Source organism: Sphaeramia orbicularis, chromosome 14, assembly GCF_902148855.1.
Source record: "Sphaeramia orbicularis chromosome 14, fSphaOr1.1, whole genome shotgun sequence".
NCBI lineage: Eukaryota > Metazoa > Chordata > Actinopteri > Kurtiformes > Apogonidae > Sphaeramia > Sphaeramia orbicularis.
Window position 1 is genome coordinate 36571567 of NC_043970.1, and position 144179 is coordinate 36715745.

A 144179-nucleotide genomic window follows, 5' to 3' on the forward strand; every position below is an offset into this window, starting at 1 on the left:
TAAAATCTTTTTTCTTCTCCCATTTACTTATAATGAGCAAAATTTCAAATGTGTATAAAAAACATCAATTTTGTTTCATTTTACTTCAAACTTGGCACATATGTTGAAGCAACTGATATGATGACATCAGCACACACATCAGCTGGATCGATGCATAAATAAGCTACAATATGTGTGAGGGGCGGGGTTTGTTGCGCCTGCCACCATTTGTTATATAATTGTAGATGAAATATAGGCTGTAAGAGGTTCACTTTTACAACCCATTTAGTTCAGTTTTTTGTGTCTTTTAAGGCTGTGCTCATATTTTAAAAAAGAATGAGAAATAAATATGTATGTTCATTTCAACTCTGCAAAAACAACAATAATAAAGGTGGAATTAGACTTCTACAGGGTACTGTATCTCAGCTCATCCAGGCCTCCTGATGCAGAAAACACAAACACAGGGATGTGAAGCTCCGATCGCCGCTGCCTTGCAACATCTCACCACATGACAGACAGAACGGTGGAGTAAATGTACACCTACATGTAGCTACTGCACATGGATGTTGTTAAAAAAGATGGCGGCGGTCAACACTGCACAAACTCTGGTTTATAAAACGCTTCCGACTCCCTTGTCAGAACATTTTGTCGATTTCTAAAAGTAGCCGAGCAAGCGGTGGGTTTCACAATCAACCCCTCCCTCCCTTTACAAACCTCAGAGTCTGTTATAAACCAGAGCTCATGAAGCGTGTACACCTTTTTTTTTTCTTCTTTTTCTTTTGCCTAATAGTGCTATGTGTCTTTACCAAAAATAATTCCCACTATATTTAGGCACTAATATATTTCTATTTCTACTTCAACATGTCTACATATGCAAATCAATGAAGAAAAAAAAAAAAAAATCCAAAACAGAATCTATTTACAAATTTGCAGATATGTAAAGAAGGGAAGTGGAAGCTTTTGCGGTGAGGTCATTCCTCTCAAACGCCGTGCTCGTGGGTAAATGGATGCAACGTACGAAGCTTCCATCAGCAAAGTGGGACAGAGCGTATGGCCGTGGAGAAACTCATCTACTTTAAAGGCAAAAGGCACTTAAGAGGAATGAAATTTGGGCAAATGAAGAGGGTGAATGTATTCTATCTGGTGCTGCGTGACTTGTATCTTTTCTTTTTGGATATGCCGCTCCCGGTTCTGTGATGTTAAAGTTTGTAAAAAGACCGAGCGGTGTCCACAACTTCCTATGTGCAAATGTCAGGCTGATCGTCTCTACCACGGCTGATATACGGCAACATTTTAACACACAGATAAACATTCATAAGACCCAAACATGAGCAATTCTGATGCGTTTTAGGTGTTTCAATAATAACCTTACTCTTGCTCAGGTGTTATGAACGATCTCAAAATGTCACCTTTTCTATTCAGTCTTACAAATGGAAAGAGTTTCATATTGCCTCAAATAGGAAATCTTACATTTTTCACTACTTTACATAATCTTAAAAGGAAAAAAAAAAAAGTCTATATACAATCAGAACAACTGTTAACCCTCCAGACCCCTCGAAAACACAGCTGCATTTGACTCTTCACTGAAGCGTGAGCTCATTTCTCTCTTCGTCTGGAGGAATCAGAACAATATGAGCTTCAGCCTGAACGAAAATTAGTCAGCAATGAAATCTACTCTTATTAGTACAAGCGTTAGTAAAATGGGTTTGTAAACATTCTCGAATCAACCGGAACTGTGGCCTATTTGACTTGGAGTCTGTATGGTCGGTAGCTGTTAATTAATAATTACACCATTGCTTAAAAATGGAGATTCAGTAGTTTAAAAAAAAAAAAAAAAAAAAAAAGATGTGAGCGTTAAACAGAAAGCTCTGTTTTCTAATTTTTTTAAAAAATTCACAAAGAGGCTCGAGCTACTAAAAGTTTTACATACAGGAATTGTAGAAGCTCAGAAGCGAGTACCTTATTTTTTACGTTCCAACTAGTTCAGATCTGGAGGGTTAACTGACAAACCCTGTATTAATATTATTAATATAGTGTAATACTGAACGTACGTATGACAGCAAAACTCTATCCTGGACAGTAAATTCAATATATACAAGATTAACAGCAAGCATAGAAGGACACTTAAAATCAAGAAAACGCAGCACTGATTGTGTACAGTGTTTCACAGCATTTGACTGGCACTCTTCAAAGCCTCTTACTAAGACTATCTACAAACATTAACATGGAAGTCTCTCACGACATAAACCGGGTAATCCCACCGGAGAAATTAAATATGTAAGACCGCCGATCAAGAACCAGATCTTGATATGCTAATACAAGTCATTTTTCATTTGTCGAACCCCTTCTTTCTTTCCTTTGCAAAGGTGTAAATGCTCGCAGCTTCGACGCCGCAAAGTGGTTAAAGTGTTACACGTTTTTATCCACAACCAAATAAAAAAAAAAAAAAAGAAGAAGAAAAACACATGTTAGTATTTTACAAATATTTAAAAAAGTAAACCTTTATCTATAGGCATTTTAAAATATATTCCATCAAAAATAGTCTGACAAATTTCAACAGTAGAAAAGAAATGTTATACAAATGGCAAAAGGTCTGAAGGAAAATGTTTACAGTAGAAACGTGTCATGATAGGTTGACTCCACCTTTTCTACCTGACTTCATTAGTGTTAAAACCATTTAAAACCATGCAATAACTGTAAAGAAAGGACTCCATAATTTAGCAAAAAAAAAAAAATCATCAACAGATGGATCTCAGTCCCTATTTGTGTTGTTGGTGCATGTCGTCGTCCTGTGAAATCTTGTCACCTTTGGCAAACTTGAATAGTTGGATTTCAGCCATGCCGAGTGCTCAGAGCATGAACTGTGGCAGCTCCGTGGTCAGACAGCGTGGAGTGCAGTCGCACATGTCATGTCTTTCACTCAGCACGTCGCCCCTCGCCGTCCTCTCCCTTTTCAGATCACAAACGAGGACTTGTGTCGGAAATCGCCCTGCAAACAACAAACAACAGTCGTACATATTACACCTGTGTTTTCATTGAAATGCATGTATTTCCCTTCAACTCGGGGGTCAAACTCATTATTCAAATTCAAACTCAAATTCAGGGGTCACATTCAGCCCAGTATGATCTGAAGTGGGCCGGATCAGTAACACAGTACTAGTGAAAAAAGTTAAATTACATTATGAGAGTGTTTACATCTACAAAATTTCCTTTAAAATGTGGATAACATGAACAACCTGAAATTTCTTGAGAAAAATAAGTGCAATTTTGACAATATTACGCCTCGGTTTATCATTTACACATGTGCAATACAACTTAAAGATCACAGTGGATCTACAAATACACAAAAGCATATCGTAACAGGCAGAATATTGTTAAAATGACACTTGCGCCTTGGATTAAATATACAACTTTAAGCAGATCTGACTTTGACTGAACATAGAAGATGGTACTAATTCTCTTCCCTCAAGTTTTTATTTATTTTTTTTCTGTGCTACTCTCATGTTCATGGTTACCTTTTATACTTGAATATCCAAATAATAAATGTACATGTGCACGATTCGGCTCCTTTTTTTCTTTTTCCTTTGCATTATGATTATAAATACTACTTTGTGTGTATACATGTATATATGTATTAACGCATAATTGTCTTTTTCTTATTTCCTATCTGGCTATATGTACAAACTTGTTAATATCATTATTATTATCCATTTTTTACTCACTTATTTACTTCATTTATGTTACTCTTTTTTTCTCTTTCTTTTTCTTCCTTTCAGTGAGCATTATTGATACCCTTTTTTCTTAAAAAAAAAAAGAAAAAAAAGAAAACAGTGTACTTTGTACCATTGATGTCCTGTGTACTATCTTGTGAGACTGTTCTGAATAAAAAAAAAAAAAAAAAAAAAAAATTACACTTTCCTCTATTAAGACATTTCAAGTTGTTCATATTTGTTCAGATAATTTACATTTTGTGTGAAAGGATAGTTTGTAAATGTAAAACTTTTTTTTTTTTTTTTTATGGAAATTTCCTTTTTTATAATAAAACAAAGAGAAAAAATTGGAGTTGTACCTATTTATACGCTACTATGATTTTATGATTTTAAAACCATTGTCTGTTAAATTGTTCAGTGTAATTTTTGCATTTCACAAATTCATACCATGGGCTGGACTGGACCCTTTGACGGGCTGGTTTTGGTGCACGGGCCATATGTTTAACACCTGTGCTTTAACTGATTGATTTTTCGATGGTTAATTTATGATTTGCATATGGAGTCAGTCCTGTACAAACCTCATCATCTGTCCTGACGTAGTCCACCCCGTCTCCTTTAGTTGGAACTTTATAACTAAAAGACAAAAGGCAAACCACAGTTTTAGGGGTCATACATCAGTACAGGTAAAAATAGAGCCGTGAAAACTGTAAAAATTCAAGTATGTGGTGTTGTCTTACTTGTTCCCCGCCTGTTTTTGGCTGGAGAAGTATCCTCGCTTGTACGCACAGCAGATTCCCACTGTTATACACAAGAGCACGACCACCACCACCAGTACTCCCAGTATGATCCCCAGAAGATCAATGTCATCTGTGGAGTCGATGAAGACGTACAATGAACGGTTTAGTCCAGATGAGTGTTGTTGAGCAGGGCTTTGTCTGTCAGTGACAGTTAAATAAAGCTGTACTGATTTATAAGTGTATTTAGAGGTCACTTAGTTAATTTTATCATGCATTTTGCTTTTTTTTAGCTGAAGATCTGAAAAGAACACAAGGTTTCTCATTGTTAGTTTTATCTTCAGTGCAAATACACATCTTTATGCATGAGGGGGATTTTTGTCCCCCACATATTAGGAATGCAGATTGCAAAACTCTTGATATTTAAAATTATATTTTAGCCAATTTCTGTTTTTTTTTTTTTTTTGTGTTCGTTATTATTTATACAAATTTAACAAATAAATCTTCATTATAATTATATAAGACTTGGTATTTTACAGTTTTCAGTCTTTTCGTCACATCATGATCTATGAATGAACATAGATTAAAATGAATTTTTGAAAAACCTTTATAACACGAAGGGTAAATATCTGATACTGCCACTGGTGAACAGACATCTAATATGTTGATACTGATGTCTGGCCGATATATTTGTGCATCTCTATCATATGTAGGGCGAGGTCAAGGGTGTCATCGATGGACAGCCCATTACTTTTTGATTCATAACTTTTGAACCAGACAAATTTAAGACATATATTACACAAAATTGGAAAGGTCTAAATGCATACTCAAAGGGCAAAATTTGGTTTCAAATATTTTTAAATAAAAGATATCAAAAACTACTGCATCACAGATGGACAAAAAAATTAACATCTATTTTTTGCAAGAATTAAAGCTCTCAAAAATGAAGTTCCTGTGACATTTTCATCCTAAAATCTATTCAGTGTTTACCTTAAACCCTCTAGTTTACAACCTAATAATTAGTTAGAAGAAAAAAATATTGTATCATACCTAAATAATAAGAGTTTTGACAAATGGCAGCGTCACAGATGGACAACAAAAGTAAATATCAAATTAAACATTTTTTATTTCAATGATCAATATCATATACATTTGTATACAATATTTACAACATACAAATAATATTAACATTATATTCAAATGTATTTTGCATAGATATATACATTTATTAATTTTAAACAGTGTGTACTTAGAATATGACATAAATAATATAATAGTCAAATATCAATGTATTTGGAATAAATTTTGTTTATTTACGAGAGTTTATAAAATGAACCCAGAATGACGGCAGAAAATTTTGTCACTTTCCAAACATTCACACTCATAAAACTCCTCAAATTTTTTTTCGTTTCAAAATACATTTTCCTGAAAATATAAGTAATTATCTAGCCAAAAATATAAGTTTGGTGTAGATTATTGTAATTATTATTTTTTGACCAGAGTTAACCTTCCCTTGACTTCACCCTATAGCTATATTTTTCAAGCTGCTGTTTATATCATGAGACCTTTATATGAATATTAGAAAGCAAAGAAGCCACATTTTATTTTCACGTAAAAGCTTTTGTACTTGTTTGAAGGGGGTTTATATATTTTTGTACGTAAATATATTACGTCTGGCTGTATATAAATTTAATGAAGGTCTAGTTCTTGGGGTGGGGTGGGTAGGAGGGCAGTTGGATAGGAACTGGATACAACAGTTTCATGTTCAAGTTGTACGGTTCTTGTACATTTTAAAATTTAAAATAAAAAAGACCTTGATAAAAAAAAAAAAAAAAAGGTTTAGTGCAACAAATAAAGGCATCGACCGGTCATTTATGTGAAAGTGAAAGTAATGTGAAATGAACAACATGAGGAGCAGCATCACAAAACCTAAAATCAGGACAGTGAGGAGTTTCTACAGCATATATGTTATTATTTATTTATTTAAGAATTTTTGCAGTTCTGAGCCTTTTTGATAAGATTAAAAAAAAGTTTATTGTTGGAACAACGAGCCCTCAGTTAATGGCAAACAACACAAAAAACACTAAAATAAACGTCTAAAACACTGCAACCTTCAGGTATTTTATTACATATTAATTGTCCTTAAGTCTTAATTGTCCAAATCATTATTAAATTAGAAGAACAGAAAGGTGATGTGTGTCTAAATAGTCTTCATCATGGTATCTACAGTCTTCTGTTGTACTGATGAGTGGTGATGGTATTAATATAACATTCCCTGTAATGTGTGATTCACTTACAGACTTCCATCTTCTGCGGTGGACACTCAGCGTATCCTGCGTCGTTCCTGGCTCTGCAGTAATATTCACCTGCATCCTCTTTTCTAACCGCGATGAATTTCTGCAAAAAGGAAATTACACACATTATTAGTCATTCCCCCGAAAATACAGATGTTTCCTGTAATTTCTATTTTACTATCTTCCCCAATAATAAACAGTGCAAATAGACTGAACTACAGTCTTTTTTGGATAAAATCATGACCAGTGGCCCTTCAGTCATTACGAACACAGGTTAAAGTCATTTTCTGAGCCTTTATTTCAGTAAAAGTATTAACCCCACACTGTGAAAATACTCTAATACAGCTAAAGCTATCAGTAAAATGAGCTTAAAGTGTTCATTGTGCAGTAGAATTAATCATAAACACCAGATATCACAGTAAAACACCAACAGGGAAAATTTAAAGTTTAAGAATGAGCTGATTTTAGCTACTTTATATTAGAGATTGACTTGTAGTGAATAATATGAAAAATCACATGACGTATGAATGGTTTGTATGGATGTTTTGTGTTATTGTAAAAATATACAGAGGAAAATGTGTGTTAACAAAGCAAAGGAAGTGAATCTAGTTTGATTATTAGTTTGTAAAAAGGGGGTGGGAGTCAATAAGTTATACTTCTTCCCACTCCTTTTCAAGTGCAGAAAAATATGTATTTATTTATTTATTTTTTGACCATGTTGTATGAGTCTTTGTTATCTGATGATTCTATGTGCTCGAAATAAAACTACTACTACATATGATCCAACTCCTGCTGAAATGTACTACTTTAACTCTATTAAAACAAAATCAAACTAATGAATACAGAAATAAATCTGTATCATGGAATTTCATGATCAAAACAACTTAACAATAAATGTCAGAATGAACATGAAACTGTGATCTGGAGAATTTTTTTTTTTTAATCTTTTGAGCTATTGATTATTTTCCCTCAAACCAACAAGCCTGATATTAACTATTGGCACCAACCTCAGCTGATACTGATAACACTGGTCTGCAATTTACTTCAAATGATCTGCTTCAGAGATAACATGTTAAATCTTACATTCTTTGATAAGATAAAATGAAAAACAAATGACCAACGTGCTGTGTGGCTCATGTTTTCAAGATATGAAGTGTGTGTTAGTGTGTGTTAGTGTTATTTACATACTCTAGGTTTATAGTAGATTTATGTTTTGCAGTTTCACATTTATCCCAATACTGTACCAAGAAAACTACAGCCAACCAGTAGTTTAGATCTAACTTTTGTTTATTAGTGATGAAATTTGGTAAAATTTCATGAATTTTATTCTCAAAGTATTTTTTTTAAATACTAGTGTAGTTGATAAAACATCCAACTGGCACTGATTATTTAATTTACATTTTATAAACAGTAGTTTAATCTTCAACAAGGCATCATATGCTGTAAAATCATCACAGATTAGATTAAGAAGGAGGAGAATTTTGTTAACCACTAAAGAAGCACATGAATATCATAATAGCAAATGCATCTGGAGATACATGGTTTTTACTGACAGGATAACAAATCTGAAGAACTAAAGACGAATACAGTGCAGTAAAAAGTACAAAAAACCCTACAATTTCTGGCTTAATATGGTTTTTCTTTTTTGACAAAGTTTTATTTTTCAAAATGTATCACTTGCCATCTAACTCGGCAGAGTTAATATTAAAAATAAATTCATAAATAACATCACAGAGTTAGAATTGCAAGCACTTTCAAGCACTTAACCCTTTATCGGGCAAGTGACTATTTTTGGTCATTTCCGCACACATTATAAGACAGTGACAGCAACAGTTCCAGTGAGAACAGTGAGTCAACCATCTCAGGTTTAATGTGGTCTACAGGGTCTGTAAGGTCCACCTCTGCATGAACAGTGAGTGTACCTGCTTTGTTAGGTACCATGAAGTAATGGTACTAATGTAAGGAATGATGTTCAAAGGGAGAATGTGGATGTGGACAGGGGTCTGGGTCAGCACTTATGTTGGTCTAATGTTCTAAAATACACGTTCTTTTCACCTTACATGTGTTTTTCTTGTATTTTTTTATATATACTTCTTGGATTTTTTTATTTTTTTGCCACTTACAGGTAAGGGACTAAATATGGTAACTTCATTGACCTTGATTTTCTACGTAAAAAAATACAAAATTAAAAAAATCACAAATTAAGTCTTGTTATTTCCTCCAATAACACACTAAGGTTGAAAATTTGAATTTCAGAGTATTTCTATGAGTGCCCTATAAAGCGCTTTTCAGACCTTGAAAGCACAACGCTGAAATTCAAGCATTTTCAAGGATTTCAAGCACCCATACAAACCCTGAGTGAAGTACAACTATGTCAGTTCAGTACTTGGACATCCCGCTCTTCCACTGAGATAAGATGTAGTGAAACATATAAATGGATATATATGCTGCGTAAAGGTCGAGTCCGTGTGGAGCTTTCAGGCTATCAGGCGATATCGAAAAGGCGACTGCGGTGAAGTATTATGGAAACCCTTTTAAACTCACATTAACCGTGGGTGGTCTACCACTCCCCGCAATGACATTCAGACTCCTTTTATAGTTTGTTCTCCTAGGAATGTGTTCATAATAACTGCACAGAAAATAAATAAAAAGGAAAACTGTGTCTTTCTCCAGGTCTGAGGAAGTGGGAGCTGTTTCCTTCCCAAATATTCACATCTAAACCGCTGGACAATCTCACAAATTCCACTCGACATTGGTTTGTGGGCATCATCTCCCCACGTGGGAGTAGCAGAGCGGAGTGATAACTATGTTTTGAGTGGAGAGTCTAAAAATAACCTGAGGAGATAAGTTGAGTAGAAAGAACATCCTCCAGTTCTTATGTTTACAGCTCCAACTATAAACATGAACGTGTTTGCTCCATTGGGCGCTAGAGTTTCACGTGAAGACAGATGCCGTGGAGCGCCGTCTTAGAGAACACTGTGGAGGTCGGCGGCGGAGCGTTCGAGGGCGAGTCGCTGAGCGCATCGGGCCGGAGCTGGAAAGCGAGCGAGGAATTGAGGAATGTGCAAACGAGGACAGCAGATTCCCCTCGTGGCTCAAGCCCTCTCGCGCCATCAACTGTCTCCCCAAAATATCTGCCCCCACCCCTGGGCGTCAGGCCACTGTCTACCCCCCCACCCCCACCCCCACCCGCCGCCCCGCCCTTGCCGCCCATGCATGTCCTTGTCCAAACACATGCACACAGATACTAACCAGAGTTCCTGTTTCTGCGCTGAGCGTGTACGAAGAGTTGAAGAACTTGAGGCTGGTCTTGGGGTCGTCGGGGATCTCCTCCCTGTTCTTGAACCACTGGTACTGAGACTTGGGGAAACCCTCGTCCTCCACACAGCTCAGCTCCGCCGACTTCCCAAAAGGCACCGATTTTGGGACGCTGCATTTTGGCACTACCGGCTTCACTGTGGTGACACAAAACATATGATCACAGTCAGCGCTCCGAGGCTTCACGGGCAGTTTTACTCTTGACCGTTTGTGTTCGATAAACATCAACAGGAAACCACTCTGTCACCATGCTGCTGGGCTTATGATTGACCATGACGCTTTAACCTATAAAGACTCAGTGGTACTTTTGTAGCAGTTCCCAAATTAATTTTTCTCGATATCTAACCTTTTCCTAAGTGATTTATCACCTTTTATTAGAATATCATCCTCTTTACTTTGAGTTTTTTCAGTGTAAATCATGAATGTTCCTTTATTTAATTCACTGCTCATGTAGATGTTCATTAAAGGTCAGAGCAAATTCAAAGGTTATTACATTGAAACAGAGAAAACTTAAGAAAAAAGTGACTTTTTCTGTCAAATATATCATTAACTGAACATAAACCAAGTGTCTCCATCCACTGTCATTGATCAAACTCCATGAGTTTTACTGGTGAATCAATGTTGTAGAAGATGACGGTGTTTCCATGTTCACTACAGAGCCTCTGAATGTCCAAATGGGTCATATCTGATGACCACAAAACTGCATTTAACACCAATTATTTACATGTATTAATAGGATTAGTGGATCAACAGCTATTAAACATTTTAAATCAGTGGTTGCTTTTGGACGCCAGTGGCTGTTTGGGTCTTTATGGGTTAAAAACACAATGTCACTCTGACCGTTCTGGTTTATTGAACTGACAGTACCGGATGGGTACATGATTTTTGGTCCGTGCCAAAAACCGCCACCAAAACACGCGGCGCTTGCTTTCTTTAGAACGGCAATTCAGAGCAGATGCAGTTTCAGAGCTTTCCTCTTATAGCCCAGAACACGCCTTTGCAGCTGGGCAGGTCTGGTCACAACGCATCCTCGTATGTATGCCAAAGGGTTGGAGCGACCTACAACACGGTTTCATCTTACAGCATCCAAACACCGGATCACTGAAGGGCTCTTTTCTGAGGGCACAATGATGGCTTGTTTTTTGATTTTCAACCTTTTGTGTGAAGATGAACTCCTACCATGTAGCGTCATATATTTGACTCTAACATAACACCAGTCAGTCAAAACTAACTCTTAAACAATAAGTTCATATGTAGGTAAACTGCCAATACAAAGATGTTTTGTTTTATTTGAACAAAATAAGTCAAAATGAATTAACAGAATTTCCAGGTGGCAAAAATATCAAACTACTCTACTCTACTCTACTCTACTCTACTCTACTCTACTCTACTCTACTCTACTCTACTCTACTATTGCCATACAATGTAGGCTGTTTAGTTGTTTTATTTTAGTTTTTTTCCACCATCACAGCTTGATTTATGAAGTCTGCTGGTGATGATTAAACTTCTTATGGTTATGGTTTAGGATCTGACAGCATTTTGAATTAGAGTTTAATACAGAAATTCTGCAAAGATATCATATAGCAGGGGTTCCCAAAGTGAGGTACATGTACCCCTAGGGGTACTTGGAAGAAGCCCAGGGGGTACTTGAAATTTTTTGGGGAAAATACATTAAATAAGTCCTCATGTCCTGATTACAAAATAAAAAATGAGAATTAATGTTGAAATATAAAAAACAATAAATACATTCATAAAATAAAATTGACACTCCTAAATCTTCTTTCATTTCAATATTTTTATGTTATTATTATTGTCTGTCATCTTGTTTAAGCTTTGGCAACATTTTAAGAACATTTCTATTTTATATTATTCGAGGTGAGTTTTTTTGAGTAATTAAGTAATTATTTTTTGTTGAACAAACAGTAAAGAGGAACGCTTCATGGACCTCCAGGCAGTAATGAAAAATAGTGAAAGAGGTGCTCTTTGGTGAAGGGACTGTCAATGTACAAAAAATACAAAAACCAAGGCACTCCCTTATAATTTTAAAATGCCTTTATTAATTATGGCATGTCTCCATGGACCTCACTGGTTTTTATTTTTTGTTGCGATTATTTTTTGTTGAAAGGTTCATTTATTCATTCATGACCATTTAATTTATTTTTCTTTGCAATGAAAGAGAGCACTTTTCAGTTTATATTTTGCACAAAATTTGCTTAAAAAGATTTGTTATTTTTAATAGATTCAAGTTAAATACATGATATTTGTTTACAAAGTTTTGAAAATAAAAACAGACCCCTTTGGGACAGGAACAAATATTGCCAAATTTTTTCAATCAAAATAGCTGAAGTGAGAGTTGGGGGTACTTGACTAAAAATATATATTTAAAAGAGTACTCCATTGTAAAACGTTTGAGAATCACTGCTATATAGCATGTCTTAAAATGTTGCCCTGACCTTAAATGAATAGCTTTTATAGAAAGGTGAAGTGCCCATTAGGATAAATATATAATTTTTTTAATATTACACAATATTACCTTACACATGACAGAAATTACATGTGAGAGACAAATAATTTTTGGATCCTGTTTGTATTATTCAGTCATTTACACATATGATGTTTGTCAACGTAAAAGATAATTTTACAAGTCAATAAAGTTATAGCTTGTTGGAAAACTGTTGAAGTATCAGACTGTGATAATATGTAAATATAAAGACTGATCTGTTCAGAGTCTCCAGATGTCTCTGTAGCTTCAACACCTCTTTAATACTTTTTCACCTCCCTCTTGAAAAACAAGCCAAAATAATAACAGTTTTGGTGTTAGTGACGTGTGTCATACGTGACAACAGATGCAGTCCACTGAGCTGTTTCACACTAAACTAATGCGTTCTTTACTATCGTGACAAACTGTGAGTTTCTTGACTTGTGAAATTATATCATCACATCATATGTGTAAATGGAATATTCCGCTTGTGTGTGTGTGTGTGTGTGTGTGTGTGGGCGTGAATGGTGTAAGATTAATGTAAATAATTAAAATTGTAAAGTAATGTAGAGGAGACCCCTGGAAAAATAGCCACTGATTTTTCAGTTGCTAATGGGGATCTTAATGAATAAAATGAAATGAAATGAAATAAAATGAGATGAAAAGACAGGATCAAAAAATTACTTGTCTCTTGCCATTGACAGTCGTTCATATTTTTTTTTTCCAGGTTAACAGGGGTAATGGGACTTTCGCTCTATTTTGTCTAAATGTAAAAACCTACAGGACCCAGGATGCAAACTACAGGTTATGGGGGAAAATCCTAAATTTTCTGAACCTCCCCCTGCCTTTTCAGGAACATTAAAACAGGACATGATCCTTGAATGCACACAGTTGCCCATACAGTTGGAATAATTTAGTTTTCAGACACACTCCCCTTTTTACTCCTATTTATACACATTAGTAATGACATCTGATCAGGTGCAATGATTACATACTGAGTCCTAGTTACACTTTATCTTTCAAGAATAAATCACATTATCACAATCATTTCATGACAAGAGGTAAAACCATTTAATTCCAACTTTATGAGTAAGAGTGAAGGTATAATTTCATTCCAACTAAATCAAGGCAGTGGTATGTGTCCAAATGTAAAGCAGACATCATTACATAAAGTTAATCTGTAATCTTCTTTCATAGAAACATCATCTCTGTGACCGTTGACGGTTAATTCAACTCACCTCTTACAACAAGGTCAATCACAATCTCATCGAAGGACTTCTGGTCATCGGGGGCGGTGACCTCGCAGCGGTATTTCGCCGTATCCGATCTCGTTGCGTTGGTTATCACTAATGTGGCGGGTTCTCTGATCATCGCCCTGTTCTCCAAATCACCTGATGGAACAAACACATTTCCAACGATAATGTTAATAAATTCATCAACCCCGTACTCTCAAACTTTCTGTGTGTGGAATTACTTTACCTGACACTTTCTTGTCGAAGAACACATAGCTCGGCCCCTCGTTTTTTATCTTCTTCCACTCAATTCTGGGATTGGTCGTGGAAATGGACTCAATCAAACATGATAATTCAATTTCTGCAGGATGGAAAAACAGGAAGTAAGACGATAGCAGGAAATTAATTCAAGATGGATGTGGAACGGCTGGTTTAAAGTCATGCAAAGGACGGTATTCATTTATCAGCACTTACTGTCAAACTCATCGGTCCATGGGGAGTCATTGTTTGTTCTCAGTACCACTGCTAACACGCTAAAGTAGCCTGGAAAACAAAAAGACAGGAGGTCATGCAACATGAGAGCATGATATTTCCTGAAACAGTGATGATCTCATGCTATAATGCACCAAACCAGCTGACGTCCACTCATGTGCTGCGCTTGTTTTAACACCCTCCTTGGGGATGTTTGTAACTCATCGCTAATTCACAATTCCACAATTAAAGAAAATGTCATTTGAACATCAGAATCCATCAATGTCATGTCGTTTTGCATTAGACAGATGATGTAGCTCTTTGCTCTTTGGCCTTGTTCTATAATCATGTATCTTCCATTTTTAGTTGTTGGTCAAACCATTGTGTGTGTGTATGTGTTAAGGGTGGGGGTGCTGTTTCTATGCACAGTGGATAATTGCGCAGGGAGGCATGTGCCCTTTTCAGGGCAAGCTCACCATGCCAGTAGTTCAACCGCCTGCCCAGCCCTCTCCTCTCTCTCCCTCTCTCTGTTTCCCATGTGGGACTAATGCTGCAAAAGCACCCCGGAAAGATCTGTGTTGGTATGTGGTGGAGGGATAGGGCCTTGGGAGGGGGCACTGCTGAATCATCCTGACAGCCCATGGTCCACAACACAAAGTCACTTCCACATGAATGTTAACTAGAGTAAGAGACACGCTCATGAACACTCTGCACAGACGCAAATTAATGCTATGGCCCTAAGATGCATTCACAGACTGTATGGAATAACAACAACTCTATCTGAATAATCCTAATCTGATTTATACGCTTCTATCTCACACGTTGCTGTCCTGGATTTTTCGGAACGTAGACGCTGCTCACACATGGCTTTGAGTATCACACGACATGTAAGCCGTCGGAATCAGAAACCGGGTCCGTGTCACAGTGTTATGTACGTATTAGATCTTTTACGGAGGGCGTCGGTGCTCTGTGTGTGATACAGTGGTTTTTTTCAATCTATTTTGTGAAAAACTTCTGCAAGAAAATCAACACTTTTCAATAGAAACACATATGAATAAATGAATGAATGAATTTTTATTATTGTGTCCTGCTTACATGGGCTTATAAGACACCAAAAATATAAACCAAAGACAAAATACCTGACAAACGGCACAATAGATATAAAAAAGACAATGTACCAACCTATCTAAACAAACACATCTGCCACTTTTTCCAGGCTTTACTAACAAATAATGCTAATTTATATACATTTGAACTAAACAACCATTTCATCTTGTCATCATCAGTGCTCTAGAACATATGAGGATTTCAGATAAACAGCTCATTAAACAAAGAGGCTCTCAGTTCATCATATAGAGGACAATACAAAAGAAAAATGGGATTCATTTTCCACTTCCCTCAAATCACACAGTCCACAAAGTCTATTTTCTTTTGGGATTTGGGTAAATCTCCCAGTTTCTAAGGCCAAGGGAAGGATTCCTGTACGCAACTGAGCAATTAGGGACCTTTGATTCCTGGTCAAATTTGCGCTGACATAAAACTGTTTTATATGTGTTTTTCAGTTGAATGTATGTCCGCAGCTTCAGTTTAACCAGGATCCCATTCACCCATTTTTCATCAAAATCAGACATTAGGTTAGCTCTGATCTTGTTAATGCTACATGAAAGGCTGTTGTGGAATATATATTGAAGTTGTGCTTCTGCAAAGACAGCTCTGACCTCTGCCGCCCAAGGGGACCTTGTCCTCCTCCAGCAAAATACTTTTTTGGTTATTCAATTATCCGGCATATTAATAATTCCATTCCATAATACAACAATTTCACATTTTCTTTGAATTGAACCAGGAGCCCAGCCCATGTCTCCCTACACTGCCAAAACTGGAACAAACTTATGAACCCCAAGGAAGTAGCAGATAGCTCTGTTTTCAACAGCGTCTAAAGTCATTATTATTATTGCCATATTTTTGTAAAAGCTGATGCAGATAATAAAGAAATTATATAATATACTTATACTGGGAATATACTGAATTTAGTACATGTGGGAAAAGTCATTTTAGTTGGAGGTTTTAAGGCAAGAAAATCAACACTTTTCAATAGAAACACATAATTTCCATCATTGTTATGTCCATATTTTTGTAAAAGCTGTAAAGAAATGATATGATATGCTTATAAAAGGAATATACTGAATCTAGTACATATGGGAAATGTCAGTTTAGTTCATTCTGACTGCTTTCAAATTGATTATTTCTTCTTCAGTGGTGTCCAAAAGTGCAGCATCTAAACCTTAAAATTGTAGAGAAAACTGTAATATGAAGTTGTAAAACGTGACAGATACTGAGAATAAATATTTAACACAATTGAAGATATTGCATAATTGCCTTACGGTGATTATTTTGCATAATTTTGGTAATAATTTCCATTCACTTGCGTAAAAACAGCTGGATGAAACTAATAAATATGTCATGTCACCCATTCATTGTCTTGTGCTCTAATATTTTCATCTCTCCCATGGTCAGTAATTTCTTTGTATGTAAGTTATGTCAGAGCTGCCACTGCAATCTTTCAGAATCAGACACAGAAATACTTTTTTTTAACATGTTTCAGCATTAAAAGCCAATAAATGTGCAAGTTTTCTCCATTATAAGACTCAGAGGCAACACCTAAAATGAAGGAGAAGACACAGAGGTTGTCTGTTCCTCTCATAAAGTCGATTTGTGAGCTGACATTTAGTCTTAGCGTTCCACAAACCTGTAGAGAAAACAGATTAGGTTCACTCATTACCAGGCTGATGCTGTAAGAATTAAACAAAAAAACAAAAAAACCCCACAGTCTTTATGATGGATACTGATGAAGATGTTGGTGATGTCAAAGGGGTCACATCTGAATACACCCTGTTTGGTAAAAAGATAACACATGGAATAAGATTTGTTTATATTTCTTTGCTTTTTTGGGATTCTGGAAAGCTTAATTTGGCAGATACTGTGACAATGTGGGTCAGCAAAGCCGTCTAGACTAATCTGAGGAGCAACTGTATCTCTACATCTAGACCGGCGCCGTTCAATTGGCAGAGTGTGCCCTGACATTGTTTTTTTTGGTGGTTTTCTTTTGCAAAGAAATCACTCTTCATGCCCTGAGCTACTTCAGTTCAAAATGTTGAGAAGGTTTTAATAAAAGTCAGACTTTTTCAGAGCTTTACACTTTAATCCAGAGTTAAAAACACTTGATTAACCAAATAAACAGTTCCAGTACTGTTTTATGACGATAACTAGTTATCTTTAACCTTCTGAATACATTTTACTGGTCTGGTAAAAAAGTTTTCAGACACTTAAAATTTTGCATGATCTCAGAAATTATCATGAAATATTTGCAGATTAATCATTTTTGTGTTTCAAAAAGTGTGGCTGCATCAGACATACAAACAAATGCACATGATTTTGTTTTTGGTTTGTTGTTAACAAGAAAAAAATAAAACTAAATTCTGGACGGTTTCAACATGTCATGTCCTGGATGTCTTTCAAGGGGTATTATTCCTGAAACATCCAGTTTTGACGTTGGTGGAACAGAATGGAGCATGAAGGGAGCATGTAGGTTTAGAGAATGGAACAACACTGGGCAGAGTTCTATGACTTAAGGTGATTCTTCATGCAGGAAATCACAAATGCATGGGGTGTCCAAAAACACTTTTTTCCCACCACTGTACATCACATATCCTCCTGAAACCCAGGACAGTAAAAGTTTTGGCTTTTTTACATTAAATAATTGTCTTGATTAGAAACTGCAGACTGCAACAGCTTTTTCAGATACATTTATTTATTTATCAAACGGCCTTTGCAGTAGACAGTGTTTTGTTTTTTTTTTGTTGGGGTTTTTTTTTCAAGAAAAAGCTGTGAAACTGTTTGGCCCTACAGAGGACAAAAATGGATTGCTGGGTCTCAAGAGGATGTAGTACAAGTAGCAGCTCCGCAAAAGTACAACTTCCATGAAGCTGAATAAAAACCTCTGCAAAACAGTCTCAACATGTAAGTGCAGTGTTTTGCAGTCCACAGTCTATTTTCAGTGCTTATGTCATGTTGGAGGATATCATGACTACTTAATGTGCATTTGTAGATGTATCTTCCTACTAATTACCAGAAGTGTTGTGAGCCTCTCATTCAATGAGAAGAGCTCCAACAGGGATAGCCCGACCTCCACCAACTGTCATGTGGATGCACAGCAGCGTGTTAGGTCACCTGCTACAGCAGACAGACAGCGTAAGCTGATTAGCCCACGGTCCTTCAGGAGATCCTGACAAGACGACAGCTTGTTTTTAGCTGGTGTTGTCGGTAATTAAGCTGCACAGAGGTTAGAAGTAGGTCAGTAGTAGATCTAACATTTGGAGGATTGTCTTATTTATTCAGGCGGTTTGTTCTTGAAGGTTCAGGTTTTAGTACTGAGCATCTCTTGTGCAGCCATGTACACTATATTTGACATGAAATCCATGCAGTATTTATGACACCACATCAAACATGATGGTTGCATGACAACGGATGTACGTTTGTATCTATTATCAACACTGATGCAGCTAAACCAGTCTTGAAGCGAGTCCAGCTCCAGGGTACTGCTCTGTAGCCGACCCTGACCTCTGACCTCTGTGTGAAGGGCAAAAAAATCCCCATAGCCATCAGGAACTTTGTATTATCACATCTGAATCTACTCGTATGGAAATATTTCAACATTATAACAGACGACAACAAAGCTTTTGCAAGTGTTAAAATTGCATCTGACTGAGCCACTGAAACTTGAGTCCCATGTGGACCAGGTTCAGTCAAATAGAGGCGTCCCTAACTAACTAACTATGGCAGCCAGAAAAGTTTTTTTTCTCCGAATTGTGTAGGATGGATGCGATCTGCACTTTTCTTCAGAAACGTGACAATCAAAACAGCGCCGGTTCCTGTCAAAGCCTGTTACCATTTCCTGCCTCTTCGCTGTGAAAAAGCACACACATTTCTGGCAGAATTAAAGGCTACGCGCAGAGAAGAAATGATTTTTCAACTTCTGCTGCTTCTGAGCTTCTTACGCTGCAGCTGTACAAATGTAGGCCGCCTTTTTATGTAAAGTCACTGAAAGGTTGGAATGTGTCTCAATCCGTGTTTACTCAATGGCAAAAAAACCTGCTCTTCAACAATGAAAAGTTTTGACTTGTAGAAATTTTACTTTCATGGCTCGTGACAAAAGCTGGTGTTTGATCGACATGTCAGCGCTAACTTCTGGGTTTGGGTTTCAGATGAACTGCATGTACTGTGTCACCAAATACCGACTCTATCTAGGCCAAGTATGCAAAGAGTCCAGAATACCAGAATGCCCTGTGTTGAAATAGAAGCTAAAGTTGACAGTAAATTATTTCGAGTGATTAATTTAGCTTTGTGACTTTCAATTAAATGCAGCATTCAGTTTCATGTCTGGTGTGAACAAGCTAATGCAGTTAGCCCTCCCGGTCCCTGTTGTCCTCCTTAAATCACGGAGAATTAGTGCAGATTAGGTGACTTAGGGTAAGTTCACAGTCCAAGCCTTAGTTCTCAACTCGGATTTATTGCTCTGATCTTTTTTTTTTGTTTGGCTGCGCATGTTATGTTTTTAATGTGGCTAATATAGGGTTCATGAACTGACCCACATGAAGAAAAGTACAGTAACAGAGATGCTAACCGAAGCACCGTGTCGTAGAGAAGTTAACATGGAGGTGTTCGCAGTTTTATGGAGAAGGTGATGTGCGGGAGAAATGGCAAATTCAAGTCAAATCCCTTCACTGAAACTGTTCAAAATTAGGTTTTAAAGAATCTGACTCGCATCTGATTCACATCTGAAGTCACATCCACATCTTAGTAGTGACAGCATTGCACAAATAATTGAATTTTTATATTTTAGGGCGCACCCCACTCTTTTGTACATAGTACTTGATTTATTTTATGCATTTTCTATGCTTAGAGTTATGTTTATTCCTTTATTTTAGTTTATGTCATGCGATGAAAAACTCCCTTGTACATGTACATTTATTCTTAATAAAAACTTTAAGAAAAGATGTCTTTCCATCCCCACCTCTCTCCACTTAAATTATACTGTGTTGAAAGGTTGTTATGACCCACTAACGCAAAACATATTACCTACTGAAGCTTTAACCTTAGGAGTCAGAGTGCATTTTGGCTGTTTATGAAAACTTTTGATTGAAACAATAAAGTACTGTGCAAAAGTCTAAAGCCGCCGTTTTCATTTGTTGTTTTAGTAAAGTTCTTACGACCACACACATGCATTTGTCAGTCTCTGTGTTTCACTCCAACCTGGATATATGTGAAGTATGTTCAGAAGTAAAAACTAAAGTTTCAAGGAATAAACAGCTTCTATGAACCAAAGTAGTAGTATTTAGTGTGACCTCCCTTTGCACTTAACATGTCTTTACCTTTTTGTTCAGACAATATGAGATTTATTACATTAATTTTCTGATGTTTTATACCCAGTTTTACTCAACACATGTCAGATGTTTCTTATTATTTGTGCTGATTCTTGTCATGGGGTCAGAGGTCAAACTAAATAGTGACTTTAACCTATAAAACCCATTTAGTTACATTTTTTGTGTGTCTTTTAAGGCTGTGCACATATTTACCCCGCTGCCCAAAGGGGACGCAAGGGGTATTGTTCTTGGTTCAGTTTGTTTGTCTGTTTCTTTGTTTGTTTGTTAACACTCTAGCAGCAAAACTATTGGTTGAATTCATATCAAATTGGGTTTATAGATTGCCAGTGACCCAGAATAGATGTCATTACATTTTGGGAAAAGTCGGTAAAAGTCCAAATTTTCTATGAATGTTGAAAATCTTTTTTCCCCCCATTTACTTACAATGGACAAAATTTCAAATCACTATAAAAACAACAATTTTAACCCAATTTACTTAAGACATTGCAGAGATATAGAGATTAATTTTAGAGATCATCCTGCAAAGTATCTAAGGGATTGCTAGTTTTTGAATTTACTTATAGTGGTCGGAATTTCAAATGTCTATAAAAACATCCATTTTGTTTTAATTTAGTTCAAACTTGGCACATATATAATTATTATATTTAACAAATATTGAATATAGATGAAAGAGTTGATCAATACCAAAAAAAGTTACAATATGTGCAAGGGGCGGGGTTTGTTGTGCCTGGCACCATTGCATACTGCATCTAAAATAAAGAGAATAAGAAATAAATACAAATGATCATTTCAACTCTGCAGGAACAACTAAAGCCTAAAAACTGAAGACTTTTGCACAATACTGTACATATAGGAAACAGAAAAAAAAAGTGAACCAACACATAGTTGCAACTTTGAGGTGGATTTATTGGACTCCCTGGTTCATTAGAAATCCAATAGGCTCGTAAATATTTGAGCAATCCATTAAACAACTGCAGCATAGGCTGCATGGTTTTTATTTTTTCTGAGGCAACAGCAGCAGAAACAGCTGGACCGACCCGTAACGTATCTGCTGGAAGCTCAGGAAGTGCTGAGTGCGTGTTATGAGAGCGGTGTTTCCCATCTCTCCTCCAGTCCGACTGACACATCCTTCCCTGGTCGTGTCATACTCATCCTGCCTCTGATCTCGTCTCCTTGGATCTGAGGCTCTAAGGTCACGGCCTTGTCTCTGCTATTTTTCTATTTCATTCGTGTTATTTATTTATTTTTTTTGCTTCTCAATGCGGCTTATTAGCTCTTAAACTGTGCAGGTGCTCAGTGACCTAAATACGAACCGTTCCCTTTATTTCTTTATATTTTCCTTCGTGGATGGACACAGCTGTGTGAGATCTGACAAATCTGCATCAAAGTTTTTTTTTTTTAATCTTCCTTGCCTCCCCCCACCACACGGGCACACTGTTTTTTTTTTTTTCCTGTAATCTTAGTGTAATGCCCTCGTAAACCCCCTAGGTTTTACATCGCTGAATAATACAATAGGCACTCAGGAGCAGGGTATTTCTTGATGATTGCACCGTGTAATGAATCCCTCCTTCTTTCTGTTGTCCCCTTTGGGAAACCATTTGCTTCCTGTGCTGCTGTTCTGTGAATCCAGAGAGGTGAGGCCGCTATCATAAATAGAAAGGTTCAATTAAGCAACCTAGTGATATTCCCGGTGGAACAGCTCCACGTGCGCCGCCTGTTGAGAATATTCCCACGCCCCTTTCGGAAGCTCAGACATCAAAGTATACACTCTCGGTTTCCTTCGCCGTCAACCAGTTGCTGTTCTGAAACTCAAAGTGTTCGACTGAGCTGGATGTACTACCTTTCCCGGGGTAAACGAAGCAGTCATCTGGCTTCATTTCATTTATTCATTTATTGAATTATTTAGGAGCGGTTACATTTATACCATCCCCCTTGAGGAAGAGCGTTGCCTGTTCAATAAGTGCTTTCCCAGGTTCCCCGCAAGTGGCCGGTCGTCTCAGTAAAACACTCCGCCGTGTCACATTAACCACGGACAGCTCCAAGGTCCTGTCCTCCACATGATAGATATTTTTAACAGTTGATAAAAATGACAGCATCAGAAATTTATGTGTCAGATGTTCTGCGCTCCATTAAGGACGGTAAAGGTGCAGACGAGGCTTTAACACCTCCATGTGCATCCAAACACACGTGTAAAGGGCACTGGCACGGATAGGATAATATACGTGGAACATATTCGTGTAGCTAATGTTACATGAATAACGCGGCCTAGATAACTGTGATTCCCAGTCAGGCTTATGCTTGGGATTTATACGCAGGTAAACAAGGAAACTGAGGATGTAAACAACAACGCGGCAGGTGAGGAGTGGAAGCAGAAAGAAACTCTAATGATCGACTTTGTCCGTCAGAATCCGCGTGTTTCCACCTCCTCCGAATAGACGCCGGTACGTGTTCATCACCACATCAAAAGCTCAGCAGAGTCAACAGGAAAATACCGAGTACGCAAACAAACAGGTAATTAGCAATGGAAATCAGTCCGCTCTAGTTTGGAGACTTTTCACAGTAAAGCAAGTCCACAATGAGGATGAAATTAATTAAAGATACAGGTAAAATCTACAGTTTGCAAAGAAGAAAAAAAAACCAAAAACAACAAAACACCACTTCATTTTATTAGAAACTGGATTTTTCTCCTTTGTGTAATTTCTCTGGTGTAGTCATTAGAGTAGTTCATGTTCAGTCTTGTATATATTTTTAGGATGTTTTGTCAGCATAAAGACATTTTTCTTCTGCTGATTGAGATTAAAAGAATGGCTTTGTTTCTGGTTGTTTCAGTTATCAAGTACACGTCGTTGCACATAAAGCTGGAAGAAAATATTTTTACCTCTTCGTCTGAAATGATTATGATGATGTGATTTATTCTCTATAGATAAAGTGCAACTGGGACTCGGTATGAAATCACCACCAAGTCAAAAGTGATGACTGATGTGAATAAAAAGAGGAACGTGTCTAAAAAGAAAATTCCAACTTTAAGGGCAACAGTCATGTGACTTTACCAATTATTTCTGTGATCATGTGACTTTATATGGATCATGTGATACTTCCCCAAAAACAGAAGAAATCACTTAGATATGTCTTTAACAGCTGAAACATAAGAATATGTTACTATAATTACTGAACAAGTGAGAAATTAAAGTTTTGTTTGTTTTTTTTTCCACCCAGAAATATCTCAGTTTGCCAAAAATATTGTGTTACATTACTTGACCTTTATTGTTACTATCGAATAGGGCTGTGCAATACACCTAATTAATTCATTAACTACTGAAAAATATTAAGGTGAACAACATTCTAAATTGCATCCCGTTTATTTGTTGTAAAATAACATGTTTCAGTTGTCTATAAGTGTTTTTTTCTAAAATAAATAATGCATACTGACAGATTTCACATATACTGCTTTTATGATTCATATTTTACTTAATCTCACATACTGAGATTTCGACCCATAACATAAGATGTTGAAGTGGAAATTTGGTCTAAAAAATAATTTAACAACAAACCAATCAATGAAACCCCCCAAAAAAACAAAAAACGAAAACAAAACAAGAGAAATATATTTTGAAAAATGAATAACAGAGGAAAAACACAGCGACAAAATGTTAAATACAAGAAAAAAGTTGATTAATATTGATTTCTGATATTGCACATGTATGATATATTGGTCTGATGAATTTTTTTTTAAAATCTTGTTTAGTCTTGAGTTAAAACTCATGAATCATTAATAATAATGGAAAAAAAAAATCACTATGTAATATAACTATGTATATCTATAAAGTAAGCAACAGAAACATATTTATCTGTTATTGAAATTACAACAGTTTAAACCCTTTCATTTTGGGACTTTTATTATCTTTTATTCAGTTTTATTGGGTTTTATAACCAAATCATAATTTCACTGGTTAAACCTAACACTAAACCTAATTTTATTGGACTGAAAACAGCAACATAAATATAGCTTAGTATTATCTGACCTAATGCATTTTAATTCATCTGTGATTAAAACTTGTTGCCCATGTGAGTCATCTGGCATCTGCTTAAAGGGATTAATTAGTAGAGACTAAATAAAACAATTAAATGTCTTGGAATCCTCGAAAGCTCAGGGTTATGGTGTTGTCGGGTCCGTTTTAGAAGCCGATGTCCTTCACAGATCATGGTAAGAGGCCGCATCGTCTCCTTCGGGGTTTCACTGTTTAAGGAGCTCCTGCTGGGGTTCTTCTGCTTAGAGCACTTACAGCATCTTTTAAGGGGTGTAAATGTTTAAGTTCCGGGAAAAACTAGGTTATGGTTTTTGGCGCCGTGCACTTGACCGTTAAGTTTCAGGTCAGAATGCATCAAAGTTCAAAGTGAGCCTCGAGCTGAATGTGGCCGAGCCAGAACGGGGGAAAAAAATGAAAACCATGCCAACAGAGCTGAAGGTGCTTCAACGGCTGATGAGAGATTTAGGAAACTATGGCAGCTGCGTGTTAGACAAATATATCCTGGCTGCATAATAATACCATATTTAACTAGATTTGATTGGTTATACTGACTCTGATTGGTTTCCATGAATGTAACAGCAGCAAAAAGAAAGAAATTTACATTAAAAGCACCAGATTCCATTGGCAAAAACAGCAATTTAAAGGCCCAGAGTGTGAATTATGTTGTCAGTAGTGTATAATCATGTAAAAATGAGAACCACTGTGTTCTTGACACCTTCATATGACTTCCATCGACAGAGGAAGTGGATCCTCTTTAACTCAGTTGCCCATGTTTCTACAGGAGCAAAGAACACATCTAATTTTCTTCCTTTTTTCCATTTTTTCCCAAATGTTAAGGAGCCAACATCTACAATATTTGAGTTTTTTTTTTCCCCTTAACAGAAAAGTCCAGACCTGACAGAACGAACACTGGCTGTAATGAGGGACCAGTAGGGGTGCAACGGCACGCATCGTACTGTTGTACAATCATACCGAACGGCACACCCCTCACAGTTTGGTACGGGCATGTACCGCGATACAGCTCATTCGTCATTTTCAAATGACATTTCCAGACGACTCGTGTTTATATTAGAGCTTTGCAAGACAACTGACGTACAGAATTCTACTGTCATTGGTTGGAGCCGGACGTGGACTACAGCCCTTCTGCTTCCAACTACCCTTCTCAGTATTAACATTAGTATCCACATAAGTAAAACTTCCTCTGTCGTCGCCACGTTTGTTATTATTGACTTTCTTTTTCTTCTCAGAGAACTTTACTCTTCTTCATGGTATTTGGTCAATATGGTAATTAAGAGCAGTGTCCTCTGGTGGATTGATTAAGAAACGCTCAATCCAATGTACATGGAAGTATGAAGGCAGTGACGCATGACAACATTAGCAACGGACGTACCTATTAATGTATGTAAAGTAAATATAAATAAACCTTAAGGCTCTCCATCAGCTCCCAGTTACGTTTCGGTACACAGCCGGGCTCCAGCCGGTCTCTGCGTCTGAACCGTACCATGAACCGTGACTCAAGAACCGCAACACGTACCGAACCGTGGATAACCTGTACCATTGTACCTTTTTTTGTGGTATTCATTAGGTTGCAATCTTCAGCGTCACCACTAGATGCCTCTAAATTTCACACACTGAGTCTTTAACCTTTAACCTATGGCCTACTAATCTAACATTTCATTTTCAGTAGTCTGTTTATCAGTGTAATTATGATATTTTGCAGAACATCTTACATTAATGTAACCTAGTTGAGCTTATTTCTGTCATTTTTGTAGCAATACAGATGATTTTTCGCTTCTGTCAGCACTTAAGGGTTCAGTTTTAGTTCACTTTGACTCGTAAAGTTTGTGTAATCTATTGTTTTGCTGCTGTTGAAGAAATAATGATAACAACTGAAGTGCAGTGATTCTAATACACACATCATGTAGAGTTATGCTGACATGGAACTATTTTTGATTCAGTATAAAACTCCAATGTAGTAAATTAGGTAATTAACAGAAACACTGCAGGTGTTACATACAAGAAAATATGCATATGTTTGTTTTTTGGTCCAATTTTGGTCTGAAATAATGCAAGTAACACACATCATTATTTAATAAGTAACAGGCACATTATAGTATAGATATGTTTAGACTAAGAAGCATTTTATTGTTATTAATCATTTAAGGAGAAGGGGTGGGAATTTATAAGTTATGCTTCTTATCATTCCTTTTTGAATATGTATTATATGTCTTGTGTCTTATAAATGTTTTATTTATTTTTCTTCTGTTTTGGTATTCATATTCGAAATGAATACATCAATCAATCAAGAGAAAGCATCACACCCCACCTGAAACCTTCAGAAACCAGAGAAAACTTTTTATGGTTTCGTTGTAACTGACAATTTATAAGAAATGAGCAAATTGGATCATGATTCTATCTCAAAAGATCTTTCTAAGTGATCCTAATCATTCACTTAGCAACATTTCAGACCCACAAATCCAAACTAAGACACAATTCTTTGCTCTACCTGAAAGTGAAGCCAAAACATGAAACTTTCTCCTAAAAACAAGGACACCACCAAAACAATAAGTCCATCCATCACCTCTTTTCTGCATGTTGATTCTGTTTGAACTTGTTCATCATGCGACGCCAGTGTCACTTTCTCTGCATAATACAGAACTTCACACAAAAAACACACAAAAAAACAGGTTCGTGCTTCAGCCTGTAGTGTGTGTAATTGTTTTATACTTAGAAGAGCAGCGTAAATCCACCGTCTCAGAGTGGACAGAAGACGGCAGCTCAACATCCTCCAGGGAAAACCGAGAAAATGTCCTACTTACACACAGCTACATATGCATGCGGGTATTTGTATGTGTAGTGAAACGACCCTTTAATTCTAGATACATCTTGACTGCAGGCGAGAGGAAGTTGAACTGTGTATTCTGTGTATTGGTGTGTATTGAAGCCCTCTCATGTGTTGCGCGCTTTACCCTGAAGAGATGCTAATTTCCATTTGATAAAAGTCTATGATGTCAGCTGGGACACAAAGCCTGACAAATTAATTCATAAGAGCATCGCATATTACCATAAGCTTCTTTCTGAGAGACGATTACAGCTAGATCCTAGACAAAGCGTGCTCTGGTGCTCCAGTTCCCATAGCAATATTGGTGATATTTCCATAGTAACTGCATTCTCTTTCTGCCTTACATGGCTTTCCCTCCCCTTCGCCCCCACCTCCGCCCCCGCCAGTGACCAACACTAGACATGATCCCACCTGTTTTTGGTCGCTGTGGGAGAAAGTGACAGAGCAGACCCCAGAAGTCCATGAAAATAGAAACCCAGTGACATGATGACAGAGAGCGAGAGGGTTTTCAGGCTGAGCTGGCAGGGAGAATGACCCCAGGTTGTATTGTCGCAGCTGTGGTCAACCAACAGTGTCGGACCCTTCTTCAAGAGTACGTTTTACTTTCTTATCCTCGGATGCACACTTTCTGATCTCTATGTGTGGTCTAGAAAACTCACAGTTTAACATAAAACCTCCTGATATGAATAAAATGCCATCAACTGGGGAAATCACCGTCTTTTATCCAGATAAATTCTTTTTTTTTTTTTATTACACTCCGATGCGTTCAATAATGGACTTTAGCTCCTCTGAGCTTCAGCTGCTTTGGTTTTCCCATTTTTTTTTTTTTTTTTTTTTTAAATCTCTGCTGTCACGTTCGTCGTCTTCATCGACATCCACTTTATCTATTTTAAGACAAAAAGAGCCTTCGGGAGAGCTGCCAATCTGTGTGGTAACCATGATGAAAGCGGCGTTAAACAGAGAAAGTTTAGTAAAACGTAAACGCGGACTGGTCGGAACAAAGCGGAGGCAAACTCTGCGATATAAATGAGTGACATGCTCCTTCAGCTGCTAAGCAAATGTCACCACATTTGAGCCCATAGATGGATGGACCCTCAGCAGCTTGTCACTGTAGGAGCAACAAACTTCTTGCATGTGCATTTAAAATATGCAGCTATATTAAACCTACATGGGGTGGAGTGGTTCGGTAAATTCACGCTTTACTATGTGCAGCATGTAGATATGGGCGGCACAGTTCCCATATATCCGCATGCAAAAACACGTGCAGATTTTAATAATTTAACAGCAAACAAAGTGGTTAAATCAAAGTAAAGCAGCAAATATGAAGTGCGGTCAAAATGCCACTGTGGCCAAGTGGCACACAGCCTGCAGAATTTTAATGTCCAAGCATGAAAGTGGTCAAACTAACCCTGTGACCAGAATGCTAAGCAGTTTGATTTAATAAGAGCAAATGGAGCGAGTGGAGGGATACAGATGAGGAGCAGCAGGTGAAGGAAATGTGAGTCTGAATATAGACTGTTCATGTGAGGGATTTTCATGAAACTCAGTGGGAGGATCGGGCATGGGCCAAAGATGAACCTGTGATATTCTGGTGCGGATCCAACTATTTGTCACTTCATTTAATGTCGGACGGCCCAGGGTTATATTAAGTGTAGCATTTTAAGGTAATGTCTGGCATCATCGTCTGAAGAGGAGGGAAAATAGGTCAGAATTGTGGTTCGTTTGTGCTTTAATGATAATAATCCAATCACGGCTATAATTGTAAGATGCGTTTGTGCAAATACACTGATTTAAGGTTCAGATTTAGATGATTTAGAGCAAAAAAACAAACACAATCTATATCTTTTGATGTTATTTTTTTTATTTAGTGGCACCGATCATTTATTTTTCGTGTTTTTTTTTTTTCAGCTTTTGTGCTTTTAGTTTAAGTTTGACATATGTACATTTTTCCTTTATAACCAAGAAAGTAAACTCACATCATAGTAGGAATTTGCAAAATTATCCACAACAATCACATTACTTCATCACCAAGTTGCGTAGCTCTTTTTAATATTATTGCGGAACAAGAAGAAGAGTGGATTACTGGCTTTCCTTTGTAGTTATCATTACATTATTGTATCATTTTAATAGATTTTACACAATTCTTTTATTCTTTTCTATTGTGATGTATCCTGTACTCTTCTAATTATATATTTTTTCATATTTTGATCATTTATACTTAAAGCTTTTTGTTTTTTCCCCTCTGGATGGCCCTATTATTTATGTAACACACACTGAAGAGCCTTCATGTACTGTATGTATGTTCACATTCATATATGTATGTATGTAAAATGTGCTTCTGAATAAACTTGCTTTGCCTTAATTATATTTTTATATGGAAACTTGGGGGAATCACAGTTACAGTTGCAATATGATTGTTCTCATTCATCCCAGCTGAACAGACAAATAGTTTTTCCATCTTAACATGAGCTGAGATCCAGACTCAGACGTCCTTCCCGTGTTCATCCTGAAGCGCGTCTGATTTCCCACAACCGGCCTTTTATTCGAGCCCTGCCGGATAAACTAATTCTGTCTGACTGGAGGTTGTGTCTTGGTATTAGGAGGCCATTCAGATGCATGCTATCTTTTTCCAGGTGTAGTCAAACACGCTGCTGCTTCACCCTCGGGGGCTGCTTGTGTATTCATTTATTCTACATTTCCATGCCAGGCTGCTGCAGGCTCTGATCCGTGAGCCCGGTGCGACCAGGGCGGCCCATGTTCCTGACTGCCGGTGAGGCCTCTGATCCAGGCAGGGTCAAAGATGAGGCCGGAGCCAACGAGAGGGTGGAGGGTGCAGGAGGGGCGGGGGGTGGGGGAGGAGCCGATGGTGTCACTGAATGCCTGGGAACCTGTCACTTTGTGTCAGTGTTAACGTCTACATCTGGCCCGCTCTCACTTTAACCCCGAGCAAAGTACAACTAGCTCACAGGACTGGACAACAGAGCAGGGAAAGCAACTTTACTCTTCCACCTTACGTGCGGCGCCGTTCGCTCGCCACAGTCCAAGTCAGCGCAGTGAGCCATCACTTCACATCAGCAGAGTCAAACTCCACGCTCACTTCACGGGTGTTTAGGAAACACTTTGGCACATGTCTAAAAATACTTATCTGCCTTCATGAACGCTCAGTGAAAACAAAACTGAAACCTCATAATGTCGCCTCATTTTTCTTCTAATGGTGGCTGTATTTACTTGATAATAGCTTTTTCATGCATCTAATTAACTTCTCTTTCATGTATTTAAGTAGTTTAGTTCATTAAGGCATACCTCCGAGTTTAACAGCTCAACTAAGGCTAAGTGGGAAGAAATTAATCTTATTATGGACAATTGGCAGGTTTTTTTTTTTTTTTTTTTTTTTTTTTACAGTTTTTAACTGAACTCAAGGCAAAAAAAAAAAAAATTCAAAAGCAGCAATCTTCACTAAAACTGTAAGATTTGCAGTATACATGCAATACAAATGAACTGTTAAAGACCTAGAACTACATTTCTGGTGACTTCCAAATGAATCTTTCTCCACATTTAACCTTTCCTAAGTGATTTATCACCATTCATTACAATAATGTTCTCTACACTTTTCATTTTTCAACAAAAATCAGGTGTTTTCTTATATTTAATTTACTGATCACGTAGATGTTCATAAAAACTCAGACTGCATTCAAAGATTTTTAGATCACAACAGAAAAAACTGAAGAAAAACGGAATTTCCAGCAAAATATATCATTCACTGAACATTAAAAACAAGTTTCGCTCAACAACCACTGTACAACCCCATAGGTTTTACTGGTGAATCAATGTTGCAGAAGATGACGGTGTTTCCATGTTCACTACAGTGCCTCTGAACATCCATATGGATCATATCTGATGACCATGAAAAGATGACAAACTGCATTTTATCGGAATTATTTCCATGCATTTATAGGATTAGTGGTTCAGAGGATTTAACATTTTAGATCAGAAGACGCTTTTGTTTGCTGAAGGCTGGTTAGGTCTTTGAGGGTTAACAGCACAAACAAATAAACAAACAGTGTCATTGTGTTAATTGTTAAAATGAAAATCATTTTCATTGAATAAAGCTCTCTATCTACAACATATTACAACACAAAAACAGGCTGCATTTAGTTAAGCAAGACTATGTTCTTATATCAGAAAGAAAAGGCTTGATTTATTGAATTAATTTGATATATTTGCCCTGCATTAACCTCTACAAACATTGATAAATATAGAAACATTTACCTAAATTAACAGCTTTACTTTTATGATCTGTCAAAAGATAATATGTAACAATTAAGGCCTAACTGATTTACATGAAAGTCCAGGCATGTTCATTTTATATCACCCATAAAACGGATGGATCTGATGTGTCAAGCCATAAAACAAGAGTGAACTAAATGCTCAACCTCTGCCCACTAGAGCTGCGTATTAAATATCTGCCTCACCATGACTGATAACGGTGCACGTCTCAAGTTCCCATTATATAATTACTCTTTTGGGGTATTTCTGATTCTGATTATGTTGCAATCTAACAAAGTTATCCCTGACAATCAGGCGTTTAGTCAGCAATGATCTTCACTGAACGATCCTAAATGATAACATTAGTCATTCATTAAGTCATGTGAAACATCTTGGCACTCAGATAATCAGATCCTGGTTTCTGGATAAAAATAGTACTGTTGTTTGGTGTCACACTGCCTCTTCACATGGTCCCAGCAGCCATGCATGCCAATAGAGACCTTTGTTTTGTGACACAGTTTCAGGCCGTAGGAGTGAATGAACGCTTAATTAAACAGAACAATGGTCAATGGGTATTGTGGCTGAAGAGGAAAAAAAACATGTAACGTACTGTAGAGGCACACAGTGATCCACCGCTTCTATGGATCAAAAACACTGAGATAAAAGCTGCTTCAATATTATAATCATCAAATTAAAATTCCCAAACATCACATGATGATCTCTGTCACCATTTGTCAACTTTATCAACCCTTTTCACTCAGTTTTGCAGAGGTTTTTTGAACGTTCAGACAGAGTGTGATGTTATTTTGTTGTTCTTATTTGGCGAAAACTCATCATTTTGTTCATATTATTATAAAATCTTGAGGAGCCCAAAATAAACCTGCTCTTAGATGCTGTATGCAATTGTCAACATTTTTCTGACGATACATTAATTACTTATAACGTGGCCTAAATTGTGCTGTTGGATTTATATAATAAATATATATATATAGCACTGTGCAATTATCCTAGTCTCCTGCACTTAACATGTCTTTAAACTTTTTGTTCAGACAATATGACACTTATTGCATTCATTTTCAGTTGTTTTATACCAGTTTATTCAACACATGTCAGCTGTTTCTGATTGTTTGTGCTGCTCCTTGTCATGGGGTCAGAGGTCACACTAAATACTGACTTTAACCTTTACAACACATTTAGTTCAGTTTTTGTGTGTCTTTTAAGGCTGTGCACATATTTCCAGTATTTTCCTTTTATGTCTGGAAAAAACAGAATGAGAAATAAATGTATACACTCATGTCAACCCTCTAATTTAGAAGCCAAACCTGCAGATCACCGAGCTCATATAATTCTTCATTATTTCCTCAATAGCAGCAAAACTCCACAAACTCCACAACTCCACACATTAAAACTAAACATTTTTAGTGTAAAGTCACTAAAGAATCCCAATAAATGGACTTAAATAAACTCACTAGCCTAGCAAAATTAATAATATCAATTCACAACACAATGCACCTGTAAAATATCTTGTTTCCGCTGCTCAGGACATTAAAAGAGAATAAATGAGAACAATTATATAATGACGTGATGTGTGTGATCTCTCTGAAAAGAAAATCATTTGACAAATTAAGGTCAGCCATGATTCAGGGTTCTTTTTGAGTCTTTTATGAAATATACTATATGGAAAAACAGAAAATTGAAACTAAACCCTTACATCCACTTTTCTACAGTTCATTTTCAGAACCTTTTCACAACACTGAGGCCCTGTCCATATGAAGACGGTTTCGGTCGTATCTGCAAAACTTTTGTATCGGATAGGCCTTTTGTCCACATGAAACCGGTGTTTTCAGTCTCTGAAACCGCAACTTTTTGAAACCGGGTCCCAGAGTGCATAAATTTGAAAACGCCGGTTTTGCGTCTTCGTCTGTACAACCAAATTGCAACTTTTCTAAAACGATGATGTCATAGCCCCACCCCGGAAGAAAGACACCACTTTACAACAATAACAACAACAATGGTGGACTGCAGAGTAGGGCTTGTGCTACAACAGCTATTGAGCTTATTGGAAATATTGAATCAAAATCTTCGGCTACTCTTTTATGACAATGAGTAACAAACAACCACTGCTAACAACATTCACGACATGCTCTTGGATCTACCGTGGAGAGGGGCAACCAGAAGGAAATATTGGTAGAACCAAGCAAGCTTTCCGCACATGCTCCACATCTTCTCGTTTTCTGCAAGAGCATTACAACACCACATACAGGCCTAGCATTTGTACTACATCGTTTTCAGTCATTTTCAATGGTTTTGTGTGGACTCCAGGTTTAAGGAGCCCTTTTTTGAAAACGACAAAGAAAAAGATCGGATAGGAAAGATGTGATTTTGTGTGAACATGGCCTGAGTTGGCTGTTTCTTACCCGCTACTCAAATAATGTTTATCAAGTTTAGTAATCAAATATGTACAGTACAATGTAAGAACAGCACAATAATATTTCTTTCCTTTACTTGTTTTAGGCTGCATTGTGGTAAACTGCTTCTATCTAGCTGCTGTTTTAGGATATAATATGGTATACATATATATATATATATATATATATATATATATATATATATATATATATATATATATATAGATAGATAGATAGATAGATAGATAGATAGATAGATAGATAGATAGATATAGATATAGATATATATACATAGGGTGGGGAAGCAAAATTTACAATATTTTGAGGCAGGGATTGAAAGACAGTGTATGACCAATTAGTTTATTGAAAGTCATGAGAATTTATTTGCCACAAGAAAACTGACATAAAAGAAAATGTTTTTATTCTGTGTCCTCCTTCTTTCTCAATAACTGCCTTCACACGCTTCCTGAAACTTGCACAAGTGTTCCTCAAATATTCGGGTGACAACTTCTCCCATTCTTCTTTAATAGTATCTTCCAGACTTTCTCGTAATAGTTTTGCTCATAGTCATTCTCTTCTTTACATTATGAACAGTCTTTATGGAAACTTCAACTATTTTTGAAATCTCCTTTGGTGTGACGAGTGCATTCAGCAAATCACACACTCTTTGACGTTTGCTTTCCTGATTACTCATATGGGCAAAAGTTTCTGAAAAGGTATGGATAATAGTGTTAGGTATGATTATGACATCAATATATGTTTGACGATAAACAATTGACGTAGTGCCTGCTGAGAAAAAACAACTAAATGCTCATTGTAAATTTTGCTTCCCCACCCTGTATACACACACACACACACACACTCACACACACACACATATATATATATATATACATATATATATATATATATATATATATATATATATATATATATATATATATATGTTCCCTAGATTTGATAAAGTTATATTTAAAACATATACAATTATGCATTATATGAGGCTGTTTGGACTAAATAAAAATACAAAAATACAAGTAAACAACTACAACCACTAGACAGAAAGGTCATTTAGTTATTTGAATTAACTCCACATTCATTAAACATTAATTGACTTAAGTGATGCCCAACGTCAAAGCTACATCTACACCTTATAATGGTGTAAACCCCTGAATTTAAGTTATTACATTAAAGTGCAAAGCATAAATGTGAAAATGGTTTAAACCAGCTCGAATGTATTGTGAAACAGTGTAACAGCGACAGAGTAAACAGTGACGCAGGCTATTTAATTACTTTACATTCATGTATTAAATGCACATGACAGTTCCAGTTGATGTTAATCTGCACGAGTATTAATAATAATATTGTGATCAGTTTGACCTCGACAGATGTGATAAATATAAGAGGTTTCCAGTGTATTTAAACAGTCATTAGATTGGAGTTAAATGAGTCCTACATGAGACGCTGTGTAATCCACTCTCAGCTGAAACACTGAAACTCATCTTGCTTTTATTCTGTTTAACCCATAAAGACCCAAACATCCACCAGCAACCAAAAGTATCTACTGATGTAAACTGTTTAATACATGTTGAACCACTAATCCTATCAATACATGGAAATAAAAGGTGTAAAATGTAGTTTGTCATCTTTTCATGGTCATCAGATATGACCCATTTGGACGTTCAGAGGCTCCGTAGTGAACGTAGAAACACCATCATCTTCTTCAACATTGATTCACCAGTAAAACCCATAGAGTTGGATCAGTGACAGTGGATGGAGACACTGGCTTTATATTCAGATATTGACATTTTAGTCAAAAAGTCACTTTATCTCCAGTTTTCTGTCTCTGACATAACAACCTTCAACTTTAATCTAGGCTTTTATGAACATCTATATGATCAGTGAATTAAATATAGGAACATGCATGATTTTTACTGAAACAATGCAAAACACAGAGGGTAATATATAATAATTCTTTATAAATCACTTCAGAAAGGTTACATTTTGAGGGAAATATCATGTGGGAACTGATACAAAAGTAGCACTGGGTCTTTATGTATTAATAGAAATGTATGTGTAGACGGAAAATATTAGAGCTGTAATATTTTATTGTGTTAATAACTGTCAGTATAAAACCTGAAACAAAGGCATTAATACATTCAGAGGGTTTCGGTGTCAGTGCTCTAACTTGGGCTGATGTGTGACTACAATTTAATGATGGTGTGTACGATTGCAGGTAACATCCCCACATCCCTAAGTGAGAACAGGCGAGCATCCAAATGGCCAGGCGCTATTTATAGCAGCTGTCAGCACCTGCCAGGGCCCCTATAGCCTGCTAATTAGGATCCCTTCCAGGTAAGAAGCTGAGCAGTGATGGCTCTCGCTGCCTTTTACTGCCTCGCAGGGGGACTTTGACCGTACTTCATGATGAAATAATTGGCCGCACATTTTTCTAGCCCAGGTCAGCCTCTTGAGAGAGACAGTGAGAACGCCTTGTCAAAACAGATCGAAGGATGAGGCCAAGAGGGTGAGCGAGGCCTCCCCTGGCGCAGCATCTCGGTTATGCGAACAATCTGACACGCCACACATGTTGGATGTCTGAATGAATTGGGGAGCTCCGTGGCGTCGGCTTAAAGGAGATCTAACAGGAGGGGGTGGGGACTAATTCAACTCGCTGCAACAGTTTTTTGGGCTTTAGTCAAAGTCAGATTCCATGCTTGAATTGGAGCTGCTACCACAAAAATCTGTGTTAAATCACGCCACAGTCAGTGCCAGAATTAGCTCCTCACCACACTCTGCACAGATGGCATCAGCGGCGCTCATTGCAAATGCTTCGCATTCTAGTCCAGGCTGCCTGACCCCTTCCTTAATCCTAATTAGGAATGCAATTTTCACGAAGGCCTTTTTCAAGCATGATGAAAATAAACATTTGTATGGCCATGGCACTGCGTTATGAGAGGCAGGAGTTCACTGATTTGTGATGCCATTTTAACTCTAGAGCAGAGTTTTAGAAACGACAACAACTAATGAGGCTGTAGAAAATCTCACACACTGATATAAGTCATTTCATATCCACATATGATGAGTAATATCAGGGGTGTCACACATACGGCCCACAGGATGAATCTGTGAAGTGTAAAAATTACACTGTAGATATTAACACTTAAGGGTGTTGAACTCATTTTACTTTGAAACTCCCAATTCCAAAACTTTAAAAATATTATGCCTGTTACTAAATGATTTGGGCCTTTGTAGATCTGATCTGTAATGCACAAGTATAAATATAAGTTGAGGCATAATATTGTTAAAATTGCACTTGTTCTTAAAGGGGTCATATTTTGCTAAACCCACTTTTATTAGTCTTTTGTGCATTTATTTGTGTATTTGGACCCTAATAGTTCAAAAAGCTTGAATTTGAACCCTCCAGGTGCTGCAAAGCTATCTTTATATTCATTTTGGCAAAATTGAGTGGATTTCTACAACCTGTTTTACTTCTTTCTTAATTTGTTGCATCTATAACTAGTTACATCACAACACTGGCACATATAAAGTCAAGACTTCTGACGAACATTTCTCCGAGTACGCCATAATTGTTTGGACATATTTTCAGTATGGACTACTACAGCTGCTGCTGACATACTTCGAGCCGATTACCTGAATGTTCAGTTGTTGGTTGTATTTATGAACACAAGTGGCTGAACGGGACAGAGCAGCACAGTCAACAACCTCGAGGAGGTGGGACATGAAGTGGCTCATGTGCATTTAAAGGGAGAGCGCTCAAAATAACCTTTCTGGTCTCATTAGTCAGAAATAGGGTTGAAGATGGACCTGTGGAGTTGAATTAATGAAGAATTCAGACCCAAGCATAGCATTTACAGTTTATGCAGACCACATGGAAATGTTTTAAAATGTGTAATTCCATTTAAAAAAGCAAAATATCACTCCTTTACATTTTTTTCTGGGTTCTTCACATGTGAAAAATGTTAATAATTTTACTTTTTGCATTAAAAGAGAAAAATTTGGAGTTATTCATAGGCTATGATGCTATTATTCTACTGGTCAGACCTGCATGAGATCATTTTGGGATGTACAGTATGTGGCCCCTGAGCTAAAATGAGTTTGACATCCCTGCTTCAGATTAAATGACCACACAGAAAGGCCTATTTATTCCTCATCTTCTTTTATCTCTGTAGCATAATTTGCAAAGTACCCTTTTCCTGCCCATGTTTGTCTGTTGCCTTCATGCAAATCTCCTGCATCCATGGCACGTCGACATGGGCGTGGGTTTCATTTGGACGTCTCATTAAACAGCGGTCTGTGGTTCCTCCAGGCTTGACCGAAAACCTGAACGAGCCAAAAACACATCATTTTGACCCTGAACGATTAAAAAATTGATCCGGTCTATTATGAATGAGACATAGTTAAAGCTCCTGTGGTGGGGGTGATTACATTCACCGCAAATGATTCTGTAGTTCTAAGAGCTCATAATTCATACTGATAGACTGGACGAAAAAGAAAATGCTGTTGGACACATTGTTGCCTCTATGAGTAATGTTATTGTGGTTGCTGTAGTTACTCTGCTTCTTTGAAGTTTTATTCAGGGTGGAGCGAGTACACATGCCTGAAATATTAACGGGGATGTTTCTCCTACAGCCAAACAGTAAAGAGTCTATACGTGGTATTTCTGCTTTCAAATATTAAAAAAGTAACCTGACATTATCGTTACATGTTTAGAATAAGGAGCTGTGAAGTTCTGCCAAAGTATGGGATTGTAGAGACATAAACTGAATTTACTTCTACTGACAGGGTGGGGGATTTATGTGACCACTAGAGGGAACAGTGAGTCACTCTGCCAGCCAAGGCCAAGTTGAGGTTGAGATCCGGTAAGAAACAACTGCCAAACAAAAGAAGTGATAAAAATAGATGCACTGTTTTCACCACTGGACACAGCTCTAAATGAAAAGAATGGAGTTTGATGTTGAAATAGCAACGTTTCTTCTACAAGTGAGCTTGATTATGGGTGATTTCACATTGGGTATCCAGATCTGTGCCGTACCTGGATAAGCTAACACCTTTCCTGCAGATGTTGCGTTCACAAGCAGCCTGTGCCCGAGTACGAGTGGGTGTTACAGGGCCGAAACAGTAGGTGGTGGTGTGGAAGGAATTCTATCACTATCCAACAAAAGTCAGAAGAAGACAAATCTTTCCATCATCAAACGAGTGACTGTTCTGTTCATTTGTCTACGATGACGGCAATACTTTTCTATCTGTTAGCCTGTTTGAAGCAAAATGAAGAAGAGCGACCTTCGTTGTCACTGATATATCGCCAAGTGGTTCGGTCGATAAGGTGAGCCTGTGCTGCGCGGATCCAAGGCTTTTTCAGGAGATAAAAGGAGCGCCGTGTATGGTCTTGTGGTGATTAAGTCATTTCCGTTGTCGGAGTGGTGATTAGGTCACGTCCGTTCTCGGGTGCGGATCGCATTCACATAACAACGTGCTGTACTGGAGTCCATACCCAGGACTACCTTCTTAGCTGGACTCGGGTACGGTACTCAAGCACGGAACCTTTGCATTCACATTGATAAAATTAAGCTTTGGGATCCAACGTACTTATGCTGCGTTTCCACTATGTGGAACCAGCTCAACTCGGCTCGGCTCGACTCGGTATTCCTGGAGAGCATTTCCATTACAAGATACGACCGACTTTACAGTACCTGGTCGTCATAGTGATGCAGAGAGTTCAGAGAGTTGCTGATAAACTCGGTCGTTGCGTGTTGTCTCGTCTGAATTTTTACGTCAGCCACCAAAGACTGAATCTCCTCGACTGACCATGGTGTAGATTTGGTTATCATGTAGATTAATGTACTGCTATATTTACTGTCAACTTCCGCATCTGTTTTTTGTAAAATGGCGGGTCACAGAGAAACCTGTCTGACCAATCAGTGGTCTGCAGTGTTTATACGTCACGTTTTAGTATCTTGGTCCCCAGTCCTGGAACCTCGGCGGAGGTGATACCAAAAAGTAGTGCCGGGTACCAGATTCCAGGTCCCTTTTCATAATGGAAACGCAAAAAAGGCCGAGCCGAGTCAAGTCGAGTCGAGCTGATACCATGTAGTGGAAACGGGGCATAAGATATGGACTCGGGTACGCAGTGTGAAAATGCCATATGAGGTTTATGAAGGTATAATTATCTTTGCGAAAGTGCTGTTTGTTGATCCATGGTTCAGACTAAACTGTGACAGTTCTGACCTTGTTTAGATGATTCCAAACAGATCTTTAGTGCTGCTATTGACAACACAAACCATAGAGAAAACAGAAGTGATTTGTGGTTTTACTGTGTCTGTTTTCCGTCTATAAGCAGCTAACAGAGCTATGATGTAACCCAACAGCTGATGCAGCACGTGAAGATTATTAGACAATTTTTTTTTTTTTTTTTTGAGCGACTGTCGAAATAAGTGTGGATGAGTTTTAATTTGAAGATGAAACCAATGTGTAAACAAGGAGCTTTATACTGTATCCAGTGACTGATTCAGTCTGTGGATACAGTGTTGATTTGTTGGTGGTAGTTGTTGTCCTAAGTGTGTTCTGGTAGAGTTTGGAACCCCTTTGTCGTCCATGTGAGTGAAAAATACAGCAGTAAAGAGAGTGATTTGCAGTAGAAATGATAGATGCTACAAACCAATCTATATTTCCCCTACTATTCGACAATGAACTGGTCAGATAATAATACATAGAGATAAATCCCTGGATATAGTCTGTCCCTACTAACACACACCAGAACCTCCCCCACCCAGTCCACTCACACACATTGTATGCCAATAGAAATATTCCCTCTGAACCTTCAGCACAACACAACGGATTAACCCATAATTCCTCTACAACATACATGTATAAAGATCTGGACTCACATCTGCAGATATCAGGCTAATCTGGATGTGTGCGGATATTAACATGGGTGTATTTTTTGACCAGCCAGCAGTTCTTTTACCTAATAATGCCCCATTTGGCCGACACAGGGGGCAGCTGAGCCACTCTGCCACAGCTTGCAGAGATAAGCGCTCATTGTTGAGTGCGTGGACAGCGAGCGAAGCCGACCACGATGAGCTAAGGCTCGACTGACAACTGAACAATAACACAACGCTGCACAGCAGAGACATGTTGACTTAGCAGGTCCAAAAGGTTTAATCTGCCTCACTTCCTGCGTGCTCCAAGGATGCCGCTGTGGGCTGAAAAGAGCTGAACTGAAAGGGTGCTTTTTGCGATGCAGCCTTTAGGGACACAGTAACTTTTTATCCAACGCTGCTGACTTTTCTTTTCAACTGTGCGGTGCACTTCCCCCCCGACCTGCACATCTCTACAGCGCAGACAAGAGTTCACAGTGTTTTTTTGTGTTTTTTTTTTTACACGTGTCAGCCCTGGGAGTGTCATCGTAACTAAATTACACTACCCAACAAAGCATGAAACCAACAGACAAATGTAACGGGAAATTAAAACACACATGACAAGGCTGCAGCCAAATGCACTCATGTCTTGAACTGTGTAGCTGCACATTTGTGACACTCAGGAGCATAATGTGTGAGATGGCAGCAGGAAGCTTATAAAGTCTTCATAATAGGGCCTCCCAGCAGTGTTCAGCCCAGTCATCAAGATGCTATCAGCTCCGAAACAGCAGGCCCGGGACAAATCCCACTATTTCTACAGTCTACTCTTACAACGCTGGCTTCCTACAGCCCAGCCTCTTAAACTGGCCTTTGTTTTCACTCCTGAACAAAAGCCGTTTTGTGTAACAGAGGCTGAAATACTGGACTTGGTGTACTTCTAATTTCCTTATAATAAATCAGGAAGGCTGCTTTCCTGCTTTACTGACAATAAAAGAGGCGTTCTTTGGAAGGTTTATCAACAGTTGGTATGATTTGACTCATGATGACTCATTTCTCTTTCACTAATATGTTCTGTTTCTGTTCTCACAATTGACCAGAATGTCGTTCAGTTTAACTGTTTCCCAGAAATCCTCGGCTGCAGAGACGTCACAAACACAGTCTTAAACTCAAACACTGATGAACTGTAGGTGTATTTGAGGTCAACTACTTTTATATCCTGACCAGGACGTTCATTGCTGATTCATATGATGACTATTTTCTGGATTAAATTAATTGTTTTGGTCTATAAAATGTTTAAAAAGCAGTTAAAGAGATGCAGCCCTCAATTATCTTATTGGGTCCACAATCCAATTCTATTGCGTTTACCATTACAGAGAAGGAAATGAAGCAGAAAACAATGAATATTAAAAAATCTGAAACCAGAAAGTCCTCAAACTGTTAGTTATCAAAATAGTTTTCAGTAATTTAATTGTTGACAACTAATCAACTAATCAGTGCAGCTCCAGTTATATGAGGATTGTGTACTTCAACTACAAAATAAGTGAAAATAAATTGTTATCAATCACAATTATGGGTTAAAATAAGTAGCAAGTTATGTTGACAAATCAACATTAGAATTGTAACAATTCATCGATTATTTGCTGGTTATTAAATCAATCAGTTATCAATTTAAGCTTCTTATATGTTGATATTTTCTTGTTTCTTTCCTCCTCTAAGACTGAAAATACTTGAGTTGTGGATGAAAAACACATTTGTGGATGCTGATTTGATCAATAATCAGTATAATAGTGATGATAAATGGGTTAAAACTGAATATATTTTTTGTTGTAGAAAGTTGATATGTAAAATTGAATTTCTTTTTTTAACAGAAATTAGTATTTGTTGTTTTTATCTACATTTGTACTTGTACTCACCCATCTTATTTAAGCTTTTTTTTTACCCTGTTATAAAAGTAGTCATGTAATTAAACCAGTTTATTTCACATTTTATCAGGGTTAAGTGTCAGTCTTTTACTTATCACACTTGAGAAGTAACAATGTAAATAAGTTTTCGTAGTCGTCATCTGATTTTTTTAGATGTAACATAAACTGAACTGACTTTAAGGAGTCACCTGGACTGGTCATGAAGTCAAAGGTCAAATATGTTACCGCTGCAAAGATTTACTCTTCCACAAAGATTTCCTTTAACCCTGGCCCTCTCGAACTGTGGCAACTGGCCGACATGTTGTATAATGCTGTGGGAAGCGTTTCTAACTGTTTCATTGTTCCTTAGTAAGCACTAATGGGGAGTACGCGAAGAGGAGTGCAGAATGTGAGGTCGACTGTGTGGGGATGACTGGTCACAGGTGAAATGGGCTTTGACAGGAGGGGTCGCTTTCAACGGAGAAAGTAACGCGACAAGGACACCAGCTTTTACAAACAGATCTTTGCATCTTTGGAAACTTCTGACTGGTGATAGGTTGTTTTTACTACTGAACCTCAACACACCACCATCTTAAATTATACTTTATTATTCCATGAATCCCTACTATGTGTTCCTGTAGTTGTTCGAATGAATAAAAACAATGCATTGTCGTGTTATTTTGGACCTAATGTCATGAAACAAATGCACAATAGTTGACCTTAATTAGTGATTTCATTCCTATTCACATTGGATGAGTCACATCCTTGGACCTCTGGATTTGCAAGTATGGTTTTACTCAAATTTATTGACTTTATTTCCTGGTTCTGATGTGAAGGGCGTACAAAAAAATGGTGATTTTTGGTTTTACTGTGTCTCTTTGTTTATGTTGTGTCAGGACGTGAAGATTATAAGACAGCAGTTTTTTTTAGCGACTGTCAAAATAAGTGAGTTTTAATTTGAAAAAGAAAACTTGATGATGAGACTTTATACTTTAGTCCAATGTGAATAAGGATGTATCATTGACTAAACAGTCTTACCCATGGACCTCTGGATTTGAAATGTATGTTTTTTACTCAAATTTGTTGTAATTATTCCCTGGTTCTGATGTCACCTGTATTTTTGATGTTGATTTACATTAGTGTGTATATATAGCTATTAATTTGCACCTTGTCTTCACTTTGTTCTGTGTGTGCAGCAGCTGATAATTTCTCATTCTGGGATTAATAAAATATTTCTAATTCTGTTTAAATATAGAAACATTTTCCTACTGTAGTTGTCATCATGTCATTCATCTCAGCATCTGTTCAGATTCAGTGCATATCCATGTTTTGTTGCAACATAAACCTCCTGAAAACATTTATTTAACATCACCAGCACATCCTCCATCATCATCGACCTGAAAATAGGCTGGGAAAAAATGTTGCATGTTCCACCAAATTAAAGAAATGTCCCTTCACACAGGACTAATATTATCACAGGATTTCTGTGTTAAAAATAAAATAGTTGAGGTAATTTGTGGTGGAATTTTTACTTTACAAATTAGAGACATGGCAGGTTCACATGGGATTAAGATCACAGATGACAAAAGATCAGAGATGCACAGGTAACAGGGTTTAATATGTGAGCACCACCAGTAAAAAGCTCATTTCCTGGACTAATAATGTACAGGGTTCCTACAGGTTTCTACAAGTTAAATTTAAGTCTTTTTAAGATTACTTAGAACAGAATTTAATGTCCATTTCACAGCCTATTTCACGCCCATATTGGCAAAAATTTGTGACTCCTAGAACTTAGGAAAATGTATCGATTGATGCCTTGATTCCCACTGTTCTGAGTCATTTCTCACAGGGAGCTGCAAAATTAGCGATAATTGGTTCTTAATTTCAATAGCCTATAAATTGTCGGGTTGAAACGGGTGGAACCGAGTAGACTAATGTTACTTTCTTTGCAGCTTGGACATTTAACAGACACATTTAAACAATACAGTGAACAAGTTTATGGCAACATAAGTTAAGACCTACTATATCAAGTTTAATACCTCTAAAAGACTTTTTCAAGGTATTAAATGCAGATTGAGAAATTCAAGACTGTTAAGATATTTTAATACCCCGCAGGAACACTATATGTATCATTTTGTTTTCCTTTAGGTTAATTCTGTGCAAAAATGCTTGCTTTTATAATATGATGAAAACCCCAAATCTATGAATCTATGAAGAAGCAGTAACAGGCTGTACAGTGAATTCAGACGACATGGAACTCTGTGTTTACCACAGTCTAAAAAAATGATTTAAGAGGGCGGAGGCGCCTGTTGTCATAAGCCACACAGACTTCCAAATTCTTTTTTTGCAAAACACATAAGTGGGAATAAATCACAGCTGTTCCTCATTTTAAGAGCCAGTTGTTTGTGAGCATCGTGTGCCTCCTATGACAAAACAACAGAAATAAATATTAAGACATCAAAGTGTGCGATTTCCACACAAGAATTTCCCATCAAGCAGCCCCCTCAGACAACAAATGTGCATTAAGGCATACTGTGGACTCAAATAGTTTGCTCAGGCTGCCTCAGTTGCAGGACGGGGAATGTTGCCTGAACAACAGCTGGGGAGGGAAACCATCTGAGACTCCTGCTGCTGCCCCCCCATACCACTCCCCCCATCTCCCCAAGGAACGCACTTCCATCACCTGCTCAGAGAGGAATCCTTGATGGGTTTCCGTGGGAAATACCAGGCAGGGGCTTCAGAGAGCTGAAACGACCCACCGTTTCATGCCACCCGTTCTGTTTCCACGTTGTAACCCTGAGTCTGCCGCCACCACACAGGAAGTAAAGGTGAGCGGTCCACGGTTACAGCGCTGCATACCGGTCTGGGAAACAATGGCCAAGTTCCAAAGTGCTTTCACGGTAAGAATAGAGGACAGCTGGCGACCTCAGTCACCTGCTGTCTGTGCTTACGTCAAACATCAGAGTGCTGTGGAATTCTGCGTGTTATGGCTGACTGAGCATACATACGCTCCCGTGTTCAATAATACGTCCACTACTCATAAATCATGTCCTTTCCAACAGTAACAACACAGCAGAATTCAGCACAAATATAAATAATGAGGAAAAAAATTCAATTAAATCTTTTCTTTCCCTGAAGCTGAGAGTAAAGGAGTGCATTAGTAAGCAGATTAAAGTGCACTTTCTGGTGTTTACAGGCAAATACAAAAACATAAACCTGCTCACATCTGGCACTTGGTTGGGAATTCCAAATCCACTGGAGTTGGTTTTAGTCTTACTTTTGACTACCCAAATAATAAAGATCTTAATAACTTTACTTCTACCTTATATAGAAATGATTGCGTGCAGGAAAAAATAACCCGTCAACTAATCGCCAGTGAAAATGAGTCAGAGCGAGCAAAATATTCCATCAATTGGAGACGAGCTTCCGGTAAGTCATATCAAACTGTGAATTCCGTGGAAGTGTGCTCAGCAGGCCCTGCCCTGATAAGAAATGACCACCTCGGACTGGCACAACGCCAGCTGCAATCTGCTTAAATGCATCAATCTCCACAGTAGAAAGAGCACAACGCAGTGGGCAGAAGGCCCTGTAACAATACATTATGGAAAAACACGGCATTATATCATAACTTGACAAAATGTCATAATATTTTATGACATTTTATGATAATAAACAGCCTGAAGACAAATATGTAATACATTTCTTTGCCTTTTGGAATACATTATTACATATTGTGATGTTTTTTTTTGGCAAAATACAATCGTAAAAGACCATTACATTCACAAAAAAAACCAAAACATGAATCATATTTTCCAGATCGATTTTTTACAGGACGTTGCCAAGTTTGACTGGATATTTGTATATAGTTACTGACGGTGCTTCTGCTGAGAGTTTAGGGATCAATAAATGACAAGATTTGTGAATACTTTTCATTGGTTAACACTTTCATACTGTGCATAACTTTGATGGAACATTCTATTTTGTTTAATTTCTATGTGATATGATGATACTGGTGTCTCATTAGTGTACTTTTGTGTACATTTTTGTCATTGTCATCACATTGTAGCACAAATTTCCTTAATGCCGCGTTTCCACTACATGATACCGGCTCGACTTAACTCAGCCTTTTTGCATTTCCATTACGTAAAAGGACCTGAAATCTGGTACCCGGTACTAGGGATGGGAATCGAGAACCGGTTCTTTTTGAGAACTGGATCCCAGTAGCTCGATTCCTTGGAACTGTTTGCCTGCCTGCTTAACGATTCTGCTTATCGATTCCGCCTTCGTTGCGCGTGCGTGATGACGTCACACATATGGTGCATTGTTTTGGTCAGAACGTAGCCAACATGGTGTTGAGGCAGTAACGGTCTAAAAAGATGACACCAGGTCCACTGGAACACTATCAAAGCTTCCATTTCTTCAAAAGGGTGGAATCCCTCCAATCTGCTCAAACATTTGTCCACAGCATGTGATTCATTTGATACACTACTTAACGATGCTTATGAATCTAGCAGCAGAGTGAACACCAGGCCGTCGTCTGGACCCAGTTCCAGTTCCAGTGCGGGGAACAAACGTCATATCCCCTCAAATACAAGTTTCTGAAGGAAGGGGAAAGGAAATGAGGTGCACAATAACGGGAGATGGGCAGAGTCGAACCGGTTCCACGTAATGGAAATGTGGCAACAGAGCAATAAATTAGTAAAGTGCCTTTAGTTTCACTTTCACTGTATGCCCCCCCCCCCCCCCCCAAAACCGGGCCTGGCATCATCTATAATTATTATTTGTACGTACTGTATATGTTATATTTTCTGTGCAGAGATCTAAATATAAAAGACAGTTAATGCAAACACACCCGTTTGTACTCTTTTATTCCCTCACCCAATAAGAATCGATAAGAGAATTGATAAGGAATCGGATCGAAAAGCAAAATCAATGATAGAATCAGAATCGTTAAATTCTTATCGATTCCCATCCCTACCCGGTACTAGTTTTTTGGTATCTACTCCACTGAGGTTCCAAAATGGGGGAAGAGATACTAAAATGTGAGGTGTAAACACTGCAGACCACTGATTGGTCAGAGAGTTGTCTCTGCATTATTGCATCATCAATGTGTGGCGAACCACCATTTTTTAAAAAACACGCGCAAGTTTACAGTAAATATACCGGTAGGTTAATCCACACAATGGCAGCCCACAAAACTACACCATGGTCGGTCGAGGAGGTTCAGACATTTCTGTCCTTGGTGGCCGATGAAAAAAGTAAGCGTGAGCTTGACGGGGCAACATGCAATGAGTGAGTTTATCAGCAACTGTCTGAGTAGACGACATGGAAGTTACGCTGTCCAGGTACTCTAAAGTTGGTAGTATCCTGTAATAGAAAAGGTCTCCAGGAATAGATCTGGTACCTGAGTTGAGCCGAGTCAACAAAATAAATCACATTGTACATCTATTGAAAAAGTATTAACAGCCCATGTCTGACATTAGCTGATTAATCTGAAATTAATAGTTTCTTAGTGGAGGTACTGTGTGTTTTTTCCGCATTCACATCTTGTTTCTAGAAAAAGAGCATCTACTATCACACAGAAACCATAACAACCATGATAATTCACAAATAAATTTGTCATAAACTGATATCTAAAGTCTAAAATGTAATTTACTGTGTGTCTTCCTTTGTCAAATGCCAAACACCAATAGTAGTGATTATGAGTAATGATATAATAAAAGTTGACCTGTAGTATAGTTTTAACGGCTGATCTACTAACAGGTTTGAGGAGGAAAAATCCAGTAACAGCTCATTCAGCTGATGTCATCGCTGTTCCCCTACGAGGAATTTTGACACTGAAAATACATATGTCTGATATTTACAGTTTTTCGGTCCATAAATGTTAAATTTAAACAGTAATAAACACCTAAATAAATCTGAAACATAAAAACCATACAAATTCAAACTTTTGAGTTGTTATTTGTTATTCTTATTGAATATTATCCATCACTGGAAAGTTCTGCTGTTACAGTTCGTATATTGATTAGTCTAATATGTCTAATTCGATCAAAGATTTTTCTAGTTTGGTTGTTTTTTTTTATAAACTCACAGTATTATTTAAAAAAATTTTCATCAATTAGCCAGTAAAATCTGAGCTCCCGTCTATTCTCTTTTATCTACAGCTGCATCTTTTCAATGCAGCATCTGTGAGACACACTTAATCACAAAACCATTACGGAGAACAAACCCAATAAACACGATTTGACCAGATTAAGACGTGTAAGAAATTGAGAAATGTCCTCAAAGAGCGTTAACTCCCACTGAAATCTATTCCATGTGTGCAGGCTGTTAAAACATGAAACCTAAGGATGAAAAATATAAAGTGAGTGTTATTATATAATGCAGTTTTTTTGTCCTATTTATTCCGATCTTTAGATACCAGCTCGTCATGGCAGTCCCGCTCGGCTCATCCCTCTGCGCTCGACATTACCACGGTAACATTCGCCCCTGAGGAAGACGCCCACAGATGTGAACACTGATGATCTGGAGTGTTGATGATGATCTGAGATAAAACTGTACAGTCGCTCAGTTCTGCATGAGTGATCGTCTGAGGGGGGAAGGCGAGGGGAAGGGGGGGAGAGGGGTTCAAGCCAGGCCAGGATGGGGGACTCTTCACTGCGACTGGACGGAGGCCGTTCACAGACTCCGATCCAGATTCCCTCTGAAAGTATAGTGCGAAACTCACAAAACCATAAGATCATTGTTCTAGCTCAAACCAGATTGGGCCAGAATGGGAGGCTAAGAGGGAGCTCCGGGTTCAACGCTGGGGTGGAGCACCATGGGTGTGGAGATGGTTGTATGTTTTCCCTAGTGTTCACCACCCACAAAAAGCACACATGCACTTCACTGTAAACTTTACCCCCGCCGACTAAATGGCTTTTGTTCTCGTGTTTTCTGCCGTTGTGTTTTTTATTTTCTCAATAAATTATTTGTAGGCTCTTTGCTTTTGTGTGTTGAATATTTTAGGAACCACACATCTGTGCTCTCTGGATCGTTGGGTTCCGAAGACTAAATATGAGATATGGCTTTGTTTTAAGAGATAAAGTGGAAGAAAAGCAGACGACGACCAGCGAAGAAATTCCAACACTGTATTTTGTCATACATCGTTTTTTTTTTCCTTTCCAAGTTAAAGTAGTGATGTTAAGCAGATACAACGTAGATTATATACAGATTTTATAATTATTTTCACATGTTGCTCTTATCTTTGACTTTTTTTTTTACTGTTTTACTGCTCTTACCACTATGTCTTACCATTTTCAAAATATAGATTTTTCTTTTTTTTTTTTTTTTTTACTTCAACAGGCTTACTTTCCCCATTACAGGATTATTTTATCTTATCTTACCTTATCTCATCTCATATTATGCCTTTTTATGTTAAACAGTTTACATGCAGCTGACAAATAAGTGATGATAATGAACTAAAAATGATCCCAGATCCGACACATTATAGTTGTTTAACCCTCAAAGTCCTAAAATAGTCGCCGACGACCAAAACCACCGACTGATCTAAAATGATTAATAACTGTAGATCCACTTATTCTATCAATCCATGTAAATAATTAATATAAAATACAATTTGTCTTCTTTTCAAGGTCATCAGATATGACCCATTTGGACATTCAGAGGTCCAGTAGTGAACATGGAAACGCCGTCATCTTCTACAACATTAAGTCACCAGTAAAATCCATGTAGTTTAATAAATGACAGTGATGGGAGACACTTGTTTTTATGTTCAGTTAATGATATGCAGGGTGGGGAAGCAAAATTTACGATATTTTGAGGCAGGGATTGAAAGACAGTGTATGACCAATTAGTTTATTGAAAGTCATGAGAATTTGTTTGCCACAAGAAAATTTGCATAATAGAAAATGTTTTTATTCTATGTGTCCTCCTTCTTTCTCAATAACTGCCTTCACACGCTTCCTGAAACTTGCGCAAGTGTTCCTCAAATATTCGGGTGACAACTTCTCCCATTCTTCTTTAATAGTATCTTTAAGAAAGTCGACATTGCTGTGTGATGTTCTATTGGTAGCATGTTCTAAAACGCCCCAAACGGCAGAATCCAGAGGGTTTAGATCTGGGCTAGAAGGCGGCCATAAACATGATTCCCAAAAATTGCTGAAGTTGGATTTGTTGCTGTTGTCAACAAGTGTTTTGGTGTTCTTGTGTAAGATTTTAACTTCAAATCATATTTTACTGCATTTCTAACGGTCTTGTTGTCTACCTCAAGTTCAGCTGCCATTTTTCTCATGGATTTGGTTGGATCCTTTAGGATTTTGGATTTGAGAGCTTTAATAAAAGCTTTGGTATGTTTTTTGTTGCTTCCTCCACTTCCAGACTTTCTCGTAATAGTTTTGTTCATAGTCATTCTCTTCTTTCCATTATAAACAGTCTTTATGGACACTCCAACTATTTTTGAAATCTCCTTTGGTGTGACGAGTGCATTCAGCAAATCACACACTCTTTGACGTTTGCTTTCCTGATTACTCATATGGGCAAAAGTTTCTGAAAAGGTATGGATAATAGTGTTAGGTATGATTATGACATCAATATATGTTTGGTTTCAAAACAATTGACGTAGTGCCTGCTGAGAAAAAACAACTAAATGTTCATTGTAAATTTTGCTTCCCCACCCTGTATTTTGCTGAAAGTGACTGTTTCTTCTGTTTTCTCTGTTTTGACAGAATAAACTTTGAATTTACTCTGAGTTTTTATGAGCATCTACATAATCAGTGAATTAAATATAGAAAAATACTCTATTTTCACTGAAAAATGTAAAATGCAGAGGATAATATTACAACAAATGGTGATAAATCATCTTTTTTATCAGAATACAATTAGCTGATGTAAAATTCCAACCTGTAATGTCTTTTTTTTTGGTCTGATTGATTGATCCAGTCTAGTTTTCAGTATCCATATTATTTTTCTTCAATAACTGACAAAATGTATGTCTAAAAAATATAAAATCTACAGTCTACTTTGACTATAAATTTAAATTTTACTCGTTGCATTAACTTGTTTAATTTTCTAAATGTTTCTAGTTTTAGTTCCCTATACAATCAGTGCTGATACGCTTTCTTGCTTTCAGATAACACTGAAAACTTCCCTTCTAATTAAACGTAGTGCTTCAACAGAGTTTATATTATTCTAAAATCTGACACCGCTAGTTTCACTTTTTCTGTGAACGTTCCAAACCCTGCTTTTCAGTCTCCTTGATTACTAATAATCGGTATCCTGTCTGCCCTGAAAAAACACACCAGTCGACCCCTCGCTATGGGATCGTTCTGCACAGTGAGGCTTTTGTTTAAGTCTCTGAAAATCCCTTATTTTAATGTCCTGTGATCACTGCAGCCCTGTGAGTGAATCTCCGTCTTCTTTCAAGGTTACCTTACGAAGCCCTGATAAAGGCCGCTGAATAAATCGCGTTCGTCTGACTTTGGAAAGTGACTCTAGTGAAAGGAAGTGCCGGAGCAGATAACGCTGTCGTTTTGGGAACATCTCCTCTCTCTTTAATGGCAGGATATGAGGTTTAATGTTGAGAAACTGACAATTTAGTTTAATTATAACCTTAACTGCAAAAAAAAAAAAAAAAAACCTCAGGAAATCCCTTTACACTCATGGGCTGTGGAATAGCCACGGGCTCATCCTCCATTTCCATTTTCCTTTTTCTGTATTTTTCCATCATTAAGCCCAGGTTGGAAAGTATTTGAAAACACAGTTAACAGGCTCTGTTTCTCCAAATGCTGCCTTTTGGTCGAAGGGGTTTTTCCTTAAGTCTCCATGAAAGTTAAAATTACAGTCTTATTTTTACACTTAAGTCGGTGATCGGCTTTGAGGCTGCTGCCCGGCCGTTTGGAGTGACCTGCTCCAGAGATGACAAATGGAACCCCTGAGTCACAGTGAAATCCACCCAAATTACTTTCTCCTCTCCTTCTTTTGGTCTGTATGACACAGCAACTGAGCAGACCACATGCAAAGCCCCTCTCTATTGGAGCTCAGACTGGGGCTAGCCACCATGTTACAAACTCGTCGCCTATGTCTGGCATCCTGACAAATATCTGAGGCACTCACTTACCCAAAGTATGCCCTCACACACATGTGGTAACAGCGCTGTGTCTGAGGTTTCACACTAGCATGATTCGCAGTGAAGCCTAAAGAGCATGGACACTCCGGGCCCTCTGACAGAATCAGGAAATTCCATTAATGCTGCAGGATGTATCAACCATTTCATATCTTTTTAAGTATTCATCCCTGTTCCGAGGAACATTTTCTTCAAGGACTATTTCCATAAAGTAGATTTTAATGGAACACTATGACTGCTACTATACTATTTGACCATTATCCAGGACTGCAGCTAAAAACGCATACATTACATGCATTTCCACATGTGTATTAAGACATATTTTAATGTTTTTAATTAGAGAACATCCACTGTAATGCCAACTTCCAGAGACTGGTTCTCAACTCTTTATAAAAACACTAAATGCACATAAGATGGACACACTTTTTTCCTTAAATTTTGATATAAGGAGCATTAACCTCATGACTGATCATCTGACTGAGCCCCCATATTCTGAAAATGTTTAAAAAACAAAAAAGACTGTAAGCAGGGTGTATATGTGTGGTCTGATTGTTGCAGGTAATACCGTTTGTTATTTTTACTTCTCACATTGTCTTTCTTAAAATGGGTCATGGACCTACTTTTAGTGGGTCACCAACTGTTAAGAGTAAAATACACAACAATAATATGATATGTGCACTTATTTTCATTCTATAAATAGAATAAAAGTGTTCTCTGAGACAAAAATAAAGTAAAAAGTACAGCATGATGAAAACGTTGTAAGGGACAAAACAAGACAGGAGACAAAAATGACGTAAAAGACGTAACAAGACATGGAAGATGCAAGATGATGAAAATAAAAGACACTTTCAGAAGCAGTTTTGGCAATATAAGTCAGTCACATGTGTTTGTGTTGTTCAGTTGTTAGTTTGATGTTTGTCTGGTTGTTGGTGACAGTGTTATTGTAGTTAACAAGTGATTGTTGACACATTGTCTGTAAAATTACAGCGATTTAAGACGTACATTTTGTAAATTTGAGTCCCAAGGAGCTGGAGAACTTTTTTTTGGGATGTTTTACTACAGAGCTTTGGGAACCATTATCCTTATTTGTAAAATGAAGATGTCAGCAGTTACTGTACCCATAGTCTAACATCTATTCAAATTCCTGACAGTTTTTCTCCGAAATTGTGGTGGATATTTATCATTTAATATTTGAAATTAAACAATAAATATAGAATTTCACATGGGTTTGAACCATATTGATGTAATTATTATTAATATTGTCACCATCATATGTGTTAACAACAATCTGAAAAGGCTAAAACAGACAGAAAAGACACAAATACACTCATATCACAATGATTTTACATTCATTTGGTTATTTTTCGGTGCTGTGAGGAAAACCCTACATCTTACATGAAATATAGTGCACTGTTTTTGGTCCCTTTGACTTCTGAAAAGCTTCAAATTCACTTAACATTTTTCAGAAAAACAGTTACTGACAATGAACTGATGGTATTTTTTGGTCTGAACTGTGAGAGAATTTCTCCCAAAGGTCAAGATGATGGGCTCAACTGTCTTGTTTGCTCCATAAGACAAAGAAATTCACTTTACTATCATAGAGGAAGTCGAAAAAAAAATAGATAGCGACGCTAAAAATAGTTTTTAGGTTAAACTGCGACTAACAACCAACTCACAATCTTCATATTCAACATGGAAAATATTACAAATCTAAGCCAATTGAGTTTCCTACCAGGAGATGCTTCAGAAGAGTCTGAAACAGCAGAACAGTTTATCACTTCCAGTTCAGTCTCAACATATTTACCACGAAGTGGCCCAGAAGGCATCGCCCTCACACCATATGGCCAGATGGTCTGGTTACAATCTGTCCAGTCAGCTCAACACACACTGTACTTCTGATGGTACTGGTGGAGTTCCCACAGCAGCTATTGATCCCAGCGACAATCCGGCTTCTGTGAGGAGTGTGTAAATATACCCGTCTGTCTACTCTACTTTAGGTGTTTCATATGACGGTCGAACAGGAGACGCTGCCTCTGCTCTAAAGTGTAATATCTTGCAACTTGTCACAAACACTCAGAGTGACATCTGAATTCCATTACGCTGGAAATACTCAGAGTGGAGAAGCTAATGTTAGGGACTGACTTTGAAGGCCACAAATCTCATTTGCCAAAGCTAATATAGGAACAAGATGAAGTGTTTCACCAAGAAATTTAGTGCATCACCCTTAATACTCTCTGTGACACACACACACAAGTTAATCATCGCTAATAACTCATTTGGACGAACACCAAGATTTCTGTGTCGTGTCTCACCCGGAGCTTTCTGAAAGCCTCTCTGCACAGCGTCCTGCCAAGTCTACAGCTACTGAGTCTGTCTTTAAAGAGATGGGGACTAACATTAGGCTTTGACATGGATTTATAACGGCTATGGAAGTGATTAGATTGTCTTTTTCCATTAGAAGGGTGTATTTAGAACTGGGGTGTCAAACATATGGCCCACAGGCCCAAACCAACTCACCAAATACTCCATTCTAACCTGTAGGATGAATCTGCAAAGTGCAAGAATTACACTGAAGATATTAATAATCAAAGGTGTTCAGGGGCCACGTACAGAACAACCTGATCTCCAGTGGGCCGGGCCAGTAAAGAAACTGCATAAAAGTCTGATCTGGTTCGTACTGTCTACTGAAGATATAAAGATTTCCTTTTCTTTTTTGTCAGACAGATAAAACACTGGATAAAACAGCTGAATAGACACATCACAGTAACATCAGGTGACCCTTCTGAGGAAGCCTACAGATTATAGCCAAAACATGTGAACATAAAAATCTACTTTTTTTTTAATCTGTTTGGCAAAAAAGAAAAGGAAATCTTTAAATTGCATAAAAGCCTATGTTTACATTTTCAAACGATCCTTTCACAAAAAATCCAAATAACCAATGAACAACCTGACATTTCTCAAGAAAAATAAGTGCAATTTTAACAGTGTTATGCCTGTTACTAAATGCTTTGTTTTTGTAGAGTCACTGTGATCGGTGAGTTTTAATGCACATGTGTACATGATAAACTGAGGCATACTATTGTTCTTTAGACATTTCAGGTTATGCACATTTTCTTGTGAAAGGATAGTTTGTTAAATATAAACATTTTCATACTGTAATTTTACTCGTTTCCATTAAAACAAAGAGAGCAATCTGGAGTTGTCATTCTTTCTAGGCTTATGTGCCATTATGTTTTTTTAGTTTGTATTTTATTTTACCAGGTAAAATCAGTTGAGAACAGCTACTCATTTACAATGACGACCTGGCAAGAGGCTCCAACAGACAAAAACAGTGACAAAACAAAACAAAACAAAAGAAAAATGGATAAAAGAGAACAGTACAGATGAGTCCAAGACTTGCAACCAATAGTGGAGAGACTATGAAGTTAGAAACAACATAACTACTAGAGTGTATGTGGAGAGAGCAGAAGGGGAGAGTCAAATCTTACTTCTATCTTACTAATGTTTAATCTTAGTATTGCGCTGTATGTGGCCCCTGAACTAAAATGAACTCTTGTTTGGAAACTTTATTCCTGTGTCTAAGCTTAAACTGGTGCTCGTTGTATCTGAAAATGCCAGGGTTTGCAGTGTGTAATAAATAATTTTTCTCTTTTTATCTATTTTTTAACTTAAGGACATGGAGGTCCGGCACCTCCCTGTCAGACCAGCTCCATCCATCATTTCTATGTCGCTCTGTTTTCAACCCCTTCTGCACCGGGCTCCCAGAGGACGCCTCTAACTCACATCAGGACCTCTGAGTGACATTTAGTGCCTCTGCTAAATCGGCTGGATTTACCCCCAAACCATCAGCTAGAGCTCCTCAGAGGGTTTTTAATCAGACAGCCTTGTTTCATTCACTTCACAGCATCTTCAAACTAAAATAAACCACTGCAGAGGCTTCTACCGCACTTTGGAAAACTTTCCCCAAAAAATATTATCGCAGTAAATTTAACCAGAAGGTCTGATGGTAATAAAAGGAATATGGCCCATGATTTCCAACCTGTCTCCTATCACCACAAAAACATACGTGAAGGAGATTCCTCTGAGTACAGAACATCCAGTGGTTATGACTTAAGAGGATGATTCATGTCAGAAAATTCCTCCCACATGCAAAAAAAAAACAACCAGCAAAGGTCATTTCTCTTTCTTTGCTATAGAACATGGAATCGTCAAACAACAATCAAAGATCAGACGTTATCTGATGAAGAATCAGGGTCTGATCTCATTATTCTGTCATTATTATCTGTTGTGTTTAAAGGGGGTCATATTTTGCTAAACCCACTTTTTTTAGTCTTTGGTTCATTTATTTGTGTATTTGGACCCTAATAGTTCATAAAGTTTGAATTTGAACCCTCCAGGTGCTGCAAAGCTATCTCTATATTCATTCCGGCAAAAATCGAGATGATTTCTACAACCTGTTTCAATTGCTGCTTTATTTGTTACATTTTAAGTCATGACATTTGCATATATAAGGTCAAGATTTCCAAGTACACTGTTTGTCAGCAGCACCAGTTGTAGTCAGCACTGAAAATATGTCCAAACTTCGAGCTGATTACCAAAAATGTACAGTTGTTGGTTGTATTAACGAGTATAAGTGGTTGACCGGACAAAAAGCACGGTCAACAACCTGGGGGGGTGAAGTGGCTCATTAGCATTTAAAGGACCAGTGCTCAAAATGACCTTTCTGGTGTCATTAATCAGAAACAGGGTTGAAGAAGGACCTGTGGAGTTGAATTAATGAAGAATTCAGACCCAAGCGTAGCTTTTATAGTTTATGTAGACCGCAGGGAAATGTTTTAATATACATAATTCCATTTAAAAATGCCAAATATTGCTCCTTTAAAACTACACTACAGGTCAACCTTTAATATATCATCACTCATAATCACTACTATTGGTGTTTTTTGGCATTTGACTGAGGAAGACACACAGTAAATTACATTTTTTGAAAATATCACTCCTTTAAAGCTTTTCAGACACAAATACATGTATTTCTAATGATGTCAAATCAATTGAGCAGTAATAAATTATATCCCGTCTTCAAAATCAGTTTTTATTCCATGACACCCTGCATTGTTTCTCCTCAAAGTATAACTCAGTCAACTCTAAGGAAACTTAAAAGCCTGAATCCAGTCCCCACACTACTCCAAATGCTGCAGCGATGCTTTTATCCACAGGCATCAACCCTGGTTTCCTTCCTACACCACCTACCTTGAAAGCTGATTTTAATATTTCAGTTGGATATCAGAGCTTGTGCCATTATTATCTCTTTAAAAGCCCAGATGCGATGATGATGATGTGACTTTACGTTATGGGATGATCTTATCTTATCTTAAACATTAATGAGAAGTTTCCTAGCGGCTGAAAATGAGATATTTTTTACTTGCAACCACAGTGGGTCTGATAGTTTGGGATGAACTGTGGTCAAACACCTGAGGTTATCAGATGACTCTGCCTTTTGGCTATTTTTAGACAGTAATTGCCCTTTTGTTACAGCCTGGTAAACAAAAGATGAATCCAGAGCGATTATCAGGTTATGACTCTCAGCGGGAGCACAGCCTCCAGCTTTTTCCTCTCAGAGTGGCAGCAGCTCAGCCACATGCAGTTCATTGCCTCTGCCATGTCATTAATGAAACCCCTAATTATTTCACTAAGCTGACAGCATTCCGATGTGTGATCAATGGAGGTCTCTTTTGACCTATCGATGTACTATGCTAGTGTCCAGCAAACACACGGGTGGGGGGGTGGGGGGGCGGCGGTGATGGCGCTTCCTCCCTCCAGGGACCACGTGATGGCCGATAAGGATCATCAAACAGGAAACCACTCCAACGCTGCCCTGAGCTCAGACAGCCAGCACACAGCATCTTAGAGATTATCCTGTTGATCTGGGCTAGTCTAAACATCGAATAATAAGGTCTTAGCAAAACAAACAACCACTTTAGCGGCAACTGAGCATCATTTTCCAAAACTCATTATCTCAAAGAGGACAAAAATTAGCTGTTTTTCTCATGGGCGCCACATTGTTCAAGCTACTGGACCATAAATGATGAAATGATGCCTCTTTATGTACATCTATCATCCTATTTTTATCCTAATTATAGCTGCTTGGACTTCTTATTTGCGCTACTTTTGCGCCCTTTTACTATTTGCACATTGGATTTGATGCCAAACTACACTTTGTTGTCAAATATTTGCATGATTCATCATATCACATTGTCAGCCTGAGCAATTAATCAGAAAACACTGAGAGTGTATATGATGATATTTTGATTTACTGACACTGTTGAAGCTGTAATATGTGAAACTGTTTTATAAGCTGTTTTATAAGCTTTTAGCATCACTTTGTATGACCATAAATGATGAAATGATGCCTCTTTATATAAATTTATCATCCTATTTTTACATATCTATATTTATTCATTGCTATTTATTCTTCTTACTTTAGCTCCATTTTACTATTTGCATATCAAACTTGATGCCAAACTGTATTTTAAATTTATCAAATTTTATTGTCAGCCTGTGCCATTAGTCAGAAAACACTGCACTTTAAAAGTCCAGTGTGTGTAATATTTTCATTTAGTGACACTGATGTGAAAGAAATAATATGTAAAACACCACATTATACAAACTATTTGACCATAAATGTCGGAGTGTTGCCTCGTTATATACATCTATCATCCTATTTTTACAGCTCTATGTCTAATTATTGGCATTTAACTTTTTATTTGCACTATTTTGGCACTACTTTACTATCTGCACATCAAATTTGGTGCTAAACTGCACAATGTTATCAAACACTTGGGTGGTCAATCGAATTGCATTGCCAGCCTGTGCAATTAGTCACAAAACAATGCACGTTAAAGGTCCAGGGTGAGACTGATATGAAAGAGGTAACATGTCGAACTGTTGTGTAAAAGTTTCCAGCTCATTGTATAAACTATAAATGATGAAATGATGCCTCATTATATGCATCTACCATTCGATTTTCTTAATATATTTGTCTAATTACCGCTAATTTACTTCTTATGTGCACTATTTTTGCACTGTTTTCTTGTCTGCACATTGGATTTAAAGCAAAACTGTTCTTTGTTGTCAAATACTTGCATAACTCATACCAAACTAAAGGTCCAGTATGTCTATGACTGTGCTGTATAAAGTTGTATGTCTGAGTTGGAAAAAATACAGACTTCAAAATCATCAGTAATCTGTGTATTTTCCTTGATAAGTAACCACAGTTGTGTTATTCACCACAATAATCACATGAGTTTTCACCCACATCGTTCAGCCTTACTGTGTATTGACAATGAAGCTGAATCTATCTACAAATATGACCATAAACTTGTTTTGCTTGACCAAACCTGGAGTGATTTGGTCAGTTTTCTGCCACGAGACTCCTTGTACTTTCTGACTGATGGTTCTTTCACATGGCAGTCTTATTGACATTTAAAGCACGCACATGCCACGGCCATTTCTGGAACGTGAGCACGTTACTGTTTGCCTTTCAACCACCGCATCTGCTAAGGCTTAAAAACAGATAAAAAGAAGAACAGTGAGCTGAATCCCTCTCTGTGTCAAGTTAAAATGGATTTCTGTCTCGGGAGATGTATCGTCACACCCAGGCCGTGTTGTCTGAACGCCCTCAACCAGCGAGGCTGCTGAGCTTTCCTCACAGCTCCCTTTTCTGGTCTGACCTCAGCCAACTCATCAACAGGGGGCCCTTTTTATCTCTGAGGAAAACAGGTGGTTATGATTGTTAGTCAGTGCACATATGATGAGACGGGCTCTGCCTCCATGTGTTTTCTATTTGGAATGCTGCATTTGCTAACACGCACACTCAGGTTTGGGAGGGACGCCACAGATATTTCTGGTTACGCCTGCGACGCTGCTCAAAACACCTCCACCCACTCCTGCTCAGCTGTTTCGGGTCATTCCACAGTAAGGGCCATGTGCCACTTCCACTTGATCCCATGGAGTGACTGTTGTTGCACAGACACTCACATAGCTGACTGCGGCGTTTTTTTTTAATTTTTTTTTACGATTACCAAATGTTGTGGTATTCAAAAAAAAAAAAACAATTACACAACTCCAGGTTTAGCAACAGACGCAAACAAACCTACAATAACTTGCACTGCACGGTTGTTTTCTGCTTTTCCATCTTAGCTGAGAAAATGACAACTGTGATAAATGTGTTTTGCCACCGGCACCTCTCACTGAGGAGTTTCTAGAGAGGATGGATCCTGACTTGTAACAAACAAATGGGAGCAGCCTGGGACTCCTTTCTGTTTTGTCTCTCATCCCTGTTTTACTCTGCCATTTACTGTCTCTGCAGTAAAATGTCAGACTGTATGTAACTTGCCCACAGGGGCCGTGCATGCCATTCAGAGAGTGCTCCAAACATTTGCTCACAAGCTTTGGGTGGGTAGAGAAACATCTGACAACATGCACTTCCTGGGGGAGCCACTATCAGCGGTTATCTTGGGGCGCACCGACTCCTGCCATGCCAAGTGGTTATGCCACACATGCCAAACAGTTAGAAAAGCGCCGCCACTTGGCTCCAATTTAGACAAATGTTTTGGAGAGAGTCCTGGCTAGCGTCACTGAGCGAGCACCTCAGTTATGTGTGAAAGAGAAGATGTTCAAAGCAGCAATGACTTATCAGCAGACGACACAGGGGAGGTTAAACAACAATCTACTGACAGCTTTCTCCCTTATCTTATCCATACAGATAAAATGAAGCTTCTAATTGGATTAGGCTGACAGCCATGAGTGAAAATATAGATAATGTCAAGTCATAAAAACTATCCATGAAGTGAAATCCATTTTAGTATTTGAGTATGTGTGAAAGCTGGTTAATTGCATTGAATCTATGCCTACTTTTTAGATAATAATTGTGACTGTTGCGTTAGTAAAACATGAGAGATGCTGCTACAACTTCAGATGTGCTGTGACAAAGCAGTAAAGTGCCAAGCTGTCCCCAGGTGTTTCTTATAAGAGGCAGTGCAGTGATCTCAAAGTTTATATTTGCTCTGTCCTAATCCACTTTGAGCATCTTCCAAGATCCAACATATCTTGGCTGTGCTTTTGGCAGGAGGGTTCTGGCAGATGTCCTCTTAAAAGTGTGTACCACTTTCTTTGGAATATTTTAAGTGAAAAGGCTCAGGTGAAGCCAACAATGGAAAATGTCAATGCATTCCATTAGATCAGATTGGAAAGTCTGTTCTAAGCATGTGTACTTAAAATAACAATGGGCCTCGTCTTTCGCTCCGCTGACAGATGACTGGGCTGATATTTGCAGCTATGTTCAGTCATGCTGGGGTTAGGCTTCACTTGGAAGGCTGGGGCTGCGTTGGCCATTAAGACGATAGCGGCCCAAAGAATGCCATGGATTGAAAATAACAAGCACATCACACAGACACAGAAATAACAGAGTGTGACCTACAGAACCAGAAGCAACGCAAATGACAAAGTCACTCCTCTTTGATTTAGTCGCTTTGTGAAACAATAACACAGAATGCAGAGCTGAGCTTTTCTAAAATACTAGAAGCACTCTAATTACGGTCTATATCTATTAGTAGTCTCCCTCTATCAGCGCCAATTAGTAATTCATAACACAGCTAGTGGCCAGCTCCAGTCTAGCCAGATTTGTCCTGTTTCTAAAGACAGTGGCGAGCTGGCTCAAAGCCAGTCGGCCACATGGTTAAGCCCTGCCCAGGCAAGACAAAAGAAATTCTTACATCTTTGCCAGCTCATTGCCTCTCCCGAAATGTCAATTGTGCAGCTAGCATGCCCTGTCACACATTTACTTAAGGGAACATCATTAAAAGTACTGACTTTGAAATGTATCGCTGGGAAAAAAAAAAAAAAATTAAATAAAGAAACGACAGCCTCGAGGTATGTCAAGAGAGACACTGTTGAGAATACAGCAACAGATATCAAACAAGCTCCACTGCTATTCCCAATTAAAGCAAAGCGAAAAAGCCAATGCACACACGTGAAAGATCATAGGATGTTCTCCTGTCTGAGCCTGGCTTTGATCTGGATCTCTGTCCTCTCACACCTTCCTTCATTTACGTCCACGGGGGAAGAGGAAAAACAGGCAGCACGTCTCACACCATGCTGTTATTCAGAAATTATTAATACAGTACGGTTATTAACACGGGGACAGAAAAAGAGCCCAACGCTGTAAAGGCCTTCTCAGAAAGGGTTAGGTGTTACTCTGAAACTAAAACTACACTTGTTCTCACATTTCACATGTGAGGCCACAGTTTCAGTCTGACATGGTTTAAATTATTAGGATTTTAATCATAATTATTCCACTACAGTGCAAAGCAAAGTACATTTTACAGTAAAGCATTAACAGCTCACTATAAAATTTGGCTTCTTGTGTAAAAAAAAAAATACTGTAAATGATGATATTTCTATTTGGAATATTGAAAATAAATATTGAAATTACGCCAGTTATTTATGGAATCAACACCTAGAAATTAATGCATGTTTCCCCCAGTGGTGTGTGCATTCAATGCGCAAACAGGGGAACAATAGCTGCGCAGCTCAGCAACAAGTGTCTCAGCTTCTCCAGACGCATATTTAAGCAGAAGCGGTGAAATAAAAGCGTGCGTAAATCCTATTCTACGTGTTCGTATTGTATATTTTTCCATTGTTTTTTATCATATATCACTTAAAGGTTTGCCTAAATGTAAACGGTACGATAGATTTTCATTAGAATGTGAATTAACTCCTGCGCTCTTACAGGTGTGCGCGTATTGGATCCAAATGTGCGATTAGGAAACGGAAAAAAGGGGCTTTTTTTTTTTTTTTAAAGGGGCGCAAAAAGGCTGGAAGGAATCGATTTTCCGAGGACTGTTTTTGTTTACCAGCCCAGCTCTGGTGCCGTTTGAGAGGGTCCAGCAGCAGCGGGAGAGGACGAAGAGGAGGAGGTGGAGGAAGAAGAGGAGGAGGAGGAGGAGGAGGGGGGGGGGCAGAGGACAGTGGCCTGGCTCCTCCCGCGGACAGCCTGCTTTATTCCGCCGCAGGAAAAACCGTTATCTCGCATCACTACTTTCAACATCCCCGCTCCAAAGCCATGTTAAATAGTTAACAGCAAACACCACGAAACGGGATTAATTCATATTTAATTCACACAGTTTCTTCACGAACTTTGGAGAGACTGAAACTTTCCCAAAGTGAAGACAAAAAAAAAAAACGTGGTGGCTGAAATGTGCCGCTGGTTGAACTGATGCAAGAGCTCAGTTTGTCCTGCTGTGATCCTAAAACCACACAGAGACAGAGTATTACAGCACACAGAGCTCTGTTTATTCAGATTTACAACAGCGACGACGCATTTGAGAAACAAACACCCGCTCATGGACGCAAAAACCCAGCCGCGACGCGCACACCAACCGATCAAGTTGCGCTCAAAAATAGCCACAATTTCTCATTTTGTTGACAGAATTTGCAACTGTAACCACTTTCCATCGGTGCGGTGTGAGTCAGGGTTGAGTTTAGTGTTAGTTTGCTCCAGATAGGGTTACTTCTGATGCGCTATTTCTCAAACGCCGCCGCTAAATGTCGCGCAAACATACGCAGAAGTAAAAACGCGTTTGATGCTCGTGATCCTCGGGGGAAACGGGAGGAATGACAGCCGGTTAATGTGATTTTTGTACTTACAGTGAGTTGAGAGGAGAGTCAGGAGGCAAGCCAGACGTGTTTTCGCCATCTTGGAGTCGATGCAATGCTCGGTTTGACTGGACGTACATGCGCAAAGTAGCCTGGAAAGCGGTGGTGTGGATGGAGAGGGGAGAGAGACCTCTGCACTGAACAGGAGAGAGAGAGAGTGAGAGCAGTAGAGAGAGAGAGGAGAGAGAGGGAGGGAGGGAGGGGGAGATAGTGGGAGGGGTGTCTATTATAATAGGTTTCCATAGCTACCCAAAGCATCACTCACACAGACAAGAATTTATAGTTGACACGATGTGGGAGGCTTTTACTACTGTAGGTAGAAAACAGCAGCCTCCATATGTTTATGGACCATGGATGTGACTGAGACCAACTGTAAAGTACATTTAGAAGATCACAGGAATGTTTTCCCTATTGAAATGAGGCAATGTCACAGTTGTTATGAAGACTTATTTATACCAGGGGTGTCAAACAAACGGTCCAATCTAAAGCCCATGGGCTGTGAATGCAGAAACTACGCTGCAGATATGAGGGTCAGTGTATGACTGAGGGACTTTTGAAGTCCATGGGATATATTTTGGATACATGTTTATTAAAAGTAGAAACAGCGAATGTTTTTTATGTTCATTATGATTGTGTCTCTAAAAATTCCATTATTATTTAACCCTTTCATGCACAAATTATGAGAACCTTAATCAAGATTTTTTTTTTTTTTCCCCCCAGATTGTTTTTATTCCTCTTTAGGCATGAAAAATAAAGTGATTGAAATATTTTTATGAACTTACTTCTCATGGAGTTACAAAAATATCCACTCAGCTGGACACCATTCGTTTAATTTTTGAAGCAAAGAAACATGCATTCACTGTCATACTGTGTGAAAACTATGAAATCATTTTTTTGATGTTTTCTCACATTTTAACATACTATAATACTATTTATTTATTTATTTATTTATTTATTTATTTAACCTTTATTTAACCAGGAAAAGGATCCCATTGAGATTAAGAACCTCTTTTTCAAGGGAGTCCTGGCCAAGAGACAGCATGAAACACAACACATATTACTTACTCAGACAATATGCAAAAAAACAACAACTTTTTGTTTTAAAAGAAACTGTTCTTTACAGTCTAATAACAATTAGCAATTAATTTACACTCAAATATGTTACTGCAGATCAGGTCGATCAAGAACAATCATGTAAAGTTACAGTAATGGTATGAATTGTAGTGTATGGGATGATGCATAAGCGTCCACTGTGTTGGTTGATATGGAACTAAAACAACAAAATCCATGAATATATAAGAGAACAGCTGTAGAATAGTTGTCCACTGTAGTGACCACAATACATGAAATGGTTAATAATGTAAACAATCACTTGTTAATAAAGGATTAATAAATAATTAATAAATGACTAGATATACTAAAAACAGTGTTTTTCAACCTTGGGGTCAGGACCCCACGTGGGGTCGCCTGGAATTCAAATGGGGTTGCCTGAAATTTCTAGTAATTGATTAAAAAAGGAAAAATACAAATTAAAAACATATGGTGAGTTGAGAAAGACAGTCACTATCCATAAAAGACATGACAAACTGTGAAGCTGAAACTGAAGCACTGTGGCTCTGTTTATCTGTCAAATGTTCATTGTGGTCGGTTTCAGATGCTGCAGCTCTTTCATAATTCATAGTTTGAGTTCTTGTTTGTTCAGTATTAATTGTCAGCCTTGTAAATCCAAGCTGGACTGACTGTACATATCCTGACCAAGGAAAATAAAATTCTCACTTTGTGCAGTAATCTACACCTGGCTTTTCTGCCTCCATCCATAATAATATACATTATATAGACTAAATGTCGACTAAAATTAATATTTATTTGCAACATAATATAACAAACTATTACATGATCAAAAACAAATTAGTTTTAGCAAAAAAAATTGTCTGTTTGAATGTCTGTTTTGAAGGTCGCCAGAAATTCGTGATGTTAAAATGGGGTCACAAGCCAAAAAAAGGTTGGGAACCACTGTACTAAAATGTCAACTAAATAACCGAATTTAACAACAACCACCTTCTAATTAGCTAAACAATAATAAAATGAGCTTATTCAAAAAGTGTTTTTCTCTTTTTATTGGGTTGAGATAATCATGAAAGATATTTCTTTTTTGGCAATATATCATATTTTATATGGAAAATAACAAATTGTATCTGTGTCCCGAGAAATCATTTTCATCTAAGTTACCCATTTCAAAAACAACCCTGAAGGAAGTGTGTTAATTCCAAATCACATGACCTGCTCCACATGATGTCATTTCCTCCTGAAGAAAACACTGGCAAGACTCCAAGGGATGTTCTTTCTCCTTTTTGTTAGTTATTTAAAGTAGTGTGTGAGTCAAGTGTGTATTTATCGCACTCTAATGTCAACAGTGTTACTCCAGTATCTTTATAAATAACTTTCAATTTCAATTTTACTCAGTTGTATACATGATAGTTAGAAGAATCTTTCTGTAACAATGCCATGTGGTGTTATGGTTAAGTTGATTTTAGGCCTGAAAACAGCAAAAATGTCAACTATACCTGTCAACTATGTCACTCAACAGGCCCTCAATTATATATTGACCCATTAACAGTCGATGGTGTCAACATAATTTTAGTTCATTCCACACACAGGTCGATATCATCTCAAATGGGTTGGATCAGTACAATACTATCATAATAACTGATAAATGACAACTCCAAATTTTTCTCTTTGTTTCAGTGTAAACTAGTGAAATTATATGGAAATATTTACTTTGATAAACTATCCTTACACAAAAAAATGTGAATAACTCAGACAATTATGAACAACCTGAAATGTTTTAAGAAAAATATGTGCAATTTTAACAATATTCTGCCTGTTACTAAATGTTTAGTGTCTTTCTAGATCCACTGTGATCTGCAAGTTGTAATGCACATGTGTAAATTAGAGGTCGACCGATATATCAGCCAGCTGATATATCGGGCCAATATATTGATTTTTTTCAATATCAGCTATTGGCCTCAATTTTTTTTTTTTTTTGTAAGCTGATATTTGATCAGTAGTAAAAACATTAAAAGATATTTGATCAAGCACCTGTGTGAGCAGCACTTGAAGTTCAATAAATGTTAAAAGAGTACTATTTATGCATGTATTTATAATTTAATTTATATTGCTGCATAAAAATCTTAGTTATCTGAGTGCTCCAATTGTATTTTACGGTCAGTCTGCCTTAAATATTGGCCTCAAAAATGGGCTGTAGATATTGATAGATATCGTAGATATCAATATCGATTGTTCATGTTATTTACATCTTCTAAAAGGATACTTTGTAGACGTAAACATTTTCATAATAATTTTAACTTTTTCATTCTAATGCAGAGAAAAGTTTGGAGTTGACATTAGTTGTAGGCTATTATGTTCTTATTTTATTGGTCCGACCCACTTGAGATCAACAAAAGAAACAAAGTATTCTGTGAATCCAAGTACTTCTCCTCATAACTTGTTTCTATGAAAAAAATAGGACCAATGGCCCTGTAGCTTACTGGCACTTCCTATCTCTTAAAATGGGGAAATTTTTCAAAGCTGCACCAAATCCAGAATCAGAGCCAGATCCAAATAATTTCACTCACTTTTGTTGACATCATCATAAAGAAGCTGTACACCAAGTTTGAAGTCATTCGGAATTGCAGTTTCGGAGAAGAAGATGATTGTAAGTTTTGCAATGGACGACAGATGACGACGACAGACGACAATGACAGACGACGACGACAGACAATGACGACAACGCCGGAGGCCACATGACGACAATAGCTTACAGCCTATCGGCCAGTAAGCTAAAAAGGACCAGAAAAAAACACATAGTTGTGGCTTGAAACTCACATCACATGTTAATACACATGCAGACTGACTCTTACGTTTTTTTTTTTTTCTTTAGGAAGCAGTTGAATGCCACATTGATTCATAAACTATCAAATATGGTAATGTTGACGTAATCTGAGATATTTCACATATTTTGATCGCTTTGAGTAATCTAACAGAATGTGCAACGAATACACTAACTCTCTAATCTGCACAGTATTAAATAAACCCCCCAACACTTGATATCAGTGTATTCACCTCTGTTGTCATGCTTTCCAGACTGTTTTAACTGAAACGTACTGTTGAGATCTGAAGTTTACCTCAACTAAATATCTTCAGACTGAGCTGTGCACCAGTCCCTTCTCCAACAGAACAACAGGGTTTGGACGGTTTTCTTTGGATGAGAGCCTTACCCTTTGTCCACCAGACATAACACTGATCATTATGGCCAAACAGTTCTATTTTTGTTCCATCTGGCCAGAAAGCATTCCTCTAAAAGGTCAGATCTTCACTATTTTAATCTTGTTCCTGACAGTCTTTGAACAGAACACCTTCTTTACTAAAGCTGGAGATATTTGGGATCACTTTTACCAGGTATGCGAACATGTCAAACCACATTACATTCATCTGTAAACCATTCCAATAGCTTAGTCGTCCTGCAGTGTTTACAACTGTGTACTTTTTGTTGAGCAGATGAAGGGGAAAACCAGTCTTGTGGAAGCTTCTAAATTATTTTCTAAGATCGTAATCAGTTTCTCTAGATTTTCCCACCATGGCAAAGTGTCTTTAAAGGGATTACACTGTAGGTAGTATTGCTATGCCAAACTCTCACCAGCAGAGGGACGTCAATAGTTTACATTGTAGCTGTGTTAGTTTAACTCTGTTTTTAAACATAAAACAGCCACAGCAAAACCACATATCTAAGTTTTCTGTACAATTTGTGTTGTCAGTAGCTGCATTAAAGATCTGTTTGGAATCATCCAAAAAAGGTCAGAACTGTTACAGTTTAGTCTGAACCATGGATCAACAAATGACAATTTAACAAAGATATTAAGATCACATGCACATGCCCTTGCACGTATTGTAGCTTATTTTGGTATCGGTCCAGCTGATGTCATTATGTCTATGCATGTGCTAATGTCAGCATATCAATTGCTTCTATATACAGGGTGGGGAGGCAAAATTTACAATATTTTGAGGCAGGGATTGAAAGACAGTGTATGACCAATTAGTTTATTGAAAGTCAAGAGAATTTATTTGCAACAAGAAAATTAACATAATAGAAAATGTTTTTATTCTACTTGTCCTCCTTCTTTCTCAATAACTGCCTTCACACGCTTCCTGAAACTTCTGCAAGTGTTCCTCAAATATTCAGGTGACAACTTCTCCCATTCTTCTTTAATAGTATCTTCCAGACTTTCTCATAATAGTTTTGCTCATAGTTATTCTCTTCTTTACATTATAAACAGTCTTTATGGACACTTCAACTATTTTTGAAATCTCCTTTGGTGTGACGAGTGCATTCAGCAAATCACACACTCTTTGACATTTGCTTCCCTGATTACTCATATGGGCAAAAGTTATCTGAAAAAGGTATGGATATAGTGTTAGGTATGATTATGACATCAATATATGTTTGGTTTCAAAACAATTGACGTAGTGCCTGCTGAGAAAAAAACAACTAAATGTTCATTGTAAATTTTGCTTCCCCACCCTGTATGTGCCACGTTTGAAGTAAATTGAAACAAAAATGATGTTTTTATAGGCATTTGAAATTTTGCCCATTATAAGTAAATGGGAGAAGAAAAAAAGATTTTAAAAATTCATTAAAAAATGGAAATTTTGACCTACTTTGTCCCAAAAATGTAATCACATCTGTTCTGGGTCCTGGCAATCTATAAACTCAGTTTGGTATGAATTCAACCAACAGTTTTGCTACTTACCAGACATTTGAAATTGCAGCCATTTGAAGTACAATGGGGGGGGAAAAAAAAAGATTCTAAAAATTCTTTAAAAATTTGAAATTTGACCAACTGCTCTCAAAATGTAATCAGATCTATTCAGGGTCACTGGCAATCTATAAACCCAGTTTGGTATGATTTCAACCAACAGTTTTTCTGCTTGAGTGTTAACAAACAAACCGAACCAAAAACAATACCCCTTGCCTCCCCTCTGGGGGGACGGGGTAATAACTTTATAACCTCCATTCTGTTCATTTAGTGCTGTGTCCAGTGGTGAAAACAACAACAGTTCTTCAGCTTTTATCAATGACTCACTTTCACTGACTCTGAAAGTTGTTTCTTAATGGCTCTCATCCCACCTGGTCACTTTCTGATGTTTGGTCAAAGGCCCCTTCACCAGTTTTCTTCACCATGGAAGAACCAGCAGAGTGACTCGCTACTCCCTCTAGTGGTCACATAAACCCCAGCCTATATCACTTTCATATTTCGACCCTAATACTTTGAATTACTTTGGCAGAACTTAAGAGCTCTTTATTCTAAACACTAATAATGATTTTGGGTCATTTTTTAATATTCGGATATATAAAAATATACTGCCCTTTTAATGTTCAGAGGCTTTCAGGCTTTTTAGAGTCGCTGTGAACAAATACGGTAAAATAACACATTGTATTGAAATAGAGACAGCCCACAGATGAATACATAGTTGACTTTAAGTGCATTTAGTCGACGTGTATGTAAACTTCTGACCTCAACTCTATGGCATATTAAAAGTTGAGCTCGTTGGCCTGTCACTACAATGACCAATAGCATACGGCAGGCTTTCAATAAAATATTCACTTACCATTTTTCCTCGACCGTAAATCTTGGGCCTGTCGAGGACTGTGGGGCTGCTCATATCTCTAAGCCCGGTGACAGGCTACAGCCATGTCAGCCCACCGCTCTCTTACCTTATTCAACACGACTGTCACCGATACAACAACCTCAATCCTGTGAAGTCTAGTTTTCGTCACAGTGGATATGTTTCTGCTCTGTGACATGCATAGCTTACACTTTACTCTGCACCAAGCTGGTTGTAGAGCTGCGATGGATGATACATGATGCAGAATGGAATAAAAATATAAATGTTACTCTACTCAAAAAGAACGCTTTCAGATAAAACTGTATCGAGACAGATTCTTTTTGCACCAGTGTAGAAAACCCGCTCTACATTTTGATCAAAGTTCATCCATTGTGGATCAATACCATCCATAAAAGTCACTTACCCACTGCAGACTTCATTACCGCAGTAATTACGTCTAAATATAGAGCTGTGTCTAATTACGGCGGCATGAATATGAACTGTATTACATAAGACATGTAAATCTGGAGTTGAAGTGAATTTCTACTATGAATCAGGTGTAGTTATTTTAACCACAGTGTTGCCTTCAGGCGCTCCTCGCTGGGTGTGTGTTGTAATAAGTCAGCATTAGGTAGACTGCTTCATAATAATACTGAAAGAACATACGATGATACATACATACATATGATACACTGTTAGATGCAGTTTTTGGGGTAAAAATAGTAAAAATGGGCAACCCCAAGTAAGAAATAGGTATAGGAAATTAACTTTGACCTGTATTAAAAAGACAGTAAAAAAGAGCATTTAAGTTTGAATATTTAAGTTGGAGTTTTGCAACTTATTCTAAAAAAAGTAATGCTTTTACCTTTTTTGTGAATGTAGATGGGTGCTTCTGTGAAACTGGTCCCTAAAAACAGGACATGGTGGCTAAAAATTTAAACAAGATGTATAGACTAATGCTGCGAAGCAAGGTTGGAAGCACTTTGGGTCTATTTTAGAAATAAATATTTACTGAGATAGAAGAGAAACAATTTTTCGGATAAAACACATTTTTATGTGATTTTTATGCAAAAATCCACAGGTAACACGGTAAAAAGGACAGAAAAATTACACACTATTTTTTTTAAATAACTTTTTGTTGTCTTACAGGTACATTTTCGGAATTGAGCTGAATATGCAAGGCAGAGTGTTTCACAAAAATTACCACCGTTGCAAAATCAGTCGCGATTTATTTGTGTTGAAATGGGCAGGTTCTGTATGTAACACAAGTGGACACAATGGGTTACACACAAAACCTGGAATGAGACTGTGATTTATGAAAAACCCACATGTCTGGATTAGAAAAACCATTAGGATCGACAAATTTAACTGTCTTTATTTAAAGTGCTATATAAGACCATTTCAAGCCATGTGTTCCAGATCAAATGCACTGACACCTAGGTAGATTTCACATCTCAAATTTGGTCCTATTTATGGCCCCAATATTTAATTACCTCCGCCAAGGAACGGCGGAGGTTATGTTTTCATCGGGGTTTGTTTGTTGGTTAGTTATTTTCAAGAAATGTTGATACTGGCACAAGGAACAAATGATTAAATTTTGGTGGTGATCGGGGGGGTGGGGCAAATTTTTTTATCTGCCTTAGCGGAGGTCTTGCACTCTCCGAGTGCTTTTCTAGTTAAAAATGTATTAATTTTGGGATGGTTTAGAGTGAGAGTATAATTTTTTTTGCATTTATTTGAGGTCATCATTAGGTACATCCTGGGGGATATATGTCTAAATTTCTCTTTTATTATTGGGTCTACAAAGCTGGTAAAGTGCCAGGTACCAAAATGAACCCAGTTTCATAGAAGCACCCATATGTAATGTAGGCAAGTGATTAACCCTCAAACATCTAAACAGCCACTTGCAACCATCACCATCACCAGCATCTACTAATCTGAAATGTTTAACAAATTTTTCAACCACTAATCCTATAAATACATGGAAATAATTCAGGTAAAATGCTGTTTGTCATGTTTTCATGGTCATCAGATATGACCCATTTGGTTGTTCAGAGGCTCGATAGTGAACATGGAAACACCATCATCTTATGGCACATTAATTCACTAATAAAACCCACAGAGTTTGATAAATTACAGTGGTTGCAGACGCTTGTTTTACAATCATGTTTGATTTTACACTGAAAATACCTGATTTTCACTGAAAAATGCAAAATGCAGAGGAAAATATTATAATAAGTGGTGACAAATGTAGAGGAAAAATGAATTTGGAAGTCTTTAGGGGATAATATGTGATACATGTTGTGTTCATACCATCATGTCACTCAATTTGCATTTTCCATACTGTCCTGACTTTTTCTGCTTTAGGGTTGTGCATATAGAGACATTTATTTTCAGCTGATTTATTCAGATATCATTAGATGCTGTGTGTATATTTATAAAAAACAGATGAATACCAAGCTGAAACACCACAATAAAAGTCTGTTGTTGCAGTTTCTGGCATTAAAAAAGCAGGTCAAGGTAAATAATTTGTCTTATCCATCAAAAATTATTCTGCCATTTTAGCAATCGTTTTATAAACAGCAGCTTTTCTGGTTACGCAGCAATTGCAGTTTATTTTCATTTTCGCTTCTTTATTTATTTATTTGAAAGCTTAATCCTGTCACTGTGCAACAGCATTTAAAATGAGAGAAAACACATTAATAAAGAATTCATATCTATATTACCGCGACATTACCACTTATTTATTTACGGACTAAACATACCGCGTACATATAGCACGGCAAAGATGTCCAAGATTCAACATAGTCAGTGGTATTAAGTAGACTGGTGTATTTTTTGCACATTTGAAAAAGATATAAAAATGGATTAACTGATGATCTTAGAATCAAATTAAAATACTGAAGATGGGTTTGTTTCACAGTAGCTTTTGGAAAAACTCCTGTGTTTGCATTGTGTTCTGCTGTTGTCATTGTATTCACTCTCTTCTCTTTAGTGCTTGTGTATCACAGAGTTGTCATGTTTATTACTGACACTGAACATCTCAGCTGTCGTCAAACCCTGTAAACTTGTAGACACTACGACACACTCCTCTGTAGTGCTTCTATGTGCTTCTGTGCAGAGGAATAACACTTATGATCATGGAAGTGTTAACTGTGTTAGACCAAAGGGCTTTCATGTACTCGGCCTCCGCAGCCCACAGGGAAATGATGAAAAACTCAAAGAGCGTATGTTTAACATGATTTTGCAGGAATTTCTCTGCTGGGATAAACATGGAAGTCCTCCTTGCAACGTGAAAAACAACAACCTCTGCTGCAACTATATGCTGACAATTTTCCTTTTCTTTGGTTTCTTTTGAAGGGATTGATATTATTTTGTACAGGCTCTGTCACTGTGATTCGTTTAAAGTGGTTCTGTGTTCTAGATGTTCCAAACTCTCCCCAGCAGGTGCAAGTCTGGTACCAGAACAGACTTAGGACTAAAACCACCAATGAACCAACACTATGTATCCATGGACTGTATCGCTCACTGAAAGAACTCCATTAACCCTTTCATGCATAGTGGTCACTACAGTGGACAGCTATTCTACAGCTGTTCTCTTGTATATTCATGGGTTTTGTTGTTTTAGTTGCATATTAGTGGATGCTTATGCACCATTCCATAAACTGCAATTCATACCATTACTGTAACTTTATGTTCTTGAGAAACCTGATCTGCAGGAACATGACTGAGTGTAAATCAATTACTAATTATTAGACTGTAATTAACAGTTTTCTTAAACAAAAACTTGGTTTTTTTTTTTAATATTATCTCCATGAAGTGAGTAAGAAGTAGTATTAGAGTACGATAAAAGCTGAGAAAACATGAGATTATCAGTTTATCACTTTCTGATATTGCGTTTTAAATACATGTTTCTTTGCTTCAAAAATTAAACACATGGCATCCAAATGAGTGGACATTTTTGTAACTCCATGAAAAATAGGTTAATTAAAAAAAAAAAAAAAAAAAATCAATCTCATTGTTTTTTTTCATGCCGAAAGAGGAATAAAAACACTCAGGAAAAAAAATCTTGACTAAGGTTCTCATAATTCATGCATCAAAGGGTTAAATTCAGTTACAGGTACACACCCAATAACTGCAGTTACTGAATCTGAAGTTTCTTTAAAGGGATTATACTGTAGGTAGTATGGCTATGCCAAACTCTCACCAGCAGAAAGATGTCAATAATTTACAGCAGTGTTTTTCAACCTTGGGGTCAGGACCCCACATGGGGTCGCCTGGAATTCAAATTGCGTCTCCTGAAATTTCTAGTAATTGATAAAATAATAATAATAAAAAAAACTTACTAATAAAAAATATATGGTGAGTTGAGAGAGAAAATCCCAATCCATAAAAGACATGACAAACTGTGAAGCTGAAACTGAAGCACTGTGGTACTGTTTATCTTTCAAATGTTCATTGTGGTCGGTTTCAGATGCTGCAGCTCTTTCATAATTCATAGTTTGAGTTCTTGTTTGTTCAGTATTAATTGTCAGCCTTGTAAATCCAAGCTGGACTGACTGTACATATCCTGACCAAGGAAAATAAAATTCTCTCTTTGTGCAGTAATCTACACCTGGCTTTTCTGTCTCCGTCAATAATAATACACATTGTATAGCCTAAATGTCATCTAAAATTAAGGTTTATTTGCAACATAGTACAGCAAACTATTACATGATCAAAAACAAATTAACATTAGTAAAAAAAAAATCTCCATTTTGAATGTTTGGGGTAGCCAGAAATTTGTAATGTTAAAATGGGGTCACAAGCCAAAAAAGGTTGGGAACCACTGGTTTACGTCATAGGTCTATCAGTGTGTGGTAGTTTTTTTGCTGTTGTGCATTTGTGCATGCTGTATCGCATTTGTCCAGCAGTCACCGCCAAAGCTCTGTGGCCATAGTGACATAATTGTAAGGCTATTGTATTCCAAAATTACTAATATCTCCCAAAATGTTGGTCCCACCAACTTGCCGTTTTCGCTAGTCAGTTCCTAGACCAAAAATATGTAAGTATGCCAAACTGCAGCAGTCAGTTCTTTGTGTATTTTGTGTGAATCCCCAGACACACACACACATGCAAGCACACAGAGGCCACTTGGCTTTTCTATTAGCTTAGCTCTGTTTTTAGATAGAAAACAGCCACAGTAAAGCCACAAAACACCTGTTTTCTGCACAGGTTGTGTTGTCAATAGCTGCTCTAAAGATCTGTTTGGAATCGTCCAAACAAGGTCAAAACTGTCACAGTTTAGTCAGAACCGTGGATCAACAAACAGCAACTTAGCAAAAACAATAATATCGCATAATAACTTCACACCTTCATAAGCCTCAGAATGAAACTGTAGAAAAAATGCTGCCATTTCTGGTGGCCATATCTGGTCACTTTCTGATGCTTTGGTCAAAAGGCTCTATGGTGTTAGTTTTTCCAGACAAGCAGAAACGACTCACTACTCCCTCTAGTGGTCACATAATTGACCGGCCCCCATTGTTAGAAATAAATTCAGTTCATATTTCTACACTCCAATACATTGCCCTTTTTTTTGGCAGAACTTAAGACGTCTTTATTCCAAACACAAATAATGATTTTGGGTCATTTTTTAATATTCGAAACTAAAAAACATACTACACCCTTGAATTTCCAGAGGCTTCATGGATTTTTAGTGAACAAATACGGTAAAATAACATATCATATTATTGAAAAGGAGTACGCCTACAGATGAATACATAGTTGATTTTAAGTGCATTAAGCCGGCATGTATGTGAACTTCTGACCTCAACTCTATGGCATATTAATTCTTTGAAAGCATAAATACTACTTACATCCCTTTTAAAGAAGTGGACAGACAACCTAGATAGCATTCATCCCTATTCCAGGACATTAGTAGAAGGTGCCAGACCTATCTACAGCACTGGCACAGCACTAACACAGTGTGGACGTTTGGTTATACGAGATTAGCACCATGTACCGCCAGATCAGCAGCCTCAGGTTGCCTTGGCATCAATTCGATGAGTTAAGTACTCGAGGGATGAACACCATTCTGCCAAAACGTACAGTATTTCCTCATTAGATGCTTTGATGATGGGAGTGAATTTACTTTTCCATTTCACTGTTATTATTAAAAGGGGAAGTAGTCATTGAACAATTCTGATGCTTTATATTTTGTAAGAGACATGATTTTCAGGTGCATTTTATATTTACCCATTAGATATGTAAGGAGAGTATCTAGGTACAGCATAAATAAAAAAAAAAAAAGTCCCTCATGGATGAACCAGCCAGATGGTGATATCCGATGACATCCCAATGGACCTGAAATTCCAGCCTTTGTCTTTTATTGCTGTCATGTCAAATTAATCCTGCACTTTTAGCAAAGAATGGCAGTACCTTCAGTACAGCCCCAATTCCGTATGCAATAAATGCACAGTCCTAAAGAGCCTGTAGAAAAATACATTTACATTACACTGTGGAGGTCAAGCAAATGTAAATGTTGTTTGTTTCCTAAATGTGCAATTGTGCGCTTATTGTTGTGCAAATAGGAGTTAAAAGTGCAGCTATTTAGAATGGCTGCTATCACTGTTGCCAGACGCAGACAATGCTGTCATTACGTCAGGATAGACAGACAGCAGAACGTTCCACTTCACTGAATGACGTCAACAGCTGTTAGTAACTGATTTCATACATGCATTAGTAGTTCGATTAAAATGTATAATAATGATGAAAACATAACCTTTGCTCCCAGTTTGTTTTCTGAGGTACTATTTCTTCAAGCGTGTTAACCCGCTCTGCATCTCATCCATCCTTTAATAAATTTTAATGCAGCGTGTTAATCCAGCAGCAGTGGAAAAAATTCATGTCACATACGACTTCACGGCCATCGCATTCAAGACCTGGAACTTGAATGTGTTTTAAATGCAAAGGGGCAGCTCCCAGCATGTTTTCCCTCATTAAATTCAATATACTGTGGACTGTTTTTTGCTAAAATAATGACTGGATTTGGATCTTTGTTTACCTCAGCTGCAGAAGGAACTGAGCCTTTATTTGATGGATAATTTTAACAGAATCTTTTATTTCTAGTTTGTTGTTTGTCTGTTATAATTAAAATTGGTCATATATAGCTTATATGTTTGCAGTTAATAATAATGGAAGATTCCTACTTTCATGGGGACACATACCAAAATCAGACAATAAACTCTTTAGAAGAGTGATTACAGAGATAGATTATATTGTTTAATGTATTAAATTAAGATTTTAGAAGTAAAAATTGTGCTTAAATGGCAGCGTATTACATGACAGTAATCACAGTTAACTTATTATTTTTCATTTGAGAACCAACTCGTTTTTGTTTTGTCAGTGTTAATTTTTAGAGATCTGACTTGTAACTGAGTTTTTATTTGAGGAAATAGAGCATATCTGAAGTATTTCTTAACTATCTCATTGCAAAAGTACATATGGTGGTAGCATGGTTACACATGATTATGACTATTAATGGTAATGGTTTATTCTCACCGTAATCCTGCTCTAATACAAATTCCTTTGTTTGGTTGATACATTCCACTTTTCTCTTTACATTCCAAACAAATATCATTACCACTTTATTTGGATAGTTTCATCACCTTATGACTTCAGCCTCAACAATGAACACAATCTGCTTTTTTTTGTACTTTCACCTATGAATTCTGAAAAAAAGATTATCTGTAATTAACAACTGTTTTAATTCTTGAAACAAAGAAAACACTGAAATTTGAGTCTTTTTAAAAATTGTCCATACTTATAATGATCGTTTTACATAAAATTGAGTTTTAAATTACATTTTAGAAACTCAACTTATACTGCTGAAATATTACAAATAGTGCGTAAACTCTTGATGGGCAGACTGACCAGATAAATCAACCAAAAGTTAACTCGCTATATTATCCCTGTAGGGAAATTAAGTCTCTAAATTTTACAATCTTAATACATACACAGTATGTAGCATTGCCTTTAGCAATTAGCATTAGCAATTAGCATTAGCACTAGCAATAACCATATAACTAGCAGTGAGCTGCCATCGAAGGCACTTGGGGAATAACTCCAGATCTTCATCAGCCCAGTGGTCAGGGGTTAATGGTGGAGGAAACCCATGTTAGTAAAGTTTCACCAATTAAAACTCGATCTTAGAAAAACACTTTTCCCACCCAAATTCCACTATTTAACAAATGTGAGAAATGTCCAAAATGGGCTTTAACCCATGTATGGTGTTTAGGTCTGTGGGACCTGTTTTCATTTTTTATTAAAAGAAAAATTAGGACTAATTATTTTTTTAAATGAATCTTTTCCTGTCATATCTTACACAAGAGGATTAGGGCCACTGGAAAAATGTTTTAAATTAAGGTCCAATATATTTTTATTATTATTATTCTGAGAAAAAAGTCCGAATTCAGACTTTTTTTTTCTCCGAATAATAATAAAAAAATATATTGGACCTTCATTTTAAAAAAATTTTTCCCAGTGGCCCTAACCCTCTTCCATACATATCTTGATTAAATTACAATGTATTAAAAAACAAACTAACTAAAAACAAGTAGCACTTGAATTCATAAATGTGATCTAGCAAAGGCAAAAGGCAAATATTAAACATATATGCTTTTTATGTTACTTGTAATTTGGATGAAGTAAACATCTGTTGAGTATTTTAACATAAAATTGTTTGATTATGTTGAATTAGAATCCCACAAATGCAGCGGGTCCACAACACCCACAAACACTGGCTGAATAATAAAAATATGAATGCCACACAAGGGTTAAGGATGCTAAAAAGGTTCATGTCTAAGAAAATTTCCACCCTGCATCTGAACGCCAGGAAACTTTTCAACAATAAATGTGAACACAAACCCATCTGGGCTACTTTACGATTTTATAAAGGATTGGAAGAGTAAAAAGTTGAGAGAAGACTCTTGCAGACTTTTGCAGTCGGTGTAGTCAGGAGAACAGGTAAACCATGAGAAAACCCAACACGTAACACAACTGCACATGTACTTCTTACAGTTCAGTTATTTCCTTAGAACGATGAAGCATTGTCCCACCAAGTGTAGACAGATACAACACAACTAAATTATGCACCAGATGCATCAGGCTTTCCAGTGTGATGTGGACGAGAAGACGAAGAACAAGGAGGAGAATCCTGAAACACAGCCTGGCATGCACACACACACTACATGGCCTCTTTTGTTTTCATTGTGTTCCTTGTGTCTCCTGAATAATAGAAGTGGCAAGAGACTTATTGAATTCTCAGATTTACTTTCAGCACTTAGAACAACACTCCTTCTTTCTCCATTCACTCAAAACTCAAGCTGCTGGCACTAAGCCCACATTGTAGTCACAATTTTTTCCCCCCTTTCTTACTTATTGAGTTTACTCTTGTACCGCACTCAACAAGAACTGGATGAAGAGGAGAAGAAAAAAAAAAGTGGGTAGAGCATTAAAACAGAGCTGAACAATGACAGTATTTAGGATTTCAGTTCAGCAAACTCTAGGGTTTCAGGGCATAGCATAAATAAAGCACATGATTTGGGTTTTATTTATGGTCATTATCACCAATAAAAAATACGAATAATAAGAGTAAGAAAACAGATACACTTTATTCTGCATATCCACATTCCAAATATGTCTGGTCAGAATACAGTGTCATTGACAGAGTAGAATACATAATAATGATGTGTGAATAAATATACCGATTTAAAATAGAAGAATTGTGCTCGTTAGAAGAGTTTATGAACAAGAAGAAGATAACACTGATACAAGCCCTTTTGAATAATCATTTATAATTATTCAAAGGGCCAATGTTGCTGCTTCTACTACTTCTGGCCAAAAAAAAAGCCTTTTAATTTGTGGAATGAGATTAAAATCAAATCACTATTGTATTGTATTGTATTCTGTCAGGATCAGACATCAATCATTTGTCCATAATGATAGAAAATATATTCTTATATAGATAAAAAAATAGCATATTGTTAAACTTTTCTCTTTACAAGGGAGTATGTGTCTAATTAACCGTTCGGTATCCGGGTGCACCTTTTAGGCACACTTTGAACTTCATTTAAAAAAATTTCATATTATTTTTCACAATTTACATAAGGTTAGAATTCAAAAGTTGTTCATTTTTGCATGATCTTTAAAATTCTGGCCACCAACTAAAATTTGCACATTGTACACAAAAGAAAATTACAAGACCAGCATCTGTCTCCCAAGTGTGCCTAAAACGCACTATTTCTTCTATTTGATATGTATGATTAGGGCTGACCTTGATTTACAAAATAAAATCAAATTAGAGCAGAAACATAAATCAATATATAATATTTAATAGTTTGATTTATAGGTGTGCATTTTACGCACACTTGGTGACAGATGCTAGTATTTTTGAACATTTGACCTAGCACCAAAAATAATAATGCAAATTAACCAGTGTTGGAGTTAATCATTGACATATGTCAGGCTGCAAAAATCCAATAATATGTGATCCACTTTTTATGTAGTATATTGAAAAAAAAATCATTTTCTTTTGTTTTTTGCATCCAAAAAAAATGGTTTGTTTACATTACAAACACGGCATTTAAAGGGTTAAAAAATGTGACAATTATTGAGTATTTGGTATATTATTTATGGCTCAAGTTGATGAAACAGAAAAAAGTGTAAAAGAATTAAAAACAAACTGTATGAAAATTTTTTTGACATTCTACAAGTGTGCGAAAAGGCACACTTGGTGCTTAGTAAGGGCCTTGCTGGACGGGATACCGGAGGGTTAAACTAGACAGATTCCTTGTTATACTCTTGTAGATCACATCCTGATGAACAAACCTGCAGTTTTTATGTAGAAGGCTTCATACTGTATAAGGTTATTAAATATAAATGTACCAACATGGTTTAACGCAAACCTCACATCAGAAGTTAATTTTCTCTTATTGATGCAACATTTTTCACCCATTCAACCCTCCTATAAAGATCCATTGCCTGTTTTCATTTATGGTGGAGGGTAATTTTACCTTTCAGTCTTTGAAAATTAGTACCTTTTAAACTCTTGTCATGTAACAACAGGAAGTGGACTCAGAGCTGTTCAAGGTAATGATGCTGTGAAGATGAAAACACAAAACCTGCTGCTTTATGAGCTACTCCAGATATTTCCTGATAAACGGAGATGTCATTGTGAGCTCTCCTTTTGATGCTTTCAGTCCAAAATAAAGCACATTTTCTTCTACTTAACATCCTTATGCAGCACTTGTATGTTCCATGTCTTGTGTATCTCTGGATGTTTGCACTTCATCTTCTTGGCTCAGATTGGTAGTTATTCCAGGATGAACTTCCAGCTGTTTATGTTGGCTCTGTTTGACCTCGAGGTTCAGGATTCTCTGTAAACACAACGCTACAAACTGCAACTCGCTGGTGTCCTCGTTACTGCCGAACCCGGACACGTGGACCACCAGACTGCATACGACCAGCCTTCTGCCGCTCTCTCACCCCAGGCGAGCCATTTGTTTCTCTTCTCACACCAGCCTACATCTCCAGTCTCCACATGGAACTTCCTTCCGTCATCAAACACAATATTCTCACACTGGACCCACAACTCGGATGTGCATCTTTTCAGAAACCAGATGGAAGTATTGGCTCATTTTGCAGAGTGTCGACATAAACCCAGACTCAGTATCTGCAAACATTTAGGTTCCAGAAGATCATCAAGCTTAGACTAATCGTCAGGTCTTAAAAATATCACATTATGATGAGATATTCATCTGTTTATACCTGAAATATACAAAACTTATTTAAAACAAAACTGTGTACACATTCAGAGTCTAAAGACACGACTAAATTCCACAGTATATTTATTTAATTGCATTAGAATATCATCAGTTTGTGAGAACAAAACAAAAGAAGACTAAACAAATCAAACAAATTAGGAATGAAACTTGATTTCCTGTCCTGACATTTTCTAAACAGGTATTTCCCCCTTAAGTTTAGAAAAGGTTACTCTCACAACCTTCATTTTACAACATGTTTAAAACACAAAAATGGATGTAAATGGGTACAAATGCTCCCAAAAAAAACATAGACCCAGGATGGACGGACAGACGGACGGATGAACAATAAGTGTGTTACCAGTTAACCAAACAGTGAACAAAGCCTACAAAGACAAATTTTACTGGGAAATATACTTACATACTTTAAACAATTCAAAGAAAATAAAACAAAAATCTGAGAGATCAGCACCCAATCCATTTAAAACTGCAATAAAAGAAAGGGAAAGTTGGGACCCTGAAAAAATTCCCAAATGCAATGATTTGACAATCTCACAAACCACCATTTTATTCTCAACAGAACACAAAAAGTATAACAAATGTTTAACTTAATATTCAATTTAAAGAATGAAATAAGAAATTTGCACTTTGATGGCAGAAAATCATCTCCAAAAGCTGCAATAATTTGAAACATTTAATTTTTTTTCTTTAATAAGATTTACATTTTATTTAGGTTTTACACAGCATTCCATCATTTTTGGAATTATTATTTAGCTTTATTGTGTAAATTTTTGTCACAACACAGATGGATGTGTTTGTCTCAGTGCTGCCTTATACACCTAAAGGGCCTATATATCTTATATATCTGCCAATGGTTGTTTTTTAGCTTTATACAAGGTGTATCAAAAAAAAACTACACATTTTGAAAAATTACCCCCAGTTCTGCATTTGATAATTTTTGGAATTTTCTTTTATGGACGTCGGTAGATAGGGGATTGGTGGATATTTGTCCAAATTTACAGACCCAGGTTTTCATGCATGAGTGAGCAGGGGCAAATTGCGCAATCCAAGTTAAAAGTGGTTTGCGCGGGGTTTGTGTTAGGGTTAACCCTAACCTTAACCCTAACTTGGCCTGTCCTCAGTGACATTTTCAGGCCTAAACAAGTTGAATTAACTTTAAAAGGCAGGAACAGCTGCCATGGGTAAAGAAATGAGATTGACATGGTGGCCAAAGGATTAATGCTGTAACCTGGCAATTTTGTGGAAAACAAGATGGATGCCCATTGTCCCCTCCCATGACCTTTGATTGGATTTAAATCCCACCGCTACTTCGCGCAAACCAGTTTTAACTTGGATTGGGCAATTTGCCCCTGCTCACTCATGCATGAAAACCTGGGTCTGTAAATTTGGACAAATATCCACCAATCCCTTACCTACTGACATCCATAAAAGCAAATTAAAAAAATTATCAAATGCGGAACAGAGGGTAATTTTTCAAAGTGTATAGTTTTTTTTTAAAATACACCCTGTATATCTGCCTATGGTTGTTTTTAGTATAGTTGCATATGAGACTGTTTTCTCATCCCTACATGGAAACACACTAACTGGAGTCACATCTAAAGCTTTGCAGAACAGTTTTAATGACTAAAAACATGGGGACGAGAGGCTAAAATGTAGAGAAACTTAAAATATCTACATTAGTGTGGACAGGGAAGAAATGTGTCGAGCAAAAGACCAAGCTACAATACACTTTGTTCTCCTTTGCTGCAAATGTTACTCAGTTCCATCCTTTCCAAGTTTTATCTATCAAAAAATACCTAGTTTGAACCCCAAAGCAAATGTCAATTTTTCCATGTCATGCATCACATTAAACCTTTCTGCTCCTGTGGGTTGTTTTTACTTGGAAACATTTTCTCTGCTCCCTCTGATTGTCTTCCAGTAAAGACAAATCCCAGAGCATTCCCCTCCCAAAAAAACATGGTGATAGTTTGCTCTCAGTCCCACATCCTCTCTGCCATGTTTATGAAGACTCACATTTTTAGTGAGATTGGTAGACCCCCCCCCCCCCCCCCACACACACACACACACACACGCACCCATCTCCTCCAAATGTCATAGTATCACAAACACACATTCTGCTATTTCCAGAGCTGACAGGTATGAGGTCATCCTCCACCAAACAGCACAGACACACACTACTGTATCTGCAAATGTAACTCATATATACCTCGCCATAAAACTAATCAGGTTTCAGTGGAGGCTAATGAGCTCATATGAGGTGGATTCTTATTTGCCAGATGTCTAATGCAGGAATGTGATGAAGCATCTGGTCAGATGTGTAGATAGGGTGATGTTCAGAGTGTTCCAGTAAATCCTACTCACTTACTTTCATCTGAAATGCTTTTGGCTCTCAGAACACATTCTCGCCAGATCGCATAACTCTTATCCGAATATTTACAACATCAGCTTGGGTATAAAGTAAATTTTGGCGTCTGAAACAATGTTTTAGTGTGATATCTCTGTTATAGTCCTATATGTTAGCAAGTGTCTTTGTATAAACAGCAAGTTCATTCCCTTACTATTATCTATTAAAGGTTCAGTCTGTAATTCTTGTATCATTATGTCAAGGGGAAACAACTGTAGCTCCAAAGTGAAACTAATTTTAATGTAATACCACGTATGATCACAAGATGCTTCTCCACAAAGCCCATCCGCCCATAAATGTACACGCTATGCTCCACATATCTGGAACAAACTCCCAGAAAAACACTCAGTTCATTTAAATCCAAGTTAAAGACCCACCTGTTCTCAGCTGCATTTGAATAGAGTTTGTATTCATCAGTTCAGATCTGCACTGTTCCTTTTAAGTTAAAAGTTTTTATCTGTTTTATCTGCATGTCTGTTTTATCTGTTTTATCTATTGATCTGATTTTTTTGTTTGTTTGTTTTTCTCATGCCTATACTTTTTATTGCTTCTGCTGTAATGCTTTTAATGTTTTATGTAAAGCACTTTGAATTGTCTTGAACATGAAATGTGCTTTATAAATAAACCTGCCTTACCTTGCCTTACACTGAAGTCTACGTCAATACAAATAATAAGTAGGGCTGTCAAAATTAACGCGTTAATGTGGAATAATCCATCATCATGATTAACTGAATTAGAAATCTTTAAAGCTAAATTAACCCCCCTGGAGCACAGAATGACTCTGAACATGTCTGCCGACGCATTTGGGGCAGTTTGTCCATGTAGAGTTAGCGTCGAGCATGTGCAAACGGGCAGTTGATCCAGTAGTGACAGGCAGCAGAACCAACCCATACAGCTGGGAGACACTAAACAGCACGTTGGCCCTCTGGATGGAAATATGAGTATAAAAAAACTGAAGACAGAACAGATGGCCGACATAAAGTATTATACACATTCTGCAGGAAGGAGTTTTCTTTTCACCAAAGCACTTCTAGCTTAAAATACCACATTCACGTGAAGCATACATTAGTTGGGGATTCTGCTAGCACTTCGGCTAATGCGTCACAGACAAGTGCATATATATATTCCCTTCTTTCTTGAGTCTGTTTGCTCTTGCAATATGAAACACGATTAATATAGATAAAAAATGAATGATATTTAATCATAATTTATCAAAATTAATCTACAGCAACCCTGTAATTAATCTGATTAAAGATTTTAATCATTTGACAGCACTGATAATAAATCAATATTTTTTTTCTAACAGTCAAGCTACACCATTCACTTTTTCTTTCACTTGCACAAGTATGCAGAAGTATTAAACCATTAAGTATGCAAAATAAGCCAAGTGGTCCAGTCCTTTGGCATCCCTAATATGTTTGTGTACCATTGATATGATGACCAGTCCCACAGGTATAAAAACTGCTGTGCAAATGCAAGGTTCTGGTACCAAAACCAAACTAAGTAAAGTTGAGGTCAACTGAGTTGATACCACTGGCTGGAAAGTTCTATAAGTGCTAACCACCGTATTGAATAAAATGTGTTTTTTTCATGATGGATGACTATACTGTAGTCACAGTTAATAAGCTACAGAGAAAAAGAAAGTCAAATAACTTTTTTACACAAGTTTTTGATGAAGTTAACAGCATTGCTTGGTCAGTACGCTAGCATTTAGCATTAGTTCAACCATAACCATTCATGCCCCCACATTTCCGCCCTTTTGTCCACATATGGTCACTTCTCACAGTAAAGAGCAACAACATGGCAATGAGTAAAATACAAGCTTCTGGTTTCCAAACGGTGGTCCCAAAAAACCAAGAGGAGGCTTCACAATGGTTCTGTCCAGTTCTTATATGCAGTCGATGCTTCTAAACTGTTGTTTGTTTGTTTGTTTGTTTATGTTAGCTAACTCTGTTTCGGTAATGACTGTCTTGGGTGCTACATCTAGGATAACAATCTGCACACTTACTCCTATGTACAAGACCTTGTTTTTATCTGTGAAAATATGCACCACTACAGAAACTGCAAAATGGAGCTATTGTCGAGGGATGACCTGAGGCGCAATACAGACTCCGACATAAGAACACAAATACACACAGATCTTACAAAATGAGCCAGTAAGAGAGTTGAAAAGTGTAAACAGATTGCTAAAGTCAGAGGACAAAAGGTTGGAGTGTTGCACTTCTACTGTGCTTTGATGGAAAAGTACTTCGAGGGGGTAAATTTATGTATGAATGTACTTTTTCACAGCACTTATGGAGTGATGAAAAATGCTCTTACGTGGCTGAACCTCATGAATGACTAAGACTTTCCCAGTATGTAGAGACAGTAACACATGCCTCTGAAGTTTAGCTGTTATCGATCAGTGCTGCTGCGAAGCCATTGCGGTGCTAATAAAGGAGCAGAGAGCAGCGCTGGCTGTCAGAGCACAGTGGACTTTGCTGATCCAGCTCCTCATGCTGTTACAGAGCAGATTGATAAAGATTCAGCCGTGGAGTGATTCACTCATATTTTAACTCAGACTGACATGCTTTTTCACATGACGCACTCACACTCTGTCTCTGCCGCTTAGAGGTGTAGTGTAAAACGTGGACACTCCACAATCCTACACCAACGTGCCAGGCAAACACGCTGGAAGGCCTGTTTTCTCCTCAGTGTTTGGCTTACTACCCTGACTCAGAAAGCATACTGTCATTTTCTGCACCACGCATTAATACTTCAGGACTTTCTGCACTTAGCAAGCACATTTTTGTGAAAAATGAAACCTTTCCTGAAGGTTTATGCCTGAGGGAGTGAAGTTGTCAGTTATCCAGGCGAGTGTCTGCCAGATCTCAATTTCATTTAATTTATTGCTACTCTTGTGGTTTGTTGGAGGTTGTGTTGCACTGAATATTGAAAAATTTATAGTTTTACATATTATAAAGTGTCTCTTTTCCTACTTGTATTGTGTCATGATGTTTGGAAGTAATTTGACGAAGGAGAGGCATGGAGTGTGGGCATAATCACAAAAGCAGCTGAGTGGTTTCAACTTAGATTGTGAAATCCTTCCAACTCCCTCTAAGTAAAAATATTTAACTCTTACATATTTTTCTCATTTCAATTTATGGTCTGGATCCAACTTGACTGGCCTATGGAAGTCAAATTTTGCAACACAAATCTGTTAAAAGTATATATATATACATACATACATACATATACATACATATATATATATATATATATATATATATATATATATATATATATATATATATATATATATACATACATACATACATATATATATATATATATATATATATATATATATATACATACATACATATACATACATACATACATATATATATATATATATATATATATATATACACACACACACACATACATATACATACATATATACATATATATATATATATATATATATATATATATGTATACAAATATCCTGTCTGATATTTATAAATGGGTGTTCGTCCTTAATTTGTGCTTCAGAGACTATTTTTCATTTAGGTTTTACACAACTTATTCATGGAAAAAAGTATCTACTATCACACAATACCAAATCCTATTTTACCTAAGACACAAAAACATAAAAAACCTTGATGATTTAAATATATTTTATTAAAAATGAAACCTGAAATCCATTTCAGATTCACTTATATCTGACCTGGAGCAGTTTCATCAATCAAAAAACATTATAGAACCTGCACGTAAGTTTTCTTTCATTTTATTACCCCACCCCCCGAAGGGGAGGTTAAGGGGTATTGTTTTTGGTTCCGTTTGTTTGTTTGTTAACACTCTAGCAGCAAGACTATTGGTTGAATTCATACCAAATTGGGTTTATAGATTGCCAGTGACCCAGAATAGATCTGATTTGGGAAAAGAAGGTAAAAGTTCAATTTTTTTTTTATCAATTTTTAAAATCTTTTTTTTCTTCCCATTTACATTTAATGGCTGAAATTTGTCTATTTTGTCTATGTCTATGCTGACATCAGCACACGCACAGACATGATGACATCAGCTGGATTGATGCCAGAATAAGCTACAATACATGCAAAAAGTGGGGTTTGTTGTGCCTGGTACCACTTGTTGTCTTAATATTTTCTTTTTAGGGTATGAAAATCCCAGACCAGGGTGTTTTTAAGGGTCAGACTGGAAATGAACAGCTTGTACGATTAAAAACATATATAAAAATACACTTTGTTGCTTATAAATGTACTGTGGCATCTGATGTCTAGATTTTCAAGTCTGAATTTAGGATATTGTTTTGTCATTGTGGGTTTTGTCGTTGAATTGTGTCTCTTTATACTATAACAGTTTGACATTTTGCACATACAATGTTAACAAGAGAACATACGAGATACAGACATGTAGGTTGATAAAATCCTAATAAAACAAATAATGAAAGGAGATGACGTTGATAATAAGGAAAGTGAAAACATATCCATATCAGTCAAATTCTTCAAATTTCGCTCAACTGTGAGAATATAAACAGTAACCACCCCTGCTGTTTTTTCAAATTCCATTGAAAGAACAACTAAAAAAAAACAGACCAAGAATGCATTTTTCAATCCCACCTTAAATATGAAAATGTCAAAAGGACAATATATGTCCCGCCCATTCCTGAAAGAAGAGCTGTTTTTGTCTGCAGTCCTTTTCCTCTGGCCCCAGGTGTTTGATCTGGGTCACTGCATCGATGTGTGCAGCTCAGCTCGCCTGTCTACACAGCCAAGACATTTGTTTGACCAGCAAACTAGACACAGGTGCAGAGACTGAACTGACCAACTCTGCGCTGCAAGGTCACGTCTCTCCTGAAAGGTATAATTCCTGTAATCAATCAAATTAATCTGCCGGCGCACCCTGAGGCCCTGCTTGTTTTACGAATTCATCATGTTCTGCTCAGCATACGTCCTGTCTTGAAAATGAAGACAGAGAAGAAGCCGAGCTAATGCAATAAAAGCTCCGCATCCGTCCAGTCGCTTGTTTTGCTCGTCATTACGTTACACTAGTACCAATTTGAGAACGGTGGAGGCTTTTGCTATTTTGAGGTCCTTATCAGAGTCATGAAGGGTGAAGCACTCCTAGCGCTCAGATGGACCTCCAGCCTCCGAGAGGGGCCAAGCGGCGTTCAGTAGGGCTGACCACGTGAGAGGCGACCGGCGAAGGATGGAGACAAGGGTATCTAGGCGGTGTATTTATATCCCTCATGTCTCACATCTAACAAAGTGATAGACAGGCAAACTGAAAGCTTCTGTCACACAAAATCCTCCATGGCAGCATCCGGCCCCGTGCTTCTCTTCCCTCAAAGTAAAAAACAGAAACATAATCTGCTGCATGGAGGGGACTCCTGCAATTCTATTGGTTAATAGTTTTCCTCCAGTCTTAGTAATTCCCACTCAGGCTCCTAATGTCAGGCTTAGGGGAGGAATCAAAATCTCAGAGAAATAAATAGAAAGTATAGAGTATATTCAGATCAAAGAAATAGGACATTTTTTCTCAGGGGGACACAATATGTCTCTGGTAATCATTTCTCATGCTCTGCAAATCTGTCATGGACTCATGGAGAACGATGCTGCCATGCTGCTATCACATGTACAGTATCTGAAGTCATTGGCATGTGCTACTGTATTTATTATTCTAGCATTACCCCCAAGGCAAAACCTTGATCCTCGAGGGGGAAAAACCAAGTCAGTGCTAAAATTAGACCTGCAAACTGAGTGTGAAGTGGTACTCTCTAACAAAACAACCATGTCTGCATTGTGTAAAGGTTATTTTCATGCTACAATGACAGCTCACCCGGAAACCAAAGCACATTACAGCTTGGTAATGCTTAAAATATTTATTGCAACACAAACACAGTTGGAAATTCTTCTAATTTATCATCAAGGAGTAATCCTAGATAATCATTAATGAATATTTATAGACCTATAAAACATTCACAAACACACATCTGTATGTGCAGATGATTTGATTGCATGTCTTTCATGTTTCCTGAAATGGAGTCTGCCCCTCTGTTTGTTTACCTGTCAAAATAAATCAACAAATGAATAAATACGAGGAGTTGGAAAAATGTGCAGCCCCGGTTGCCGGAGCATCCAGGTTGTGTAGTGTGATAAAAGGTGAGATCAATAAATCACACCATAGCTGTGTTTACATGTATAATACCAGAGAACTGCTGCTCGGTCCAGTGCACATACAGAGTCACGCATTCATACACTCCCTCAAATAAACAAGCAACGTCTAAAAAGGGTGCCAGATGGCACTGTGGGAGGTGGTCAGCAGGGATGAGGCAGGGTGAAGCCCCCTTAGTGAGCTTACGTGAGATCATCCATGCACGCACACATTCACCCTCTGCACAAGACAAGACTTTACTGCAGAGTAAGAAGAAGAAGAAGCATGTGGGAGGAAAGCGCAGCTGCCTTCTCAGGAAATACCGGGTGTTTAAATCTAAGTCTTTAAATCAGGTTTTATTGTCTAAGAGGCCTTCAAGGATACCAGCATTAGGCTCACATGAAACAGCCTGTCATCCAACTGTAGGGACCAAGGTAAACAGTCACTGTACAGTAGGAATTGAAAACAATGTGCTTTTTTATGTATCATGCCACTTTTTTGTGATGGTTAATGAAGTTGTGTTAAAATGAGTCTATCCTATGAAAGTGGGTGAAGGTATAGTGGCATCAACCACTGGTGTTTGTGCTGCCGTTCTGAAGCCACAATGGAGTTTGCATGTTCTCCTCATGTCTGCGTGGGTTCTCATGCACCTTAATAGGCAAATAGGCTACGTAGAACCAGCTTGACTCGACTTGACTCAGCCTTTCTGCGTTTTCATTATGTAAAAGAACCTGGAACCTGATACTATTTATTTAGTATTTGCTTGGCTGAGGTTTCAAAATGGTTGAAGAGTGTAAACACTGCAGAGATACCAGTAAAGATACCAGTAGGCTAATCCATGATGACAGTCCGCAAAACGACAAAAAAGAAATATCATCTCATCGACATCCTCCATTGTGTGCATGTATCATGTCGTTGTAGTTCTTCTCTACCTCTTTATTTTTACCGTCATTTGTGTTGCATTGAATATGACATTGTGGAAGTTACGCACAGTGTTGCTATGACAACCAGGTACTCTGAGGTTGGTAGTATCCTGTAAAGGAAACAGTCTCCAGTCAGTCTCCAAACAGTACCTGGTGCCCGAGTCAGGTCAAGTTGAGTCAAGCCAGTACCATGTAGTGGAAATGCAGCATAAATAGCCCATAGGTGTGAATGAGAGTGGATGGTTGTTTTTCTGAATATGATGAGCTATTAACATGTCCAGGGTGTACCCCACCTTCACCTGTTGGTAGCTGGGATGGGCTCTGGCACCTCTGAGACCCTCTCAAGGACTAAGGGGTTCAGATAATGAATGGGTGGACTTTCTGAGTCCAGGAGTTTATGTTTAGAGCCACTGTTATTGTTTTGCCCCCCTCAACTTCTTCTTTTTGTTAGCTAACCCAGACATTGCAGCAAAAGTTCTCAACTTCCATTGCCTTTTGGATTATTGTAAATTTTTTGGCAAACTGACATTGTTTTTTTTACACTTTAATGCCATCAGCAAGACTAAAATGACAATGTCAGTGCATTATCTGATAAATATTAAGTCTGTATGTTTCATATTTCTATGTGTGAGGTAGTTTAGTGTAGTGTCACTAAATAAAATCTAGTTAAATCCTGCATCTATTGCATTTGTTTAGGGACTGCATATTATTTGTTTTACTCTCTTTCCTCTGCTTGTAATTCACTGTTTTTATATTGTGTGTTATTTTATTTTGTAAAGTACCTGTAACTGGTTTTGGAAGGTGCTACAGAAATAAAGTTTATCATTATTAATATACTACACTGTGATATTTCCCATTTAATTCTCATATCTTAAAAACATTAATGCAAAAATGTAGACTACATCTCCAGAATAGAACCAAGTTCTGTTTTCTTCCCAACTCACTTTTAAACAAAATGTCCTGGATGCAGCACTCGGGTAAATGTGAGGACTCAGGCATCAGGTAATGATGTGCAGCCTCTGTCCTCGGACTCCAACAGTCCACATTACAGTGATAACCGGTGAGAAAATGGAAACTTCGGCCCGGCCTCTGGATAAATGGATTTCTCTGACAGAAACCAGAGGTGGAGAGAGTCCTAAAATAACCTGCCCTGTTGGAGCACTCAGCTGAAAGTTTAACTCGCATACTTTATAGACCTACTTACATAAAATCATGAAAGGTCTTTAAAAATAAAACAGTCGAAGTGTGGACATTTGGAAATTCTATTCAAATAAAACTTTGAAATGAGTTTCATTATTGATATAACTTTTTAAAGATACAACATTGCCACTTTATATGCTTCTATTTGTGTTCTCATTTAGGGTATGTTCACATTTCCAGCTTCATTACTTGCTTACTGGTCAGATCTGATGTTTTTATTTAACTGTTCATATTGTTTGTTTGTTTTTTAATAATGCAGCCAACATCAGATTGCAGTATGAACAATTTTTGTTTGTTTTAATTAGTTTATTTGAATGGGACTGTGCTTCTCTCAGTCTTTCATGTAATTGTCATTGATCTATTGTCTTTTATTGTACTGCTTTGTATTTTACGCTTTTTATGGTGACCTTGAGTGTCAAGAAAGGCACCCATAAATAAAATGTATTGTTATTCTTATTATCATTATTAAATTGTAAAATCAAAAACAAGACAGGTCCAAGAATGGTGCCCTGAGGAACTCCATATCTCTACCTGAATTATACTCATTAAATTATACTGTTCTCTATCCGTAATATAATCCTGCAACCATTTTAAAGCAACAACATGCAATCTGTATTTGTTTAGTTTTGTAAGAAGGACTTAGTGATTGATAAAGTCAAATGCTTTATTATCTAAAGCTGTAGAGAATTTATCTATTTTTTATTTAATGATTCTAGATTTCTATCTGCGTAGTAGGGCTGTTTCATGTGAAGCTAAAACTAAATATTTAATTTGAGGAAATGACCGCTTCATATTTCATGAAAACAGTCATGTAGAAACGCTTGCTGTCATTTTTATATCTCAATTCTGCTTTATTTAGCATTATCAGTACAAATTAGGTCTAAAATCTCACCACTGCTGCTCCGAACTGAGACAGCCGGCTTTTCTAAGGCTCTGACCGAATGCCATTCAGCCTTTTGTGTTGGATAAATTACACTGGTCTTTTGGTCTGATCGCAGAAGAGCTCCACATTTGTTCTTAGAGAAAATGAAAGTCAGATATCTGCTATCCCTCAGCCCGTTCAGCATATCACTCCCAGGACTGAAGACCTTTCAGTGTTCAAGGCGAGGCTGTAAATCTCACTAAAGCTGGCTGTGTTACGCTTGTCCATTGTGGGGCTATTTTAGGCCCCTTTATGTTAAGACAACTGGCTAAAACCACAACCTAAGAGATCTGGAGAAATCAGATTATCTGCTTTTACAGGACTTTTAATTCCAGACAATGAAACGGAGCAGCAGAGGAGGAGAACTGTACCCTCAGATCAAAACTCTTCAAAACAACAATTCATACAAAAGCCCACGTCAAAATAATTATTTCTTTTTTTTTTTTTAATGAATCCTCACATTTACCATGATTTGCATTTTGATGAAAACACAGAGTCATAAAAGCTTGAGTTTACTGAAACTGAGAGACGAGCGGAAGAATAGAACAAAGTTATCGCACACAATTAACGCTTTCTTTTGTTTCCCAGCTCTCGTTCTCATACAAAAGCTGCCCTAAAACACTTCAAATTTGGGTCATTTGCCAGTAGTTTCTCTGCCAAGTTAATAGGTATTAATGAGCTATAATCCATTTGATGTGACAGCCTACTTATGTTCCCACCAGGGGAGGAGAGATCACTCTGTTTCTTCTTCTATAATGAAGAGAAAATCACTATCAATAATGTGATTCACGTTTTTTCACGCTCGGTGATGAAGTACATCCAGTCTCATGATGCTTGACGCCTCATAAATGTGAACATATGTGCAAAAATGTCGTTTTGGATCTCAAACCCTGAGGATGCAAGGTCACCGATCCTGACATTTACAGACTTTGAAGTAAAGAAGCTTGTGTAAATTCTACCAACAGTGAAGAGGAGGCCACTGTAGCATGACAGATTTCATGAATTAAACAGTGTTCTTATTAACTGTAGTGAACCACAGGAGTTGGCTTTATGCAGGATGCTGTGATCTGCTCAAGCCATGTCTAATTTTTTTAACCATGTAATGACGATTTGACCACACATCAAGGGAAATAAAGCTCCTACCAAGAGGTAAAGGGAAGTGGGTGGTGGTGTTGGGGTGGGGGGGGTTACGGCATGAATAAGAGTCATGTAGTGTGCATGGGGAGGTGGGGGGAGGTTTGGAGAGCGTCTCCACCAGGAGTGCAGTGCAGACAAAAATACAAGCCAGATGCATCTCAATTCCAATTAGGTAATGGGATCTGACAGCAGGCATGAGCGAGCTACACGTGGACCCGGAGCCAGAGCAGAGGGATGGATGGATCTTTACAAGCTGCATTTTAGAGCCTCCTTGACCTGGGGTCCCTCAGAGAGCAAGGCAGGTGGTTACACTATGATCAAAAATTAATAGTAGTGAACACAACTCAAGAGAAATGAGGAAAGAGTGAGCAGGAGGAGAAGGAAGGAACGCATGGGGAATGATGAAGAGGGAGGCATTTGGAAAGGACTATTAGATATGACAGGGGATGGGGTCTGATATGAGTTTAGTTCTATTGTAGATATCACATACCAATTCGATTCCCTATCAATTCTCTTATCGATTCTCTTTGAATTTGGGAATAAACTATTTTACAAATGGATTTGTATGCATTAACATTTTGCATTCCATTTGAACAAAGCTCATAAAGGGTTATAAAGGAGTGGTTAAAGGAGTGGTGGTTCAATATTTCTGGATCATGTTGGAGCCCCCCCCCCCCGTAATGGAAGCTCTGCAACTGTTGTACATAGTCCTAGTGTCATCTTTACTGATAAAATACAACTGTTCTTTAGAGCATTTCTCAACCAAAATACGGAAATGATGTGATGATGTATTTGATGTGAGGACGTCACAGAACTGATAAGGGGTAACGTTTAGCAAGAAGACTAATGATTCAAAAGGAACTGAGCAACTGTGATTCCCATCCCTTGGTATGATAACATGTAGTGAGGATGAAGCAGTTGCGGAAATGAAAACAAATGAAGATAAGATAAGATAAGATAAGACAGTGTTTTTCAACCTTGGGGTTGGGACCCCACGTGGGGTCCCAACCTTGGGGTTGGGACCCCACGTGGGGTCGCCTGGAATTCAAATGGGGTCGCCTGAAATTTCTAGTAATTGATTTAAAAAAAAAAAAGAAAAAGAAAAACACAAATAAAAAACATGGTGAGTTGAGAGAGACAAACCCAATCCATAAAAGACATGAAAAACTTTGATGCTGAAACTGAAGCACTTAAGTGTTTAAGATGCTGCAGCTCTTTCATTATTTATAGTTTGAGTTATTGTTTGTTCAGGATTAATTGTCAGCCTTGTAAATCCAAGATGGACTGACTGCACATATCCTGACCAAGGAAAATAAAATTTTCACTTTGTGCAGTAATCTACACCTGGCTTTTCTGCCTCTGTCCATAATAATATACATTATATAGACTAAATATCATCTAAAATTAATGTTTATTTGCAACATAATAAAGCAAACTATTACATGATTAAAAAAAACAAATTAATTTTAGCAAAAAAAAAGTCTCTGTTTTGAATGTCTGGGGTCACCAGAAATTTGTGATGTTAAAATGGGGTCACGAGCCAAAAAAGGTTGGGAACCACTGAGGTAAGATAAGAAAAGAAAAGACTTTATCCCACCGTAGGGAAATTTCAGTTTAACAGCAGCAACATACAAGTGCAGAGAAAGACAGTTAAAAAAAAGAAAAAAAACACAAATGAGTGAAGAATGAAAATATGAAATTTGGTATTCATGTAAATAAAGAATTAGAATTAAAAATTAAATCAATGGATGCAACCACATGAGTATGCATGTCCAGTTGATTGAATTAATTTATTTAACATGTCACAACAACAGCAGCTGTAAAGAGGCTTTTATATGTCTAAAATTTAGTGTCACAGATAAAATGTCATTCATTCTGCTTCCAACCCACTGACATGTCAAGCACATGGCCTCTATCACACACAAACACACACTATCACACACAAAGAAACACACACCGCTGACAGGCTGAATGAACCCTGTTAATCTGCTCATAATTGAAGTTATCCAGGCTAGCCGAATTTTGCACATCTGTCATCCCTGCATCTTGTCCAGTATAATAACAAAGCTGTACTTTTGGATCATGATGCTTTTACGTTTTAAGGACATACTTGGCTCAACAGCGGTGACAGCAGCACCGATCTGAACCCTAAAACCGAGACAACACAGATTCCAGAATAAAACATTGCTTTTGTACACTTCTACAGATTTGCCAAATCTCAGAGTATCAACAGTTCATCATAGGAAGTACAGTTGTAGCGGGTGGTGGTTTTACAAAATCCAGGACTTTGCCATCAGATCCAGACTCCTGTAGGTTTTTAAGGCAATAAAAATGCTTTTGTGAGGGCAGGAAAAGATTGAAGTTTGTCCTTAATATGAATAAATACACTGTAAGTCATTCTTTATTGCATCTTTGCAGACATTTTCTGCATTAAACCAATCCCGTATCTCTGTATCAGCACCAAAAACAATCATACATGAATGTCATTTCTAGAGACAAGACAGAAAATATTATGTTTATATATATTTTTTATGTTTCTTGGATTGTTTGTTGATGTAAAATTAAGTTTTTCTTTTTACCTGTGAAGTGCCTTATAAATAAATTATACTCACTAATGCTGGTGTGATATTCTTCATACCAGTACATTTGTTTGCAGAAACATACACTGGCAACTTTTTTTTATCCTGGTGATCAGGCAGAAAGGAACATAAATTATCTTATAACTGAGAGAAATGATGTACCAGATGATATTTTTGTGGTTACAATCACTAAAAGTAGTTATCTTTAAGGTTGCCTTGATGAATAATGTATTTTTAAGTAACCTTGTCCTTTTCATGGCCTAAACTGTGTGTAATACGTAGCTTAAGAACACACTTTAATGCCACTTTCCAGCTCATGGTTTGACCTAACTCGACTCGGCTCAGCGCAGCCTTTTTGCATTTCCTTTAGTTGAAAGAAGGCACCATGAGGTAATATTAGGTTCTATTTTTAGTAACAACATTCATTCATAGTGAGTGACAGTGTTGCTAAATGAGATGCAAAACTATATACTTCACAGATCGGCCAATCCACAATCGTCGCTGTGTTAATAGGCTTGTGTGTCAACAGGACATTTCCAAATTACCAAGCAAATCAAGCAGGAAATCTTGAAAAACATTGAGGCAAATTTTCCAGTAGGCTCCATCTTGATGTAACGACCACAGATTGAGTCTAAACAATTACATTCTCACCTGAAAAAAGCTTTTAACTACATTGCGTGACCCAACGGAAGCCGAATTTCAAGAGGTTGCTCACAATTCTAAATCCTGTACTTGCAGACACAATGAAGATGACAATACCATATGTTTACAGTGCACTGCTATGACAACCATCCACACAGAGAAGTATATGTGGTGGTTATCCAACATACTAGGACTAAAACCAAGCAATGCTGGATCAAGTTAACACTTAAAACCTAGAGCTATATTTGTAGCAACTTCCAAATGCATTTTTCTCCACATTTTACCTTTCTGAAGTTATTTATCATCATCTATTATATTATCCTCTGCATTTTGTATTTTTCATTAAAAAACAGGCATTTTCGTATATTTAACTTAGTGACCATGTCGACGTTCATAAAGGTTCAGGGTAAATTCTGTGGTTTTTATACCAAACCAGACACAAGTGAAGAAAAAGTGATTTTTCCAGCAAAATGTATCAAGCGTCTATTTATCAAACTATATGTGTTTTAATGAGGAATTCCCACTACAGAAGATGATATTCGTCGTCGCTTTTCCATTGACCCTCAAATTGCGCAAATATAACTTGCGCATAAAAATTTACCTAATGGAAAAATGACAATTTTGCCAAAAGTCTCATTTCTCGATTAAAAGTTTTTGCACTGGCAAGAGGTGGTTTTTCGGGCATAGCGCAAAAGGTATATCACGTAAAACTGCAATAGAAAGACCTTTTTTCCCAACTAGAGTCAGGTGAATTAAAAAAAATGTAGATATTGACGGATGTTACAACAAGCGAAGAAGAAGAAACATGTCGCGGTATGTGTGGACACACCAGAAAACGCAATCATTTTTTAATTTAGTACGAGATAGAGGGGTAAATATATAATAATAATAATGAATATATCTGTAAATCAACACCATATTTGTGTTTCTCACCATGTTTATGGAATGACTTCTCATGTCATCTCGCAATAATAAATAAACAAATCATCGCATTTGTGATTTAATGGAAAAAACAACATTACACACTTCTGTTTTTTCAACATTTAGTAAATATCAGTAAAGTTTTGCGCATATGTCCAATGGAAAAGCAACTAGTGTTTCCATGTTCACTACAGAGCCTCTGAACGTCCAAATGGGTCATATCTGAGAGACAGAATTAGTGGTTCAGAAGTTATTTAACATTTTAGTTCAGTAGAAGTTTTGGTGGCTGGCGACTATTTAGGTCTGAGGATTAAGATGATGCCATCAGTAGAAAAGTAGCAAAGGCTGACAGGAAAGTAACAATAAAACTTCAATAAAAATTTAAATTTTAACCCACAGTAGACCTTTGACCTTTAGTAAAAATTTATATGAATGAACAAAGTTACTTTATCCTTTAAGGGACATGAATAAATGCCCAACAGGTTTAGCTACTGAGTCATTAACTTTAGATGTAAGTTGATGTCTTTTTTAACATTAAATATATTAGTGACGTGCTTTGAGTTGTTGGTATCAGTTACAAAGCAGGAAAAGTTTTGATACCCAATCTCAAACTGTTTACCACAGCTTTTTAGTCAAAGTAATAATGTCAAGCAGCCTTCATGTTATATAAGTGAGATTGCATTTTGTTAAAGTATTACATATTCCTTTCAGACCATTGAAAGGAAAATCAGATGCTTCTCAGACAAGACTGCAGAATGGAAGCACAATGGAAAAAAGCATATATTTTACATGCTATCAGTGATTTTTCAGGCTGTAAGTGGTGTAATCAGACAAATGTTATGAAACTACACTGTCGTCAACAAACAATTTATTACCAGCCTAAATTTGTTGGAAGTTCTGACTGGACAACAGGTCGACATGAGGTTCAATCATTAGACTCTGATGCTTGTTTCCCGCTGGAGTCTTCTACATAATTGTAAATGAAAAAATTAGCCACCCAAGATCTCAGAACAGGCCATAATAGCAAGCCAATTTTATATCACAAATCATAGGTTTGCCTCAAGGGGCTCCATAGTTCATAGCATCCTCTGTCCTTTGACCCTGATAATTGATTTTTACATCCTTTCATCAGCGAACAATGCCTCATTACTGTCTGTCTTCTAACAGCTACTTTTACTTAGTTAGCATATTAAAAATAGAACAGTGGAACTTTTGCGTGTGATTTCGAAGAGATCTTACTCTTTAATATTTTATGGGAAATCTTCAGGTTCTGTAAAAGAAGGTTTTGTTGAGATGGAGTCAAACACTGTAAGACAGACATGAGAAAGACATTAAAATACTAATTGTTTCTCAACCTCTCTGATGATGAGACCAGGCACCCAGGGGTTTAGAGAAATGGAATAATTAAATACTTTGATTCACCGCCCAAGGTCAGCATTAATCATGTGGTGCACAAGCTTGAATACAAATACATTCCCTCTGTTCTCTGTACATGTAACTTAAATATAATACATGTGGTTGAGCATCAGTCTGGGCTGAAATATTTTGCACTTAAAGGTGCAATATGTGACTTTTGCATGTACAGTCGGTTGTATGAGTTAGTCTTCTGTTAGTGTCAGTAGACTGTATTTCTGATCTCAACACTACTAGAACTGCATGAATGATTGATTGCCACGATGTAAAACAGATGATTAAGTAATTAATGTCATAATTACATTGTACATTGTCATTCATATTATGTGCAAGATTAAAATTTAAATAAGATGTGTGTACAATAAATATTCATTTGTAATCGTTTTGATTAAAAGGATGTTATTTTGACAGGTTTTGAATATGTGAGGTCAGAGAAGAGAGGAGTGTAGGTTAGCGGATGTTCTTGTTTAGATCAGGGGTCTCAAACTCATTTTCTTTCAGGGGCCACATTCAGGCCACATTCAGCCTGATTTGATCTCCAGTGGGCCGGACCAGTGAAATAATAACGTAATAACCTATAAATAATGACAATGCCCAATTTTTCTCTTTGTTTTAGTGCAAAAAACCCCCATTAAATTACGAAAATACTTACTTTTCTAAACTATCCAAACGAAAAAGATGTGAATAACCTGAAAAAAACAGAAATTTCTTAAGAAAAATAAGTGCAATTTTAATAATATTCTGCCTCAACTTATCATTTCTACATGTGCATTATGGATCGGTTCTACAAAGACACTAAACACTTAGTAACAGGCAGGAAACTGTTAAAATTGTGCTTAACTTTCTTTAGACATTTCAGGTTGTTCATATTTGTTCAGGTTATTCACATTTTATTGTTACAGGATAGTTTGTAAATGTCAATATTTTCATAATTTAATGTTATTTTTTTGCACTAAAACAAAAACAAATATTTGAAGTTGTCATTATTTATAGACATAGTGTAATATTATTTTCACATCAAACTGAGAAGAAAATCTGGAGTCATTATTTTTTTGTAGGTTATTATGCTATTATTTTACTTGAGATCATATTGGTCTGTATGTGAAACCTGAACTAAAATGAATTCGGCTGCCTTGACTGTGGAATTTTGCACTTTGCAAATTCATCCCATGGGCCGGATTGGAACCCTTGGCTGGCTGCATTTGGCCCCCGGGCCGCATGTTTGAAACCCCTGGTTTAGATGCTACAAGGCTAAAAGCTGAATCACACTTAAAGTTACTGTTATAGACATCTGAAGCTTGAAGTAGACCACCAAACGTATTCTCAAAACTCTATTCAGGACTAGAGGACAATGAGATGCTTCTTTTTTAATGGACAGTGGAGACTAAAATTATAAGGCCACTTGGCATATGAGGGTCCATTAAAATACCCATAAATTGAATGAAATGTCTACATAGTCATCATTATGCTTTAGAAACCATAAAATAGAGTTATCATAAGGAGATTTAGGTCATTTTTCCCACAAAAAATAAGCCTACAGGATGGGGAAGCAAAATTTACAATGAACATTTAGTTGTTTTTTCTCAGCAGGCACTACATCAATTGTTTTGAAACCAAACATATATTGATGTCATAATCATACCTAACACTATTATCCATACCTTTTCAGAAACTTTTGCCCATATGAGTAATCAGGAAAGCAAACGTCAAAGACTGTGTGATTTGCTGAATGCACTCGTCACACCAAAGGAGATTTCAAAAATAGTTGGAGTGTCCATAAAGACTATTTATAATGTAAAGAAGAGAATGACTATGAACAAAACTATTACGAGAAAGTCTGGAAGATACGATTAAAGAAAAATGGGAGAAGTTGTCACCCGAATATTTGAGGAACACTTGCGCAAGTTTCAGGAAGCGTGTGAAGGCAGTTATTGAGAAAGAAGGAGGACACATAGAATAAAAACATTTTCTATTATGTCAATTTTCTTGTGGCAAATAAATTCTCATGACTTTCAATAAACTAATTGGTCATACACTGTCTTTCAATCCCTGCCTCAAAATATTGTAAATTTTGCTTCCCCACCCTGTATATCACAGTCAATGTCACACAATCGTGTTTGTTCACAGAAAAATCTAAATTCCTTGTGTGATCATTGTCGGGTGTGATTGTGGTTAACCCATAAAGACCCAGTGCTACTTTTGTGAGGGTTCATATATTAATTTTTCCTTCGATTTAATCCTTTCTTATGTAATTTATCACTATTTATCATAATATTATCCTCTCCATTTTGCATTTATTTCAGTGAAAATCAGATATTTTCCTCTATTTTGCTGATCATGTACTTTAATCATCATGCTGAGATTACATTTGAGGGTTATCATACCAAAAACAGAGAAAACTTAAGAAAAAGTGACTTTATCAGTAAAATCTATCATTAACTGAACATAAACCAAGTGCCTGCATCCACTGTCATTGATCCAACTCCATGGGTTTTACTGGTGAATCAGTGTTGTAGAAGATGACGGTGTTTCCACGTTCACTACGGAGCCTCTGAATGTTCAAATGGGTCATGTATCTAATGACCATGAAAAGATGACAAACTGCATTTAATACCAATTATTTACATGCATTGACAGGATTAGTGGCTCTAAAGTTATTAAACATTTTAGATCAGTCGATGCTTTTGGACACTGGTGTATATGTGGGTCTTTATGGGTTAAACTGATGCTGATGTTGAGTTTTAGAACACAGCTGTGTGATTCTGTTGAATGTTCAAGGCCTGTCCTACTAACCAAGGAAACGTTACAGTTAAAAGTGGATAAAAACAGGGCTCATTTCATTTGATATTTGATGTGCTTGCTCTGATATATGCATGTTTCATTGACGTTATGAAAGAAAATTATGTTCTGAGGGCAAAAAAAAGGTTAATTTTCTTGATCTTCCTCTTCTTAATATTGATCTGTTTACATGCTAAATGCACAGTTTTTCCATATGTCTTCATACTTTGTTTACTGGCATGTAAAGTTCTTGCGACGTAAAGGTTTGTAATACCCTCAACTGTTGTGTAACTAAGGTTTAAGATGTGCAATATGAGAAACATTTAAGGTCTCTTCTTTGTTTTTGTGAAATGACCTATGCTAATGAAAGTTTGTGTTGCACTTTGTGGCTGATTTAGAAGAACAGAAGAGTGATGCTGAAGCACTCATGAGAATATACAAATGTTGTATATTTAATGTTTTGGATCATGGATGTACAGGGGTTGGACAAAATAATGGAAACACCTAACATTGTGGCATCATAGAAGGTGTTTCCATTATTTTGTCCAACCCCTGTAGTTCATAGGTGGTATATAATCATTTGACAGACGAACATGGCATCTCCCATTGACTCCTGAACGACCATTTTGAAACCAGTGTTTTCCAGTTTGACCATTGCCATGTGTGCTTATTGGATCCAGAAGTGGCCATATTTGGATTTGAACTATGGGAGCCTGAGGGTCAGAGGTCAGCTGATGTTTACTGACTTGGTAGAACGGTGAATTTCATCAGGCTTGTTTTCTTAGTGAAACCTAGAGCCAAGAGATTTTATTAATGGAACAGAAAATGTAAAAATGGACCAGATCAGCAATTAGAGGCTCCAAATAAAACACATGAGACCAGAATGACTCCTGGAAAAATATTATTGACTTTTTTTGAAGCAATAATTTCTTAATTTAGGAGCCAAAGTTCTTGATGTTTGACGTAGGTTAAAGTCAGAGAAGGTGCCTGATCTTTAAGGCAATCTATTCACACATTAGAAATAAAAAAGTGATTAATGCATACATTTCTTTATATGTTAGATATTGCAAGGAGGATTTAATACTTATATATGTAAGTGCATATTACACATATAAGTATAAAACCTACTCCCTGGACTAAATCTGTTGATCATAAGGCTTTCATCATGGTTTTATCCGAATTTCTTAATTTAGGAGCCAAAGTTCTTGATGTTTGACGTAGGTTAAAGTCAGAGAAGGTGCCTATGTCAAGCGTCGACGGTTATGTTGAGTTACTTTTGGTCTCTTCCTGTTTTATTTTAGTGATGGTGGTCGCTTTCCTGTTTTTTGTCTGCACGCTGTCAGTCTTGTCTCTGTCTTGCCTAATCCCATCATTGCCTGCACCTTGGTGTTCCTGATGTAATTCCCCACACCTGTTTGTGATCCCTACCTTCCCTATATATTCTTCCCCTCTCCCTTTGTCTGTTGTTAGTGTGTTGTTTCTGTGATCTTCAGAAGACCAACTAATGTTAAGTATCTAGAATCTTGAACCTCATGTTATCAACCTCAGGCTTTTTAGTTCGTATAGAATACGTTGTACTTCTCTTTAGTTATTAGGGGTTTTTTAGAGCACGTTGTCTATTCTCTTTTTGTTTATCCATTTTTGTACTTTGTGAACTTTTGTTAAATAAATCCCTTTTTTTGACCACTGATATTAGTGTCTCGTTGCATTTAGGTCCACACCAAGTGTCGTTCCCTAACAGCCTGATCTTTAAGGCAATCTATTCACACAATAGAAATAAAAAAGTGATTAATACATACATTTCTTTATATGTTAGATATTGCAAGGAGGATTTTATACTTGCATATATAAGTGCATATTACATATACAAGTATAAATCCTCCCTGGACTAAACCTGTCGACCATAAGGCTTTCATCATGGTTTTATCCTAACTTACTACTGTACAGCTTTTATTTTACAGCTCTTCCATTTAAATAATTAAATAACCAAGCCAGTATCTGTCCTCATCTGCTTGTGTTTTTCCAGCCCCTTTACTCTTTTCAGGCATCACCGTGCAGCCCTGACAGGGGTCATGTACTGGATTTCTGCATTATGATGATAATATGAGGCTTTGGCTGACTCAACCCTCTCACGCATGCAAGATTCAATCGGATGAGCCCTGCTCCACCTGTCCCTCCTTTCCAGTTGCCAAGACTGACCGAATGTCTCTACCCTCTGCCCACAGCTGTCGCAAATCCCAGCATGCCCGGCATGCATGTTACATGGGCAGCTCGGGCCAACACACTGCTGGTCAGTTAGGTCGGAGGGAGTGCATCTCAGCGGCGTGGAGCTCCCTTTGCACCCTCAGTTTGGCGCCAGGCCAGACTCAGGACTGATTCGGTCCTTTTCTTCTGCCTGTTGACCTCACTTATGTGTTTGTAACGTGCCCACAGCTGTAGAAAAACATGAGTCAGCTCAAACATTAGAAGGAAACAGAGGAAGATGCACTGGCCTGGTGCCATCTGTCCAGATGCTGTGCCACAGTGTGCTAGGCTCAGTATCACCTCAGTGTGCTGCGCTGCCTCAGCTCCCCCGCACCCCCCCTCCCCATCCCCACCCCCCACCCCCCAGCACATCCCTGATGAGGCGAGACGTTCACTGAGCTAATGCTAATTAACATGGATTGGGACTCAAACACATCTGCCGTTCCTGATTTCATTAAACATGCTCACCTTCTCCACCAAGGTGATCTAAACCCATAATGATTTAAGGTGTTTCTTTATTTATTATCTATCTCATCATGTTCAAATTCTGATAAAACTGATATAAAGTGTCATGAAGGAGGTCGATGAAGGAATTACATTTCACTCTGTCTGTAGTTTGTATCATGTTTACAGAAAGCAACTGAAGGAACTGTGTGAATCAAAGGTGAAGGAGAAGGTGAAGGGTTTAAGTGATGTGGGTCAGTGAAGGACTAAAGTAAAACCACGCAAATAAACTGGAAGTAAGGGTTTTTCTTCTTCATTGTTTTACAAACTCATATTTCTTGAAAAAAACAAGAATACTTTTTCCAAGAGAAGAATAAATAAAGCTTTCATACACTACAAATGAACGAATGAATGAATGCATGATAAAGTTACATACAAATTTAACCCTGTAGAGTTATTTTGGGAGAAGAAATGAACTATAAACCAAAACCTTTTTTTTTTTACACCAGGAACTATGTGAACTGTAAACATGTTTATTTCTGCTGTAAAGTTGGACATGTTAAATTTGGTGTCAATGGAGATTATCTCCCTTTTGGAGCCAGTCCCCCTAGTGGATGTTAAAGTTACTACAGATTTTGAGACTTGGCTTCACTTTGCAGGCCTGAAGCTTCAACTCTGCCTGTTTTTTTTTTTTTTTCATTTAATTGTATATAAAATCATAATAGCAAAGATGTAAACTGTAAATAGTATTGTAGAAGCAGTGAATGTAGAGGGTAGGAAGGAGAAGCCTGGTTTTGTTTGCAATTTAGGACTTTCAGTTCCTTCAGTTCTTTCATCATTTGTTTGTTTGAGGGCAAGGTTTAGGGTTTAGAGAAAAAAAAATAGAAAAAGAAAGACTACGACATGGAATCCAACAGTATTGTAAAGTCTACACTTTCTTGGAAGTAGGAAATGAGAAACAACACCACATGTGTTGTGTCTAGGTTTTGCCTTGACCTAGGACATAACAGGAATGTGCTCTGACTGCAGTGATAAAAATGTGTGTATTTTGTTTTTAAAAAGGTCACAGTGGCATTGAGCGAGTGTTTACGAGGCTATTACAAACAATGGGTTGTGAGTTGAGAAGAAATATTCTAAAGTATAGTTTGGAGAGGAAAACTACCCAGAAATTCACAATACAGAAAGAAATAAAAGCTACACTGTTCATATGAAACAGTCTGAAATGATACGCAAAACTCTTATTACATCTGCAGCTCCTTCCGAAATCAAAGGAAATGGTATTCCTCTATGTAAAAATGAAAAAAAAAAAAAAAGCCAGTTAAATAAAACGAATCTGGATAAATAATCTCTGGCCTAATTAGAAGCATCAGACACATTTAGATTGCTTCAAGTGAGAATCTCTGCTTCTCTTTTCCAACTGCATTCATGCATGTGCTCAGATTTCATTAAGGCTTAAAGCACGGAGGATTTTGATCTGTTCATTTCTCACTGAGATTATAATTGTTCCTATTTAATAGGGTTTAGATCTCACAGAAATTAATCACCTCTTTGCATGTTACTTGCAGTTTCTACGAACTATTCAGCTTTAGGTGAACAGTGACTTCACACCTAGAGGAGGTGACTGTGGACTGAAAATTATATCAAGTCATGGGTATGTGCACTTTTTTCCCCATTGCCCCTTTGGGATTAATTTACATATATTCTGCACACCGTCTGTGGGATATTTAATTAGTTTAAACAGTATCTTGAGACACAGGCACAAGTGTGAAATGGTACATTTGCATTGACTGCTTCATTTCTGACAGCGCCGTCTTTGGTTGGAATTCCTGAACAAATTACTCCTCTGACCTTCAAGGTGGAGGTTTTAAGCCTCAGTATCAGTTTTTTGTCAGTTAAATCGACAGTCGAACTTTGCAGAACTACTACGGCTTCGGTAAAAACAGCCTCCCGGTCCACATGTAAAGCTACGGACTCCCTGTGCAAAGAAAACCACACTGACTAATTAAAACTCACAGTAATATCAGTTGATATATTAGCCTACTGCTGGTCCCTGATTTTTATTCAGTGCTCATTAGCCATTTGAAGGATAAAAACGTTCAATCATCTAGGAAAATAATATCTCCACTGAGAGGTTGTCTATACAAACATAGCTCTTGGAGATGATTCGTGCTGAGAGAGTCTTTTTTTATACCTACAATACATATGCATCATAGAAAACTAGGTGGTATCAGTCAACACAAGCAGAAAGAGACTAATGAACTCAGCTGGAACCATGTTTCAATGAATAATGCAACCTCATTAATAATGAAGGCTGACTTATAGCTGCAGTTTACTGTATAAAGAGGCTAACTTTGCACCGAAATCTGTTTATTTATTGACATTTCACTACTATCGAAGAAAAGAATCAGGTTAGACTCACAGTGTGTGATTTCTGGTGCTGGGTGTTTCATTCAGAGCAATGGTAACAGATGTAATAGTAGATGACATCGAGTAGAGCGGGATCATGGGAAGTTTATTCACGTTACATTCAGTCAAATATCATCTATACAAAGTTGGTGCTCTGAGAAGAATATAAAAGTAAAGAAGTGAAATTCTAGAGTGTGTTGGATGACAGCTTTCAGCCCAAAATGATGACGTTGGCCATAAAGTTGGACTAAAATATTTCACCTTTTCTCATGAAATGATTGTGATAATGTCGTTTATTACCTCCGCCAGGAGGTATTGTGATCACTTTGCTTTGTGTGTTTGTTTGTTTGTTTGCATGTTTGTTTGTTTGTTTGTTAGCAACTTTATGGGAAAACTATTACAACCATCTTTACCAAATTTTACCCACAGATAGGCCTAGGCCCTGGGATGAACCCATTAAATTTTGGGCCAAGTAGGTCAAAGTTCAAGGTCAGAGCAAGGTCACAAATTCTCAAATTTTCCTATTTCTCATCATTGAGCAATTTTCGAAAATTCATAAAAAATTAAAAATGACTCCGATTAGCCTCCAAATTCATACACCCGTAGCTTATAACAATATCTTGTATCTGGCACAAAAGTGTCCACATCCACTGTGGAATGTGGACTCTGTGGACATTTCAATTTAACATTGAAAATCCCATTTACAACACATTTTTCATTATAACTCAACAAACATTGATTGGAATTTAATATAATTTGACATACACATGACTGGTACCAAGCTTGAACTTTTTCTGCTGTATGGAACAACCTTGAAACTGTTTAATTTAAAAAGAAATAGTTGATCCACACATGCACATCATTTGGGGTGCTTGGCGGAGGTTTGCGTTCTCTGAACACTTGTTCTTGATAGATTGATCCTTTCGTAACTGATGCCAGTCGTATGTTTTACAACAATAAGGTTTTAAACCAGTGGTTCTCAACCTTTTTTGAACAAACGCCCCTTTACATCATCATGAGCCGAACCCCCCCCTTTCAAAAATGTTGCCACGACGTACCTCATTGTGTAGGAGCAGTGGGTGTATGGAAATTCGCCATTGACATAACATGCTGCTTGATATTGATATTTACACAGAAAAATGGCCCCCATTTTGGACTCAGCGCCCAGCTCATTCCAACGTCCCCCAACTGCCCCCATTGACAAACACTTTTAAACCATCATGAGATGTTTACTGTGTGACACCCAGTGGTGGAGGAAATACTGAAGCTTAGTACTTAAATAAAAGTACAAATATCCTCCAAAATACTCAAGTAAAAGTAGAAGTACTACATCAACAATCTTACTTAAGTAAAAGTGCTAAGTACTTACGTTTAAATTGACTTTAAAGTATTTTTTTTTTAAATAAAAGAACTCACGTGAAACAGGCAGAAAGCACCACCTCCAGCCAAGCAGACCATGACACTGAGCTAAGCTACCTTCTCTGACAGCTAATTAACCACTTCTATCCTACCACCACGTTAAAGAAATAATGAAGCTACACTGGTGTGATTTGGATGCTATTTCTGTATGTCGACATGCGTTTCACTAGATAACAGTATCAGAACATGTCAGAAACTGACTTAAGTACGCAAAAGTTAGGAACATTAACTTAGCATAGCATACCATAGCATAGCTCACCTCTGTATATTTCTTCAAATTTGAGGAGGACTTTGAAGAGGAAACACCAGTTCTTCAGGTTGAAGCAGCCATGGGACACACTGAAAACGCCAGGACTCATTCTTAGCTCCTTTGAATTCAAATAATTTGCTTTAAAATGACCAAATGGCTTTCTAATTCACAGCTGGAGGGCTCAGGCTCAGGCTCAGTTAATGTTGGCTCTGGGTCCATGTTGAATGTCTTGTCTTCTTCTTGGAATCCAGCCAGTCCACCCACATCTGCTGCTACCACACATGCACTCTGCCATCACTGGAGCTAATAGAGCCATCCGATTCAGTGGTAAACAACGGCAAAACGCAATCAGTAGGCTATTTTTTCATGCAAGATTTTGAGGAAATTGTGTCCATAAAATATAATAATGGCATAAACTGTAGAAATGTAGTGGAGTAGAAAGTACAGATAACTGCTGCAAAATGTAACACGAGTTAAATGAGTTAAATCAAAAGTATGCACTATTATTTTTTACTCAAGTAAAGTACAGATATGTAAAAATGTACTTTAGTACAGTAATGAAGTACAAATACTGTGTTACATTCCACCAGTGGTGACCCCTTTCCACAGGTCATCAGTCAGACCTGAACCAGTTGATATTAATTTGCATTAACGAGCAGCAGGACCGATTTCTAATAACTGATAGATTTCAGCTGGTGTCTTGGCTTTCTGTGCTCTTTTGCCTCCATTTCTTCATGTGTTCAATACTTTTTCCATGTGTCGTTTCACATTATTATACATAATTTATGAACTTCTGTGGTTTGAGTTCTTTGAATGTATGGAATGCATGGATCGTTCCCCACATCTTCTGAAAAATTCATATCAATAACATCTTTAGAAATGTATTTACTAAGAAAAACGGCCACATGTTCAATATTTATTTTATTGCCGTATTTTGATACAGATATAAAAATGAACATCTGTAACATCTATATAACATCACATCTATACAGGATCTATGTCCTGTCTGCTTTTTATTCACTTTATTCTTGTATATTTTTTATATTTATTATTTTATTCACTTCTTTAATCACCTCCATACATTTTTATATCCTCTATGGCAGGGGTGTCAAAGTCATTTTAGTTCAGGGGCCACATTCAGCCCAATATGATCTCAAGTGGGCCGGACCAGTAAAAAGACAGTGACAAAAGTAAAATTAAATGATGTCAATGTTTACATCTATAAAGTTTCCTTAAAAATCTGAATAACATGAACAACTTGAAATGTCTTAAGAAAAACAGGGGCAATTTTAACAATATTCTGCTTTGGTTTATCATTTACACGTGTGCATTACAACTTACTTTACAATTACAAAAACACAAAATATTTACTAACAGGCGAAATATTGATAAAATTGCACTCACTTCTCTTAAGACGTTTCAGATTGTTCATATATATTTTCATGTAATTTTACTTTTGTTTTTTTTACACTAAAATGAGAAAATTTGAGGTTGTCATTATTTATAGGTTACTATGATAGTATTTTACTGGACTGACCCACTTGAGACCTAACATTGTGGCATCATAGAAGGTGTTTCCATTATTTTGTCCAACCCCTGTATATTTGTCTGTATGTGGAACCTGAATTAAAATGATTTTGACACCACTGATTGCTAATATCTACAGTGTAATTTTTGCATTTCACAAATCCATCCCAAGGGCCAGACTGGATCTTTTGGCAGGCCGGATTTGGCCCCCGTGCTGCATGTTTGACACCTGTGCTCTATGGTCAGTTCAATCTATTAAAATATTTATGGCACAGCTTTGTTATTTATTGTACTTAGTTGTTCTTATTTTTTTTTTTTTTTTTACATTCTATTATGTTCTTTTTACTTTACTTTCTTAGATTTCTTTGTTTGCATTAAAGTGCTTTGTCACCATACTGTTCACACATGCCTTAAAATAAAGTTTTTTGAATTGAATTGAACTGAAATTACCATGCGTGTCAAACATGTTTTTTGTTTTTGAGAACACGTATATTCCCGAAAGCTCGAAAACATCATTCCTCTCTATTTCCATCCATAAATATCTGCCTCTGTGACGTATGTAAATATTTTGGAGGTACATCACAATGTCTGTAACCTTTGAAAGAGCAGCTCGAATACGCGTCAGAATGAACGCAAACAGGGAGGATGGAAGAGGCTGGAGATGTGTGATAGGATAAGACAGAAAGAGTGAATGTGAACAAATGTTGAGGGTGTGTGCGGGGTTGAGATTATGGAGGAATGCAGGGGGTCCAGGCCAGTCTCCATTGTGGATCTTGAGAGGATTTTCCGCACAATTTTTAGCTCCAGACACAATTCGAACAGAGGCTCCATGAACAACATCAGCAGCATTCCTGGTCTGTTTCTTCTATTTTTAAGCATAGTGCGACAGGTACTGTTCACAGGCAGAAATAACAGAATATTTGTCAGATTTTGTTCTTTCATTAACCCGTACTTATCAAGAAAAGAAAATGTTACAAAGTTATAACATCTTACAACAGTGAATTTACAGAATGTGGCTTTTAGTGAGTGAAACCTGTTGAACTCCATACTTTAAGCTACAGTTAGAATCTTAATGACTAATTTTAGACCAGTTAAAATGTATTATTAATCTGAAACCATACAGAAGCCTGTTTGTGCCACTGTGCATGGGTTGTAACCCAGTTCTAACATGTACAAGCATTATCATCATAAATTAGACATCTAAATAAAGACTTTTTTTTTAACAGAAAAGGGCCTTGGATTTTTTTCTCTTTCCTTAATAAAATTACGTGTTCAAGTGCAGTTTCATTACACTTTTTAATTATGTGTATTATATTCTCAAAGAAGATATTTAGGTTAATAGTGTATATTTGAAGTCATATAGCAACGACATTTCAGAATCAGAATCAATTTTAATGGTTAACACAAACACAAAATTTGACTCCAGCTTAACCTTAGCTCTCACTTGTTTTAGAATAAATATATGTATAAAAACATAGAATATGGAATAAAAATTTATTTATTTATTTATTTTTAACAAAACTCTACAACTAACAGAACAATAGTACCAGTACAAAGTATGGTTTATTGTTCTTATTTGTTGTTGTTTTTAATTGTACAGCTTTTTATGTTTTAATCTATTCTTGTATTTTATTCTTTTATTTAGGTTTTATCTATTCTTCTGTGTATTTATTTATTTCTACAGTTGTTCTATGTCTTTTAATCTATTCTTGTATTTTATTCTGTTATTTTAGTTTTTATTCATTTTTCTGTACAGCACTTTGGTCCACTGTAGTTGTTTTAAACTGCTTTACAAATGAAGTTGGATTGGATTGGATTGGTACAAAAAGTAATAGTGCACAATACAATATCTGTATATACTGAAAAAACCTTGACATTTTCTCATCTTCATCTATTTTTTCTAACTAAACTAAAACATCCATCATCCCCAGCTTTAAAATGAATATAAGTGGGACATTTTCTCATTTACCGCTAAAAGTAAACAAATATCGACGCGTGGAACCAAAATAAAAACAGCTTTGGCACAATTTCCAACTCAATAATCAAATCTGACTGTAATGTAAGAATTTAAGCCATGATGGGAACATTCTCTGTGCTTTCTAACAGATTCCACATCAACATATCTATAAGATCCATGGATTATCTACTGTCACGTGGCTCACTGCGTCACACGCCAGTATTAAATATAGACTATAGATAAAGAGGAAAACAGAGGCAGAGGCTAAAGCTCCACTGGATCCACTGGTCTGAAGCCTTAAGCCCAGTTTACCCTCCTTTTATTTCCAGTCAGGTTTTCTCACCTTTTCAGGTCTTACTGGCATTAGGCAACTGGAAACGTGAGATTTTATTGTGAGTGGTCGCCCCAGTATCTGTGTACATCATAACCTCCATGGCCTCCATTGTTTGTTTTTTTTTTCTTTTTAAAGGTTTTTCATAATTTGCAGAACTGTGCAGAAGCTTTATTTTTTGTGCTATTTTTACGGGGCTGCAATGAGCGAGTTATCTGTTTCTGAGTCTCTTTATTAACCCTTTCATGCATAGTGGTCACTACAGTGGACAATTATTCTACAGCTGTTCTCTTGTATATTCATGGGTTTTGTTGTTTTAGTTGCATATCAGCCGACACAGTGGACGCTAATGCATCATTCCAAACACTGCAATTCATACTGTTACTGTAACTTTGCTGTTCTTGATAAACCTGATCTGCAGTAACATGTTTCAGTGTAAATCAGTTGATAATTGTTATTAGACTGTAATTAACAGTTTTCTGAAACTTTTTTTTTTTTTTTTTTTTGCATATCCTCCTGAGACCCAGCAATGCATTTTGTCCTCTATAGGGGACAAAAGTTTGACAGTTTTACTCAAAAAAATTCTGTGCATTACAAAGGACATTCCATTAAAAAAATCAATCAATCAATAAAAATTATTTTAAAAATGTATCTGAAAAAACTGTTGCATTATGCAGTTTCCAATCAAGACAATTTTTTTAATGTAAAAAAGCTAAAACTGTCAATTTCCTGGGTCTCAGGAGGATATTATCTCCATGAAATGAGCAATAACTAATATTTGAGTATGATAAAATGTGAGGAAACATTAGCGATTTAGCAATTAGCTGCATTAAAAATGTTTTTATTTCATAGTTTTCACACAGTATATCACTTTCTGATGATGAGTTTTAAATACAGTTTCTTTGCTTCAAAAATTAAATGCATGGTGTCCAGCTGAGTGGACATTTTTGTAACTCCATGAAAAATAGGTTCATAAAAAAAGTTTCATTTGCATTGTTTTTTTCATGCCTAAAGAGGAATAAAAACACTCAAGAAAAAAATATTCTTGTATATAATATAAGGTTCTCATAATTCATGCATGAAAGGGTTAATCTACAGCAAGAAAATGCAGGGAAATACTGTGCACCGTATTAAAAACTAAGAGAAAATATGAACCAAATGGCTTCAGTATTTAGAATGTTCTCTGTTCTGATGATGAAAACTTTAGTTTAGTTTATTTTAGTTTAGTTTAGTTTATTTGTCTCAAAATTTGAAGTGAAAAAAAAAAGAACTAAAAATTAAACAATAAAAGCAAGAAGTCAATTACATATGCACCCATCAATGGTCATTAGTCACAGAAAAAATAATGAAACACAATAAATTTAACATAAATGTACATATGAATCAACTCATAAACACAGTTTGAGAAGGGACAGAAAGAAGCAAAGGCTTTTCTAGTCCTGTCCCTTCCTTACTTTCAGTGTCAGATTCATTACCAAATATATTTCCTTCATCGGCTATTTATCACATCAAAATAGATAACAATGAATACTAGCCTGAATTATACGAAACATTTGTGATGCATTGACTGAAATATGTAAAACAATAGAATATTAGTGTTGAAAATGTTATATTGTCTACATAAAATTTGCAATATGTAAAAAGAGAACTCTGATACTTTGGTCTGTTTTTTTTTTTTTTTTTAATACATGTTCTTCTAATGCTGCTTTCTATATAGAGTAATACATACAGTGTTGTGCAAAATGTGCTGGTTCAACATTATATTTGTTGGTTTAGTACATTTCTAATGAACACATATGCATTTCTCAGTCTCTGTACTAAGATTCAATCTGAATATATATGAAGTATGTACAGCAGTAAAAATATGACTTCCCTTCTCACTTCGCATGTCTTTAATCCTTTCGTTCAGACAATATAAGATTTATTACATTAATTGTCTAATGTTTTATACCAGGTTTTATTCAACACGTCAGATGATTGTAATTGTTTGTGCTTGCTCCTATGTGTCTATAAAGGCTGTGCACATATTTCTTGTATTTTCTTGTATTTGAAGAAAAAAGAATGAGAAATAAATATGTACGCTTACTTTAACAAAGCTAAAAGTGGATTAAGATTTTTGCATAGTACTGTAGTTTTAACATATGTGATGTATATGTGCTGTAAATTAACTCTAAATGTTGAAAATATCATGAAGCTTGGTTTGGTGGTTAAAATTGTTTTATCTTTGCCTGATTTTTCACTGGACTTTCATTAAAACAATGTTTACCATCAAATATGATACCCTACTTTCTCTATATTCATAGTTCACTTTATTGCTTTCCATTATAATAATTGTTATTGTTATTATTTTACCATATAGCAACATTTAGTCTTTGACTTTTTTTTGTTGTTGTTGTCATTTAGATAATGGTATATGATTCATTTTTGTGCTAGGCTTAATCCAGACTGTTTTAAGCTCAACCTACATAGAACAAAACACATCCTGCAAAGCACATGGTGATGGAAACAAGCAGTAATTCACCATCATTTCCATCTGAATGGGTTTAGTGAGTTTCAAACATCGCCTTCTTCTCTTGTTCATAAATGTGCTCATGATGTCAAACATTATTTATATATTTTAAAGAAAAAAACACTGCTGCAGGGCACAGATATATTTTCAGAGAAATCCCGTCAGCAAGGCCATGACCCTTCTCTTAATCCACTGTTTTCAGCCACTCGCAGCCTGAACGCCAGAGAGCCAACCACGCTGCCCCCCCCCCTACACTTCCCCTCCCCTCCCCTCCCAGCAGAGAATACCAACTCTCCTTTTACTAAATGCTCAAATGACAGCCTTAGCCCACGGGTGCATGCGGCAAACCCTGTGAAAGTGATTTAATTGCTCTGTCAGGTCACTGGAAGCTCACAGGCTACCTGTTAGTGCAACACACCTGCCCACAGCCAAATCACAGGCAGCCGGTCCTCTGTGAAATGAAACGAGGGCACTGGGGTCCGTGATAATTGGCCCTGACAGCGGGAAGAATCATCGAAGAAAAGAGCCGGGCTGCAGTTTACTGGCAGCCAGCGTTTGACACTGTGTAATATCCCTTCAGATTTATTGCTTGTCTTTGTTCTTTTTGCCTCTTTAGTGCTATAAACCCCCCCAGTCCCATAGAACAATGTTTTACTTGAAGGCACTTGTGCAGCAGTAGGTGAACCATACATGGTGGAGGGGTTTGTCTCTTTTCTCCTTCATACACTGGGTCTCATAAGGTCAAAGACAAAGCGCCAGTAATCTGCTTTGACTTGACACTTGAATTGAAGACCAGTGTGTATTTTAGTTGACATCATCTAGTGGTCTGGGGTCATTCTGAGTAGCCCTCAAGTAAATTATCAACAACTTGACACAGTTGCACCATCTAGAATGTGTACTTTTTTTTTTGGTTTAACCCATAAAGACCCATTGTTATTTTTGTGGCTGTTCCCAAATGATTTTTATGATAATATTATCCCCTGTATTCAGTGTTTTTTCAGTGAAAATCTGGTATTTTCCTGTATTTAATTCACTGATCATGTTGATGTTCATAAATCTCAGATCAAATTTGAAGGCTATTATATCAAAAATAGAGAAAACTGAAGAAAAAGTGTCTTTTTCATCAAAATCTATCATCAACTAAACATAAAATATGCGTCTCCATCCACTGTCACTGATCCAACTCCATGGGTTTTACTGGTGAATCAACGTTGTACGAGATGACGGTGTTTCAGCGGTAACTACAGAGCCTCTGAACATCCAAACGGGTCATATCTGATGACCATGAAAAGATGACAAACTGTATTTTACACCAATTACAGGATGGGGAAGCAAAATTTACAATATTTTGAGGCAGGGATTGAAAGACAGTGTATGACCAATTAGTTTATTGAAAGTCATGAGAATTTATTTGCCACAAGAAAATTGACATAATAGAAAATGTTTTTATTCTATGTGTCCTCCTTCTTTCTCAATAACTGCCTTCACACGCTTCCTGAAACTTGTGCAAGTGTTCCTCAAATATTCGGGTGACAACTTCTCCCATTCTTCTTTAATAGTATCTTCCAGACTTACTCGTAATAGTTTTGCTCATAGTCATTCTCTTCTTTACATTATAAACAGTCTTTATGGACACTCCAACTATTTTTCAAATTTCCTTTGGTGTGACGAGTGCACTCAGCAAATCACACACTCTTTGACGTTTGCTTTCCTGATTACTCATATGGGCAAACGTTTCTGAAAAGGTATGGATAATAGTGTTAGGTATGATTATGACATCAATATATGTTTGGTTTCAAAACAATTGACGTAGTGCCTGCTGAGAAAAAACAACTAAATGTTCATTGTAAATTTTGCTTCCCCACCCTGTATTTACATGTATTAAAAGGATTAGAGGATCAACAGGTGATAAACAGTTTAAATCAGGAGATGGTTTTGGTTGTCCAGTGGTTGTTTGGGTCTTAATGGGTTAAAGCATCAGTCTGCATGTCTTATTTTAACTAATTAAAAATAAAACAGAAACAGTTTAATTTGCCATAAGACTGCTGAACTCAAAGTAATATTTATTTTATATATTATTTCCCCTCCTCCCTCACACACCCACTCTCACCTACACAGGACTGCTCCAACGCGCAATATTCACAACTGAAAATAGTTTTTTAATCAGAGAACCATGGCTTTTTATACTCACACAGTTTTTATATGTATATTTATTCTATCTTCTATATTCTTTAGTTTTTATATGCATATTTATTCTATCTTGTATCTTGTACCCTGTATACAGTTGCAGAAAAAATTATTAGACCATAAAAAGTCATCAAAAACAATGGTAATGCAATCAAGTACTAACTCCTGTGTGTATCATGTGACTAAAACAGACAGAAAATAATAAATAGAATGCCTAAAAGCACTGTTTTTGGCAGTGCAATACCATAGATATTGATGAAAAAACTGACGTGATGTTGGTTATCATCAAGAAAACCATGGAAAATGGCTAGAAATCAGCTCCGAAATGAAACTGTTATGAGTTATTTTTGTTGTTATCATTATATTTGTACAAACAAATGTACCTTTAGTTGTACCAGGCATTAAAATGAACAAGAAACTGAAGAAAACAAGGGTGGTCTAATAATTTTTTCCATGACAGTATATAGTGTCTGTTTGTATTTATTGCTTCTGCCTGCTGATCCAATTACATCAAAATGTCACTTTTGATGTAAAATCTGGGATGACAAATAACGTCTGTCTATATCTAATTAACTTACCCTGAAGGACACATACCACATGGCTCTGAATATATTTCATATTAACCAAAAAATGAATGTAACCAACAGCTACTCATACGGTTGTATTTGTATTCACAGACATGCTAAGTGAATCCTGCATTCGGAGGATTTTTTTTTCCTATTTGTGGTGAAATGCTGCTCTCTTGAGGTGAGCCAACATCCAACACTGAACCACTGCATCATCTCAGCATCTGTCAGTGATGGAACAAATATTCAACTCCTTTATACAACTAAAACCTCACTTAAGTTAAATTATGTAAATATTATCACAAAAATTTTTAAGTAAAAACAGTAAGCGTATTAATTGTGCAGTAAAATGGTTTTAATGTAGTATATTGTATTGTAAGATAATTTTAAAAACGTGGAGAAATTTGTTGGTATCCTCACAGTTCTTAATTTCTCCTGTAAAGTGATTGAATAAAAAGCAATGGTCTTATATATGATGGCATGCATGAACTTGTAAACCTGTAAAATTGTGAAAAGAAATAATTTATTGTTTATTATATTGAGATGTGTTAAAATATACTGGACAGATTTCTTGGTACCCCTATAAAACATGATAAATCACTGTATTCTACTCATATTTTGAAGTAATTGTTTTGGCTTAATTAGTGTCAGAGGTGTCTTCAATCATTTTAGCAGCCAAAAAAATCTGAAAAACATAGAAAGATTAAAAAAAAACAAAAAAACTTGTCTTGGTACTTTAGCACTGAGTTCACCACATTTGATAATTACCACAGAAAGTAAAGACGACAAGAGAAGGATAACATCCTCAAATTTTACTAACCTAACCTAAAATGTTTAACACCTGTTGATCCACTAATCCTATCAATATGTGTAAATAACTGAGGTAAAATTTAGTTTGTCATCTTTTCATGGTCATCATGGACCCATTTGGACGTTCAGAGGCTTTGTAGTGAACGTGGAAACACCATCATCTTCAACAACTTTGATATGTTGTTTGAGTTTGATAAATGACAGTGGTCATAGGCACTTGTTTTTATGTTCAGTTAATGATATATTTTGCTGAAAAAGCCACTTATTCCTCAATGTGATCAACAAATTAGATACAGACACATACCTGATTTTCACCAAAATGTAATGTAGTAAATCACTTAGGAGAGGTTCAATATCGAGAAAAGTTTGTTTGGAAGTTGGCACAAAAATAGTTCTAGGTCTTTAAAGGTTAAAAAGTATAAGGTCCATGGGACACTGGCTAATCACTTAGTACGTGGACAGAAAAATAAATGTAATTCGAGGTAATTCAGAAGCAAGTATGTTGACCTACATGTCTCATTACTGTGAAATCAAGATTTTCATAAAACATTAAACTTCACTGCACATTTTGGTGGATGCAGTATACAGCTGTAGAGAAAATTATTAGACCATCAAAAGTCATCAAAAACAATGATTATGCAATCAAGTACTAACTCCTGTGTGTATCATGTGACTAAAGCAGACAGAAAAGAAAACATGGAATGCCTAAAAGCACATAGATATTGATATAAGAACTGAAGTGATTTTGGTTATTATCAAGAAAACATGGAAAATGGATAGATATCAGCTCTGAAATTAAACTGTTATGAGCTATTTTTGTTGTTATCATTATATTTGTCCAAACAAATGTACCTTTAGTTGAACTAGGCATTAAAATGAACAAGAAATTGAAAAAAACAATGGTGGTCTGATAATTTTTTCCGCAACTGTTTGTATTATTACACAATACATGCTGGCTACCATCACAAAAGTACTACAGTGGTCTGCTGGGAATAAATGATGAGTCACCTGACAACTTTTGCAACAGAGACCTTTTGTGTGTGAGGTGAAGGGGTGTATATCCTATTTATCCCCACCTATATCAGTGGCTGTGAAATAGGTAAAGTACAGAATACACAAATTAACAGCTTTGTTGCTTTTGATAGTTTTCAGAGTAGTGGGACTGATGCCTGTCAACAGTGTTTTCCTAAATGAGTTTCAGTGAAGATAGCATGAAGCAACAGTGCCCTCCTGTGTTCATCATAAGAGCCTTCACATGCTTTAAAAATGTGGAAGTTGGAGAAATAGAATAAGAGGAAGAAGAAGACAAAGAAGAAGGAAGAAAAGAAGAGGAAGAAGAAAACGAAGAAGAAGAGGAAGAAGAAGAAAATGAAGAACAAGAAGAAGAAGAAGAGGAAGAAGAAAACGAAGAAGGAAGAAAAGAAGAGGAAGAAGAAAAAGAAGAAAAAGAAGGCAAAGAAGAAGAAAAAGAATGCAAAGAAGAAAAAAGAGGACGTAAAAGAAGAAGAGGAAGAAAAACACAAAGAAGAACAAGAACACGAAGAACACAAAGAAGAAGAAGAGGAAGAAGGAAGAAAAGAAGAAGAGGAAGAAGGAAAAGAAGAAGAAGAAAAAGAAGGCAAAAAAGAAAAAGGCAAAGAAGAAAAAGAAAAAGAGGAAGAAGAAAAAGAGGAAGAAGAGGAAGAAGAAGACAAAGAACACAAAGAAGAACACGAAGAAGAGGAAGAAGACAAAGAAGAAGGAATAAAAGAAGAGAAAGAAGAAAAAGAAGGCAAAGAAGAAAAAAAGAAGAAAAAGAAGAAGAGGAAGAAGAGGAAGAAGACAAAGATGAAGAAGAAGATGAAGAAAGTGCCTTGCTCAAGGGCAACATTATCCCTGCCAGTCCAGGGAAACAAACCAGCAACCCTTAAGACATAAGCCACTTCTCCAATTATTTCTATTCTATTCTATTCTATTCTATTCTATTCTATTCTATTCTATTCTATATATATTTACACATCTGATATTAGCACAAACATTAAAAATGGACACATTTGGAGACCTTCAGTTTACACTCGTCAAGAAGTGGGAAAAAAAAGTGTAAAGTGAAAAGTATCTAAATTGGACGGTCACACAGATATTCATTTAAAGATGTTAAGTCAAACATATACACTTAAAGTAGCAGAAGAAACAATAAATAAAATAGCTGCTAGATGGGATGTAGCTGTTCTGGGAATATAAATGCAAACAACTAGCAGACTGTGTTGTGTTTGAGTGATGTAGGTAAAAGTAAACTGTCCGTGATTGACCTAAACTACGTGTGACGACGTAGATTTTGATCCATCCGAAGTAAAACAGCTCCTCCTCAGCTCATAATGTCTGTGTTCTACTCTGTGCTGCAGTGATTTAATTCTTCCTTCCTTTGCCGTAGGCGTCGACTGGTGCTTTATGATTATGACTGTTTGTTGGAACGTATGAGCTAATTTTAGACAGGCGTCATATTCTAAACCCAGTGTAAATGTGCATGTCCTGTCTGATGCCCTCGCAGAAATAAATATGTTGTTCAGATACACACAAACACACAATAGCGCATTTTAATGAGTCTGAAGTTTGTGTTCTACACAGCAAATGAAAGCCCTCTCTGCCTAAACTCCACATCTAATATGGATTGTTTAAATAAATTACTCGCGGTGTTGCGTTAATCATGAGTCTGCCAATATCAACTTAATGAAATAAGCATATCCAAAGCAGAACGCCTGAAATATTTATCACCCCGAGCCAGACAGTTTAGTTTATTCATGTTGGAAGTCTGCAAAAATCTCAAAAAAGAGGAAAAAAGTGATAACATTAACTGAAGTCTTCTCCCACTTTGATGATGTTGTAGCTATTCCGATGCAAAATGTGTTCCTTAAAAAGAAAATGCCAAACATGGTCACAGATTTGACTAATTAATCAAATCTCAGGTACTAATTTAACTCTCAGAAATCTTCCGCCTCTTCTGTATTTATTTTGTTTTTCTGTAGTTTTCTATCAGTTTGCATCAGTCATCAATTTAGGAAAACTCAAAGTTTCATCTGGTTGTTTTCAAGTCCAGATTTGACATGTTTTCTTGTCTGAGAATGGATCATTTTACTGAAATTACAACTAAAATGACATTTTTCCTGTGAACACTAGAGTAAGTCCCTAGTAGCTTTTCCATTGGACATAGGCGCGAAACTTTACCGATATTTACTAAATGTTGAAAAAACAGAAGTGCATAATGTCGGTTTTTCCATTAAATCACAAATGCGATGATTTGCTTATTTATTATCGCGAGAAGTCATTCCACAAACAAGGGCACGAACATAAATATCATGTTGATTCACAGATATATTCATTATTATTACATATTACCCCTCTATCCAGTACTAAAGTAAAAAAATGATTCATTTTTTCCTAATGTGTCCATGTAGCACATTGAAATTTAAAAGCAAAAACTATTGACACAGTAATAGGATTTGGTCAATTATATGTACATAATTATGAATTCATATTTCATTGTAGAGGTTAAAACATTATTCATATATATACACAATTGACTAATTCATTTTTTTTTTTTAATTCTAAAACTGTACCTATGTAATAACATGGTCATGCTCCTTTAAGAGCGAGACGCGAAAGGACTCATGGGTAGTAGAGTCAGTGTATTGTTGTGTAGTCGTGCAGAAACTTAAAGAAAATGCTTGATGTAAAACGAAGTGAGGACAGCAATAAAAGTTGCCCAAAACGAAGATGAACGTGAGTCTGGTTGTCCATTTCAAGGGTGCAACATCCACACATAGTGCACCATGTTTCTTTTAAAACTCTTCTTCTTTGCTTGTTGTAATGTCCGTCAACATCCTTTTTTTTTTTTTAAATTCACGTGACTCTAATTATGGAATAAAAGGTCTTTCCATTGCAGTTGTGTGTGATATACCAATTGTGCTACGCCCAAAAAACCACCTCTTGCCAGCACAAAAACTTTTCATCGAAAAACGAGAGTTTGGGTGAAATTGTCATTTTTCCATTAGGCAAATTTTTACGCGCAAGTTATATTTGCGCAATTTGAGGGTCAATGGAAAAGCGACTACTCTTTTCAGCTTCCAGATGACTGTTTTTCCCCCTCTTCATCTACCCTTCATTTTAATATTGCTATGAGTGTTTTTACAGGGTATTTATTTGTACTGAATTAACTGACCATGTGCACATATTCAGAAATAATTATACACTATTACCTGCAAAGTTGGAATAAAATATATTTACCTCTTCTCATGAAATGACTGTGACAATGTGATTTATTCGTCATAGATAAAGTGTAACTGGGACTCAGTATATAATCATTGCACCAGGTCGAAGGCGATTACTGATGTGTAGAAATAGGAATAAAAATAGGAAAATGTCTGAAAATAAGATTATTCCGACTTTATGGACAACAGCCTATTATCGACAGTCTGGAACTGTTTGCATAAATTGTGGCACCTCTGAATGTCCAAATAAGACAATATTAGTTAACCCATGAAGACCCAGTGTTACTTTCGTGGCACTTCCAAAATAGTTTTTTCTCTATATTAGACTTTTCTTAAGTGATTTATCACCATTTATTACAATATTATCCTCCGTATTTTGTGTTTTTTTCAGTTTACATCATGTCTTCCTATATTTAAGTTACTGATCATGTAGATGTTCATAAAAGCTTAGATTAAAGTCGAGAGTTATAATATCAAAAACAGAGAAAACTGAAGAAAAAGCGACTTTTTCTGTAAAATCTGTCATTAACTGAACACAAACCAAGTGTGTCCATCCATTGTCATTGATCCAACTCCATGGGTTTTACTGGTGAATCAATGTTGTAGAAGATGATGGTGTTTCCATGGTAACTACGGAGCCTCTGAATGTCCAAATGGGTCATATCTTATGACCATGAAAAGATGACAAACTGCATTTTACACTAAATATTTACATGTATTGATAGGATTAGTAGATCACTGGGTATTAAATATTTTAGATCAGTCGACGGTTTGGTTGACAGTAGATGTTTGGGCCTTTATGGGTTAATCTCCACACTGATATTGATTAGAGGTTCAGCGGTTATTTTACAGCAATAGATATGTTTGGTCTCAGCTTTATGAGAGCTAAAATTCTTGGAATTCATCCGTTTCTACTGTAGTAACGACCAAAACCTGCCTCCTCCGGTGTAAACATGAGAAGCAGGTGAAGTTGGAATTAGCTGAAATGCATTTGGTGAAAACAGGTCACTGCCCCTTTGGAGGTGCATTAAAAACAGTTTTCATCATTTATGAGCCTTAATGCACTTTCCCTCACTCAGCCGCACGTCTTTTAAACAGCAGCTCTAGGATCTGTCTCATTAGTTCATCATCACAAAACTCAAATGAACCTTGTTTCTTTTTTCACATTCCATTGGGAAGTCCTGTAAACTGTGATGAAGCCCAACTACATGTGGTACAGTATATTGAATCAAGTCTGCATATACCTTTACACCCTACATCCATTATGTGTCACAAAAAAGAGCAATAATGTTAGTGAACAAGGTGGGATATTGGGATCACACAACTGCACTAGTTTTAATGGCAAATAAACTGAAATGAATGGATCTGGTCACATTTAAGACAAATAAAGTACAAGGCATGAAGTAATCTACTCGTGGACAATATACAAAAAATACTTATAGAAAGACGGGGGGTACAAACCATAATGAAACACATGTGCAGGACAATATGTGGGGGGAATTTTCAACAGTTTGGAGAATGTACAAACTTTAATCACTTTAAAAAGAAATGTACAAGAACTTTTGCTGAAGACATTCATGAAAGAAGGTGGATGTTAACTCTGCTAACACTGGTGAATATTGGGGCAGGACATTAAAGTGGGACAGAATGTATTATAGATGTCTTAGTTAATATGTAGAGGAATACATGTACATGTTATATATCTTCCTGAAACCCAGGAATGCATTTTTGTCCTCTGTAGGGGACAGAAGTTTCACACTTTTGCTTTAAAAATGCTGTCTATTGCACAAGACGTTCTATTTAAAAAAAATAATAATAATAATTTCAAAAATGTATCTGAAAAAACTGCATTTTGCAGTTTCCAGTCAAGACAATGGGCTTTATGCACAGCCCCACTACTTCCTAAACTTATGCTGCGTTCCAGGCTGGTTTTTGAGCCCGTAAGACACGACTTCAAACCACAACTCACGACTTTGTAGCGTTCCAGGTAAGTCGTGCCAAAGTGCCTGACTGCAAGGGATTGTGGTGGCTAGACGTAAACAAACCAGCATGGTGGACCGTACTTAGGCTCATTTACAATCATTTCTATCACCAAAGGTGTTTGTTTCTTTGCTTATTTGAGGGAAAAAGAGGAGGAAAAATGGTGCATAAGGCAAGAGAAGCTGTTATACCTTTGATGTTATGTTATTTGTATATTTGGATATGTATTTGGTATTAATTTATTCTTGCACTCATTGGACTGAAAACTAGCTAACGCTAGAGTAGCTGCTAATTATGCAGAACATCTGCAGATAAATAATATCAGAGCAGTACTTTGTTGTAATAAACAATCTGCATAAACACCGCATCCATGGGGGCTGCCATTGCTCCGTTCACGGGTGGGAAGTCACAGGTTTGAATGCCATTCCAGTGCATTTTCACCGGTAGAAGGTTGGAAAAACACGAGCCACGGGTTGCCTGAAACACAGCATATAACCAGCTTCTTTATTTCCTGTCTGTCATTATTGGACACACTGATTCATCCAGGTGTGTCTGCTACTTCCAGTTGGGACTACTGTGGTCAGACACACTTGGATGAATCAGTGTGTCCAATAATGACAGACAGGAAATAAAGGAGCTGGTTTAAGTTCAGGGAGTAGTGGGGCTGTGCATAAAGCCCATTGTTTAATATAAAAAAGCTAAAACTTTCACTCTCCTGGATGTTTAATATATTTATATAAATTAATATTGTTTTTGGGTTGTATAAAAATATGCATATACACATTTTGTTCTTGCACTTTATTGTGTTACTGCCTTCATTGAATTTCCCCATTGTGGGATTAATAAAGACTTCAATCTAATCTAATCTAATCTAATCTAATCTAATCTAATCTAATCTAATCTCATCTCATCTAATGAGGGCTGTGCATAATTATAAACGATAGTATTGTACTTATATTGGTTTATACTTAGTGCATATGTGATTAAAAACAAAAATAGATGTTTTACATGGTCATTTTTTCTTTGTGTTGTTACAGTTGCAGCTGTAACTAATGGTACAACTACCTCAAATCTGTGCTTGAAAGGGAACAAAAATGCCAGAATATGGAAATACACTCCTTTCTTGTGCAACTTCTGTAAATCAGAACACTAAATATGAAATTAAATGACCTGTTTCATGCACCTCCTTCAAGTGTTATCAGCCCATTGAACGGCCGTTAATAGGTGTAATCATCTGTATAAATGTGGACCAGCAGGGGTCTACTGCACCTACTAACCGGTTCAGAGGGCTCCCATCATCTGTTCTAGTGGTTAATCTCAGAATCCACCCACTACACCTGGATATCAATAACATCTGAAGCAGGTGGTTCGTGTTACCGTGGAAAATAGAGGCCACTTCTCAAAGTTTCTGTTATCACATCTGACAATGATTGGTAATTACAGCTGTCAATCACATATTTAACCCCTTCCCTCTCTGTAAGCACCTATGAGCAGCCAAAACCTCCTGGTCTGAAAACAGTCTAGAGGAAGGGGTTGAATTCTTATTTCATGCCAAACCACTTGAATTAGAATATGCTGAGGGGTAATTATGGAAATCTGTGTTGCAGTTTTTGAGTGTTTAAGGCTACATTTAACTACCTTCCATCCATCTGGTTGATCCTCGGTTCACAACCCTCCCTCATGGTCTAGATCCGACAGCTGCGTTCACAGTGAGTCAGTCGATGCTAAAGCTCACGCACACTGAGAAGACGTCATACCTTACAGTTCAGAAGAAAAACTCTCATTACGTGATGGAGTGAGACTTCTCACCTAAAAGCCACAGTATGTCTCAGAACACATGCTCACTCTGCCACAGCCTTTACTTCAGCATTAGAAACACTGCCCGAGGCCACCTGGCTCCTGCTGATACTGAAGCTAAATAACTGCTTTTTATATGGAGGTGGAAAGTGATGCACTGCGCTTTTACCTTCTTTTTTGTTGTAAGAGTTTTCTCTGCTTTTTAGGCATGAAGCACTCTGCAGCCAGAGCCGCCAACAAACTAATGAATTAACATAAGGGTCGATCTGAACTTGGCCGGTTTGGTCCAAAGTAGCTTTACAACACTAAATGAACCCTCACTGCTAATTATGAACCATTTTAGAGATAATTTATTGTACATTCAATTTGGTTTAGATTTGATCCTGAATAAGGGTCATAGATAAAAAAAAAATAAGGTGATTAATTCACTAATTTCCACTTTTTGGCTCTGATGTGACTGAAACTTGGCATCAGTAACAATTTGATTGATTATGTTGATTTTGCTTATATACATTGTGTGCTGGCTGAAAAAAAATACCTATATTAAAAAAAAAAAAAAAAAGTTCAGATCCTTCCATTGGATGATTACTGCAGTGATTATTATGTTTCAGTTCTTTCACCCCTTAAAGGAGTTATATTCTGCTTTTTTTTAAACGGAATTACGCATTTTAAAAACATTTTCCTGTGGTCTACATAAACTGTAAATGCTATGCTTGGGTCTGAATTCTTCATTAATTCAACTCCACAGGTCCATCTTCAAACCTATTTCTTAGTAAATGCACCAGAAAGGTCGTTTTGAGCGCTGGCCCTTTAAATGCTAATGAGCCACTTCATGTCCCGCCCCCTCCAGGTTGTTGACTGTGCTGCTCTGTCCCGTTCAGCCAGTTGTGTTCGTTAACACAACCAACAACTGAACATTTTAGGTAATCGGCTCAAAGTTTGGACATATTTTCTGTATGGACTACAACCGCTACTGCTGACAAACAATGTTGTACTTGGAGAAATGTTCATCAGACGTCTTTACCTTATATGTGCAAATTTCGTAATGTAACTAGTTATAGACAAAACAAATTAAGAAGGAATTAAAGCGGGTTGTAGAAATCCTCTTGATTTTTGCCAAAATTAATATAAAGATAGCTTTGCAGCACCTGGAGGGTTCAAATTCAAACTCTGTGAACTATTAGGGTCCAAATACACAAAAAAATGAACCAAAGACTAATAGAAGTGGGTTTAGCAAAATATGACCCCTTTAACTGATGCATTGAGGAGCTTCTCATTTCTTAAACAACCATTAGTTTGTAGAGAGCTTAAAGACTGGACTGAGTTTCAATGGAAAAAGGTCATGTGGTCTGATGAGTCCAGACTGACCCTGAGAAGTGGATGAAGTGATTACCGGTCATGCCTAGTGCCTACAGTACAAGCCTGTGGGGGCAGTGTTATGATCTGGGGTTGGTTCAGTTGGCCTGGTCTAGGTTCTAAATGTTATGTGTCCATAAAATGAGGTCAACTGAACCTGAATATACTGAATGACCAAGTCAGGATTTTTTCTTTGCTGATGACACTTTCATATTCCAAGATGATGATACCAGGATTCAACAAAATTAGAATGTGAAAGACTGGTTCAGGAGCATGGACGTCATTTTACACATGTATTGAACACCACATAGTCCAGACCTGAACCACATGGAGAATCTTTGGGATGTGATGTAGGATGGATAATACCTTAAAAAGTCACAACAAGATCAGCACAAAAATAAATACAACAATGGACGGAAATAAATATTCTAAGATCAGAAACTATGCTATGACCAATGCTGTAATAAGTAACCATAATTTGCTGTAATTGCAGACTTTAAACACAACTATACCATGGTTTTGTGGATAAGTTGAAGGGTTGTTACATGTTATGTATTGTGTTTTTCCTCCTCATTTACACTAAAGCAGGTTGAGTTCATTCAGAGATGCTTACAACATGACAACACACGCTATCAAATCCATAACTGCTGCTTTCATATTTTCATATTCTGTCATGGAAGCATCTAATAAAATGTCTTTACTATATTTATAATATTTGATGTCATGCATTCTTTTATTCAGCCTCAATAAAATGCAGCTTTCCTCACCAATAACAAAAGGAAAACACTATAAGAAAATAAAAACTATTTGAAATGAATTCCTCCAAATGAAACTAAATATAATTATGAACCTGTAAAATTAAGCTGACACGCAACAGTAAATAGTACTAACATCACCAATATAATAACCATGCAACAACTCCAATAATAAGCAATGAAAATTTTTGGAAATAAAAATGATTATCACCACATTGTTAAGCCCTTTTCTTTTTCTTTTCCATTTTTTCAACACAGACACTACCACAAGTTTTTCCCGGGTTAAGAAGAGACAGAATTAAACATATAACCTGCAAAACTTTACCTAAAAAAGGGGGATTATAACCATGTGATAACCATGTGAGGAGACCTTATATACAGTGTTCCCAAAATCTCACAATTTTGGATACACGGTAAGTGCAATAATAATACAATAAAATCTACATCCAAACGAGATGTCACTACTGCTGAATATTTTGTAGGATATGGAAACTTTTAAGTAAGTCAGTGACATTTAATCAAACAGTTCCCGGCTGACACAGTTGCCTCAGTTTGTCATGGAGTTGCACTCGGCTTCACTGAAGGTTTCCCCTGAGCTAACAGAGCAGAACGCCAGCTGCCAATGTAGGTGGATCACCATCACACAGAGGATAATGAACAGCAAAACACACAGAGGCACAGAAACTGAATCTGGGGAGTCCTTAACATCACTATGATATAATAAGGCAGAAAACCATAGCAACACAGAGCAGCAACAACATCATTCGTAAGGCACGTTAGCAGACTGTGAGTACAAATCTGTCGTCATGTGCAAAAAAGGAGGAAAGATCCAATGGATAGATTTATTTAATGGAACAAAAGGAAGGAAATTGAGGCCAGGGTGTTAAATAAGGGTACATTATAGCAAAGAACACTGATTTGGTACATCATTTATGTGAAAACCCGAAATGTAATGTCATATAGAGGTGGTGAATCTACTTTTTTAGTCTGAGTGTCCCTTAAGAATCACATCTTATTTGCAAGACAGACTTGAGTACAACATTCTGTAGATATTTACATTACAGTGAGTACCGTACATAAAAAGCACATGAACTCCGTGTGACATCATCCATTGGTTTGTGAACTGCAGTTCTGAAGCTTAAAGTTGTGTGATACACTGCCGCCATGACAGTTTTATGGAAACAATAATGTAGAGTTGGAGAAGAAGTTGGATGAAACTAAAACATTCTAAAAACACGACCACAACCCCAGTGTCACAATAAACACTACTAATTTCAGCTACTTATTAAATGTTAAAATGTACAATTGTGTTAATAACAATATGTACCAACACACTACTGGCTACTTGAGCTAATTAGCAAGCTAGCTGACAGACCATTGAATTCAATACATATTAATGCTAACATCAACTAATGCAGCTAAGTTGCTGTAGTTAATGTAATTAATCACAAGTAAACTTCATGACAGAATCCTCTTATGGTTTTGTTACGACACTGGCCGTGGAAAATATACTATCACTGTATTTGACTTAGATAAATGAACATAGCCTCTCTGAATCCTGACACCACACGAAAGATAGACTGTATGTAAACGAGTTTTCAGGCTCAGCCATATGGCCTGTGCGTACTGAGTGAAATTTGAGAGAGAGAGAGAGAGAGAAAGAGAGAGAGGTAAGACGAACTATTCAGCCCATGCTCGTCACATTTTTTTTTTTTTTTAATATTTAAAACAACCCAACTAACCTGATTTGGAAAAAAATAGAGATAAAGTACAGAGGGAGAAACTAGTCAAAAACAGTGCAAATTACTGAAAACTCTACATAAGTAAACAAGCCCACAACAAGCCCTGCCCCTCACATGTATTTCACCCATTCTAAGTAAATCGGAATGTTTAAAAAAAAAAAAATCATAAAAAAATTTTGAGCTTTGACCTACCTTTCCCAAAATGTAATGACATCTGTTCTGGGTCACTGGTAATCTATAAACCCAATTTCGTTTGAACTGAACAAATAGTTTTGCTGCTAAAGTATTAACAAACATACAAACAAACTGAACCAAAAACAATACCCTTTGTCTACCCTTCAGGAGGCGGGGCAATAATATGATTTTGTAGGAATGAATAGCCATTTTTACACAGAGATCCTGGAATAATGGTGAGATGGTGATCCCACCTTTTTGCCACCATTGACTGATTTCCACAGCAGAGCCGAAGGAGCAACAGAGGTGAGACAGGCTGGACTTTTACACAGCACACCTGCGTTCCGGAATCAAAGGGGTGGTGACGAAGCGCAGCGTATAGTGTGATGTATAACATGTGCCTCGATAATACCCTGAGCATAGTTAGCAGTTGCCTACCTCTCCAGAGTCAGCCTGCCTTTCAGCGTTCCACAAATGTTAGCATGGGAAGAGGCATCTGCCAACGGCTAGCAGATCTCGGCGTCTCCCCAGTTCGACGTCTTTCTGGTCGTATTGATATGTTTGTTTACCGTACACGGCCCGCACTCATTTTTAAATCCCCCTGGTGCAGGGGTCACACACCCAATACGTTAGGGCTGTTCGATTATAGGAAAAAAAAATAATCACGATTATTTTAGCAATAATTGAAATCACGATTATTAAAAACGATTGTTTTTTAACCTTAAAGTTGTTTATTTTTTTCTTGCAAAACAATGTAAAATATACTCTTTAAACATAAATAAAGCTTTTAACCACTAAAACAAAGTATGTTCACTTTTGTACAAAACAAAATTTTTGAATGCAAATAAGTTTACTGTAAATTCAAGTATGTTTCCTTTTGTAAATAAATAGTGCACTGTAATTAAACTGCTATAGACTTGCCATAGAACTGTAGCAATAAAAAAAAAAAAAATCACGTAAAGTGCAAATTATAAATTCAAGTGTGTTCAATGTAGTATGAAACACAGTAAATTTAGTGGCCGTGAGGTTTCAGTTAAAGCCTTCTGTATACATCGGCCATCTAGAATACGTACATAAGGGTTATACGGGTTAGGGTTAGGTTAATACGGGAGTTGCAGCGTAAAGAGATTCGGAGACTGAACATTGAACTGCGGACGAAGTTGTTTTTTATGCGTTTTAGTTTTTCATAAGATTATGATAACGGTGGCGGTGGTTAAACTTTAGATGGTTACAAAGGTTTGTTGTGTTACCGGTCGGTGCGGACACAACTACGAAACACTTTTTGCACGTGATGTGTTTTTGCTCTTCGTCTTCTTCATCAAACCCAAAGTGATTCCCTACAATTGAATCTGACTTGCCTTTTTTGTTTACCAAGCACTTCTGCTGTGATTCTCCTGCCATTTTTCCAGACCGCTAGGTACAACTTTCCTCTTGGGGTGGACCTGCCGGCTAGCTGGCAGCTGTAGCTTAGAGGGGGCGGGGCAGAGCAGCTCATGGTAGCTTGCGTGCGCGTGAATTAAAACGACTCAAAATTAATAATCGTTTTTTCTCGATTACATAATTTTTGTAATCGTTGCGTGTAATAATCGAAATCGTAATTGAATTTCGATTAATTGCACAGCCCTACAATACGTCATCAAAACCTCACACCTTGGTTGCATAATGAGAAGTCTTCCTTTTACATAGTGTTCCAGAATCATGATTCCATCTTTATCAAGGCTCTGTTACGACCTCCAGACGCGTTACAAAGCCGTGACAGAGGCGGGACCAAAGGATCCACCAAAGGATCCACCATTTTTTTTACACAGATGTCATTCCGGAATAAAGGTGAAACATTCCCGGAACAGAAGCGCTGTGTAAAAGGGGCTAATAATTCCAGACTTTTTCGGAGTGGAATTAGCCTCATATAAACTTGACAAACCCCGACTCATGGTTACAAATGCTGCCTGACTCAAAGCTCAGTGGGATTTTGCACCTTGGTGAGTCACCCTGAGAAAACCCAGCTCTACCTTCACTCATACTGTCAATGAAACAAGAAAAAGAAAAAAAAAACACACACACACACACACAGCATGTAGGAGCAGATGAGAAGGACACAGAGGTGGATGACTCATTCAGGAAAATAGACTTACACCGAACTATTCCACATGGACCAGGGCTGGAGTGTGATCAGAGGCAGTATCTTGATGACAATGGTTGAAGGACGCCAGTGACAGGCTGCTCTCTTGCATCAGGTGCTGGTGGGTGGAAGATGAGCAGATGATGTCAGAGAATCAGGCAACAATGTCTGCTCAGGCCGTACGGCGGACAGCGTTGGATGGACCAGAAAGGTCATTAATGTTAGTCATGATTATTCACAGTTAAAAGCCCACACATGGAAATATCAACCACTGAGTCATGTTAAGTTTCACGCTGGCTTCGAGTCAGCATGGAGGCTGGATGTATGTATGTGTCCTGGACATTTTCAACAGTTATAGACAGAGCTGGGAAGGTTAGTTTGGATGTAACAGAACACAAGTTACAGCTAAATAAAGTAATTTTATGTCTTTCAATATTTGTCAAAGAAATGCAGCCTATTATATTTAGTTTTTATTATTTTTTGGCCATGATTTAAACAATCAACAAAGCTGTTCATTCCAAAAAACAGATATTTAATCCAATGCTGTGCAGTAATATTTATTCATCTGTTGCCTCTGAACAGATTTTACAGTAAAAGCAAAAAAAAAAGATTAAAATGACAGTTCTGTTGATCATTTATAAGCATATACAAGTAATTATAAAAGAAGTATATTGATGTTCATTCATTCATTTTCTAAACTGCTTAATCCTCTGGACGGTCAGGGGGCGGAGCCTATTCTGGGTACCAACAATATGAAAGTGGAGTAAACTGTGGACGTGGTACCAGATCAAAGCAGGGCTATACTGATGTTAATAAAAACGTGACTTATATTCCCCTATGCCATATTGTGTATCTTACTGTCTACTTCACTATTTATACATGTACTATTTAAAACATGCAACACAAACACACATAACATAAACATGAACAAGAGGAAATAGAAAAATAAAAAGATATGCCAATATGATCAATATGTGACATGCACACAGATACATGAAGACAACCCTCTCCTGACTTCTAAGGCACAGGTGTCAAACATGCGGCCTGGGGGCCAAATCCAGCCCACCAAAGGATCCAATCTGGCCCACTGGATGGATTTGTGAAATACAAAAATTACACTTAAGATATTAACAATTGAGGATGTCAGAATAATTTTAATTCAGATTCCACATACAGACCAATTAGATATCAAGTAGGTCAGACCAGTAAAATACTATCATATTAAACCTATAAATAATGAAAACAGCAAATTTTCTCTTTGTTTTAGTGTAAAAAAGTAAAATGAAATGAAAATGTTTATATTAAAAAACGAATTTTACAAAAAATGTGAAAAACCTGAAATGTCTTAAGATAAATAAATGCAATTTTACCAATATTCTGTCTGTTATTAAATGTTTTGTGTATTTGTAATTGTAATGTAAGTTGTAATGCACATGTGTAAAGGATAAACTGATAATCTGAGGCATAATATTGTTAAAATTGCAGTTGTTTTTCGTAAGACGTTTACAGTTGTTCATGTTATTCCGATTTTTGTAGATGTTAACATTATCATAACATAATTTTACTTTTTTCACTGTTTCTTGACTGGTCTGGCCCACTGGAGATCATATTGGGCTGAATGTGGCCCCTGAACTAAAATGAATTTGACATCCCTGTTCTAAGGTAACATATTGTTCGATATCTAAAACTGAATGGTGACATGTCCATCTTTCGACTGTTTTAGTCTAAATATATGCATCTTACTGAAACCAACACATGGATCTAACCAGCATTTTGATCACCAACTGTGATATACATACATCATTTGCTATGAATTTGTACTTTTATTTCCTGTACTATCCTGCGGCTATTACTCATTCATATCTGATTATCTTATGTTATCTTACCTATTTTTCCTAATTTTTCTCCCTCAGTGACTGATAAAATTACATTTACTTGGGAATTCAATCCCAATAATTGCTTGACATGTAAATGGTTACAACACAACCATGTTTAGAAACTTAAACTTGAAAAAACAAGAAGGTTTATAAGAACAACGTATTTTAATAATGTGATTTTTGATAAAGAAAACACTCTGCTTAGACATCTGCTGCCCAATGCAATGATAGTTTCCTGATTTCACTATGGGGTATGATCTTCAGATTGGCATGTAAAGGAACTCAAATCATCATTGTTTTTTTTCTTTTGCTATTTTCCTGTCAGTTACAGCTATAGAGACCTGAAGTCCTGCCCCTTCTACTGTACCCCATGGGATCTAATTTCAGAAAAATATGAACATTGGTTATTAGAGAAAGACAAATAATTAATTGATCCCATTTGAACTGTGTCATCATTTACACATATGCTATTTGTCAGTTTAAAAGATAATTTAGTGAAATGTCAAAGTCACCGGTTTGGTAAAGATATTAAAGAGTTTTGTGTTAAACACCTTAATGGACTACATCTATTGTTGCATGTGATACACATCACCAACACAAACTCCACTACTCTGTACTAGTGCTGGGCAGCGATTAAAATTTTTAAATGCAATTAATCGCGTTGATTTCTGCGATTAATTACGATTAATCTCATAGTTGGGGGCGGGGGGTTGCCGGCATCAACAGCGTGTATTGCCTTTAAGTGATATTTCAGACTTGAAGTACTCCGGTGATAAAAAAATAATTCCACATTGCAGTGCTCCCAAACAACTTTGTCCTTCTCAACCCCACCATCTGAAGACATTTAAAATGAAAATGAAAAGACTGGTACTTTTCTCCATGTTTATGTCCCCACCTGTTTATTTCCGCTTGTGAGTGATTGACAGGAGTCTTAAGCCCACTAATAAGTACTAATACTAATAAGCCCAATAATATGTGATGTTCAGTTGTTAAAAGCAAGCAAAGGGGGCCCTCTAGTGGTTGGAATAAGTTGGACGAACGTATGTTTTGTCCTTGCAGTGTTCCCGTAGTCAGTTCGGACATAAGAAGTAACTAACAGACATGTTTCTTTCACTCTGTTTGTATGGCCCGAAAAACGTTTGCCTGTGAGTGTTTTATGTTCAGTTGTTGTAAGAATGAATAGTATAAAAATATCTCTGATGTGAACCTTTGTTGCTGGATAAAAAAGACGTTGTAAATCTTAACTTAATCTATAAATGCTAATCGTTAGTGTGTCTATGGATTTTCCCATTCAAGTTAGCATCGAGCTAGCGATCTTTTTCCCCATTCATTTAAATGTATAATGCCATGTAAGTGAACTAAGGCAGTGAACAGAACTGAAACATATTTTGTATGTATGTTGCAGTTTTACAGTGAGTCTCAAGTAAAAGATCTGAAGGGAAGTTTTGGGCGTCCGGCTTTTCTTGGGAAACCTGTTGTCTATCTGCTGAGCTAATCGCTACACGCACATAAGAGGGGGCAGAAGAATAGGAGTTATAATTGAACTGTCCTCGCTACGACGTCTGTACTTAGTCTGAGCTAGGCAGCAAGCTAAACTCTGAATTAACGATGCAAGATATGTCCTCTTTGAAGTTTGCAGCTTTAATGTACATACTTGACATCATGCAGGTTGACAGAGTGAAACTATAAAATAAAGACAAAATAATTCAATTAGTTATGTCTATTAATGATATGCATATTTACGGAGAATGCATAGTTGTAATTATTATAACCTTAAATTGACGGCTAATACAATAATCACATCGTAAATAAGTAAAGGTTAGTTCAAAGGCTGGCATATTATACCTAAACACAACCAATGAATTTACATCAACTTAACATGAGCCTGCATAAAGAATTAGCAACCCATCTGCGACTGCTAGCATAAACGAATTCGCTTAAACATGTTGATAACACATTGTAATAAACACATCCAAAATAACGTCATAAACATGTTCCACGTTTGCATGTGAAGTTATTTAGCAAACAACAGAAAGATTGATACATACAGGCGTTGCTTCTGCAGGAGTTACATAAAGTTTGATTCAGCATTACTCAGAAAGTTCGCCGGTCTTCTCCTCTCTCAGCTACATGCACAGTTCACACAGAGCACTGGTGTGTGGAGCGCCAAAATAAAAGCATGAGTTTCAAAATAAGAGTCCGTATGTATAAATGAATTAAGACTTGCTTGAAAGGCAGAACAATAATAAAACGGCATTAACGTGAGATTAAAAAAAAAAAAAATTGTCGGCGTTGTTTAATGAATGCGTTAACGCAGTAATAACGCGTTAACTTGCCCAGCCCTAGTCTGTACATTTGACTTTAACCTCTGAAGGGGAGATGGAATCCCTCCTGTCTGGTCATGTTGAAGCTGTGCAGTCTTCACACTGAGCAGTGAACGTGCAGTTGTGTTTGTTACACACTATGTTATGGTTGTAAAATATTCTTTATGGTCAGAACTTGACCATAATTCTCATGTTAAAGTGTTCATTCAACATAAAAAAAAAACAAAAAAATACAACAAAACATACAAATATTGTATGACTGGTTTTTGAACATACAATAAAACTTATAGACAAAAGAAAAAGTAGATTACAATAATATTTTTCACAGAACCAAATTCTGCTCCAATAACTATCATTATGGGTGTATCGCTGAGTCCTATGTGTGTAATCTAATCATTGTCTAATTTGTTTTTGTTCTTGTGCAAGTTTTAATACTTTGCGAACCATTTTTGTCCAATTTTCCAGTTTGTAGGCAGCTGTTGGATTAATTGACCATGATATGAAAAACAAGTTGCAACAGCCTTGAGATGAAACTTGTAATCCATCACAGTGAACTGCACATGTAGCTGAAGTTATGGGTTCACAGCTGAAAGAAAGGGATGAAAAGAAGGAAAGAAAAGGGATTAGATGTTTAATCTCTCCAAGAGATCTAAAAGTTTTTATACTCTTTATCCAATGTGATATCATGACTTGTGTAAATATACACGCCACTTTTAATGGGCCTTAATTGGTGTGTTATCTGTTTGCATTATAAGCTTTCCATGTGTATGTTCACCCCACGTCAAATACCACGCACTTAGGGTTAGGGGTTAGTGGTTAGGGTTATGTGAACCGGAGAGCTTGGCGTAAATTGACACATGATCAAATGGCGTTGAATAACACAAGAAAGGACTAAAATGCGTACATATAGCACGTCAAATGCTATAGGAACTTATATGACATATCGTGATTTCATGAGGTCAGTCTGTCTATCATACAGTGTTATAGTGCAACCTCCTCGGACCACAGTACAGACCAAACTTCTGGTCTTCGGACCAAACAAAAGTGGGTTATTACCTCCGCCAGGGAATGGCAGGGGGTATGTTTTCATCGTGGTTTGTCTGTTTGTTTGTCTGTTAGCAAGATAACTCAAAAAGTTATGGACGGATTTGGATGAAATTTTCAGGAAATATTGATACTGGCACAAGGAACAAATGATTACATTTTGGCAGTGATGGGTGGGGGGTTGGGGGACTGATATGCCTTGGCGGAGGTCTGCGCTCTCCGAGTGCTTTTCTAGTTTAGAATAAAAACACATATTTGGGTGGTGTGGACTTTCAGACCAATGGCAGAAAGTTATACCAGGCTATCAATGCAAAAAACAAAAGAAAAAGGATGAAAACAAACATGATATGGAATTGAATTAACAACATAACGACGTCAGATGATGACAGCTGGACATATTCATCTGCAACTAAAACTGCAGCTAAAAAGCAAAACAACAAACTACTTCAAATTAGAAAAATTATCAAAAACACTGATCTTGTTTCTTTATGTCTTCTCCTTGACTTACCAAATAAGCGTATTAATAATAAAAATAGTAGTAAAATGTATAATATTTTAACCTTCTGTGTTCAAAATATTATATTATTGCATTGGACTTCTGGATAGAGAAAGCTAATATTGGAGCACACTCCACTTGACTTTTTGACATGCTTGGCACGCTCTAAGACAAACACATTCAGCCACATTTGGAAACCCTTTATGGACTATACTGAAGGAAATGTGTCCTCAATTCTGTCTTGGACTTTCATCTGCTCTTAAATGGATTAAATGAACATTATACAGAAATGAATGTGATGGGAATCTGTCTCTATGCTGATTGTAAGTCTCTATTTTTGTTTTGACTCTGGTGCTGAGCTTTTTTGTTGTGTTCTGTTTTGAAAAAAGAAAATTTAATAAATATGTCCTTTAAAACAACAACAAACTAGACCAAATGTAGACAATTAATCAAAAACATTAACACTAGTTTGGAATTTTAGGTGTGAAAATGCCCTGAATGTTCACTGTGCTGGACTGAAACTGTCCCACATAGCACAAAAAAGTACACCTAAGTACATTTATTCAAGCATTACATCTGAATATTAAAAAAAACAAAAACAATAATTTTTCAACAGCGCGATATGTCATAAGTTTACTGCTGATCATTTTTATCGTCCATATGCATACAAGCTTTCTTTGCACTGTGTGGGATTGCACTGGGATGACAATGTTTACGTTTACGTTTACGTTTACGTTTACGCATTTGGCAGACGCTTTTTTCCAAAGCGACTTACAGGGGAAAACCAATTAAATCACTCAATCAATCAAATTTTATTTATATAGCGCCAGATCACAAGAAAGTTATCTCTTGACATTTTATATATAGAGTTGGTCAAAACCAGACTCTAAGCCAATTTACAGAAACCCAACAGAATCCTCCAGGAGCAAACACTTGTGACTGGTGACAGTGGCGAGGAAAAACTTCCCTTTAACAGGCAGAAACCTCGAGCAGACCCAGACTCCTGGAGGATGGCCGTCTGCCTTGACCAGTTGGGGTTAAAGAGAGAGAGTAGAGAAGGGGAAAAAGAGAGAGCGATAGAGATAGGGACTGGGGGAGAGGGGGAGAAGGGGGGAGTAGGGGGAGACACATGGAGGCGGTTGAGGATAAGTGAGTGGTGATGATGAGGGCAGGGAAGAGGCCGGACCACCGCAGCAGGTCCAGAGATAATCGTGAAAGAATCTGTGGTTGTCCTGGGAAAAACCTTATTAGAATATTTAAAATGGAATGTTTGAAAGTGCTAGGACAGGAGGTGCTCTCGGAAGAGCTGGGTCTTCAGGAGCTTCTTGAAGATAGGCAGGGATGACTCTGTTCTTGTAGCACTTGGTAGAGCGTTCCACCAACGTGGAACGACCCATGAAAAGAGCCTGGATTGTCTTGTACAAGGTCTGGGGACCACCAGACTACGTTCCCCAGACGAGCGGAGTGGTCGTGGGGCGACATAAGCTTTTATTAGTGCACCTAAGTAGACAGGAGCAGACCCACAGAGAATTTTGTAGGCTAGGATTAAAGATTTGAATTTGATGCGGGCAGCTATGGGTAGCCAGTGTAACTCAATGAGTAAGGGGGTGACATGTGCCCTTTTAGGCTGATTGAAGACCAGACGCGCTGCTGCATTCTGGACCATCTGTAGTGGTTTGACAACACAAGCTGGGAGGCCCGTTAGAAGAGCATTGCAGTAGTCAAGACGGGAGATAACCATAGTCTGCACCAGGAGCTGGGTGGCCTGTTCGGTTAGGTATGGCCTGATCTTTCTTAGGTTGAACAGAGTGAAACGGCATGATCGGGTGACAGAGGCAACGTGATCCGTGAAGGTCAACTGATTATCAATCATGACTCCCAAGTTACGTACTACACTGGTAGGAGCCAGAGGTATGGAGTCAATAGTGATGGAGATGTCCAGCTGTATGGTTGGCTTAGCTGGGAAGACCAGCAGTTCAGTTTTGGACAGGTTCAGCTGAAGGTGATGGGCTTTCATCCATGCAGATATGTCAGAGAGACAATCTGAGATCCGCACTGAGACTGTGGAGTCATCAGGTGGGAATGACAGATAGAGCTGGGTATCATCAGCATAGCAATGATATGAGAAGCCGTGTGAGTGGATGATCTGACCGAGTGAGGTGGTGTATATGGCAAAAAGGAGGGGGCCCAACACAGAGCCTTGGGGGACCCCCGTGGTGAGGCGGTGAACTGCTGATGTGTGCCCTAGCCAGGACACACTGAAGGACCGACCAGTAAGGTAAGATTGAAACCAGGAGTGTGCGTGGCCTGTGATGCCCATGTTCCAGAGTATGGATAACAGGATATCATGATTGACAGTGTCAAATGCTGCTGATAAGTCCAGTAGAATGAGTACTGAAGACTTGGCTGCTGCTCTAGCCTCTTTCAAGGCTTCTGTCACAGACAACAGAGCCGTTTCAGTGGAGTGGCCGATTTTGAAGCCAGATTGGTTGATGTCCAGGAGGTTATTTTGGGAGAGGAATTCTGTGACCTGTTTGAAAACAGCCCTTTCGATGATCTTAGAAAGGTATGGGAGGAGTGAGACTGGTCGATAATTCTCCACTTGAGTGGGGGTGAGGGAAGGTTTTTTGAGTAGTGGTGTCACCTGCGCTTGTTTAAATACTGTAGGAAATGTTCCTGAAGTCAGTGAAGCATTAATCACATGTGTGATTGGTGCTGTGATAGTAGGGGCAACAGACTGTAAGAGGTTGGATGGAATAGGGTCCAACAAGCATGTTGTAGGACGGCTAGAGGAAAGGAGTTTAGACACCTCGTTCTCTGTGAGGGGAGTAAATGAGGGGAATGACGCAGTTGGGCTTTTATCAGTTGAGTTAGTAGTAGCCATAGTCAGGGGAGAGGAAGCAGTGTGTGATGATGATGATGTTGAAGAAGGAGGCGTGCAGTCTATGGGTGGATCAGTGAACTGACTGCTGATAGTAGACACTTTATTTGTGAAAAATGAAGCAAAATTGTCTGCTGTCAGATTAGTAGTGGGCGGTGGAGGTGGAGGGTTGAGTAGTGTTTTAAAGGTTGAGAATAGTTTCTTGGTGTCGGTGGCAGAATGAATTTTGTTATTATAGTAAGCCTTCTTCGCAGCAGTGACACTGGATGAGAAGGATACCAATAGTGACTGGAATGTGATCAGGTCAGAAGAGCTTTTTGTTTTGTGCCATTTTCTCTCTGCGGCTCTGAGGTTGGTACGCA

At 37.1% G+C, this 144179-nt stretch overlaps 1 protein-coding gene across 1 annotated transcript; it reads right to left on the bottom strand.

The window, feature by feature from the left end:
• Positions 1 to 736: 736 nt before the first annotated feature.
• On the bottom strand, positions 737 to 72639 carry jam3b (junctional adhesion molecule 3b). The gene is made up of 10 exons (XM_030153513.1): positions 72632 to 72639; positions 64813 to 64958; positions 14221 to 14289; positions 13994 to 14107; positions 13753 to 13905; positions 9970 to 10172; positions 6721 to 6820; positions 4427 to 4556; positions 4268 to 4322; positions 737 to 2968 (listed from the first exon to the last, which is right to left on the bottom strand). Exons 1-10 carry the CDS (start codon positions 72637 to 72639, stop codon positions 2933 to 2935), a joined length of 1014 nt encoding a protein of 337 aa, XP_030009373.1. The 3' UTR covers positions 737 to 2932.
• Positions 72640 to 144179: the final 71540 nt, after the last annotated feature.

Bases quoted from the DNA above. Each gene is read 5' to 3' on its own strand.
- jam3b (XM_030153513.1), bottom strand. The intron at 4,557-6,720 runs GTAAGTGAATCA...TCGACTCCACAG, and splicing joins ACCGCAGAAGATGGAAGTCT to ATGACATTGATCTTCTGGGG. The intron at 4,323-4,426 runs GTAAGACAACAC...TTTGTCTTTTAG, and splicing joins CAAAAACAGGCGGGGAACAA to TTATAAAGTTCCAACTAAAG.